At 43.8% G+C, this 113335-nt stretch overlaps 4 protein-coding genes across 5 annotated transcripts; all 4 read right to left on the reverse strand.

The window, feature by feature from the left end:
- Positions 1 to 5218: 5218 nt before the first annotated feature.
- On the reverse strand, positions 5219 to 25037 carry slc6a2 (solute carrier family 6 member 2). Of its 2 annotated transcripts, none has more exons than XM_047042780.1 (15): positions 24730 to 25037; positions 23892 to 24330; positions 22871 to 23002; positions 21891 to 22128; positions 15664 to 15802; positions 15363 to 15497; positions 15060 to 15163; positions 13176 to 13300; positions 12583 to 12695; positions 11616 to 11744; positions 11217 to 11316; positions 10628 to 10728; positions 9412 to 9579; positions 7562 to 7633; positions 5219 to 7410 (listed from the first exon to the last, which is right to left on the reverse strand). In XM_047042780.1, exons 2-15 carry the CDS (start codon positions 24172 to 24174, stop codon positions 7387 to 7389), a joined length of 1863 nt encoding a protein of 620 aa, XP_046898736.1. In that variant the 5' UTR covers positions 24175 to 24330; positions 24730 to 25037; the 3' UTR covers positions 5219 to 7386. The 2 variants fall into 2 exon arrangements, with proteins under 2 accessions (XP_046898736.1, XP_046898735.1); XM_047042779.1 differs by having other exon boundaries at positions 24777 to 25024.
- A 4689-nt stretch (positions 25038 to 29726) lies between these two features.
- On the reverse strand, positions 29727 to 38910 carry lpcat2 (lysophosphatidylcholine acyltransferase 2). The gene is made up of 14 exons (XM_047042781.1): positions 38575 to 38910; positions 38066 to 38208; positions 35477 to 35694; positions 35271 to 35383; positions 35103 to 35163; positions 34386 to 34444; positions 34230 to 34264; positions 33886 to 33940; positions 33620 to 33702; positions 33409 to 33534; positions 32148 to 32301; positions 31808 to 31906; positions 31060 to 31201; positions 29727 to 30885 (listed from the first exon to the last, which is right to left on the reverse strand). Exons 1-14 carry the CDS (start codon positions 38683 to 38685, stop codon positions 30698 to 30700), a joined length of 1587 nt encoding a protein of 528 aa, XP_046898737.1. The 5' UTR covers positions 38686 to 38910; the 3' UTR covers positions 29727 to 30697.
- A 546-nt stretch (positions 38911 to 39456) lies between these two features.
- mmp2 (matrix metallopeptidase 2) lies at positions 39457 to 49984 on the reverse strand. Its single transcript, XM_047042778.1, has 13 exons — positions 49667 to 49984; positions 49130 to 49356; positions 48315 to 48463; positions 47480 to 47608; positions 47135 to 47308; positions 46486 to 46659; positions 45467 to 45640; positions 45174 to 45329; positions 44952 to 45078; positions 42281 to 42417; positions 41576 to 41735; positions 41201 to 41310; positions 39457 to 40453 (listed from the first exon to the last, which is right to left on the reverse strand). The coding sequence occupies exons 1-13, from the start codon at positions 49820 to 49822 to the stop codon at positions 40350 to 40352; spliced, it is 1977 nt and encodes a 658-aa protein (XP_046898734.1). The 5' UTR covers positions 49823 to 49984; the 3' UTR covers positions 39457 to 40349.
- Positions 49985 to 92337: 42353 nt separating this feature from the next.
- On the reverse strand, positions 92338 to 96372 carry irx6a (iroquois homeobox 6a). The gene is made up of 7 exons (XM_047042505.1): positions 96200 to 96372; positions 95105 to 95365; positions 94634 to 94743; positions 94056 to 94351; positions 93177 to 93845; positions 92859 to 92961; positions 92338 to 92444 (listed from the first exon to the last, which is right to left on the reverse strand). Exons 1-7 carry the CDS (start codon positions 96263 to 96265, stop codon positions 92402 to 92404), a joined length of 1548 nt encoding a protein of 515 aa, XP_046898461.1. The 5' UTR covers positions 96266 to 96372; the 3' UTR covers positions 92338 to 92401.
- Positions 96373 to 113335: the final 16963 nt, after the last annotated feature.

Below are 113335 nucleotides of genomic sequence, written 5' to 3' on the forward strand. Positions count from 1 at the left end.
AGTGCCACGTGAGAGTCTTCATGTATAGTATGTATATGGGATGTGATCCTTCAGTGACTCTAATCCAGAAACATTGAATGTATGTATAGCATGGACAGACACTATTGTTCTGTTCAGCCAGCAGCACCAAAAGGTTATAGAGAGCCACCCTTAGCCCATAGACTGAGAACTCAGGGGGCGTCACCTTGTTTCTCCATTCTGATTGATTTGGTTCATTTGTAGAATTATTTTAAACAAACTTCATCCAAGTTTAACAACATTTTACAATATATCTACTCACCCAATACATCATGTACAAATACGAATGTTTCCCATCCCAGTTGTGATATCTTAACACATGTTTGGCAAGCAGTAATGGAAAATGTTAATGGGACATGATGACATATATTCGAATATAAAAACAATACCACAGATCTAAAAGAAACAACAAATATTTGGGTCCAATGCTTTAAATCGGTAACTGATACAGGGTAGATACAGAGTGGAAAAAGCTCATCCCTCACCACGCTTCCATCGCCTAGCCAAGAAAAACAACCACAGGGAATATTTACTGTACTTAAAAAGACCCTTGATGCTTGACTTCCTCTGTTACACCCCAAATACTCCCCAGCCAGAGGAAGAACTCTTGCCTGACCTGCTCTCTAATAATATCTGTTATGGTCCAGTCACAGGCCTATACACTGCAGCTATGTGAACACGATGGAACCTGCACTTCCCATATGGGGTTTCCATGTGTCCTTAGTACAGGAAGCATTCGATTGTACAGTCACAACCTGAGCTCACTCACTGCCAGCTATTGTATACTTTTCTTGAGTTCAATGTGAGGTTGCACATGTGTACCACTCCTCTACTTACACGGCTATGCTAGAATGTTAATGGTTGCCCTCTGAGTTCAGATCTTTGGGGGATTTGTGGATTTTACAACCATAATGATTTTCATAGGACATCTGTGGATGGTTCTGATGTTTCATGTGAGGACAACTAATCAGACTTGCCAAGCTGTTACCAACATAAGGTCCCTTTCAAATTAAGCCATTCATTGGACTTTTACAAATAAGGAGGTTATGCCTTGGTTTCTTACTATCTGTTACCACCTGGAACCTTAGGAGATTCCATTGCCTAACTATGGAGAAAGAGAAAAACAACACAATTCTTACATAACCACAGTTATAGTTGTTATTATGGTAACCCAAGAATAGTGAGACCCTGATTTTTCCCATCGTTCAGCCTGTTGTTTATAGTCTTTAGAGTCCTTAATGAACGGCATTAACGTGAAGCCGACTTTTGCCAATGTCTTTGAGAGAGCCTTTTCATTTCAGCGAAGCTCTCAAGCCTTATCTTCTGTAATATGTAAAATCTTCTCTGCTTAAGCATGCTTTGAAATAGAGTATTCAAAACTTCTATTCAGCACGTAACATCACTTTATGAATTTTCGCAAAGGCTTAATAGAGGAGTTCCTACTATCAACAAAACTTTGTAATTCGGTCACATGGATTAATCCCTGACAATTGGATTACAAATAGAAAATAAGACCTCAGAATGAGGAGGGAAACAAAAAAAAGTCCTCCTTTCCCCCCAATCACATTAGTGCTGCGCAGAGCCACAATTAGGAGGCAGTCTGCGGAGGGCCAGTTTGACTTTTATTGGTTAAACAAATTTGATGAAAGTTTGTGGTTTTGACCTTTTTGCTGCAATAAGCCCCAACGGGTGCCCTCAGTAAGGCAGGGAGAGATAAGACTGACCGAAATGACAGTCAAGTCAGGGCTTTATCAGAACAGATCATCAGGGGGAAAGAAATAGAGAGAGTGAGAGAAAGTGGGAGTTCATCTCCGTTAATATCAATGGAAGTGTCCAATTAGAGAGTTCCATATGAAATGAAAGACATCCTGCTTTTTGACATTGTGTTATCTACCATTTGCAGAGTTCCCATCCCATTATGACTGTCTTTCCCCGGTAACAACAATGACACCTGGCCTGATAAGAACAGTCTGTACTGAATAGGCCTCTCTGTGATGGCTAATACAGATAACATGTGTTGTGCTTCATACTTTATCTTTGCCATAATGGGTACAACACCACCCTCAGGACTTGAAAGGTCCTTCTAGAAGCACATCTGGCAAACATGACCAAATCATTCACAGCCTATGGAACAACAAGCACCATATCCCTAGAAGTTTCTGCCGTGCTGTTGATAGAACCAATGTCTTTCTAATACCATGTGATTAGATATTACGGCCTAAACTGAAGTCTATCCTTATCAATAAGTCAAGCTGGCCCTGTCATTGTCTGGCTTCAAGAACACTCCACACAGTAAAGCTTTAGGACATGCAGAGTTGAGATGCTCTACCTTAGAGTATAGTACTTGAGCAGCCCTGTAAACTATAACATTTTTATATCACAGGGATATAGTCCTATCACTATTATGGTGCCACTGTGTCGTGCAGAGTGTTGAAAAGAAATACAGAAATATGCTGTTAAACAATTATTGAAGATTGCCTTGCAATGCACAGTACAAAAATTGATGAACCATAACCAGTAAAGCACATTGATATCCTTCATTACTTGGAAACCATCACATGATCCAAGAAGAAGAGACCTTTACAGTGCTATACCTGAGGTTTGTCAAAAGTTTTACTAGGTTTGAGCGAGAGTGGCTGTGAATTGGCCAGAGCATGACTATGTACCCCCAAAGGCTTCCAAAGCTCCCAAGATTCTAAATAAGCACACATGGTTTGGGGTTACATAGGGACATAAAGCACTCACAAACAGTACAACTCTTCATTGATTATATCACGTGCCCCGACGTGTCATGTGTTGTGGCTGTCAGCTACACTTGATGTGACAGTACACAATGCTGGCTGCAAAGGCATTTACTTTAGAGTTTGATTATGTTTACTTTGACATGCCAAGGTGATGACCCCTATCTATCTGTGGTTCATTGTAGGGAGGGACGCATTTGGACAAGAATGACAAACTTGCCCCCTTGACATCAAACAAGTGATTATTTTGAATGAGCTTTGCCAATCATAGATGTTTGTTGGCTGATCAGAAGTCTGAAAGCAGCATGTTATTGGGTGTTTCCAGGTGAAATACCGGATGTCACACCCCCTGTCGTTATTTCTCCTGATTGAATTGCAGGCAGAACAAAATAAAAATGGAACACTGCTGGGTCCTGTATGTTATGGCTGACCGCTTTTGGACTCAAGAGCCAACAGATTATCTACTTTGATAGCTTCTGTCACAACAAGAGCCACTTCCAGACTTTAGGGGGTCATTTAAAACATTCTTAGACATACACTGTGAGCACTTTCTCTCTCTCTTTATCTTTCTACCTCCCTTTCAAATAATTTTTAATGACCTTCTCCATTAATGTCTGTCTCTTTGTTTAGGGTTAGGGTTTGTCTCTGTTTGATTCTAGTCATTTCTATGTTTCCCTTTATTTCTCAAAAGTCAAATCTGACTCAATTAAAATCAGTGACCTCTGGAGTGTCACTTCACCAGCCCACTATTAAACACCTTTACACCTTGTCTGTGACTCACCTTCATAAGTGATCCAGCAGTGGGTGTCTGTGTTTTTTCATGCCATAACTCACAAAGGACACCTTTAATACTTCATGATGATTTAACACAGGTTCATATAGAAACTGTTACTGTGAGAGTTGAATTTACCTTGCATATGAGGATTCAATGTCAAAGAAATAATGAATAGATGCTCTCATTATTTTACTCAGCAGATTCCAAATAGAAACCACTGGCTGGTGTTAATCGAATAAGACCTATTGAGGTCAATGAATTAGCAACAGCAACAGGACCAAAACGCCTTCAGGTTAAATTCTCTGTGGGTGAGTTGCACAATTAGCTGTTCACAGGGATGATGCAGCCCTACTAGAATGCTACACATAGTGGCTTAAAGGGAAGAACTCCAGAAACAGTGTATTCAGTTTATTAAACAACATGATGGTCAGTAGAAAAGCTATCATTTTAGCGTCGCTGGACAGACTAAGTAGGCATAGTAGATTGATCTGACAGATTGCCTCCAGAGAGCAAATTACTCATCACACACCTGAGTTCACATGTTTGATTGCTGATATACAAGTGGGGATACATGATCAATTTTTCAATGTGAGAGTTGCTTATCACAGAGCTGGAACTGGAAAATGTTTTAATTTTCCTTTATTCTCAAGCTTTGCTTGCCTGTTGAAATAACATACAATGGGTGAATTAGGGTGACAGGGGCCATGGTTAGGCACCCTTTGAGCATAAGCAGGGGTGTGGGTTTGTGTGCACAAAGACTGGGCATGGCACACCACTGCATGACATGGCCGCATAGCGTGCACAAAGAGCGGCGGGATATACTGTGGGCTACAGTAGAATGGCCCAGTCAGCTTATGTAGCCAGAAGCCCTCACAAAAGGAAGAATGCAAACAGACGAGAGAGATCAAACAGCCTACACTCCCAAGTTACTGATTCATCACGACAGTGTAGTATTGCACATACTGTAGCACACGGGTACAGTACAAGATTTCGAGGAAGTGCTAGAAAAGGCACAGTTTGCATTTGTACAATTATGTATAATGTCCCTCTATTTAGTTTGTGGATAAAAGCTTAAAGCGTTCTTAGCTGGATAATTCTTTGTAATATGTGACATAGCTGGGCTAAGCCGTGTTGTCGTAAATTATTTACCCTCTCCACACTGTAAGAGCTTTGAGCTTCTTCCTTCATTGTTACTTGTTGCTGAAAAAAACAAAAGGGCATCAGGGCTTTTTTCTCTCTTGCAAGTTTGCATTGCTGCTGCTAGCTGCCCACAAGTGGAGATGCTTTGATGCAGTCTGTCAGTCATAAGGCTTGAAGCAGAATATACCAAACCAAACCATATAACAAACACAAACAGTGTAATTCCCAGTGTTCAGAGGAGACCCCTATGAAGAGGCAGAGGAAGTAGCTCCTAGAAGAGTTCGAACTTTGTTTTCTCTTTCACTACCAAACTAGAATAATACAGAGCTTCCTGACAGAGAGGAGAGGTGAATTCTGGTCTGTGAAGGTGACTAGGGGCAAGGCTGCAGAAGGGATGTTCCCTCCCAGGAAGGGAAGCCCCTTCCCTGATCCCAGGCTTCAACACACCCTGCTGTACCAGGCTCCTGCTGGTGTCCTCGGACAGTGTGCCAGCCCCTTGAATGCCCCAACAATAACCACTTCATACACCCCCAGAGAGTGTGTGTAGAAGAATTTTTTTATTATAATAGTGTGCATATTCTTACTTCTTTATAGATATTTGTCACTCACGTTCAACTGGACGCTTGTATTGTACACAGTATTCTGTAAACATTGTTCAGCAAAGCCAGGGCTTATTTGCCTACATTCACGTGACAAAATTGCCCCAGGTTACGCTGAAGAACATCTGTAAATTAACATTTACATCTGTAAATAGTTCATCTTACCTACATCGAACACCGGGATATAACAGCAGACAGTTACGTTTAAAATACTTTACATTCACGTTTTGTTATAAACAATTTGATAAATACAAGATTGGATATATAACAAAAGAATATATTTATATATTTTTCATATCTTATATTTCCATATACTATTAAATTCCTATGTGTGGCTTTTATCCTGCCAATAGTTTTTTTTAACGATATACGGTTCAAAATTCCAATTAAACTCAATTGCAATAAATAGATACAAAACAGAACAGAGACACTGAAAAAGAAACAACTTGGCACTTCAATGGTGGTGAATGTTCTGTAAATCAAGATTAAATGAAAAAAAAAAGAAGTTATTGTCCATTTAACATAACACTTTTATAGCACAATTGAGGCAACATAAGATCACTTGTCACTCCTCCACGCACACAACAACACGCATACAGTACAAAACCACACATACACTCTTTGAAGGATAAGCTACTAATTTTTCCTCACAGACATGTAACAAAGCATTGGAAAGGTGCAACGACACTAAACCAAAAGTTAGGAAAAGTAATTAGTTTAGTTGAACCTTCCTGTTATAAAACTGCATTCAAGTCTTTTTTTTGATAAACAAGCAATTTCTTCCTTGGCCAACAATCAAAACAGTAACTTCATCATTCCTTAGAAAGTAAAACACATATGACTGTATTTTAGATATTAACTGCTCACAACGCTTTTGAAGTTCTGGAAAACAAAACCTGCCAAAGGGCCTTCCTCACACATCTCTTCATGAAAGCACACTGTAAGACGCTTTTGCAAGGTGAAGAAAATGTAACGCATTTCTTTGAAGAGGAAATATGGAATCATTGAGTCATAAGTTACTACCAAAAAACAACTGCCCATCTGTTGAGCCTTCAGTAGAGCTTTGGAATGACCCTGACTGCAAAACAAATTGAAGTTCAAATATAAATTGTTCCCTTTTTTTTTTTAAACAGTTGACAAAAGCTGCATGTCTCTATGCACATAACACAAGCCCAGGTGAATAACCTTGGTAAACCTCAAGTTCTTTAATTTTAAGGATCAAAAAGGAATCATTTCAACTGAATGAATAGCCATGGTTGTAACTGGGCGCATATGTAATCCACAGTTGAGATCTGCAGAGATGTTAAGTAGGGGTGGTGAAGAGTAACCTTGAACTGGTTCTGAAGTGTCTTCCTTGATAAGGCACTGACACAGTTAAGCTGCTCTTTCAAAAGAATTAAGACTTTCCCTCCAAATAATTACTTACTGTATCTACTTGGCATCTCAAAGACAGCACAACAACTCAATTACTATCCTTACGGCTTGAGGGTCTTAAAAAAATAAGAAGCTAATTACATTTTCCATCCCTATCCTGTACTACACCTTACATAGTGGACTGATTCTGATTGATTATTTTTTCTCTTGCTTTCACTGTCTTACACACCCTGTATAAACAAAGCAGAGCAAACAAAAATCATAGTAAAAATATACATTGAAAGCAATATTTTTTCTCTTGGCTTTAGTGTCTTACTCTGCAGAAACAAGCACAGCTTAAATCAAAATATACACGGACATGGAAAGGAAAATAAGTATCCATGAATCCCCCCTCCAAAATGTTAGCTTTTGAACAGTGAAGAGTGTGTCTTGGCTAATACGTGGCTCGTTGGAAAAATGTATGAATAATATATAAACAAAACAAAAAAAGTGTATGGTCAAAAACAATAAAGCAAAATACATTAACAAAATGTATGATATTGTGTAAAGCCAGTGTGCCAGCCAGGGACTGAGGGAGGGAAGGGGCAGTGTAGGTCAGAGGTGAGAAAAGTTCAAGTCTGGCTCTCCCTGTTCGCCCTCCGACCGGAGGCTCATGGTAGACATGTCTGCCGCCAGAATGCCGTGGCTCCAACATGCTGGAATTTTGGACAGTGAGGAATGTTGGGCAGCCTGTTGGGTGTCAGATGGCCAACCAGTGCTTAAGCTGAAAAGATAACATAATTCGATTGGGTACAGTTAATTTGAGCAGCATTTAAACTATCGTAACTAATCACAATGAATGCCATTGATTTAATAATACAATAGCAGTAGTTATGTCTAGTCCACTCGCTTTCAGCCCTAAATAGATTCATTACCGTGAACTGCCTGATGTTCCCCTCGGCCACTAGGTGATGTTCATGTTCAGGTGTGATGCAGTAAGCTATCCTCTGAAACACAGCAGATTGCATCGTCACAAAACTTGAATAAACAATACCCATTCCTTTATCTGTCACTCATATCTGTACATCTTACGAAATGCCCAGGCAGGGACATCTAGATTGCTGAGAGGTCAAGCCTTAAGCTGATTCTGACTAAGCTGGGGTCTCATTTATAAAGCTTGTGTACGCACAAAACGGGGCTGAAAATGTGCGTAAAATGTGCCCCTTTCCACGCAAAGGTTGTGATTTATAAAAAACAAACTTGACGGTAGAATGTGCGGTCCTCCACGCAATCTCTGACCCTCCCGTAGGCCTACGCACATTTTCGAAACAGTTGGAATTGGCGACGCAGATGACCATACTGTAGTCAGACAGACTGCATAAAGTAAATGTGGGAAGAACGATTAGGCTACTCGTAATATTTAGTATATATTTTGTTTTCCTCAAACGTGTTTTTTTCCACTCAATTTCATAATTATCATGAAGATTAAATCCAGCAGTGTTATTTGCGCTTGTACTGAGTGATAATTGTTCCATAAAAACCTTGTACAATCCAACTCAAATTTGAAATCAAAATTCTGCGCTGTTTCACCATCAGATTGTCCCCTACGGGAGTGCAGGAGGGGGAGATTCTCCGACTGCATGGAATACAGGATAACATCACATATCCTACCTTTAGATAACTGCAGAACACAGTGTATAACTAAATATATTTCTTTAATACTGTGCATTTATCATCAAATGTCAAAAACTGGAAATAGTCACTCCCGCGCAATCGCTACATCCTCATTATCAGTCCAGAATTACTGTTCATAACAAAACGCTTTTGTTTCAAATTTTATCCCGACTTGCGGCATCACTGGCACAGTTGAAACCACTCGCACCGTTTTTTTTTATTGGTGATCCACCGGCCACCAAATAATGTGGTTTTCGGGCCTCCGCCAATAGGCTAACAGTGTCTGAGAAGTTGTCATGCGCCATGATTCACCGTAAAAAACAATCGCATGCCAGGATCATTAATATACTGGATTAGCATTCAAGAGGTGCTTTGCATTGACAATTTTTGGTTGAAAATGGGCGTGTTCAGGGCGGAGTAAAATGCAGATTCACGTACGCACACTTGTGGGTAATCTGTGATTTATAAAGGGAACATTGCTTACAGGTGTGCGTACGCACGGTTTTCTAAATCAGAATTTTTGTGTGCGTACGCCATTTTAGGCTTTTGGGCGTACGTACACTTTGAGTAAGAGTTCTACGCACAGTTTTATAAATGAGACCCCTGGGCTGCATGTGCTGTGACTGCCAGCATCGTATTAGCTGTATAGATTCTGATGGCTGGGGAAGTAAGGTTCATTCTGCTGCAAACCACTGTGGATAGGGTCCAGTCTGAGCCAGCAGAATTACAGTTGAAGAAAAAAAATTCCTTCATGGAGATCATGAAGGAATCTACCACAGGCTGCAATCAGAAGGAAACTCCAAAAGAATGTGTCTGTCTGTGTGTGTGTTGGAGGGGTAAGGTACTGTGCCGTAACACTGTTTACTAGTGGGCAAGAAGGGAAACATTCCTCAGCTTTGATGATTAGGATCATGGATTTTCTATGAGCTTTGAAGGAGCCAGATCAGTGTCCCTCAAGAACGGACGACCAACCAGGAAATACATAACATCAAGGCTATAATTTTGCACTTCAAATTTACATCAAACTAAAAACTGTCACTAAAGGGGAACTAGTCACTACGTTAAATAAATACATTGATGCAGATAAGAGGTTGTTGTTTTAAGGCCTGACCTGTTTGAAAGTGCCTGACACGCTGCAAAACTTGTAGATGGCGTAGACGGGGACAAAGAGCATAGAGGACATGGCCACACCCCAACCAACCACGTTGGACCACTGAGGGAAGATATAGTCATCGTAATTCAGGCCAGTTGAGGTCACGATGCTGGCAACCACCACAAACTGAGGAAAGACAGAAAGAAAGAGAGGGCGAGAGAGAAGGAAAAAGTGAGTGAGATAATTCGGCACAGACTAACCTTTGTTTCTATCAGAACCAATTCCCCATTATTTATCCCCCAGTGTTACAAAGGTGAAATTGGATTGAGTTGAGCTGAACAGACTGCAGGTGAAGCGGTTCAGTTTCCCTCTGGGTTTGACCTGATGTTCTGGGAAGTAGTCTGGCCCACCTGCACTCGATTAGATGGCAAGGGAACCCCACCTCTGGCCCCAGAGAGCCGTACACATCACTAGCAGTTAGACATCACGTGGAGGTCAGTGGCCCTGGTTAATACCAAAAACATTCCGTTTTCACCACTTGCCAGTGGCTTGTACCTCGGTGAAATTTGTCTGCATACTGAAAAGACTGAAGCTGAACCTGAGCATAACTTCCACTGCTGAGCTGAGAGCTATCTTATCGGTCTTAGACCTAAGGGAAACACAACTACCATATTGAATCAAATGAAACAATGTTAATTCTCACTGGACATAAGGTTAGATCTAAAGATATTCAGGATATATTAGCTTTCTATCAAGAGAACTACATATCCTGTTGCCTTATACATTCTCCATGGGGAAGAAAACTTACTCTGGATTACAGTTGACAAAGACCATTGAGGGAATATGAATGTTTCCACTAAACTGATTCATGTGCTTTCAATAAGCCTGCCCCTCGCAAATTCACATCTGTATTTCATTCACAGAATACACATTTGACCTCAATTAAAGACTTGTGTGGATTCCTCCCCTTCACAAGGTGAATCAGTCTGTTCAAAAGGGCTGTTCTGTTCATTTGATACCTCAGTAATCAGCAATGCTTATCAAATGAATTCATTATAACACATTCAGACACACCATGGGACAAGAGAGAGAGAGAGAGAGAGAGAAGTCATGGCATCACCGATGCACGGGCATATAGAACATCAATATCACATTTGCTCTCCAGCAACCATCCCCAACCCCCAACACCTCTTGGTGTCTAATACTTCTTTCCCGACCCAAATCTCATCCTCACCAGCAGGAAGGCTGGGCTGACAAATTTCCAGCACAGCCTCCAGTAGAGACCTGGCTTGAAGCCCATCATGCGCTCAATATCCTCACTGAAACGGTCCACTCCTGCAGAGGAACACAGAGACAGGCAGACTGCTGTTAACACACATGTGACCGCATATCATGTACTGTAGGTCTTCTATATCACATGTAGGCCTTGTATACACATTCAGGCCTTGTGTATGACATCTTCTCCTCTCTTTATCCACTCCTCTCCCTCTCTCGGTAATGTGCTTGGCCTGTGTAGTGCCAAAGCCAGTTTGTCTGACAGTGGGCGGGGGGCTTTGTGTGACCACGTTCTAATGTCATCAATAGCTGCAGGGCTCAGGGAGAGAGAGGATTCCAGTGACCAGGTGGTTAGGGAAGGTCAGGGTGGGGAGGTGGAGGGAGAGGGAGAGGGGGAAAGGGCCTGCTATAACAGATCACAGGTAAAGTTACCTGTCTTAAATGTTTAAAACAGAACAGAGGTTTGTTGTAGGACACACCATGCCATTCAGTGACCTACAGTTCAACATGGCGTTTGAGCGACGTGCTGAGACAACTTGGCGTCTTACCGTAAAACCAGGACACCCCTATTGCTTCGATCAGCACCGCGAACAGTATAGAGGTTCCTGCTGCGTAGTTATCTAGTAGAGTAAGGACATAGATGCCTCCCTGTAGAAAAGGCAAGAGAGAGAGAGAGTGCGAGAGAGAGAGAAAAAGAAAGAATGAAATTCAGAAGGAAAGTGTATAAACCGTATTCTTAGTAACAGACTCCCTGTCTTGGTTTGTCGTCATGCTCCTCAACAAAAAACAACAAAACTCTGGTATATTACAACATTCTCAACGGCTTTACTAATCTAATCATGCGAGCAAGCAAAGCCATGTGAATGATTCGGCTTAGTAGCTAATATTATTTATCTATGCTCTCTCAGAAAAACCATGGAAGAAGAAACTCAGAGGAAGTGACTGACGTTAGTGATGCAGAACAAGGCAACCAGGAAAGTGCCGAATGCAGTGGCGAAGGTGAACAGTTTCCTGTTCCTCTTGAGGATTTTGAAGTCGTCAGTGAGGCCTGTAATTACTGCCTCCATACCACCCATCTGGAATGCACGCACACACAAACACATTATGATAAATTGGATTTTTTTACACAGAACCCTAAAACAACATCAAGTCTGTTCCCGGCTGTTTAAACTCTCCTGCAAGAGTAGCTTGCTTCAAACCTCTACATGTTGCAACATTGTGTGTGCCTTTGACATTTCACTTTGATTTAGAGTAAAAGGGCCACTTTGTGTCAAACTAATATTTAATGAGGAACATTTTCATTCTCTGAGACGTTTTCCTGAGTTCACACAGTCTGACCGTGGTGAATACAATTTTCCACCTCACGCTATGGGGTTATTAGGCAACACTGGAGCTTCAAATCACCCGTAGCTCTGGACGCTAGCCTACTCAGAGAACCTCCATTTCCAACACTAAAGGCAGGAACCCTGAACTACACACAATAGGAAAACATGAAGCGTGTGAGGAGGCTGTGTTCTGGTGGGAGGAGAGGTGGGGAGGGGTGAGGTCTGGAAGGAGAGGAGGTGGGGAGGGGTGAGGTCTGGAGGGAGGAGAGGTGGGGAGGGGTGAGGTATGGAGGGAGGAGAGGTGGGGAGGGGTGAGGTCTGGAGGGAGGAGAGGTGGGGAGGGGTGAGGTCTGGAAGGAGAGGAGGTGGGGAGGGGTGAGGTCTGGAGGGAGGAGAGGTGGGGAGGGGTGAGGTATGGAGGGAGGAGAGGTGGGGAGGGGTGAGGTCTGGTGGGAGGAGAGGTGGGGAGGGGTGAGGTCTGGAGGGAGGAGAGGTGGGGAGGGGTGAGGTCTGGTGGGAGGAGAGGTGGGGAGGGGTGAGGTCTGGAGGGAGGAGAGGTGGGGAGGGGTGAGGTCTGGGCCTGACTCACAGAGCTGTCGATACCCAGCGTCAGCAGCATGATGAAGAATACGATGGCCCAAAACGTAGAGCCGGGCAAAGTGGAGATGGCCTCTGGGTAGATAATGAACACCAATCCTGCCCCTGGATTCACACGCACATAAAATGACATTGTTGGATAACGTGGTACAATAAAACTGACTGCTTGTCCTGCACTTGACATAATGAGCAAGTTAAGAACTTTAAGAGACAAGAGTGTAGTGGAGGAATGTTGAAACAGGATGAAAAGAGAGGTGTTACAAACACAGTGTTATCTCCTCTCATCAGCTCCAGGCTGTTGAGTTGTAGTTGAGGAAAGCAAAAATGAAAGCAGGATTTTATTCAAATTTTCCCCAAATCCAAATGTTTTTGTATCGCTGCCAATCTGCTCTCTGCAGTCAATATTTACATGAATCGCTGAAAAGGTTTCATTCAAAACAGTTAAATCTATCCAGTTAAACCTAATCCTTTTCCTTTGAAAGTCTTAAAGCAACTGTGGCAACCACCTGACATTCTGTTCACTCTGTGCTGACTAAACGGATGTTCATTCAAGTACGTTTGTTAGGTGTGTGTGTGTGTACTGACCATCTGTTGCTACGTCCTCTATTTTCACACCATGTTTGTCAGCCATGTAACCCAGCACAGAAAAGATGGCAAACCCTGAGAAGAAGCTGGTGACACAGTTCACTGTACTGGTCAGGAGAGCATCCCTGTATGGACGAAACACACACACACACACATCCCCACCCACACACACACAAAAGTTCTATAAACCTTCGCGTAACATGATAGTGACATTTCTTTATGACAACAATAGACGGAACACTTTAACAGTTTGTCTTTTTGACTTTTATTACCCATGGTGAAATTCATAGACATTCTTCTACCTATAACCACAATAAATCCACAGACGTTTTTACTGGAAGGCCCGTTCTGGTTAGTTTTCTCAGGTTTAGTCTCACAGACAATGGCGACCCCTTGCTCTCTCTGTAATAGGGAACTAAAGGCACTGTTTTCTTTAATCTCAGTGGAGCTTTTGTGTTCAATTACCACACACAACAGTCTAACTGGTGGTTATCGGACAGCGGAGCTGTGTTTTATAGCATAACCTGAACCAACCCAAGATCCTTCCGCGCCCCCATTCCATTTCCCTCCGTCTGGCAGATTCTTCGTCTGCAAGATTTCTGGACCTTGTGAGGTAGTGTAACAGCCAACTTTTACAAAATCCTCATTCAAGCCCTGGCTCCAGAAGTAACCACCCTCAAAAACATCAAGACCTTCAGCAGCATTGCAACAATGCAGTTGGACTCAGCAAGTGTAGCTTCACTTGCTTAGGTGCTAACTCCCAGCATCTGTGTGTAATAACGCCGGTGGGAACAATTAATTAAATAGAGAAGCATGGTCGTGTGTCAGACGACCCTAGCAGAGCCTGACCAAACTGTGCTGTAAAGTACATGCACTGCTGCAATGTTTACCAGGCAAGCATGTTGCTGAAACCGTTGATCTTTCACCTAGTTAAGGTTCCCCTCGGGGACAGCGTTAATGTAAATACCACCTGCCATCACTCCACAGGTCCCCTCTGTCAGAGGGGTGGTGAGGGGAGGCGGGAGGCGGAGGGGAGGTACAGGGGGAGGAAGCGGAGGAGGGTTTGGCACGGTGCCCAACAAACAGTACCGGTGGGCGTCACACTCGCATGTGTTGTCCTCTGGGCTCAGCCAATGCACAGTAGCTTCAGACACAGACACAGTAGCTTCAGACACAAACACAGTAGCTTCAGACACAGACACAGTAGCTTCAGACACAAACACAGTAGCTTCAGACACAAACACAGTAGCTTCAGACACAAACACAGTAGCTTCAGACACACACACAGTAGCTTCAGACACAAACACAGTAGCTGCAGACACAAACAATAGTTGCAAACACACACACACAGTAGCTTCAGACACACACACAGTAGCTTCAGACACACACACAGTAGGCTTGTAAGCACTACAGCAGGTCCTAAGACCAGCCAGGTACAGTCTGGGTGAGATAAGAATCAAACTAAAAATAGACCCAGCTATTGAACCGACACTTACTTAAGCACGCTCGGATGTATGTCCGCACCACACACACACAATCAAACAAACACACACACACATTGAAAAACCCATTAGGATGTACCTACTCCATTAAGTAGAGTGTGTTTAGGGCCAGATTGCGGGTCAAAGCAATAACAGAGCCAACTGCAGCAGCCTGTATTTCGTCTGCAGTAACCTATTAGAGAGGATAATCATCAGCAGAGCCTGTCTGGGGGTCTGGGGCCAGTTCAGGCTCTACTGTCTGTCTGAGGCAAGCGGGCGTGTCGGCTAGGAGAGCAGACAAACACACCCCCTCTGGCCCTTTGTCTGTTTACCTGAGGGGACGAGGGACAGAACGCCAGCGAAGGCCATGGCACTGCTCAAAGGACGACGCGAGGAAAACTACCTGTAGCAGTTGTTGTCGAATTTGTTGTAGCTGGCGAAGGCGATGAGCACCCCGAAGCCTGCTCCTAGAGAGTAGAAGATCTGAGTGGCAGCATCGATCCACACCTAGAAGCACAGATCCACATGACATGATGCAGGTGGCCAATCAAGATCCCCATTTAACCTTTGGCTTTGCTTTTTGAAGAGCAACACCACAGCTTATAACAAAATCAATCAAATATCGTCTGGACATGACCATGGCAGTGACATTCAGTACTGTAGTGTGAGAGTTGTGTCTGTGTGTGTGTCTGTGTGTGTGTTTGACCTTGGGGTTATTGAGCATGTTGAAGTCGATGTGGAGGTAGGCCCGTATGCCATCCATGGCACCTGGCAGAGTGATGCCTCGGATCAACAACACAAACAGCACCACGTAGGGCATAGTGGCTGTGATGTACACCACCTGAGAACAGAACAGGAACGATCGATACATAAACAAACAAAATGCATGAAGTGGAGGGCTAATTGAATGGATACAATTAACACAATAACCAAATGAGGTCATGTATTGTAAATGTGTGAGTTTGTGTGTGTGTGTGTATGTGTGTACGCGCAGAGTTGTCTATTACCTTGCCTGAGGACTTGACGCCCTTCCACAGGCTGAAGTATAGGATGAAGACCACAACCACAAGACACAGAGTGAGCTCCCAGCGAGGTAAGCCCAGGTCCTGGATGCCCCTGCTCTCATGGAGATGCAACACACCCCGTCTGGAGAACGAACACACACACACACATGCATTTAAGGACATAAAGAGCTTACACACCAATTTCAAACACGCATTCTCACATATGCTTTCTTTCACCTACTGAGCTGTCATAAAAAGATAGATTCAATATACGTAAACGCTCATGATGACATCGGGAAGGCTATATATCTCAAGCTAAATTGTTTTCCCTGGCCGGGAGGTCTGGAGAGAGGGGTGTTTTCGCATGGTGGACCCACCCAGGCCAACAGCACAGCCCACGCCTGAACAAAGAGGAGGATAATCAGTCACCTGCTCCAGGGAGAGAGCCTGGGTGTTCTCAGGATACATCTCACTCTCACCACCATCCCAAACTCTTTGCGCACGCTTCAAAAACACTGGGTTGATTTGAACAACCTACATGTTTTTGTTTTGTTTGTTTTTACAATATCTAAAAACTTGAAAAAAGGATATTTCATCAAACTTCTGAATACAATTTCAATACAAGGTTACATTATGCAAATCGACAGAACAGTGCAGGAAACGTTTGTTCTCTCCTCACACTGACACACACACACGTAAATCTGTCTCTAACCATTTGACAGGTCATGTGTTTTGATAAAAACAATGATGACAATCTCTTGGGAGCCATTTCCCCCCCCCCCCCAAGTGCTCTGACTAGAGTAAGTTAAAGAGATCAAGTTCAAAGGTTAAAGTGTTTCACCGTCACATAAATTACAGAGGCCAGACAAATAGGGTGTCCACCATCCATAGATATATATTTCCTGCTGGTCACTATTCCCCCAAGCCTCTGGAGATGAAAACGAAGGCACGCCTGCTCCAGTGGCCATTGGAGGAACATTCAGCACATGCATAGGCTCTGGGTAGGAAGCATCTCACTTCAAAGGGAGAATGCAGTTCAAAGGTCAACATGTTGCTGAATAGTTGAGGCTGCACAGAAGCTGCCACTGCTCAGTTGATCTTTTCAAAGGTGAAGACGACAGTTATACACTGCGTTGACAAGGAATATGCTTCTGCTTTGAAAGATTGCTACTTGAAATAGTCATTGCACCCTTATGGGGTAGTTCCTGACCTACTTGTTTGACCATCTATATGTAATCAAGGCCAGAGTTTAGCAGTTCCAACCCAAGGAGGGCTCATCTCAAGGGGAAGAGGGTGGGGGGGGTTATTCCCACTGACACTCATAAACATTTTAGCTGTCTAAATTAGATCAATTAAATGACAAACACCCACAGAAACCCATCGTCACAATCAGCTTCATCAAGGCACAGCTGATTTCAGGGTTGCACGAGATTCTTGGGCCTTTGTGATGGCCGGAAATCCAACTAGCCTTGATGACGTTCGGGTTTACAGGAAGGCTTTGCATCAGAATCTGATATCCTGGCTGGCTAAACAACCATCCCTGCCTAAAGACACATGAACTCAAGAACACAGAAACAGGGAAAAGAATACTGTGTCCAGACATAAAACCCCAAAGGACCACGGCCTGCTCATAAATACATCCAACAGACCCTTTCATCTCCTCATGATAATAAATTCAAAGTTGTCAGGTCTTCAGGGAGAGGGAGATAGAGAGACCAAAAAAGGATGGACTCAGTCCTGTGGTTCTGACCGGCCAGGGTCAAGTGTTGTTTGGGTTGAGCCTCTAAGCCTAATGGTTTATCTGATAGCGTGCACATTGTGAAAGCTACCCATGACATCAATCCATGTCCCTGTGGCCCTGTTGTTCTAAACACAATCCATCTTATCTTGTCTCTCTATGAGCTCATCAACACCAGCGACCTGAAGGTTTTTTGGCCCAAAGTCAACTGTTATGTACAGTACCCATCCACCACATTGTTTGCATCTCTATACACCATGCATGAAGGATACAGCCAGTTGAAGCATTGGAGTGGCAACGCATACGCAAAAGTCATCTGCTCCACACACAAAACGAGAACGGGAACTCAATGGAATGCAGAAACATCACAAATACCTGATGAAGGCATAAAAGTTAGATTGATGATGTGTATTTTTATAAAAAACTATACTTAAAATGTAAACCGTTGCTTTATCAGCAAAGTATATTATGTTCAAGTGTGCTCTGCATCACTTGCAAGGAAATTAGAGATAATCGAAGCAATCTTGTTAGATTCTACGCAAATGGCCCTCCTTAACGAGGCAGATCCATCAAGTCAAGTTATCCTTGACATAAAATCAAATGCAACTGTTTAAGCATGTAGGGGATCTATAAAATCGACAGTGTGAGTTGATTGAATGGTTGGATACTGTACAGTGTACCATGTAGTGCATGGCTTGTGCTGGTTAAAGGGAAGGCAACATAGATTACCATGGACATGCCAAAACAACATACAGTAGGCAAGGCACAGACCAAAGTCCAGCCTTAGGATGTTATCCTGAAGTTTGCCAACCTATATCAAATGTCTAAAATCATGTTATACAGTCTGTTCGAGTACTGAAATAATCAGTACATTTGATGGTAGCAAAGGACAGAATGGATAATTTTCTAGGTATTATTGTTGAGCAGAATGGTCATGAGTGTTGAACTGTGGGTTGAACTGTGGTCTGACCCTTTGAGACCTGACCATCTGCCCTGCTGGGCAGACTGCTGAGTGAGCCATGTGGATGTTCTCTGACGGCTCACATACTTACGGTCCAATCCAACTTTCATGTTGAAACTGCTAGTTTACAACTACAATGGCCAGGCTATCAAGAGTAGAATACAATACCGATGATACTGTTTATTCATAAGTCTACTGTGTCAGATGTAATTAAAGTCAATACTCTATAAAATGTCACCTTTCACCTATTCAAAGAACAACAACTTTTGGACCTCTTTGTCCGAGGGTGGACCTGAGATAAAACTGACGTTGTGGAGAAACACCTCAAACAGCGATTCCCTAAAGTAGAAGTACTTTTGGCAGTCCAAAATATCACTCCCCGTGTCGGCTGACAGTTGATCCAACAGTTTCTGCTTACACAATCATTCTCATTTTCATCCCAACCACCCAAAGGGCCTCCAAGTCCAGGTTATATGAGAAGCACCGTTAAGAGCTTGCTCAACATCCACATACGCAAGAAACAAGGATGCCTTGTGATCATATTATTGTGGATTTACGGTTGCATGTCCTAGTGAAAGATCTTCACATTCTCGAGCTGGATCATACTCAGAGGATTTCATGATTTAGTCAGTTGGAGAGAGGTCTGAATCTCCAACTCATTTCAAAATGGCTCACAGAACGCCTGCCCTCTATAATTCAAGTCACAGTGTCCTACCCAAAGGGAAGTACTTCAAAAACTAAACTGGTACCCCACTGAGAAGATGGCCTAATATCTCTAAAGGACTCAAGGCCAAGCTAAACATCATGGTACATTCATTGGCACACATTTTTATAACTCAGAAGTTAGGATAGCCTTTTGACGACTGGTGTCCTGCCTCCAAATTCTTTTTTTCTCAAATGTTACGTTTGCAATTGCCAGGCCTCTTGAAAGGCCTGTGCGGAAGTGGGAAGTGAGGAGCAACTGAATCTTCAGAGAGGGGCTTGCAGTGGCACAGACATTCACACATACGCAACTGGGCATGGCACACTGTCAGTGTCGCCAAGCTGGAGTAGTCGAACAGCTAAATGCCTTGCGAGCACAATTGCTTAAATGCTCAAATGGGGTCTTAAACCTAGCAACTGTGTAACAGCTCGATCAAAATACACCATTGTCCTAGAGGGACAAGGAGTCTGAATTAGTTACCTTTTGGCTTTCTCTTCTTCGATCGCAGGGCTACCATTGCCACATTGATTTTTGTATTGATAGTCTTGTTTAAGTAAGAATGACAAAGATTGTCAAGGACTTAGTTACAACCTTTTGATAATTGAATAGGCAGTAAATGTAATCAACTCAGACATTAGTAGGACCATCACACTGTGCTAATTTAACCTTAATTAGATTTGCAGCTGTTGTTACAACTGCAAACAAAAAAAAGAGTTTGCTCCATTCACCGAACAACAATTCAACTCCAAGGACTTATATATTGATGATTATATTATTTCATACCACTGAGTCTTTAGTCTTAATCATACTGACTTTGTAAAGCATTTTGAGCACTGACCTCAGCATAAGCTTTTCAGCAGTTTGCGTTTTGGGAGCCCTGGTCTGTGATTAGTGTGTGTAGCAGTGCAGAGCCCCTGTGATGGCATTGTAAATGACACCTGCTCTGTGTCCGCCCAGAAGCTCTAATGACAGTACTCACAGCCACTTGGCAGATTGCAGGGCAGTGATGATCAATGAGCACAATAATAAAGGCCAAATAGGGGAGGAAATGAGGGCTTTGCACATCCTTGGACAGCTGAGGATAAGTCAGCTCAGATCAAAGTACGTTGTGTGTGAACCATAGTGATGGTAGGACATTGCATTACATGTGTGTGTATGCGTACCTCGATACACTACACCCTGATCCTAAGGCCAACATTCTAATTCGTTTTTAAGAGATTGTGTGGTCTGATCTGGAAGGAAAATGCGTATTAGAACGACTCACGACTATGTCATCTTTTTGTTGACAGAGGTGAACATCACAAGAGACCTGAGGCATATCCAATTGGATACGTCTCCAGTTGCAATGTCCTAAAGACTCTTCTTTGATACGATCACCTGTGCTATCAATTTTAATATAGATCAGATATTCTACTCACAGAAAACCTGGGAAGGGAAACTTGAAGGGAAAATTAAGTGTTGGAAAAACTGGGAGAGGGAGACAATTCTCTCATGGAGTGTGTTATCTATGGATACTGCCAACCATATGTGAGCAGGCTGATTTATGTCTCCAGACAATGTCCAGGGCCAATTTACAGCTCAGAACGAGAAATTACCAGAATTTTGATATTCTAGCAGGAGCAGGATTGTATCTGTCCTAGAGTGTCTGCTGCAGAGTTTTCCTTGAAAAGACAAGTGCAGCCTGTCTACAATTAACTACGGTTATAAGGGCACATAATGGCCGTTTTGCTCTCCATGTACCAAAGACCTTTGAGTGGGGTTGATAACAACCGCAAAAACACCAATGAGGATTTAAATAGAGCTATCTAGAGGGTCAACTGAAGGTATTACCTTTATTCATTTCACATTTCATGTCTTTGGGGACAGATGACAGAAAAAATGCATGAAACATCAGTGCAGCAAGGCAATATGGGAAACAGAGTCTTTGATCTGTTCATAGGCTGCATATGATGCACTCCTGGCGTGTTATGTTTGTGCCTGACACACTGCAAATCAGCTAAGAGATAAGACCACTGTATTGTTTACTGCTTTCCTCTGGGCTGCAGTCAGGCTCTACACGAGCGAGGGGGAAGAATTGCAATTCTTTGAAGTGCAAGTGAATGGGGCTTTTTTTCTGTGAACTTCAAACGCAGAATCTAAGCTTTTTTATGCCTTTTATGCCTCAATTGGTGATGGCTGGTTCACTCAAGAATTTGGGGAGTACAGCACAAAGGTCTTATTAATGGTGACCCACTTAACAGCCAAAGCGTTTCATAGATGTCATACATTCCCGTCTCACATTAAGATGCTTCTCCTAATATAAGATTTTTTTCCCCGCTAAATCTGCTGACGGTGAACACATGTTCTGACTGATGGAGAAAAATCACCTGTCTTTATTGAATGGACCATCACAACCTTAGAGGTCCAAAAATGTTGTCACAACAAGATTGCGGCTATAGGAGAGCCATACCGTTTCTGCTTGTACAGCTACTTCAGGACTTGACTTTTGTTTGTCTCATTTGATGTCACTTCATTGAACTGAAACTAAACTGCATTGTTTATTTTACCTTATTTTTTATACAATAATACAATATATATATATATATATTTAACAACTATCTGGCGCTTTCATTATTTCAATTGTTTTTATGTGATACATTTATTCTCTCAATCCTAATGATATAGTCCTGAAATTGTCAAATTAAATGACCAAAAACAAGCCAATAAGATTCTGTAAGTAATTGCTTCTAATTCTCTTTTAACCCAGTTCAAAACTGACACCCTATATAAGCCCTTTCCTGAGAGGCCCAGATGGAGTTACAAGTCAGAGACCGGCCCGAGGTACTCACTCATAGTACTCCGCCGCCGGCGTGATCTTAAACTTGGCGTAGGATGTCCCATTGGCCAAGAAGGAGCCGTTGAAGTGCTTGGGGAGAGTGCAGTTCTCGCTGTTCCAGCTGTTGTTACAGTGAAGCCATGGCAGCTCACCGGTCATGGACGAGAACAGGTAGTAGAGAGACCAGGCTATGATGACGTTGTAGTAGAAGCCAACATAGAGGGCGATGATGATGACAGTGTAACCCACACCTGAGGAGAATAGTTGCAATGGATAAACACAGTGTCTCCTATGCTGCAATTATGTGTGTAGTACTGTACATGTGGGCAAGCATTCCACCCACTGCACAATGTATCCACATATGAGGTGTAAACTGGAACATGGGATCCAAGACAACAGGGCTGTATGTCACCCTGCTGGCTAGAAGGATTCAATTCAGTTAGGATTCAATTTGATATTTTGTTTGACTGTATCACTGAAAGCCAATGTGCTCTAGCATCTCAAAAGACAACAGATGGGCCTGGTTTTATTATACAATGATGTTCCCAGTGTTTCACACGTACACTGCATGTCAGTCAGCTCTGGTAAGGTGTTATAAGGCTCAATGGATTAACAATCTTCACAGTCAGGGGAATCATAATAGCGCTGTACAGTTATTTAAATGTTACTTTAGAGCTTTGCACAAAATATTCATTTTGACCTCCCACACTTCAAAAGTGCTGCAGCAGGTTGATTCACAAACAGAAGCAAGAAAAGAGAGAACACACTAAGGGTTGTAGACATCTGGAAGAGATGAGGAGGCTGTCGGCAGCGTGGCAAAGGAAAAAGGAAAGGTGAAATGAGAAAGAGATGCTGAGAGGCAGAGAAAGGAGCAGGGAAGGGATGTAGCACAGGTTGGAGAGGTGAGAGAGAGAGAGAGAGAGAGAGAGAGAGAGAGAGAGGCATAGTTGAGAGGTGAGAGAGAATCTGGGTTTGAGGAAAAGGATGGCTCACCTTTAAACACAGGGCATATCTTCCAGACTGTGGCGGCCCCTTCTCTGTTGTACTGGCCCAAGGCTAACTCCATGTAGAATAAGGGCATCCCAGCAATGACCAGGAACAGAATGTATGGAATCAAAAAGGCACCTAAGATAGTGTCAAAAAACACACTTAGAAACGTGTTTTTTCCTGGCGTCCATGTAAACACTCAATTCAACGGAGCTTCAAAGAAAGTATGTCACTCTCCACTCTTTGTTTTTTTTGAAGTGTATTCCAGCAATAAAATATGCCACAATTCTGTTATAATTGGCTACGCATTATAACAAAAAACAATAACAATGGCCTTAGAATTGAGTAGGGATGATTATGAAAGTTGCATGACGCACACATTAATGTTATTTTCTCTGTTGAAGAGTTGGCAGTAGAGTTCACTGCACCAAACAATAAACATCTGTTTTCCCCCCACGTGAATGGAAATGCGGCCAAAGGGGGACACGGCTCTTTCTAGTAAACATTCAGTTTTCACAACAAGTGGGTGGCCGTCTGTTGTAGGCATGCCCATGCAAAATGTCATTTTCTATCTAAACCTTTCATTTATACATATTACATTAATTTACATTTATTCGCCCCATTATTTCAATAGTTTATCTTATTGAAATATTGATTTGAGGCTATGCTTGATAACAATACATTAGTATATAAACATGCAATTCATGGATACCATTTCCCATTCATGTTCCTGGAGAAGGTAGACTTGAGTACATTAAAAAATGTTGGATCTAAGCAACTAATATGGGAATAAATGTCAATGGTACATTAATGTAATTGAGTAACCATTTCTCACAACTAAGACCTGGAATTTTAATAGTTGAGATCGGAAAAAGAGTGTCACCCTCTTAACAGCATGAATATAGGGGCAATTTTTGGAATGCATTGAAAACTAAAAACGTTTTGTTTTGCAACATAACAGAAAAAGGTCTTTCATGGATGTGTATTACAAAACGACCTGAGGTAAACTTCACTGTAGTCAACTTACCTCCTCCATTCTTGTAACACAAGTAAGGGAATCTCCACACATTGGCCAAGTCCACTGCGAAGCCTATAACAGACAGTAGAAAGTCCATTTTCTTTCCCCAAGTTTCCCTTTCATCATCTTCTGGGGGACCGCCACTGCAGTTGGGAATGACAGACGAGCTAGTGTACTGGACCCCATTCTGGTCCTTCACCAGTATCAGTTCAACTTCCTTTTTTTCCACATTGCACTGTTTAAGCGGGGCAACTGATGAGAGCTTATGTTCTGGCAGCACTTGGATGTTCATCTTCACGGTAGTGCGAATCTTACGCCGGCCTCGTGCTCTCACGTCCCCAATGTAGTGGCGGAGGTGATTTTGACGCTCCCGTTAATGAAGAAGGGCAAATCCGTATGAGCAACTTGTCTCTCCGGAATCTATGATTGGCGGCTCTGCATTAATCGACTACAGAAGGAAACAAAGTATAAAGTTTGGATTGGAGGAATAGTTTTGCGTTCACATTTACGCAAACAGATTTACGTTATAGTCTATAGAAACAGTAATGCAAGATGTTGGTGAGAAAGTAGTTGCTGCTTCATAGTTCCTATAGTCAAACAGCTGCACTTAATTTGTTATCTAAATATTCTAAAAGCTACACACTATAAACTGTGACAACTGATAGACTACAGTTCAAACCCTGCAGGTGGCAAGTTACTCCATAGCGTGACTGCGCGCTAATTGCTGAACGCACTATGGGAAACAATTTAGCCTACTCGATCAAATTTAAACTAGGTCTTAGTCGATCTGCAGCTCACTACATCCTTACAGCTAGTAAAAAAAACTTCGAGTGTGGTCTATTATTACTTGAGCAGTTTAGAAAACGAGAAGTCCAAGATGAGCATGGTCCGTACTTGAATGGCACATCTATGGGCACCTCTCCATGACCCGTTGCTGCAGTCGTCCAGATGCGTCTGAGAAAAGACAGCCCATTCTGATGGAACTTCAAGACTCGCCTTCTCAGGAGCGAAAGACGATATAAGTTGTGAGCTTTTAAATCGGGCTCCTCTCTGTCCACGTGATATATTATAATTGAGGATTTTCCCCCTCCCATTTTACTCCATGTTTGACTTTGGCAGTCTGTCGCCGCTGGTCTGAAGTGCGCACAGACATGCGCTCCGGGTGTTGGGCTTCTGTACCTTAAAAAAAAGAAAAACCGCAAGGAACATGGAAAAGTCCATCCATAATAAATGAACCAACAAACAGAAGCCCCATCTACGACAGGATAGGCCAACATGTATTTATTTATTTGCTACTTTTATTCAATAGTCATTTCTTTATTTTATCACATGTATTTGTCGCCTTACTCTAGGCCTACTGCTTAAACGACATAGGAAAGTACGTTTTATAATAATTTATTTGAAAGATGTTATACTTTCAAATAAAGTATACATGTTACTGAAAGAAAACTCTGAAAATGTTTTAATTTGGACTTTATTTATCTGTTTCTTCTCTGTACTAAATAGATTGAATTACAGTTTTCTAAGAAGCGGTAAAAGCATTGTGTTCCATGTGTAATCCAATTCCACACCAGCTTTTGCCATAGGCAAAGATTTCTATTAGATATGGTAGATCTGTTCATCCCATTAAAGTCAATGAATGTCCTGTTAAAGCTCCACAGTGCTTCTTTTATAGAACCTTAAAAGGGCTGTTCTGGGGTGTTTTGTTTGTGAAGATTGAATAATTGCAGTGATGGTAAAGCTAGGGCCAAGGTTGTTTAGGAGGATTATGTGCTATTTGAGTTGCTTTCTCTTTTGCATCTTAGATTTATTTCAGTTTTTTGACTTGTGAAGTTTGTTTTTATGATTGAGCCATGCACAGATTTGCTACACTAAAATAGTAGGCCTATTTATTTCAGTTTTCCTTTTCAGCCTTTCCATATTCAAGAATTTCAGGGGATTTAAACTAGGTTTAAATAATTAAACAAAAAAACTTTTTTCAGGTAGGATCCACCTGTCAGAGCAATATGGATGACCCTGGATCACCCTTGACCCTGTAGGTTTGTCACCAGACAAGCACAATCCTCAGTACACCTACCACATGACTGGCTGTACAGCCCAACAACACACGCTACAATGTACATCCTGTAGGATCCAGATGCTCTTACTGCTGCACTGTTTGAATTTTAGAGAGAAAAGAAGTTACCCCAGGCTTTTACTATCCACAGCCCCACATGATGAACCATTCTCATAGAAAACAGAGCAATGTCATCCTTTCTCTCTGGTCCTTGGGGTCCTTCGTCCTGGCCCATTCCCTGATCCCCCTTCCCTCAAATCTGCAGACCGTCCTAGCTTCCCTCCTAGCCCCAGAACATCAAATACTCCATCCATGGGCCAGGTTCTGATCCCAGAACAATGAGCCTAATGAGACATGAAAGTTCTCACACAACAGATTTCTCTGCAGGTTCCTGTCAAAGGACTACAGGATCTATCCCCACAGCTCTCTGTCTTCCCTCCGTGCCTTATCATCAGTGGATAACCTCACAGGTTAACCCCTAGTAAAGTACAAACCAAGCCTAATTTTGCTGCTTCAGTCAAGGAAAGCCTATTACCTCTGAGCGTGGGAATGCAAAAAGTTAGCAAGCCAGAATGAGTAAGGCTCTTTTATGAAATCGGCCTGAACTCAATCCATTATTGAATTGTCATAATCACCTAATGTTTTATTAATTAGACACGCCTGGTATGGGGAGATTATGATGAGCTGTGCACTGTACTTTCTCTGAATTTGAACACAACAAAATGATGTGAGCCTTACTTCTGTTTGGAGTTTTCTATGTTTGCCTGGTGTAAAACATGCTTATACTGTAGGTTAGTTCCTCCCCTAGATTGTAACACACAGACCACTGTGCTAAGGGCAGAGCACACAAGTCAAACAACATGTTTACGAGGACTAACACTGTAGCTCTACAGTTACAGTAGTACATTATCAAGAGCATTTCATTTTTCAACATTGAAAAAAATGAAAGCTGGTAGGCAACAGGGTCTACTTGGAACCCACCAACCAACCCACTTATCAGTCAGCATTGGATAACTTTTGACAGACTTTTCTCTGCAGTCAATGATAATACTATGTTTGTCTTAGTAATGGTCTGGAGGGAAGATGCAGGTCAGAGTGTCACAATCTGTTCATTTCCAATGCTATGTCTGGCAGCAAGTGCGCAATTAAGTCAAATGCCACTATTAATTGACTTGTGCGTCATGGTCTGCCTGAAAGGCACATTGAATGAGAGGCACATTGAATGAGGCCAGAGGAAACGTATGGCTAGGCCGGCTTCATAGATGTGTGCCAAGCAAAAAGACACCAACGATGTGGAACATTTCAAAGACTGGCAAAACCAAAGTTATTGGCTTGATCCCTGGTAATCTAAATATGAGTATGCGTTCCAAACGCATAAGTACTGTAGCTTTGAATGACAGACAAGTTAATTTGACTGACTGTAAACTGGTAAAGATGACTGACCACTGCTCCACTAAACTATGCAGCTCAAGCTGACCCACACTTGCACTGCCGGACAGGAAAGTCCATGTCCCTCCTGGAACAGATGTCTGGAAGGGCATCAGACACTCTCTCTGAAATCTGAAACACCCAAAAGAATTAACGAGAAAAAAAGCAAACCTGAGGGACCAGCCAGTCTGCCATTAATGTTACAACCTTTAATAAAGGGATAAAGACTTATCCTTGTATTTAGATTTTCATCATTCTCCAAACAGCAAAAGGAAAAAATCGTTCTCAATATCTGTCCCAGAGTCATAGAATGAAGTGAGTCAACAAGGTGTGTCTGTGGGTTGGAGGAAGTGTTAACAATGAGGTGTGGAGACACTTCCAGGGAACTGGAAGGGAACAGTGCCATGCACAGCTCTGTGGGGGCCAAGGGGGCCTGGGTGGGGACGCTGGGGGTCGGCCACGTGGTTGTGACACTCTAGCTGTGGAATGGCAATAATTCCCCTGCGTGAGTATGGGTGACAGCTATGCTATGAAGCAAGCGGGGTAACACGTCTTTGTGGAAGTTGCTGTGGGAAGCCTTGCGAGTACTGTAAACATGTGTCTGTCTATAGATATTATGACTCAAGTTTGTTGGGAGTTAAAATAGGGTCCTGTCATTTTACGAGTCTGGCTGTATAGTCCATGGTCATGGCCTTGAGAATTCCCTAATACATTCACTGTGGCATGGGCCCCCCTCAAGGACAGCCAGAGGAGGCCCAAACCTTTAGCCTTTCCCCCTTTTCTGAATCCGTTGCTGTATTCAAGAGATTATTGGGAAATGAGAAAATGAGAAAACCATCTCATCTGACTTACCTGCTGAAATCAAAGCTTTCAATAGTGCTGTGTCAATTAGTCTCAGCCTTTCAGCTCTGACCTTTCCTCATGGGTTGGTGTTGAGGCCTCTCATTCATCTGAAGCCTGGTCCCAACCAGGACTGGAATGGCCACACGCTCCAAACCCAAACCTAATTACGAACACGCATCGTCTGCAATCGAACAAGACAGGTTTACCCCGGGCAAGGCTGAAATGGATACAGCAATATAGAGAGCATGCAGAAGAGAGTGGAAAAGATGAGCAGAGGAAGGCACAGCGAGCGAAAGAGAGACGAAAAGAGGGAGAGACCAGGAGAAAAACGAGTCTGACACTGACGTGACTTAATTGATTCCGTGCCACCTCATCAGTTGTGATTAAAATGAAATAGGACCTGTACGTTTGAAAAGGTTAAAACAAATTGAGGGTCGTAATCACAGTCTGTCTAACAACAAGCTTTTAATGAAGCTCCCTAGTCTCCATCATTTATCTGGGGCCCTGTTGAACGTGTGTGTGTGGTGTGTCTGTTGTACACAATCATGCATGATTATTGATCTAGGACAACTGATCATGTGGATATGAACAACTGATAAATCACAGATGCTGTAAATTCATATGGCAGACATGCTACTTTTATGATTATATTTTCCAACGTCATTTTGATGATCTATTATCCCGTAAACAGCACTGCAGTATATTTAAAAAGTAAGTAAGATAACATGATTTGAGCATTATATTTGTTATTTTTGATCGTTTACTAATTGATCAGATTCTCCGTGTCTCCATTAGATAACAGGAAGATTGAGGGTTTAAGTCAATATGAATGTTTAGCTAAACAGCAAGAAAGAACATTTAAATCATAAATCATTCAAAAATGCTCCAGGGCTAGTTATGGTGATCTGACTTAATGTCAAAAAGATCTCATGAAAATATTAATATTGGCTGACAGTGGTGTTTCCCCCCGTTTGCTCTTTGGCAGTCCCAAACCAGCATATTTAACAACGTTCACAATGTAATCTTGGCATGCAAACATCTTGGCAAACGGACTATAAACTACAAGTTTGAATATGTTATGTTGCTTGTGAAGTCCATAAACGTGTCTCAATATGAAGCATAAAGGCCATATTGGTTTTTTGGCTATTACCTTGTGGAAAGTTAGGAAATCTAAACATTGAAAATTAAAAACATTGCACATTTGTTTTCTGCAATTTTCCCAAAAAGGTGAAGTTGATACATGAAAACCTCATATGTTATTTCTGTGTAAGAAATCAGAAGTCATACCTGACTCCCCCCTTTCTCTCTTTCTCTCTGCACCACACACAGCTCACAGGAAGACGGTGGATGACTGGTGTCATCTGGTGGCCATTTGAAGAACGGATGAAAATCGCAAAAATTGTAAGTCAATGTTCCCTCCATGAACATTGAAAATACGCATAATTAGAACCAATGTTGAAAGTAGGAACAACTAATTACAAGTTTCCATGCTGTGAAATCCACAACACAAGTCATGAGAGAGTTAAAATTGTACTTATTTGTATTGCACAAAAGCAAACATTGCTGTGTTAACAAAAATTCACATAATTGAGGCGAGCTCTGCTAAATAAATAACAATGCCTGTATTTAATTTGAAACCATACCCTGAGGAATAGACACTGTTGCCTTTTTGCTCACAAATTGCCCTATTTTCAGTCGTTGCTGGGCTTTAGTCTAAAACCGTGTTGGTAGCCCACACTGCTGTCTCAGCAACAACTCTCTTCAATCGAAATGCAAATAGAAACAGATGCAAAGCAAAACCTTTAGCTAATTATACAGCAGATGTACAATGTTGGTCTCTGAGCGGGAAAAAGTGTAAAGCGCAGCATGCATGCTCTTTTTCAGACTTACAGGACCTTTTGTAGATTTAGTGCTGCTTCTTTTACAGTTGCCAAAAAGGATGATCTCTGTTTAGTATTTGATTACACAGACTGCCAAACAGTTATGAAGAGCTCACAAGGTTTGGCAAAAAACAAAAAAACAAAATACACAATAGTTACAATGATTGAATGCCTTAACGCAACACGCAGGGAGTGACAAAACATTTTCCTGCTCAGTTTACCACACTTAATTTCCTAAAATCATTCCACAGAAGCAAGCAAATTGCTTGCAAATCTCTCTTTCCTTTTAAACATTCTATCTATACATACTTTCTAACATAAAAAAGTGCACTTTTATGTCGATGATTTAACACTTTCAGTGCAGTAATGTGGCCAATGTCTGAAATGAATCTCTATAAGGCATTAAAAGATGATAATAGTACATCCCAAAGTTTTTTTTATACTGAATTTCAGAAGGAAAGCCAACTACATTCTATTTCATAAGAGGTATTTCCAATGTGGTGTTGAGGTTTCACTTCTCTAAGTAATGAGTTTGTGCAACCTATCCTGTTGTGCTTCCATGTCCAGTGCATTGGGTCATTGCAGCAAGATGCATTCAAGTCTCAATGTCAATCGTCCTTCTTGTCAGACGTGCTGTCTTCCTGGTTGTTCCCAGGGATTAAATGATTGGTCGACGGAGGGTCTAGATCAGCGTCAGCGTCTACCGACTGGAGTGCCTGGTGCCGCTGGAGTTCCAGGTAGTTGGTGAAAAGTTTGGCGTACTCTGGATGGTTTAGGGCAAAGGTCTGGAACTCAGCTGGAACAGCAGAAAGAGAGTTTGGTGGCAAGAGAACCACAGTAACAAAAACACTAAAAAACACAGACAATTTGTTTTTGTTCCAAATGGGGTGCATCTAGATCTGGTAGGGATACTCAAATGACCCAGTAACTTATTGCATTCCAAAATGCAGTGAACCCTGCCCCTACTAACCATAGGTGATGTAGCCAGAGCAGTCAGCGTCGATCTCCTTAAAGAGCTTGGAGACGTTGAGGTCACAGACACCCAAAGCTGAGCGCAGCAGAGAGGAGAACTCCTCTCTTGTGATTCGCTGATCCTCGTCCGTGTCAAACAACTGTGAATACATAGATTGAAACTTTAGCTCCCAAATAGTACCGTAGGGAATGTGGCCAGCCAGGGTCTCAGCACCCAGTATGCTGCCTCGTTCCCCTGTTAGCCGCCAACAAGCTCCCCAGGTGTGGCCACTTGACCAGGACCACGATAAGAGAGGTCGGAAATACTACCAGGGGAGAGGGAAGCCGAGGAGGAGGAAGCTAAAACGTGCTCTCTCTACCTACCAGCAGTCATGTCCGAACACATAACCCAAACACCTACCTACTACGACTACCTTGTTCCCGTGAGGACAAGAAGGCTGCTGCTAGGCCAACTGGGGAAATTTCTTTAAAAGTTTCTTGCCTTTATCAGATGTCTGTGCAACAGCCACTATATTCTCCCTGCCACATGGAAGTGAGGTAATCTTATTCCCCCAATGTCCTACTTCTGCAAACAACAACACACCCAGTATTGCCATACTCTCCATGTCCCAACTAGTGAATATTTGCTGTTTTCTGCCCAGCCTCTGTGAGTATACCCAAGTCTCAGCCTGTCTCATTCCAATGCCTTTTGATACAGACTCATGCTCAACAAGCATGTTTTGGAACAATCATGTTGCTAAAAGTACCTTGAAAGCCATCTGAAGGACCTCTCCTGTGTTTGCTGGTCGACACAGGATCGTCACACCTATGACGTATTCTCTGAAGTCAATGGTACCATCTCCATCCTAAGAAGTAAGGGATGCTGAGAAGTTTCACACTGGAAAAACTCCACAAGCAACAATTTAAGAACCACATTGTGTGACCTTATCGAGAAATAGACAGGGCTGGTTAAAGTTCTGTACAGACATGATGCTAAATATTTTAACACTACATGCCACAAATAAACACCACATTAGTATTCTTATAGACTTTGGTTCCAAATCATTCGATTCAGCTGTGAGTACGTCTTACGCCCCCGTCGCTCACCCTGTCAAAGAGAGCAAACAGCTCCTGCAGAGCAGGGTTGATGGGCAGCTTGAGGAAGGTAGCAAACTCCTGGATGTTGATGCGGCCTCCCTGACAGGAGCAGGCCATGGCGGCAAAGCCCTCCAGCTCCTTCTTCACGTTGTCCCACTTCAGGCTGGGGGAGACCGGGGAAGCAGGAGACAAGGACTTGTGGTGAGAAGTGATTGGGTTAGGGCAGGGGTCTGCAACCTTCTCTACCAAAATAGCCATTTTAGCCTCTCTTCCACGAAAGAACATTTATCTGGAGCCGCAAAGCTTATTTTACCCCTAAAATGAAGATAACATTAGCCTATAGCCTACATGTAGGTAATGTATATAAAATAACTATAGTTTGTTGCATTTATTAAATTATAGAACGACACAAAGAAAAAGGGTTACATGTTATTGCTGGTTTTACCTGTTATAATAAAAGGAAACAAACTAGCTGCCACAAAACTAACAACAGTGAGTTTACAGACTTTATCCACTTCATGAAAATACTGGTATGTTTGCTCTGATCAGCTTTCAGCTGCAGTTCCGAAACCGCTATTTTTCCGTTCATCTCTAGCTTTGTACTTTTCAGCAAATTCTGCGTGTTTGTTCTGGAAATGTCTATCAGCATTATTTTTTGTTGTTTGATAATCTCTCGCCACATATCAAGCATTCAGGTAAGCCAGCATCGTTGAACGTGAAACAAATGCATCCGTCCACGCAGAATTAAACTCTCTATTTTCTTCTGAAACCTTTCTGAAACGTTTCGGTCGAAAACGCAATATTAGCCACCTGGAAGTGCGAATACAGCAATGGACTTTGTAGGATGTGACGCATGGTTGTCAAAATATTAAAACGCTTTTGAAAAATGATTTTACTGTCACAGTATCGATCTCCAATATAATAGGTGTTCTATTAGAAAGAAAAAGCTACAGGGAGCCACTGCAGAGGGGTGAAAGACCCACATGGGGCTCCAGAGCCGTGGGTTGCAGACCCCTGGGTTAGGGGAATGTTAGATTTGCAGTTTGGGTTTACTCACAGAATGGTAGGACACAGCTGGTACATACTGCATTACTGTTGACATTTTCAGTATATCACTCACAGTATAGGGTTACTGCACAAGGACACCAATTGTGAAAAAGCAGTTTGACTGCCTTCTGAAACACCTTTTCTGTGCTATGTGAAAAGATATGGTTTAGTTGGTAAGTGTGGTGAAAGCTCAGTGCTGAGCAAGCTACGCTGCCAGCCTTACTTGAGTTTGCGGCTGATCTTGGTGAACTCCACCAGGCCTGCCTCCATGGGCAGAGTCAGTTCCCCTGCTGTGATCATCAGCCTGCAGTCCTCATAGGTGTGGTCCGTCACAGGGACTCCTAGGTTCCTGTGCGTGGGTGCACACACAGGTTTGGATAAGGCAGGCTGCCGCCTTCAATGGGATGATTTGATGACACTACACCAACACTTACTTGGCCATAAGATCTCTCACGGCGCTGGCGAACTCAGCTGGGCTCTTCTTCTGCTCCTCAGTGGGAATGTGTGGGGGGAGGAACTGGAGGGCAAAGGTCAACAAGGGTTACCAGAAAGTACAATTATGAATAATCAAATGTTTTGTTATAATGGAAAGTTGGAATACAGCTAGCTTCTTAGAAAGACATATGCATGTTTTATTTTAGTTTTCAGTGACGCAATACTGTCTACAAGGGTATGTCACGGGCCGTTTCAGAGTACTGACCTCAATCTCGACAGTGGTGTAGAGCTGGGACAGTGTGAGCAGCAACAGGGTTTTCCTGAAGAGAACACACCCACATCACAGCAACAGCCTGTTTACACGGTTGATCAAGGCCTCACATTGCCTTGAACCACGAAACATCATAGCCTGGATTGATAGCTACTCTCTCCAAGTGGAATAGCGAAAAACATGCCTCTCATGCAGTTAATTAGGAACTCGTGAGACAATAGACAGCTGCACACACTATTGAAACTTCTGTTATTTTTTACTTCCTATTGCAGCTAATTAGCACAACTATATGACATAAAAACAACAATAATAACAGCAGAATCTGGCTGAAAACTCACAAGCTAAAGCCTTGCCAGGTCCAGCTCACAGTGTCCTAAAAGGCAAAAGCAGATGACAAAGATCAGGAATACTCAGTTACCACTGGTTACCACACATGTAAAAAAGGATCAGATAACATCAATCATGTGCAGTGAAGCTAGGGAGTCAGAACATACCAGTCTGTTGGGATACCTCATGACAACAGGCTGTACAGGGACCCCTGGGATGAAGGCACCTGTGTGTGTGGAGGGAAGGGGGTAGATATGAAAAAGCTCTTTATCCTAGTACAGACAGCATTGCAAATTTGCATGAAATCTGTTATCGTATTCAAATGTCTATGCAAACTCTAGATCGTCCTTCCAGGAGGTAGTAAACACAGTTGTTATTAGTAATGCCAATGCTACACAGCGTTAACATCTCTTATAGAGACACATACTCATAGCTGTAACTTTTTGTGACCGCATTTTTACTAGTCGTATAGTGAAGTCTGGCCATCTAGGCAGAGTATGACCAGAGGGGGAATGGTTCAGGAAGTCATCGATATTTGCATGGTTTCCATTCTCTCTGGAGAAACCCTTATTGTTTACAATCGGGTGACCACACAAAGACCCCCCTGCTCATTGAGTGAGTGAATGGAGGTGTGTGACTAAAACAACAAACATCCATGGTTCTCCCAGCTCCATGAGCGTTCTCTTTTGTGCATATGCAAAACACAATGCTAACATGGAGAAGACTATAGCGAGACAGTCGCAAATGAGGTCTCCGTGAGATGACAGCGTCGTTGATACGATCATGCGATGGCACCCAATGAGCTACACAGTGGTTTGACACGTGATTCAAGAGATTGCATGTTTTCCACCACAGCAAACAGCACAGAGGAAAGAACGTAGTACCTTGCTTGAATGTGATGAGACACGAGCGATTGGTGCACGTTCCCTCAGGAAAAATGAGAACCTGAAAGACAAACTAACGTGAAGGCCTTCGAACTCTACACAGAAAGTTATGAAAGCAGATGTTTGCATGACCCCCTAAATCACATCCTGTTTGTGTGTGAGACAGACCTGTGGCCAGCAGCCTTCAGACTTGGCTCTGCTTTCAATCTCCAGAATGGTGTTCTTACGAGAGTCTGGGTCCTGTCTGGAAACCAGCACTGGCTGGAGACAGCGCACAAACCCTGAGGAAGATGAAGCACAGAACATCAGATACACATCACAACACGTGACACACTGACAGCCAATGAAAGACAGAGGAAGGAAACGAGACTCACGGCCAAATATAGGAGTTGCTAGGTTCTCTGCTCGAGATACAGTGGAGGGCAAGCCTGCAACAATGCACACGATCCCATCAAAAAAGGTGGAGTGGGGTGCTACAGCCAAGATGGGGGCTTCAGCGCTGCTGACCTGCTTCCCTTTCACCACCACTCTAAAACCCATGCAGAAGTAGTAGGTCCTCCCCAGAGCTGCCATCACCCTCCGACACATGAACCTGCCCAGAGAAACCAGACAGTCGATTTGCTGGATGTAGTGGAAATGTTGGTCATATGCATAGATGTATGTGTATGAAATCTATAATCTTCTATGTTCATTGGTAAGAGACAGGAAGGGAAAATAATTAAGTTGAGTTCAAAGGAATGTGAGGTGCTGATGGCTCTGTGGGCAGCTTGCCCTGGGGGATGGGTGAAGCATTTTATATGGCCTTCTGTCCTCTGGTTACTGTAAGGGGTCAATGAGACAGTTGCTCTGAACTTTGGCTAGAAGGACTGTGTCCTGTTTCATTGTTTGTGTTAATTAAAAGTATTGTTTGAAGATGGTCACACAAAGGACAGTTGACCATCTGACTGGTCAACCCCTGTGGCTTTATTATCTACTGCTCTGGAGAGAGCTGTGACATCAAAGAACTTTGGGACACACAGAATGCAGCAGACAAGTGGAGAAAGGAATGGTGGAATGGAGATTTGGACTAATCCACAAGAAAATGCGTTTTGGAAAAAGGAAGGATATGAGAATGAAATGGAGGTTGTATGGTCTGCATAACACATTTATCTTGAGATTTTGCTCAGTTAACACATGGAAAGATCATGCCTCTACAGTTTGTGTGATATATTAATTTTAACATACAAGGGCATTTGTAATGAATGCATATTCATTTTGTCAGACTCATATGTGGAACAAGTAATATGGGAAAAGGAATTTAACACGTTGAGCTTCAAAGTTAAGGTTTGAGAAACTATTTGAGTATTGATAGAAGGATTTTTTAGAGTTACATTTTGGAGAAGTGATACTGTTTAACGATTGTTGATGATTGATAGAAGAAGTTGTTGGAAGAAGTTTTAGATATTTCAGGCAGATTTGGGCTCAGTGGTCAAGCTTTTGGTGAATTTATATTATTCTTCAATTAGATTTTTCTTTTAGGATATATAATGATAATGGGTCACACTTGGTTAAAGGAAGTTATTTTGGAGTTGATAGGAGTCAACATTGTGTCAATTACTTCAGTTGAATGAGAAAATGGGATCTTGAAGTCGGACGACAAGAAGTCAGTAAAACACAATTCTCACTCTGGGTTAAATACAGTCAAACATTTTCAACTTAGCAGTATTTCATCAAACCCCCACAATCTTACCACAGAGCCAAACTTCTGACGCTAAAGTAATAAAACCATAAAACCCCCATAGTCACTTTCTGTTTGGATCACTCAGTCATCAGTCAGTCATAAATTACTAAACGTCATCTCTTCCTCTCTAAGAAGCCCGCGCTTCCCTTAAAGAATCTGTGACAAATATTGCAACAAAGTCACACAACAATTTTCCTCGAAAGACTCCTGTAAACCCAAATTTGTTAAGTTAAGCTTATCAGAACATGGCAACACCATCTCAGCACTTCCTGTAAACATATGTCAACATCAAAAACATATTCTAGTTAGTTCATCATTGCTTGCAGGCAATCTAGAAACCTTCTCCAGCTAGTTTCAGCACTAGCATTTCTCTGTGAAATAATCATCATTGTTAGAGTGAACCCCACATTTGCATACAGCAAGTTGTTCTACAGGTGAAAATAAGAAACTCCCTGTTACCATACCTTTCCCAAATTCATATGTAACACCAATGATGTATTTAACCATCAGCTAATGTGTTTAACTCTTTTCCCTTTTATGAATTGACAAGCTTACACTGAAGCAACCAACTTTTGAACCAATCTTTAGAGAATCAAACTATTTTAGAAAACAACCAATTAAGAATAACCTCAACTTTTAATCTCTTATTATCTTTTCTTAAAAACACTTTAGGAACCGTTCAAATTACTACCTTCGGGCCTTCATGTTCACACAAATTATTTTTGTAGCTTAATCAGCACCCATTCCAAAAGGGGTTTTTAGCAAGCAGTTGCTTGTTGGGACTTTCGTAATTCACCAAGCTAAACTCAGTAAACTTACTCTGCCTTGCCAATACATAGAGCAGGGCGCTGCTTATACCTTAGATACTTTATGAACAAATTCTCCTGCAGTAGTTGTGGTTTGTGTTTCAAAACCTACAGTGGGCAGATAAGTCATACAGCAAACCACTTTCTGTAAACTAAGCCTATTGCTGTGATATCAGGCCATCTATAACATGAATAAACATTTCCCTTCTGAGAACAGATGATATGACGTAGATTGATGTTCTGCAACTGTTTTAAACAAGAAGTCCTCTGCAACAAGTAGGCTACATGGAGATGCATTCCTCCGGCAACTTGAAGGATTGTAAAACAAACAACATATTTTGGATTTATAAATGTTGGAGATATGTAGAGGCAGTAATAATATGGGCTAGCCGTCAATAGAGTAGTAGTAGTAGTGTGTTAAGAGAAGGTGGTTTTACCTTCTCCATCCCGTCATGGGCTCCACCGCACCTTTCAGGGGGTGCATGAATGTTGTTATGACAGCTACCGGCCATGTTACCATGAGAACCAGGCACATGAGAATGGCTCGGATAGGAACCAGGAAAATTCCAAGGAGTACACACTGCAACCAAATACACGCACACAATCATTTAAACACAATTCATATGTTCAAACGCACACTGCATTTGACAGAACCGTAATGCGACCACTGAGATAATCACATTAGTATAGGTAAATCCACCATGTTAAAGGAATTTCTGGAGGCCACAAAGAGCTCCGTTGTTTCTGTTGCACAACAATACCGCATTACAGAAGATTTCAAGGTTTCAACGGATTAGGTTGGCTATGTAGCCTACCTAGTGTTTAATCACATCACAAGTATGAGTAACAGCCCTACTTGCGCGTGGCAGATAGACATTGGGTTCTAATGGTTTAACTTTGAACAAATATAATATATTTCAACCACAACTATAAATGTCATACTCACTTTTATAACATCAGCTTTGGCCAATTTCACCTCTTGAACAAACGGATTTAGGACCGCCGGAAGGAATAACGACTTTTGCCTTGGTAGAGCGCACACTCTCTGCGGCGGCATTCTAACTTTAGTTCTATAGGGAAGCGGCGTTGCTCGTTTCAAAAACAACTATAGCACTAAACTTCCTCGATGAGAATATTCTCCCCCCATAGCCGTCCCACGTCAATATCGACGTTCCACCGATTGAGAAACGGAGCATAGTTCAGTAAAGGGAACTATTCTAGGCCCCACCTACCACGATGCCGGTTAAATCGGGTTGAACCTTCTCTATCCCCACCCGATTACCCTGACGAAAACACAAGCTAAGCAACCGCTAGCTCAGATTAATTGTTGTATGTCGTTTTTTTTGTAGTAATATGGCTACATGCATATGGTGAGATCAGAAGATAAAATGCAACGCGATATTAAGGACGATGGATGTAATTTTAACGACGCGGCGGTAGCAGAATAGCCTAAAATAAAACACCATAATGCATCCATGCAGTCAGCCGTGAATTCACATGTTTGCATAGCCTACTGCATGGTTAAGGGTACATGCTTGAAAGAAAACATCGATATTTATGTATTTTACCAATGCATGCGGTGTGCATATAATTTATGCACCACAAAAAGGCAAAACTATTATTTCCAAAACCATAAGATGGCGCTATTCTATCATACTTGACTTCACTAGGCTATAACTTCAGTCATGTAGCCTGTTCTACACTTGTCTTTTCCATTTCAAACAGCTAGGGACATCGTCGTAATTGATGTATCCATCTTTATAACAGAGAATGACATGGTGCACAAAAGATAACATAAAAATCTAAAACAATGATTGTAAGTCTTAAATCAGAAGAAAATGAGCAACTTTAGTACAAAAGATTATCAAACAGTTGTGGTACTTTTTTTGTCATGACTCCATCATGCAACAAACCAAATACAGCCTTGAGGCAACCTGTGCCTTTCATCTTTCTGTACCATCAGTAAAACTAAAGACAAAAACAAAATGGAGGTGCCTTGACATTTTCTGCAGTTCCCCTGTATATTACTATACAAATGGCTAAACCTATGAAGAATAATGTACGCCTATAAAAACCTTAATTTTGATGTCCAAAACAAAGTTTTCTGAACAGACATAAATGTTTAACATATAGGATCATGCAAATAAGCAATTTCTATAAGCACCATCATTTGTCCAGAGATATTGTGCAAATCTTTCTGTTCAAAAGCATTCCACGGCAATACAATGTTGGCTGTTGTCGATATGTACTCTGTACATTTTTGACACAACAGTAGATGTAGGCCACCATGAATTCTGTATAAAAGCCCTTCTGAATCAAATTAGTATTTAAGAAAATATCTTCCAGTACAACACTGTCTACTCCTGTGCAGTGTGGACATACCTGATGTCTGAAGTTCTAATAAAAAAAAAACGGGGTCAAAATTTGAGTAAATCTGCATCAGCATAACAAATAAACTGATAATATCACACAGTAATATAATACACAATCCAGTGGCCTATGTTCGGCCTATGCAGAAGTCACCACAGTGCCTCTACCAAACTAGGGGCTGGTTATATTGGCTGGGTGGAGATCAGTCCAGTGAGAGATTGTCGGAGCTGGAAGACCACTACAACTTGTACTGTGGAGACCTCGGCTGTGTGCTGTGACATGGCAGGTTCCTCCTGAGGCCAGGACTCTTCACAGGGATGGCCGACAGTACGATGGATGTCTCACTGTTGCTTAACAACCCAGCCAATCCTTTGTAATTTCACCCAGTTTGACAATCTTCAGGTTGTTGTCATCCAATTTAAAGTAGTGGGAGCCTTTGAAGAAATAGCTGTAATCTGTAGAACCCACAAAAAAATGGTCAGAGAGTACGGCATAAGTAGCCTGCCTTAAAATCTGACTCTTATTAGAAAAACTTTAATGAACTGATTCGGTGATGAGTTTTTGCCTTTGACTAATCCTTGTTGCCGATGCCAAACCATCATAGCCTTTTAATATCCAAATAATACACTGTCAGAAATGCATCAGGACTGAGAAGACAAACATTATTTCAGCACACTCCTCAGTAGCAAGACCCGATCTAGCATTGGCAGAGCCAAAGTGGCACCACCTCTCTCTCAAGGCAGGCTAACTAGCAAGCAGACAGAGACACCTCTGTAAAGGAGCACAGACTGGCTCTATCAAACACTGTTTTCTCAGTGTAGGGAACCATTGGTGATGTGTGTGTGTGTGTCACAAGCAAAGGGGTGGGCAGTAGTGAACAAAAACTGGTTCCTTGCCATAGGTCAGAACCTTCAGGCCCCCCTTGTGTCTCCTGAAATGCATTTGGTGTTCTCTCTATCTTTTTGCCCCGCAGAGATATCTTTTTGAAAAATCTGACGCTGGATAGATGACCTGTTGAGAGTGCGTCACAATGCATCAGCACTGTTGTTGTTCGAGGTGAAGGTGCCAGATATAATGAGTTTCTGGCTTGTTGGTTGGGTCTTGGTTACAACTGACAGGAATGTCAGTCTGGATCCAGTTGAAGCATTGCTAACACCGAGCCCTCACTGCCTCTCACTGTGGGTTGTCTTGGCTCTACTTACCTATACCATTCAGACTGAAGGCAGAGTCTATGTTGTCTGGGATGCCATTCCAGGAGTCAGCGATAAGCTTGGGGAAGCCAGGGTCCATTTTCTTCTTCTCCTCATTGTACCTGAAGAAAAACACAAAATACAAATATTTTTGTAAACGTGGTCAAAAACCGCAAAAAGAAACCCGTTACTGTACTTAACGTCCGCCTTTATTGAGTTAGAACCGAGGGAGCTATTGTCAATAACAGCCAATAACACTTGTGTGTATGTATTCATGATGAACACCCTAATTACAACCAGACATAGCTCTGCACAGCCGTAATAGGCTGTAATGTCATCATTACAAGCCTCGCGTGGATCAGACAGGTTTTAAGGCTTGGGGCTAACCTCCAGAACTTGTCCCCGGAGAAGAGGTAGGTCTTCTTGTTCTTTCTGAAGGACAAGGCTGCGTCGATACGCTCCAGGTCACTTGGCAGGCCCAGGTGGGAGATCCTCTGGGGATATCCTTTCTCCACTTGGTCAGCCTTAAAGATCCACATCTCATTGCCTAGTATAGATACAAGAGGAGAGGCAGACACAAATCAAGCACCAGCCAAGCTACAAACAATACAGAATACACTTTCTACAGAACATTCAGATACAAACATTTACATCATAGCCATACATCCTGATCAATACCGTGTTGAATATGTGACTGGTTGTGAGCCTTGCATAAGACATTATAAATGACCTCGTAGCCACTTTTAGATAGCCAAGATCAAACCTCCTTAAAGAGGAAATGTGTAGGGGTAGCTCTGATTTGAGCTGAGACGTATATAAATCTACCCAGATAATGTCATGACACTACAATGCAAGACATGTATTGTTAACCACTAATAACTACATGTCTAAAATGGTCGGAATGACCTCAACCCCATTAACTGTATTCAGCCAACATGATTCATTCTTATTCTAATATTACACCAATACATTGGCTGGCATTTTCATGGAAAACAAATCCTTCTCCATTTGAGTTTTATGATGGTGGAGCTAAAAAAGGAAGGTTCTAAAAATCAGCTAGCATAACATTTTGCATTTTGTGTCAAACGGTACCTGCGAAGAACACAGTCTTCTCCTCCAGTGGGTTCTCATAAGCAGCATCAATCTTGCCAGGCAGATCAGGCCAGTAGGTAGCCACCAACATAGGGCCGGTGGGCTTGCCCCTGAAGTTGACTGACCTGAACAGGAACCTGGCAGACAGGAGAGAGAGAAGGAAGTGGACAGTTGGGACGAAGGAATGAGAGGGAGAAAGGGAACAGAAAAGAGTGAGGAGAGGAAAGTGTGCAAAATAAGAGAAACCAAAGGGGGTAACAGAGGAGTTGGAGAGAGGGAGATATAGAGAAAGAGTGAGAGTGAAGGCAAAATGAGAGATTGAGTGAGCCAGCCAACTACAATGACCTGATTCATGAGCATCTGGTTCTTGTTATGGCCAGGGCTGCCGACGCCAACGGAACAAGAACCATCTTGCCCAGATTTCCAATACGCAGCTGCTCAACAACAGCAGCTTCCCAACTCGCTTTTCCATTGACCTATTTTTCAAAGATCACAAGATTTCTATAATCGAAAAAATAAACGCTGATGACCAACGGATATGGCAATATTTGTATAGCAAAATGATGAACAAAAAGACATTAACTTATTTCATAAATGAAAAATAACTATTGTGTTCTCTACAGTACCCTCACCCCCAGTAACACCTCTGTGACCTCAGATCCCATTCTATTTAGGAAGACCACCCCTGTAAATTTTGAGAGGATGCAGCACCCAGTATATAACTACTCTACATTAACATGTAGATATGGTGAAAAGTTGAACTGTCATCTAGACTGTCTGTATGCAGGACATGGACTAGCCACCACACCTTCTGCTGAGCACAAAGAATCCTAAATGCTAACAGCAATTACTCATCCTGTCCTGTCCTGTCCTGGTCTGCTGACGCCAGGCTGTGTCAAGTGTGAAAGGAGAAATCCCGGGTAACTAACTATTTCAAAACAAAATAAAAACGTCCAAGCTTAAAAATATGAGGTACATTTTAATCCAGAGCTTCCTAAACATTTTCAGTAAGGCCCCCCTTTAAGAAAAGAAAAAGCCTGATTTCAAGCTCCAGTCCTTATTTTATAGCAACACATCTCTCTACGTCTTTACTATGACTCCCTTGCAGTCACTAGACTCCCCACTGTGGGCTGTGCCCCAGTTTGACTCACCTACTGTCACCTACTATAGCAGGAATACTGCAGTAGTGCAACAAAACCACCAGCTATGACCTTTGCCTACCTTACTAGCCACCACACACAGATAACCACCCTATGGAGTCTCAATTTCTGCACACTATTGGAGCTGTCTACTGGTCTGGATAGCTATAACATCTGCTTAGATGGCCCAGCTGTACATAACTCAGGGCTGGAGTAATCCCACCACTGAAACAAGAGACAGAGCCTAAGTGGTCATCGGAGCACAAATATCATGAGTTGTATGTTATGTTATCATAACTTTTCCATAACTGCTCCATAATGACAATTCCACACATATATAGTTTAGTACTGCATGAAAATGTTTTACAATTATTTATGCTAAGATGTCAGATGTTTGGATATAGGGTCTACTGTAGCAGGATCTCTCCCAGCACTCCGAACCCCAAAAGAGTTCACTGGTCTACAGCATGGTAATCCACGGGCCTCAGTCAGTCCGATCAGACCGGGTTCCAATGCTGATCAGGAGCCCCATTGAGAGAGGGTTTAATTCAGAATTAAAGCTAGATTTGCACACACGATTTGTGGGAAGTGTGTTCCTCCTAACTCAAGGTGGTGTGTTAGGGGCTGAGGAGTGGAGAGAAGAGGAAACTAAGCATACTGAATGACTCTAGTATTTGAGCAAGTCCAAACTGCCCTGTTTGCTTTGGCTGTGCTTCCAAAACACCAACGGCAGATATACAGTAATTCTGACCTCAAAACCATGGGGGCACACACATTGCAGGATGTGAATGTCTGGGAATGATCACAAAATACCCCAAAAAAGGACAATTTTTGGAGCAACAGATTATAATTTTAATCATAACTGTCCTTAAAGGGTTTGTCCTGAACACAGTTCAGCTGTTGTGGTAAAAACATTGTCATGCTCTTGTGGAGGAGTACAATGAGTCAGATGGACTGCAAAATAAACCACTGAACTTTCATAACTAGTACAATGAATTGATATAGAAACTCTCCTTTCAACTCAACAATCCAAACATAAGCTTCACAGAGCAGCACACTGAGGTCAGTAGAGACTGGTTTACCTCAAATGATTGGCAGCCATTTTGGTTTGCCATGGTTGCAAACCAGGGTGTACATTTTTATGGTTATTTATTAAAATTTGACTGCCAATTACTGCCTAACTGTATCACAGCAGGAAGAGACATTCGATCTTTTACACACGTAAACTACACCCTCTTTAATCAAAAGAATGGAGTGCCAAGACTGCACTACAACTAGCCGCAATGTAAAACTAGCCATTTTCAGTGGTGAACTGATTATGTTTAGGATTGTAAAATGTAAAAACAGCTTAGCTCCACTGACACACACCACAACCCCATAGATAAAAACATTCGGTGAGAACATAGGCTTGTTTTTTCTAGTAAAAACAGTCCACTTAAACACCATAGTCTACAACATTAAAAACAGATCCGGTAAAAAGTAAAAAAAAACTAACACTACAGACCCATTTCAAAACAGAACCATTAATTTACCTGTCCTTGAAGAAGAAGGTCTCTCCTCTGATCTGGGCTACGGCATCAAAGACTCTAGGCTCTTTACAGATATCCATGGGTGTAACCGGCCCCTTAGTAGGGGGTATGGGCTTGTCTGTATCAATACCTGAGTGAAAACACAACAGAGCTAGGGTTGTCAACATCCTCCCCCCCAAAAAAATATCCTCATTCAATAGGTTGAACACTTGTGACCCTCCCTACCATAAAGCTCCTGGATGCCTTTGACGTCATCATCGGACAGCCTGAAGTCCTTGGTGTAGGTGTAGATGGGGGCCATCAGAGCCCCAGTGTCCTGGGAGTGCTCCAAGCCCAGAGCATGTCCAAACTCATGGGCCGCAACCAGGAAGAGACTGTAGCCTGAACCGTCCGATACAAGCAAAGGTATCAGGGAAACATCACAACCTCGTCACAACTGATAGAAACAGTCAGGCTACACACAGACACGCATACAGTCAAAGTATTTAGAATCGCAGGTTGTGTATACAACAAGGCACCTTGGTCAGGACAGAAGCCCCACTTGCGATCGTCGTCATAGCTCTTGGTGGAGGCACACCACATCTTGCCGTCACTACGGCCGGAAGCAGTGCAAGCTTCATACGTGTCTCCCAAGAAGGTAAAGGGGAAGACACAAGGACTACCTTCCGAGTTCCCTCCCACGGTAGACATGGCTGTATGGGGGTTGACATCAGAGTTAGAATGATCACCCAAAATTCTGAATGAACAGGGTTTATATCTGTCTGCTTTGCACAGGATAAATCCAACAACCAGACACGTTTTAGTGCAACCATTTCTGACCTTTTTCACTTTGCGGCCCACTTGTATAGCTCAAATATTTTAGCGGCCGCCCAACACATCCTTTCCCCTTAATTTGCACTAATCACACATGTATAAATATTTTGATATTCATTTTTCATTCGTTTGGCAGCCTACCTGTATTACCCTAGCCGACCACTAGTGGACCAAAGGTTGGAAATCGCTGTTTTGTATGTCAACAGTCTGTTTATATTGGGAACAAAGGAATCTACACCTGAAAGCTCACCTGGGGGGGTTTTGAAGAGCCGAGGACTCTGTTGTTTTTTTCCGGTCAACCCATTGCCTATTCAGAGCTTGCGCACTCGGCTAAGCTTCTCTGCTGCATTCCCAGCCAATTAGAACCAGATGGAGACCCAAGCAGTCGTAAGGCAGCAGCTCCCTTTCCCCCACTACACCGACTCCTCCGCCCCGCCACCCCCTCCCAACCACAGGAGCCAAGTCCTTCTGACACAATGGAAAATAAGTCTCGCCAGCCCGGTGCACAGTAAAATACTTTTACAGTCATTTAGGAGACCGCTGCTGCACTGAAGAGAAATCACAGGTCTGAAGAAATTTTGTGGACAGTTACACAGACGCATTGTCCTAATCTTGATAGATAACCAAACAGACACACAAAAAACGACGAATACACGCAAAATGGTACTGTCGTTGTCCGACAATGCTCAGATATCTGTTAGGCTACTTTAACCAGTGGACTCACCAGTTTCAGGGCAAAAACCGTAGGTTGTGTCCCTGTCATAGTCCTCGGTAGTGGCACACCAACGGTAACCGTCGTCACGACCCTCTGTGGTGCAGCCTTCGTACTTAGTCCCTTGGAACGTGAAGGGGAACTTACAAGGAGCTCCGTCGGCATTTCCACCCAGGGTGAACAGCACTGTCACACAAGCACACAGAAAGAAATTACATTTTAGAGTTAAGTTATGTTGTTGTGATGTTACTGTAGTATGTAAGTGTGCTTTGTGTTGGATGACAGTCAGTACCATGGACAGCAACACATACACACAAACAAGAGGTATTGACGAGGCCCTCGATCAAGAAGTTGGCCAGAAAAAATAGAGGGAGTTGAGCTTATTTCACAATTCATTCCAAATAACAACAGTTTCCGAGCATGCTCTCCCATGCCCACTCTCTTGTTCTCGGCAAAGATCAACAGAGCTACAAACAAACCTTAAACCTCAGATATGCAGCAGTTAGTGGCTTTCAGAAACTGTGTGAAAGTACATACACACTTTTGAAGAGGTGTTTCATATACCAGAAAACTCCTACATTCCATGAGGACAACATTGCGCAATTGCTTCACAGGACATATCTATGGGTAAGAAAAGACAGCCATGTTGGCTACAACTCACACTCGTGGGGGCAGAAACCATATTTGCCGTCGTCGTCAAAGTTGTATGTGGTGGAGCACCACAGGAAGCCGTCGTCACGACCTTGAGGGGTACAGCTGTTGTACTCCGTCCCCATAAAGAGGAAGGGGAATTTACAGAACTCTCCGTCGGCATTCCCAAACTTCACCTTCACCACTTTGGAACAAAGAAAGTTCGGTCAACTATGTTGCCTATACTACTTGGTGCAGTACCTCCCTGTAGATTGATAACTAAATATACAATTGAGATATAATCAGACTTGTCTGACGTAAAGTTACTACTCAGTTCTTGCATGTTTAACTTCTTTAGTTCCTGAGTTTTAAACACCTTGGCCATCTCCCAGGGTCCATTGCTCATCGTCATCAAAGTGAGAGTCTCCTCCGATGCCTGGTCCTGGTGCGAAGGCATGAGCCAGGAGGCCGTCCTTACCATCAAAGGGATAGCCATCACCGTGCTCTGTAGACATGACAACACCCTATTCATACAACTGTGGGCTAAGCATAAGGTGAACATAGACTCTCAGCATTCTAGAAGGATATGAGTACGTGATTACGTTATCATAATAATGAAACGTCATTAATTAGCAGACAATTTGATCCAGGGACTGTAGGGGGAATTTGAACATGTAACCTCTTAAACTGCAGTCAAATACTGTACCACTGAGCTATACCTATTCCTGTAATTGACACCCATGGAACTTTACTCCTCTTTGTGGTCATGAGTGTGTGTTTGTGTGTCATTACTAAGATCCTGTCAGACTAGGCCAGACAGGCCTGGGGGGGGGGGGGGGGGGGGTGGTCACGGTCACATTGTGAGTGATTGTCTGGAAGAATGCTTGGCTGAAGTGGTTCAGATGCCATCTCGAAAAAACCACAACACAACCCACATCAGTAAACGAAACCATAGAAACTAAAGTAAAGTTTTCATTCATGGGACAGTACCTAAGAGAACACATTTTGGTGGGTCCTTTACTGCAGAGATGTTGCTTTAAACGGTTCTTATTTGGGTCTGGTCCGCCTCACAATATGCCAGACAGAAATCATAGAGAGAGGACTTGTAACTAACACTCTATTTAATGTAAACAGTAATCCAAACTAGGTACTGAGACAGATAAAATATGTATTTTACAGTAGGTAAAGGGGGAAAAGAAGGGATGTAATACCATTGCGGCCAAAATTGATCATGATGTCAGCCTCTCCATCCATGATGCGGGTGAACTTGAGTGGGGTGACATCACTCCACACTTTGAAGGCTCTGAAGAAAGCATCGTCTACAGTCTCTTCATCCAGATCCGGTGTGTGTCCAAGAATCCTGAAGAGGGGGGGAAATTAACAGATTTTAAACGTTAATCCATGGAGAATTAAGCTTCTGACAGCGTGTGTTTGGGAATAACACGATAATGGATGGGGATGGCCATAACATGTGAATCAAAGTCCTGACAGAACTTTATGCCTCCAGTCAAGCTGCTGCTGCAGTGGATAAAAGCAATTCAGCTGAGATGGGCCACAACATCTTCCTCCTTCACATTAGACTTGCTTACAGGCACACACACCCCAGTGAGTCATCTTGTGAAAAGGAAGTCCAGCCAAGAAGCCCTATTATGTGTCTGTCTGCGCATTCCTGAGCGCAGCCAGTAAGACCCCTTTTGCTGGTGTTGTTTTCATTAGCTTGCTGTCTTTTTTTGGTACAGACAACATGGCACAGACAGCCAGATTGTTGAGGACCCAAAGAGGGCTGATGTGAACAAAGAGATCTCCTAGAAAGTTGGTGTTGGCAATAAGCGAGACCCTTTCTCAGACTGGGTAGTTGGGGATGGGGCTTGCGTGGGAGTCTGTGCATAGCTGAGGTTGAACTATCTCCCAGTATGACCAAGAGAAGCTTGGGAAATGCTCAGTATTATAAATACAATCATGAATCTTAGAACTCTTTCAAAACACTTGTAAAACTAGCATACAGAATTACATCACGTTCCCTGACCTGTAGGTGATGGCGTTTTTCTGCCACATGGGTTTCCTGTGGAAGAAGTTGTAATTGGCTACATCTGGCACACCGCAGCGGGGCTTCTTCATGATCTCCACAGTCTTGGGATCGATTTCGCCTGTCTCTTGCAGGGAAAAGAATTTCTGCATTTTTTTCAAACTGTCCTTGAGCACCATGAGGTTACATCTGTCTTGTGGGCAGCCATAGAACTTGTTCAGATAGTGCTATACGGGTAGGGATAGAAGAAGAAAAAAGACAGCTTTAATGAGGTACATAAGACACATCATAGGGTGCAGTGGAAATAACTATGCCAACTCTATTGTTAATGAGAATTATTTTTATAATCCATTTTGCAAGATAATTACACCTGATTAAAATTAGGTATGCCATATTAACATTGTATATTTTTATATAAAGTCCAATGAAGAAACATGCTTAAACTTTACAAAAATATTTATTCAGTTTCAACAGCAGACAAAGTTCCAAAATGTTCCAGACTGAAAAACAAACGGGCAAATATACAAACAAACTTACCAGTGCAACTTCTTTGTCTGTTTTAGGAGTTGTGTCGTCACCAGGAAACTTTATAATAGGTGATGGGGCAGCATACGTTTTCTGAAAAACTAAAAACTGTATCACAAACAATTTAAGTACAATGTGTCGAGAACTAAACATCGTTTGGCCCCCCATATTTTCCAGGATAGGAGCCGCTGGGTAAACTGTCGGAGTGAAAATGTCGTGCGTTCTGGGTTGCAGTCTCAACCCAAACCTCTTCTGCTTTATTTTTCCTCAACGGGACATCCTGAACCCCCGCTCGGTGAAGTTCTGCTTGTACATGCACTTTTTGATTTCGCTCTCCCAACATGAAGTCAGTAGACTGCGCAGTCTCAATGTTGAGGAACATGTAACCGGAGACACAAGTTTGGCTTTGACCGTTGCAGCAGCATGCGTGCATTTTTGCAATGCTGATTTAACGATGCATCAATATTTAAATGTTCTCAATGACTTTTATAAGGTAAGGAGAAAACGTAATTGCAAAAGGCTTAACATGGAGGTCACTGAACACGTGCTGTGATGCAGCCATGTAGCACCACCTAAATGAGATCGATGATCACCCAAGAATATATAGGCCTATATATAGGCTATAGATTTTATAAGCTTAGCTTACAAGGATTTAGTTTAGTAAACCCAACATTTCTGACTATTGACAACCATTGAAAACCTGTAGCATTTACATGCTCGGGTGATGCAGCTTTTGGGGTCACTGTTTGGGTCCTGTGTTAAACGGTGAATGTCAGTGGCAGGTGCATATAAGTCAGCGGACAGCTACATGGCCTGTGCCTTTCACCTCAAAAAATAATATAGACGTAGGCCTTATCATAGGCTGACCTTGCAGTGCGACAAAACAACTTTTAAAAAAAAATATATCTCAAGTTGTTACGTTGAATAATCAATAGTAGAATATCTTTCAATTCCCGTTGCCTAGCACATGTTCTACAGTAAGAAACCATACATTCCCATTATTTGAAGGCTTGTTTGCTTTTGGCAGATAGAGGCCACATGATCCTACAACTATGGCTGAAGCCTGGCTGTTGAATGGTAAAAGGTTGACATCTGGTGGTCATATTTGCATGCTGTTTCTTTCTAATGAACAACGTCAGTAACAATATTACACTGATCTAGTGGATCAGGAAGGCTACAATGGTAACAAGGCTTAATACTACTACGCACTTTTATTGTGTCCGTTTTTCCAAAAGGATACTTATGTTTTCAGATTGTGATTGTGTAGGAGTGTGATACTAGCCAGTGTATAATCGTAGTTCTGCAGTATTGAACAAATATGGTGCTTTCACATTAAGATCAAGTGACAGTAGCTAGTGTCTAGGCCTACAGAAAATACCACAGCTGTTACACTGTTGGTAAGAGTAAGTTTGGAACCACTTTAAAGGGTATTCTGTGAAGGTCTATCACTGCCTTCCGGTGGCTGAATTAAGCATTGCATGTCAGTCTCGTAGAGTCTCTCATGAGCAGCTGCATACAAGCTCTAGATATACCTTAACTCCCCATGACATCTCTTTGTTTCCACCTCTCAATGTGGATTAGTCTTGACGGGGTGTGAATGTGGACTCTTTAATAGAGAAAGCCAAAAGACTTTGCTTAGAGATCTTGACAGACGGATAGCTCCCAAACAGGGTTTTTTTGTGACACGTCTCACAAACCAATTTCCCTAGCTTTTAGCCAGAGTACAGTTAATTTTTCATAGCCGGGCTGTTGATGGTTCCAGAGTGAATGTAACATCCATTTGCCTACAATACCCTGGCCCTGTCACTTCGGAGCAGAGCTTTATTTCATGCACTGATACATGCTGCCAACTCCTCAGACTGACACGGAGCGATCTCTCACAAAGCCACAGAACAGAGTGGCTGCCCATTAAACGTACACACGCCTGTCTCTCCAAATAGAAAGAAAAATGAAACACTGAGATGTGTATAACTTGAGTTACATCTAAGTGAATGCCTTTGTGCGTGTGAATGCAAATTTGCAGGGGGAAACAAGCATGAAGAGATTGGTGTGATAAACTTTGATTTGCATGTAAATTGTTTCTTTTATTCTTTGTTTGTTGACTGCCAGCCCTACTTTAGACTGAAATGACGACGCTGTGCTGCGTGTGTTTTCTTGAGGCTGTGCATATTGCAGCTCGGATTGGACGTGCATGTTTGTGTTGTTTTCATTTGTGCTCCCAGTGAAGAGGTTGATTTTCAGAAAGTGTACCACAGACACCAGAGCTAAGCCTTAAGAGACGAGACTCAAGAGTGCCACTTCATCAGTTCAACAACATACTCGGCTTACATAGAACACATGAACCTGGTAAAACTTTGAAGCTAATATGCTCTTCTGTATTGGACATGAAATAATATATACCGTACAGCATGTTAGCTAGATCTTTAATGTAATTAGTTTAGACATCTTTTTCGCTTTGCAGTCATTTACATTACAATTTCATGTGCAATATGCTTAGTCTGGTTCCACGTGACACACATCCATGTAATTAATTTAGCACTAGTGTCTTTCTTCCTAAGTATGCCAGTCTCCCTGCTGTGGTTGTGAAAGGGACAGTCTGGTCATGCAGGCCAGTCGTGTCAAGCCTGTCCAGCTGGCTCTCCTATACCCCCCAGTTCTGATTTACCCAAGTCCAGAGGCCTGGGTCCAGGCTGGGTAATGGGATGTCACCATCTCCCTCTCCTAGGCCCCAGCCAGACCCTCTGAAGGATCATCAAACCAAACCCTCTTCATGATTCTCTCAAGGTCATGAAAGGCAAACGTCACCTCCTCCTCCCTCTCCTCTCCATCCAAGCTGTGTAGAGAAGTTCCTGCAGGACTGGGGGGGATTGAGTGCAACATGCGTAGTGCAATAAGACTGGCACTAGGCTGTGCTAAGCATGGACTTTACGCCATACTTTAGAGTACTACGTGCGTACTGTTATTTTGGATTGGTATCATAATGTTGTGAGTAATTAATACTGACATGGAGAGTTGATAATTTCTTTGCAAATACAATCAGGCCCAGGCAACGGTTGCCGAGTAAAAAACAAACAAACATTGTCAACCCCAGTGATGAATCTGTTTCAAATAAGTTCGTTTTACAAAGCACTGTGTCACTGAATAGTCTGACACACATTATGTCAACTAGTTAGAAACATTTTGATGATGAATTATTGAAGATAAATCCATTATCTTTGTCATATTTTATTCATAAGTGCACTAAGACACTGGAGGACTTTGAGGCTACAGGGTAATGACTGTTCCATATTGTGTCACGGCTCTTTTCTCAGATGCAAGAAGCCCAACTGACTAAATCACAGATTTGCACATTTTGAATGACGATTTGTGTGGGTGCGGGGCCCAGAGCAACATCGGCAGTGAATTCTTTTATTTAATGCTTTCTCCCCCTTTCTGTTTCTCTTTTAGCAGGCCTTGTAAACACTGATGCAATAACGCATTCCATTATATGCCAGGATGAGATGAGTCTCTCTCATGGCTCTACTCCATCGCAATAATAGGTCAACAGCTGTATTTAAAAAATTAATCACATTCTTGGCAGTCGCAAAGGTTAGCCTCCACGCTCCGAGATGCAATTGGAGGCTCTGATCAGCCGCGTATCTCTGAGGAGATGAGGAAGAGGTGCCTTTGATGAGTACAGCATGTAAATGATTTGTGTGTGTTTATAGGACACGGGGCTGCCCTTGCCCTCACACTATAACTGTGGAGTGCTCCACCAAGTGGCAGAGCCTGGCAATAGTATGTGGATGAGACATCTCTCCACTTTGACGTACTCTTTTTCGCTTCATCAAGTTTGATATTCTATTTATTCGTCTTTCACTCACTCACTCTGATTTAAATTTGACACTGGTGGGTTTACTGTCGTCAAATAGTGTTGTCCTGCCGTAATAATGACTGTGAAAATGTGCATGAGGTGATGAAATGACATTTGCCCTCTTGTAAGTGTTTTTAGAAATTGAAATATTGATGACATTTTCACATCCTAAGACAAATTACTCTCAAAGATATCAGGACAAGCATATGAAATATGAATGGAGACCTTGAATTGCTTTTAGTTATTTTGAAATATTCAAACTCGTATTTATAGACTGCCATGGCTCCTCTGGTTGCCATGCACAAGGCTGACAGTCGAGAATGAATTTTTCAGTGTTGTTCTGATTTGGCCCCTCCTAACAGTAAATGAATACCCCTTGATAAGTCATGTATGAGCTTGGATTTACCTGCGTCTCTGAATGATGCGAATGAAACATGATGTAACGAAGTGAAAGGAGTGTTGAAATGCAGCTGTGGGTCTTTTCTTGACAGCTCTGAGAGGGCTGCTGCAGATTAGCTATTATACTGTTTGTACATGTCAGCTTTGTGACGTGTTTCTAGTGTTCGCTTTTGAGGGAGAGATGTGAGTACGATGATCAGAATTCGACAGTTGCCATTAGTTGTCTTTAAATTGTGAGGAAAATTGAGTTATTATTATTATTATTGTTAAACGCAAATCCATTGAAATGACACCAGTGATATGTTAGTCAGATTTATGTAACCCAGACCTCAAGTTATTGAAATACTTTCATATCTTTCTGTTTCTGATATTTTATTGAAACACTTTTGTTATGTAGCATAAGATTCTTGACTCTGAATTGTGGTAGAGTTGAAGGCATGTTGGTCAGACATTAATGGATAAGCGCTAGGGATTATCATACTTGAACATAAATATTCCCAATACATAAAATATCTTCATTCGGGGGAAGAGGGACAGAATTCTAACACCTGCTGTCATTATAATATTTCTTTCTGTTTGTCTCCCCTATTTTTCTTTCTAAAGGGGGTTGTGCCATATGTGGTCACCTTCACCTGGTTTGTACAAATGTTTTAGATACCTTGTCTGCCACGTGCCATCCTAAAGACACAGCATGTGGGTGAGGGTGCGTGTATGTGTGCTTAGTGCCTGAGATTACCTCATCGTGAAGGCTGTTGTGACTTGTGGGGTTTCCAAGCTAGGCCTGCACTGATTTGGAAAGCGTAATACACTAAGGTAAGTAGTCTTAATCTGCTTTGGACGCACATTGCAGACTAACACGCTGGATTTGATTTGATGTGTATCTATGGCACACCCGCTTTACATCAAACAGCAACATTTCAACAGATGTGCTCAATATGAGTTTTGACATGTTTTTTTTTCTCCCAAACTGAAATCTCGTCACATCCGAAGTGGTTCAAACAAATCCTCAAATTCACCCTGTTTAACCTGCTTCCTGGAAAAAGTAATACCTTCAAAGCGAAATATGCCATGATTATAGTTCTGCATCTTTGTCACAAATTCCATTTGAAAGTGAATTTCCTATACCCTGTCAATAACAACCTAAGCATTAACTCTGAAAGTGTGGAAGCATAATTCAATAAAGCTGTTTCTTTTTTCAGTTTGACCCCGTGTCACCATGGTAGTCCAAGAGCGTTGAGTTACAGTTGTTTTCCCTCTCTCTCTCTGTAACCTTATTGCCTTTTTAGAGACACATCAGCCCGACTATCTCAGTTCCTGCATGGCCAACTGTCAAAACAGCACGGTCAATGTGTAACTGTTTCAAGCCCATTTCAGAATCACGCACAGCTAGAGATGTGGCTTCTGAGTGCCAGTTGGTCACGGAATCTCAAAGAAGTGGCCATTGTCCCTCCCAGTGTTTGGGCAACACGCCTCATCATGCACCTTCGGCTTGCTCACATTTACCACAGAGGAGGCTAGCTTAACCAGCCTAAACAACATGGTGTGCGTGGCAGTGGAGGTGTGCCATGTATGAACCACTGTTCTGACCCCTGGAAGCCATGCCTCCTCCTATTGCTGCTGCCTGTGATCTGGGCCTCTGTTGTAGGGGCTTGTCTCTGGCCCTCGGGCCCCTGGTCTCCTGAGCACCGGATAGCACGCCAGCCATCCTAGCCAAGGATGTCTGCAGGATATTGAAAAAGACCTTTGTCAGGAAGCGGAGGCCCACAACCAATTTGGAAAGGGCGATGGTGAAGCTCTGATACTTGATTGTATCAACTTTCTCTAGGTAACGTTGAGGCCTACTAGTCAAGACAGTGTTAGGTGTTATGTGTGATAGGTGACAGGTTTGCACTGCAATTGGGAGTTGTGAAGACTCATCGACACTGTAAAGATAAGCTTGTAAAAGCACAATGATCCCCTGTTTCTAAGGATATCAGGTTGTTGTGGGGTGTGCATTTCTAGAAAGAATTATGAATAGCTTGGGACAAGCAGTCACATATTGGACTGAGTGCATTGTGTCTGGCATATAGGAAAGTGACAGGGTATGAATCAAGCTCAAGCTAGCCCCAGCCCTATTAATACGTACGGCTTAAGTTTAATTTATATGATATTCCCTGAAGAATTATTATTATTCTGAGGATCTTGCCAGGAACATTTGGCCTATAAAGAAATTAACTTTGTCTCTTTGCTAAGTACATCAATACATCAAACCGTAATCTCAGCAAGAGATGAATCACATTTCATATTATGCAAGACGAATGTATTCATACTGCATATTTTTCTAATTTCTCCTGTCTGACCATCTGTATCTATTAAGTCTTACCAAGATTAATCTGTTGATCCTATTGGCGCAGGAGGCAGGTGTTTTCCCTAATACAGATATGAGTAAATAAGAACGGGTATCAACACGTAATCCAACGCATTATTTTTTTCCATCTCTGTAATATGTAGGAGACGGTGATTTCCCCCACCAGACAATATTGTTAAACTCGCTTGGTGATTATGGTGGGTGTTTATATGTGCATGTATGTGTGTGTGTGTCCTGTACAGTGAGTGTGTAGGAGTGTTGAGTGATGATAAGGGAAGAGGGGGGTGGACTGCTGGAAATGTCATATGTACAGCATTGTGAATATCACTGACGTATGAAATTGCACTGTCTGTCCTTGGATCAGAGGGCTAAATCATTTAAGCGTAGTGATCCTTTACCAGATTGGAGAGGGGAGTAGGGTGTAAATCAGGAGGGGGCTGGTGGTGGTGCTGGTGAGGGGGGAAGGTGTTGGGGATTTGGCAGGTGGGTATTGAGGTCTATTGAGGTTGAGAAGGATGGACCAGAGGTCACTTGCGACATTGTTACTGTTGACCCCCATTCCATCCCGGTTACAAGAACCCAGTGATTATTTTTCCAGGAAATTGAGATTTGATTCCTCTCTCTCCAGTTAAGTGGGTCTACAGTAGGTCAGCTCTCTTGGAGGTCCACTGATATCACTGTCATCGTACACAAAGACAGCCCTCACCTTACCTCTGGTTCATCTGCTGTGGCCTTAGTCTTACATGCTCACTCCTCAAACTGCTTATGTCGAACACTTGTTTCCCCCCCTGTGTAAGACAGGGGATGTGTGGACGGACAGACGGCCTGCAAACTAGTGCTAATGATCGGCCTGTCAATCAGAGCTCATTTGACTTAATCTCCTACTTCGGTTGGAGACGATCAGAAGCATTCAAATTCAGGCCGGTATTGATTTGTAGAGTAGACGTGTTTATGCATTTGTGTTACGTCCTTTCTCTTTTTTTTGCGGGGGAGGCTGGTGTCCATGGAAGCTTTGTTAAAGCAGGAATTGTCCTCCACTCCTTAAAATGCAATTAGAGGCTGGACAATTTATATATAACCCAGATTATTGGACAATATGTTTGGATAAGCATGCAGATGGGTTGGTTTTGCGACATAATTCCCTCAAGGTAATCCTTTCAACTCTAACATAGTCTAGGTTTACATTGCTACCCTGTTACGAGACAGATGTCACAACCGACTTTCCAACCTATGATTTGCGGGGTCAACATTGTTTAGCTGCTTTAAGATAATTTTTCCCTCACTGTCACCACAAGGAGTCCCTCTGCACATTGGTCGTATGACCTTTACAAAGATCACAAGGATGATTATGACGTTGATGTAGGGCAACTTAAAGGAATGGTTGATGTATTGATGTTGGATGATCAATAGTGCTTGTACTTGTACCAAATCCTGGTCTTTGCAACAGAAGGAGCCCTGTTTGATAGCCAAGGCCCTCCTAGGGGTTCCCTAGCTTTTCAGGCAGAATGAACTCTCTGTCACAATAAGGATTGCTGATTAGGGCAGCCAGACAGAAATGAAAATGAATTTCTAAGACTGTGGAGAGGTGTCGAATGGAATTGTCACAGGTCAGACTTGAGGCGGGCTAGTGTATGCAAAGTAATTCATCCTGGGCATTATCCCAATAATGATATATTTCAGGGATTATGAATTGGGATGTTTCCATGCACAAGACTTTAAATGATATTTAGGAAAGGGTCTAAGATCACTTTCGCCCCTTTAATTTCACAGACGTAGCCGTCACCTCCGGCATGAAATCTTATTCTAATCGCAAAGAGCAATTTGTGCAGTATAATCACCAAGGCGACCATTACACCAATGGCCTGCATTCCAATCACATTCTTCAACAGAGCGCTTAGTGCCATTGTAGTTGAATGTATCATGTGTTAAGACTTGCTTGAATTGGAAAGAAAAATGAAAGATTAGAATGATTTTTATTAATGTGAGCTCCTGTTATGGAACATTACTACACCTCATTGCTACCTTTTGGTGTGTGGCAAAATGATTAATTTCCAGCTGCTTTTGTAGAATTATATAGCCTGATATATTCATACCTGCTCTCATGTTTTTCTTTTTACAAATATGAGTCTCCAGAAGACTTTTATACAACTTGTACTATATTTTGTAACCATTTTTGAATTCTATGAAATCATGTTTATGGCAACTTTTTTCCCCCTTCTTTTCCTCCTGTTCAATTTCAAGAACAAAAAGCATAAATTGCATGTCATTGCTCTACAGTGTTTAAACCTGTATAAAGATCTATCCGGTAAAGGTGTCTCTTCTCAAGCCAGGTTCAGGTGTGTTTGAGTGTGGATAGCACCCGTCGGCTTTCTAATTGATCACCAGTGGGTGTGGATCAGAAGTTCTACGCTGGCTGACACACTGGTGAGATCCGCCGGTAGGTTATGCCTTCAATCAGATCAGACTTTTGAACTGGGGGATTAGTGACCATAGAGACACTCTGAGGCTCCACATGGGGGAGCAGCGCCGCTTCCTTCTCCTTCCTTCCTCCAGTCTGATCCCGAGCACCCTGGGGCATCTACAAAGTCAACAGTTGTGTCTGAAGAAAAACTTAAGGTCTTGCTGTTTTTCTCCCGCAAACGTGTGCAATCTCTGGCGCTCTGTGATTCTGGCTCAGGTCTAAATGAAAACAGTGTTGTTTCTTTCCCTTTGCGCCGCCGCTGAGCAGCAGAACAGCGTGTCAGGCCAGTTTCCTCTGGATAATTTCAGACATGAGAGGCCTGTTTGAGCCCCGCATCAGCCCCCTTTGGCCCGGCTGGTCTGGCCTTCATTAAGCCTGCTTATTGGTTGCACATGGCCACAGAGTGGACTGTGTGTTATTCCTCATGTGAAAGGTGTGGAGGAAATTGCTGAGTCCTGTGTCGTAAGGCATCTCCCGGGAGTCGATTTCCTGGGCTTGCTTTGCACGCGTGGCCCGGCGTCTGCCTGGTGGCAGACAGCGGGAATAATGAGGCTCACAGAGTCGGTCCTCAGTGTGGTGAGCCCTGACAGAACGGCTACGCTGAAACCTGATATCAACATACGACTGGACACAGCACCCTGTGGGACACTGCATGCTGTCTTAGGGGAGGATGGCTTTGCTAACCTTCACCTTTGCTAGTTTCAGTGCTAGCACTTTCCATAAGGGATGCAGTATGTGCTCACACTTCACATGACATCCTAATCCAGCAAATGTAAATCTGTTTAATGCCTTTAGTATGGGTCAGTGTATTTTGGAAACCCACACAAAAGACCTAGTGATATGCTTAGAATTTGTGTTTAGTGTTTGCTAGTTGCTTTGTCCATCATCTTATATAACTATGCGAGCGATCCATTTGCCACACACAGCTAATGCAGTACTGTGTGGTTACTCCAGCACCTATAGTCCTCAGCAGCTAAATACACGTGTCTGTGCTATTCTGAGCCTCTCATGTGTGGATATATCCTCCTTTTTTTCTGTGTGTGTGTTTGTGTGCCGTACTTGCAACTGTATGGGTGTGCTCCCCTGCCCTGAGCAAAGATGAAAAGTTTTTGGACTGGTAACCCCCTCTTCCCCTGCCAGTAATCACCCCAGAGCCCTGTAATCCCTGGCGCATGCAGATGCCGCCAGGGGAATATTACTGTTCATAATATTAATCTTCCCTCAAATTCTTTTCTGTTACCAAGATGAGGCGTCCTCGAGCGCCATGTTCTTATAGGAATTAAGTGTACTACAAGGGATTCGTCGAGAGGTAGATATCAGCTCGTCAGGGATCAGGCCCAGACAGAGGTCGTATCAGAGCCTTGAGGAAACACGCGAGAACGCTGCGCACCCCATCTCCATATCCTCATAAACACTCACGCGACATGAAAGTCGACGCTCCGCAGCGGGGACCCCCTGATCGGCTCCCAGCCCACTTGAATCATGTCAGCTGGATCCAGAGGAGGGTTAAAGCCGCTTTAACGTTCTGCGTCCCACGGGCTGTGATACCTGGCTTAGCGGCAGGTAAACCCGGTGCCACCGACTGAGGACAGCTGCATTGTCTGCGTCAGGTGATCAAAGGCACCAAGCCTTCAAAAATCTGGAGAACAGAAATGAATAGGTGTTACCCGAATGTCCTCCAGCGTCGCCTGCAATCCCTGCTCCATCAGTCTTTCACCTAGAACTGGGGTTTTAGAACACTCATTCGAACACGATTCGGAGGCAGGGTGGGATTTGTGTTTCCTTCTCCCTCTCCCTGACAGTCCACCAGGCTCCTAATGCAGGGTGATTCTCTGAAGAGTTAGCAGAGCTAATGACTGCAATTTGTTTTAGTAACCAAATAGCTCTCGCTGAGGTGTGGTTGCTCAAACCAGCCACTAAGTGAGTCTTTTAACCCCTGACTGACAGACGATTCACTCCTTTTTTTGTTACCATAATGCTGATTGAAATTACAGCATACATATTTTTTTAGAGATACAAGAAACAGTCTAATAAGTGCTAATGTCCATAAAGTGCTCTAAGCATTGAAGTATGAATGACCAACTTGTGAGCTCGAAACAGTCCACGATCCCCCCTCCTCAAGCAGCCCCAACACTCTTTATTAGTTAATAGTTTCCCCACCCTCTTTTGATGGCTTGTGCATGTACTTGCATGAAATGTCTGAGAGGCTGTGGAATTGGATGCAGTCCACTGTGGCACGGTGGGTATATATGCAATCAGGAAGCGAGCAGGCGAAGGCGTGGAGGTGCCAGTGGCGTGTGAAATCTGCTGGCGGCGATTGACAGGGGGATGACGGATACCTGTAAAATACATTCATCCATCCAGGAGGGGGATAATTCTCTCAGTGTTACCCAAAACACTCTTAGTGACACAACCGAGGGATTGCCTCTTCTCCTTGGTAAAAAACAAAAACAATCTGAAGTAAGACTGAGCTATGCTGGAGAGAGAAAGGTCTGGACCACTAGCACATACAGATTGTTTTGATGTGTCTGAAACGCAAAGTCAATTATAAAAGCAGAAGCGTGTGTTTGCTCTGTTCCCAGAGCGGAACAACAAAGGCGATATGCTGTAATGGAAACCCATTCTTTGGAAACAGGCAGTATTTACATGCTCTACATTTATGGATTGGCCCTCGCCATGTAAAATCCAGCAGATGCCTGAAAATGGACATTATTACTTCATGATGTGTTTTCTTGCCAGATCTAGAGGGAGAACAAAGAAAGATGGAGGAATCTGTAATGTTCTCTATTGATCCACGTGCACCAGTTACTGTGTATCGGTCGCCTGTAAATGCTCTGGCATGGTGTGACCCTTGGCTTTTCTCTCCAGGCGTATTAGTCACCATTAGGTGCTCTAAGGTCACCTTGCAATGAGCTTACCCATCTCTGTGGAGGAGGTATAGTCAGAGGGACACTTTGCATACATTAGACTAGCATCTTAACCTTGACCGGGAAAATCTATTCTCCGATAGTTTGTGAAGGTTTCCAAAGGGGGGCTGTGAAGGCCTCTGGGATCTGGACCTCCTTCCCCGTCTGCATATCCTGTTCAATGTCCTGTTAGCTATCAGTGTGAATGCAGACCACCAGCCATGCATTGAGTGCATAATTATTCTATTTCCAAGATAAATCTGGTCTATAGTGTCATATCCATCATGGCTGTCACTTCTTACACAGAGAGTAGGGCACTAAATAGAAGCCTTTTTGCTCATATGCACTTCTATATAGTCATCAATTCTCCACAGTCTATTCATTGTTTGGTTTGACAGACAGACATTAATAATGAACGATCGGCCAGTGCCCCTCAAAAAGAGGAGTGCAGGGTGTGGGAGCTCACCCAGGCTGAAGACACGTACTGTTTAAGAAACAGCTTCTTCCCTCATGCAACAGGGGAAATCATCCACTTAATTTCACCGCCCTTTTCTCCCAGGAAGCTGTCCTCTGCAAGTGGACAATGTTTGAAGTGTGTTATGATCAATATTTGTGGGCTATCTGACCAGGAGAAGGACCAATATACAAGTGTTAACAAAAGGGCCCAGGCCATACCCAATGTGGGTTTACAACTTGTATACACTGCCAAATGATGTGAAAACAGTGGTTTGGTAGACTAACATTGCCCAAAGAGGGATTCTGATCCTTGTCCCCGACTTGTTTCAGAGTAATAAACATTGCTTGTCCACTCAGGAGCGACATGGAAAAAAGATTTAGCCACTGGCCGCAAGATGATGTTATGATTATGTGTTATTCTGCTGGACATTGGATTAGGGATGTTAGTCTTGATATAAAGCTAAAGAAAGGCTGTTGGGGCTGATTGAGGTCAGAGCAGGTTATGTGATGTACATGACAAATATATTCTGACAATATTGGAGTTATTTTGAGAGACTGAAAGATTGCCTTACCATCACATCCATCTAGCATTGCTTTCACATTTTTATGTTGTGCTTCTTTTTGAATACATTCTGTGTTATTTTGTTTGTTGACAGCAAATTGCAATTTTCTCCCCCCATATAAATACTGATATAGACAAAATAACGTCAGTTGGCAATATGTAATGAGGCAAACATTGCAATGGAAGCTTATAGTAAGTACTAGAACACAAGGACTTTGAGTAAGTTGTGTTCAAATAGATGGCAATGGCTGGGTTTCTGTCAGTTTTCATGATAGATTTTGTGTTGAATGGAGGTAATTTTACTCTCATGATTGAAAAAGGCTTGAAAATTCTCACCGTGCACAGAAGTGTTATTTTCTGTCCAATAGAAGACATTCGACAGTCTTGGTCAACTGATATTAGTTGTTTGACAAAAGGTAAAAGCCACAATTCATTGTAAAAGTGCCATTTAAGAGATGTTGTATATGCGGCTATGTATTAGGGATATATATTAGTTTATAATATCACAACCTTCTGCAGTCACACAATAGATAACTCAAATGATGGTTTAGCAAGCGCAGGCTGAAGTGTTAAGATATGTCATGTGTTACATGCGTGGCTGCCCCTGATGCATTTACAGTAATTGATTCTTTTCAATGATTTTCAGAGCCCCGGCTCCCTCCGGAGCTGCCTCTCCCTTGCATGTTTAAAAGGAGCGCAGGAACGTCACGCATCACTTCCTCCAACAGATACAGAGTCGCCCCGTAATTCAATATGGCCTTTTCACACCTAACCGAGGTGATTAACTGGCCTGGACACCGGCGCTGGCCTATGGTCAAGCCCCCATGGGTTTAGAACCCACAAACACCTCCCCACATCTCTCTCGTCTCCCAATCTCCCTTTAATCCTGTCATACAAAACACACTAATGCACACTCAGAGGCACTTTCTCACATATACATTATACAGAAACCCACCCCCATACTTGACTCCTGATGCCATAACAATTTATTGCCATTAATGCCAGGTTCCTGATTTGTATATGAATTGTGTCTATGTTAAATGCACAGAAGAAGGGGATAACATGAATGTCACTGTTTCTTGTTCATCACAGACTTTAGTACCTTTTAAATTATTGGCAGGTTATTTGAAGGTTTTACTTTTCAGAAAATTATAACAAAATCATTATAAAATAATTTGTTAATTTAAAAGGACAATGGGTTGCCTTCATCTGGAATGGCCATCTATTTTTCTCTTGTTTCTCAGGATTCCATGAAATTCTGTTCTACACAATGCTAACTTGCCAATGAAATAATACACACACACACACACACAGTACACAAACGAAGGCAGTGAATGCTCTACAGCTCTTCAGCACAGCCTTTAAGTGCATTGTGCTGGTAAACAACAGAGAAGTTATTTTCGAAATAAAGCAATTAAGCAGATCCAAAATGAACACAACGCGCTTGTAAACCGGCACATAGCAATGTCATTTGCATGCCTTTGAATAACTTACTCTCCAAGGGGCTTTCCTTCAGATGGAATTCTCAATGCCATGCACTCTTTGTTTTAAACACTCACAAACAAACAAAAGCGTCCTGGGTGTAGTGTAGTTCACCCCTCCTCCAGCTCCTCCACCTCTCTCCTTTCCCCTCTGTCAGGTGACCTGAAGCAGACTGACAATGGCTGCAGAAGGCCATTACTCACTGCCGACTAAAGAAGGGTACTTTCTTATTAAATGAACGGAGGGGGAAAAAAGAAAAGAAAAGGAAAATAGCGTCTCAAGTTGTGCGCAGATCTTTTCTTTGGTGTTAATTAGAAATGCCATCCATCATGGTCGCAGGGCTTCTATTCATTGGGCTGATTGGGGACATGACAAATGAATATGGGAAAAAACGGAGAGTCAGTCCGGAGCGAGAGATGGATGTCCTCCTGGCGGGGGGAGTGGGACAGGTACAGTTGGCGCTGGCGAGTGGCCAAGGCCCCTGATGCACCCATCACTCCGTGGATCACCTGGGGGTCCATTGCCGAGCAGGGGCAGGCGCGTCCCCTAACCCTCCATTTATTAGTAAATGAACACCTTGTCACAGATACGTTTTCACCCCCACCACCTCTCCACTCTCTCAAGCCCCAAGCCACCCCACATCCCCCACCCACTCCCCCCCTTCCGAGCTCACCTTCCTGGGCTGAAATAATTGGATGTCAGTCACCGACTCGGAGAGGAGCATGTGTGTTTCCATGCGAGGATGCAACAAGACTTCCCCTCCATTAAAGTGACTTCTTTTACAACTTCTGTGGTGTGGAACACCCTGAGAGATGTATCACATGAATGTTGAAAGTTGTACTAGTTGTTGTCTGGGTGTAATTATAAAACGGACATATTGAACATTACCCAGCCATTAGACGTGAATAGATTAAAGACGGTTCAGCACAATGCTCGGTCTCATTCTGCCCTGCTGTGTTTGCGCCAGGAGCTGAAGGCCCAATGTGCCTATTGAAGTGTTAAGCAGCGAGAGGTTGGGGAGTTCAGACAGAATTAGACCCCATTAGAAAGTATTTGAGTGACACACTGTAAGCCCTCTTCTACTCCAGACTTTATTAGTTAACTCACTTTGATCCTATTATGCAGGAGACAATTGTTCATCTGGAAATGAAGAAAAAATAATAACGTTATAAAGATTAATGCACCCCTGAACTTCATTCATCCGTCCGCCCACTTTTGCATAGACTCGACTCTCATAAAATTTGGAATTGGTTTTTCAATTATTGGAGTGCCTCAGCTCTCTGGCTAAACAAAGACTTTTCCGCGGATCCATTGAGATGAAGTTAGATTATGCATTACCGCAATATCCAATTTAATAACTCCAATTTCTCTTTATTGTTTTCCTGTTTTCATTGTATTCCCTTCAACAGCTAAATCAAGCTGGCTGGCTGGCTGGCTGGCACAGACAGGAATACCAGAACTGCCACTAACAAAGACATACACCAGACTCAAGCCAATGAGTGAGGCTGCATAAGCATGAATAAATACAGTCACTCTTCAATGGGGGCGACAAGAAATTAGATTCTTAGTTCAAGTGACTGCGGGACTGAAGAAAAAAATATGATTAAATTAATTATGAAGCAAATTAATATTAGTCCCTGCTCAAATGGCTTTTAACATATTCACGATCATTGTCAGTTTGTCGGTTTAACTTTTATTAATCATATTTCATGTTAAAGCCGGCTCTACTTGTGCTGTGTTGCTTTTATTTAACAGTTTGAATTACAAAATAGTTGAATATGAAAATCTAGTTTTTTTTCATTTTGCCTACTGACTAAAATGCTTTGCATTTTCAAATATTAAATAAGTCTACCATATTTTTACCATATAGTATCAGCTGAGTTTATTCAGCAATGTTTCTTACAAACATAAAAAAATTGCCAAAATATACAAAGCTCCTGTCTCCAATTGGAGTGTCACAGTGTATTTTCAAATGACAAGCTCAACCACCTTGGCGTCATCCTGAGAATCTCAAGGCTCTAGATACACCCGTTCTTCTTAAATGGGAAAATGTCAATGATGTCGTTCCTAATTTCAAGTATTAAGTTGATGGAGCAGCGTAAACAAACGATGGAGGAAGTACAATTCACTGTCACATCCCTGCGCTTTACTCCCAAGACAAAGGAACAGGGAAAAAGGGATTGTGATCGCAAACCGTGGAACAGCTGCAAAAAAAAGAAAAACACCTCAATGTTGTTATCTTTCCTGTCTCTCTTTGAAGATTTGAAAGATGCTGCGCTTCTCGCGCTTCTGTTTGCAAAGCACCTTGGGAGGGCAGCTGCAGCAGAATGCCAGACAGTGGGATGCGCAGCCCTCGTCCTTGTGTGTGTAGTCAGAGTGAATACAGATGCAGGGAATACGAAGGGGAAAAAGGAGTACAGTGGTTTTGGCCTAAGGCTATCCTAAGCAGAGCTCCCCGAGCCTGAGCAAAGTGTGGAGACATTTGTGAACACAGATGCATTTTGTTGTAAGAAAAGAACAGATGAGAAATGATGGCAACTCATGAAAATAACAAGGCCCTTGCATATGATGTTGCACTATGTCTCACTCGGATATGCGTGGCCTATTGAAATCCCCAACACATTGCTTGCTATGACATGCCCCAGATAAAAGCAGTGAGGACGTGTTAATTAAGGCCATTTGATATAAATCTGTCATGTGAGTCTCCCTCTGGTGCTTGGCTTTGAATGATGTAAGAGCAGAGCTGTTGAGCTTTTGGGTTCAGGGCTCCACGGTTTGGACTTGAACATGTTTTAAGTTTTTGAGGTAATCAGTTTTTCTTATTCTTACCAGAGGGGCGGAATTGTGAAGACATCTGTTATGTTATTAATTTCACATAAATCTTAAGCTCCTCGATGCCTGAAATGAGGCTTCATTCAAGCCGAATTAATGAAACATGATTGTAAGTCCCTTACGTGGAAGGGGCTGTCAAACAATATTGAGTTGCTTATAATCACTGTGTAATCTCAGTGTCTGCCAGGGGAGGGCGGCGAGAAAGCCCTCCATGAAACAATGTCTTGAGGAGATCAGAAGCTTCACCATATCTGCCAGGATTAAAGAGCCAGGAATCTGCTGTGATTGACTCCCAGGTCGTCTGTACAGAAAGACACCATTGCAAACGATACGTGCCAAATCACTGTGAAATGCTATAATTGTTCGGATCAGAGTGTGGCGTGTATGCTCGAAGCAAAAATTTGTCTCGAGTTGCTGAAGACTCTTTCAGCTGAACAGCCCTTTGGAGAGGTGTGTGCGTTTTGGATTGGCCAGGGGTGGTGCTGTACCTGGCGGCACAGCAGTCTGGCAAAGAGCAGTAGACCCGGAGGTGTTTTGACACGTTCAGCATCAAGTCTGCAGACAGAGACGGCACCAGCAGCGCAGACTTCCTGGCACACAGGCCGGCTGTGTTGTCAGGGGCCACAAGAGCACGTCACTCCGGGCCAGTGAGCTCACTCTAGGCCCGTCTCGTCACATTGTGTAAGCCTCGTCACAGCACCGCTGGCGTGTCAACCCCAATCCAAGAACTCTCGCACACCTGCCCCATGACGAGACTACACACGTCAAAATACACGTTTTGTAAGGCCATGCTGTTTTCGGTTGTCAGTGCGGTACCTACCCCTCCACACAAGCTGCTCAATCAGTGTTAATATCCACCAATGTACTTTATCTTCTACATCAGTCATGGGAACATTGCCGTTTTTTATCTCAGATTGCCATACGATGCCGTTGCTCAAAACCAGCCTAATTATTTTTTATGCAAAGCAAGGCAAGAGGAGCGGGTGACACACAAATGCATTCGAAATCGGGATAGACCTCATCAATGTTTGGCTGCGCCCACAACTTAATTAAAATTCACAAGGAGCCCGGCTCCTTTGTTCCCTTTGTGTTGGAGCATTGTTCCTCAGAAGTGAGCAGGAGTACAAATAATGGAGTGCAAACACTTCCTCCGGTGGAGCTAGCCCTTTCTCTAGAGGTTTAGCCTACTTTACTTTTCAAACTGACAGAAATGGGTTGTCTCAAATACGCCACTGCTTCGCTTCATTAGAGAAGTAGCCTGCCTTAAAACAAACAAACAATGCACCCAACTACTCCCTTCCTTGCAGACGCAGGCACGCTCACTCGCCCGCCCCCTTCGAAAAGTGTCACATCCCCGGCATTCTGTAATTTTCGGACTCAAGGGGTTAATTGCCTGCCACGGCATCAAAGACGAGTTTTGATGTGCTTTTTGAGGGCTGTCTTTAGTCAAGCTGGAGAGGGAGAGAGAGGGAAGGGGGGGAGGTTGGGAGGGGGGGGGGGGGACGAGAGTGAGGGAGGGAGGGGGGCACTTGAGATTTCACTCCTGGCATAGCAGCTCAGGCGTCTCCTCAGGTAATCCTGGCTCTCAAAGGCATTATTGAATTTTCTTGTTTTTCTTCTTCTTCTTTGTCGAGGCGGGGAGGTGAGTGTGTGTGCGTGTGTGTGTGTGTGTGTGTGTGGAGAGGGGTGGCGGGGGAGGGGGTGGGTTAAAGAGAGTGAGTCTGACTTCAGAAGGGTCTGTGGCAGCTGCTTGATTCTCATTCACCTCTGCAGATCCACGTCAAAACACAGCCAGACCTTTTAAAGCGCCCGACTTTGAAGTGAAAGGGAGAGCCTCAAATCCAAGTTCGGGCCGCCACATATGCCCGGCCTGAAAAATTAGCAGCCATGTGCGTCTCCCTGCCCCCTTTGAAGTCTCCCAGTCGGGCTCCTCTGCCTGGTCTAACAGAGAAATCAGAGACGATGGGGCCCGAATCACAGATTAAGATAGTGATTCTGGGGGAATGGCGGGGCAGCCAGAGCTCCTTTTTGCCAGCGTTTGTTCTCTAGGGCCGTGAAGACTCTCTGCCGTGTTAACACTGTTTATCTGACTCTCTTTACAACAGTTCACCACATTTGAAACATCAAGTTAAACGGGGAATTGTGCCAGGGGAACCTTGTGATCTAGGTCTCTTGAGTGAGCACATGGGACCTAGGTCCTGCTGACACTAGTTACCAACGGATGGTACGAAAAAGAGAGACAGCAGGTTGGCATTAATGGGCAGAGGCCTTGATTCGTTTGCCCTCAGGGAAGCTTAAGAAAAGAACAGGGTCCTACTTATGGCCCTAGTCCCTGCTACTTGCTGCACTCCTTGGCAGAAGGTTACGCGAAAGAGCCAGTAAAGGCCCTGCAAAGGAGAAAGCTCCTTTCGGAGCCGCGATGTCAGATATTAACCTTGACAACAATGAGCTCGTGCAGCTCTCCCCATTGTAATCTGTCCCGATTAGATGGGTTTGATTAAAAGGGAAGGGGAACACGAGCCTGCTAAGCCCCCCCCCACTGAGAATTGCTCTATGGCCTCGCTGACCCCCCACCTAGCCAACAGGCCTGTCCTGTCAAGACGGCTCAGCGCTCCACCTCAGACGCAGCTGAGCTGAGGCCTCTAATCCCCACGCGTCTCAGCCCTTTCTCCCCATCCTCATCAGCGCTACTTTCTCTCTCCCTAAGAAGATTGAGAAGACGACTGCTATTTTCTTTTGCCTGAAAGTCAAGGTCCCTGAGGGATGTCACACCATGGCTGGTTTTAAGTATGCGAGACGTGGGGAGTGATGCAAGGCGAGTCTGCACACTGTCTTCCCTTCCGACAGGCAGATCAGTATCTCACCATGACGAAACCAGGTGTGTCGAGCCCCTGCTTAGCGACACACCTGAGTTGTCTGAGGGTTTGTTTAAACACGTCTCACAGCGATTTACTGTCATATCGCCGGGTATCATTTAAATTCCCTGTCAGCCATCACAGCTTCTTCTACTGTTTTGGGAGGAAACCTGATGATCACTGTGTTTCAGTGAGTAACATCGTTTTAGTGTCTGCGCTTGTAGACAAGCGACGACAACACACAGGGGTGGGTTTAAAGTTGCCGTGTCTGTTCACACCGGTGTGGGTTTCCAGTCCCCCCCCTCCCCCCCCACACATGCATTTGGGTGAACCCCCCCCCCGTCTGGATATCTTGGGTGAACCCCCCCGCCTGGATATCTTGGGTGAACCCCTCCCCGCCTGGATGTCTTTGTTGTTCCTTGCCTGGAGCTGAGTGTCGGAAGTGACTCGCTCAGAGCTCTCTCTCCTCTGTCTCTTGTCTCTGCCGTCGCTCTCCTGTTTGGCATCTGAGTGCAATCAGAGAAAGCGTCAGACAGGGCTTTGAGGTTCAGGTGGAGGGGTTGGGGGGGGGGGGGGTTTCAGCTCCCCTGCCGGTTGCCTGTTTGAGCAGTTTGAGAGAGGCAGGGGGTGAGGTGGACTGGGACATGGGCGGCGGGGGCGGGGGTCGGGGTGATGATGGTGATGGTCGGGGCACAGCGGGTGGCCTGCCACTGTGCTGAGATCAGATCTTATCGGGGGGGGGGGGGTAGAAAAAGAGCCCCAAGTCAAGGCTGGGGTGCGGCCATGGGGCGGGGTCCGGTTCATGTGTCAAGAGCAGAAAAGGAAGAAAGATTAATGGTCTCTGTGAAAATGTCGTCCCCGCTCCCCGTGGCCTCACCCTGCCCATCAGCGAGCTGTGGATCCCACTGCACAGGGAGAGGGGCTTCTTAAGGCCTCTATGCTGATTGGTGTGGCGTGTCGTATGTTGGGGCCACTGAGTGATGGAGTGGTGTGGAGACAGCGGCCCAGCCTAGCCCGGCCTCGGTGAACAGCTCTCCCATTCATGACAGTGTCTCTGCTGGGCCTCTGGAGGCTGGCCCAGATGAAAAGATCCTAATAGGTTGTCAGTGAGTTGCAACACTACCGCTCCCCTCAGCTTTCATAAGGCATTATCCAGTGAGGATGTGGAGCTGGAACAGATACGTTTGGTTTGAAAAGCAAACCCCTCCTTCCTGCGTTGTCGGGACATTTAGAGGAAAAAAGCCCCATGACAGTGCCTGCACTGTGCGAAACCTTTAGAGGTGGAGGTGGAGGTTTTTGGCAGGATTTGTGGGGAGAGAGGAGGAACATGTTGACACAGTGTTGAAGGAGTGTGTGTGTGTGTGTGTGTTCCCCCAGCAGAGTGGGACATGACACTACTTAATTCAAAATATTCACAACAAATTGTTGCTGTGTTTCTTAATCTAGGACTTGGGTATACAACCTCTGAGGATTGAAAAATATAATTATTCCTAATTACAGCAGAACTGGTCATAGCATGTTAGTGCAGATCAAGGCCAGAAGAGGCTTAAGTAAGGCAGTCTTTTGGCCTATGTCAGGATTATTATCTTTGGCGGTGACACCCGGGTTACATTGCAGGCTTACTTCTTCGTTTTTATGGTGTCTAAAGAAATGGCTTCAAGCCCACTTGGTGAGATTGTTTGGATCCAGTCCCCATTTCAACACTGATGTCTATAGGATTTTTGCGACGTAGGAAGAATAATGTGAAACTTCTCTTTACTAAATTTGAAAAGAAGCATTAAAAGAACAACTGTTACATGATTCAAAAGGTGTTTCTTTTTTGTTTTTGTTTATTAGCATCCTTTGACTATTTTTAAGTACGTCAGCCTCTATGGATTGCTAATTTGCTGCCAGAAGTGAAATGTGTAAGTTTCCCTAGTTTCGGAGTGTTTGCTAAGCATATAAATGAGGTAATAAAGCAATGTAATTTAAGACAAAATTAATATGTTTTGTGCCTGTGTGTGTGCCTCTGGGGTTTATAAGCAGGCTGAGCAAAACTGTCAGGGTTGCCAGATTTGAGTAAAAAAATAAAAAACACTTTTCTAATGAACACTATTCAGGGGAATTCTGCTAAATTTAATTGGGAAAGAGCAGCAGAGGGAGGTTTTCCATCAGTAGCGTAGGAGGCCATCAGACCCTCGGAGGGAATATGTATGAAGCTGCAGTATTGTGCTTCTCAACCGCTACAATCATCTCACCTTACACTCATTCACACGCAGGCTGGAAGGAACCCTTTTGTAGCACATCTCCCAGTCCCCACACGGTTGTTTTGTTGTATGTCAGGACAGCAAATCCCAGGTTTTTTCTTATTTTACATTCCCCTATGGCTTTTTCTTGAAGGGGGGGGGGGGGGGTGGGGGGGGTGGGGGGGGGAGAGACTCGTCGCCATAGCCATAAGCATTTTCGGTGTAAACATGTTGACAAATGGTCCTTTGTGAACTTTGTTGCCGGTGACATTTATTCAGTAACAAAGCAGTTACTTGAGCTGGCTCCCTGGGCTTGCTTTCCTTTGAGGGGTAGTGATCAGTTGTCTGCACGCCAGCCGCCCCCGGACACTAGCCCACCCATGATGGGGGGGCTCCATGAAGGAACTTAGTTATAATTGCAACCAAGGCAAGGTTTCCTAAAAGCATTTTCCCCCCTTAATGAAGTTTACTGGCACTGACGGGCCATGAGGTAGCCAAAAGGTTTTAGTATTCTTTAGTAACATGTTAATATGATTTGTCTTGGCATCCCACAAAAAAAAAATGGAATTGGCACGAGTAGCCATGAGCTTGAATCCCAATGCCAAATTTGTTGTCAATGTTTTTACTTTGAGGAGGGGTTGGAGGAAAAATGTAATGAAGGCCATTGTTGTGTTTGTCTGTGGGGAAGGCTGGGCTTGACTGAAGGCTGTAATTATGAATGATATATCCTCTTTGGCCTGTGTTCTTTTTGTCCCCGAAGCAAAATTGGATTTGGTCCACACACTCCAGCAAGACGCGAGATAATCTTTGACCCGGATTGTCATCACCTGCATTCAGTGCTCAAAGCAGTGCTTTCCTCATTCATTTAGGCCATTCACTTAAAAGCTTGCCATCTCATAACCGCCCATGCTAACACGATGATCACTAAAATGACCGCCCTGCTAGCAGAAAGGCTGAGTGATCCCATCAGCGTCGAGTTACTTGGCTGCCCTGCTCACTGTACCAGGCGGAGTGGGCTGGGGGGGGGGGTGGGGGTGGTTGGGCGGCGGGAGAATGCATTAGCGCAGTGTATGGTCGGCTCAGGCAGCAGAGTGGGGTGACCCTTGTGGGGTCTGGTGGCGCTGTGAAGCCTCTGCAGGCCTGAGTGCTCCCCCTCAGTATGGCTCTCACCTGAGACAGCCTGCTAGCCCCCAACAGAGACGCCTTTCACAGGGCCCCCTCGGGGGCTTCAACCTGCAATAAAGCCACCATTTGATCCCCTTGAATTTCAAATCGCTCTCCTTTTGATTCCCTATTAACTCAGCCCACTTCTGTCCACTTTGTTCAGGACGGACGGGTCAGATTCCCCCCCTGTGAATGATGGTTTGTTTCGATGGGCTGTTTGTGTACAGGCCCAGAACCATGTGCCGGTATTGGGCTGCAGGGAAAATTAAGCATTGATTGATGATTTCACATTGTTTAAAAACCTTTTCCCCAACTGATTCTATGAATGATCTGTTGCTCTCTGATATGTGCATTCCTATTGCAGCAGGGTGTGTGTGTCTGCGAGGGTGGGTGGTCTGTCAGAGAGATGAGGCTAAATGAAATAGACCTGTGGACTTCAGAGGCCCAGGAAATGATTGGTTTGTTTTTTTTTTTTGACATGGTTTGTTTTAAAGGCTGATTATTCCCTGGTGTAATGAGCAAAAGTGCACCCATAAATTTGCTGGGGCTGCCTGCAGGCCGTGCCCAGCGTGTCAGGATTACACCATGTTCCTTCATAACACCCCTCTTTAACTGCCAGGAGGATGGTGTTTAAGGAAAGCACACCCCAGGTACCAGACACTCCCAGGCTTCATGCTAATTGAATGCCCTTTTTATCACTGTTGTCCAACGGATTCCTACTGCGAGCTTTGTTTTTGTAATTATGGCTTTAAATATACACATTAAAACACAATTATTTTACCTCGGAGCGCAGGGGAGTGGAGCAGGGGGTAAGGAGTTGCAGCTATTATTAGTGAAACATTTAACAGGATGAAAACCTGCAATCTTTTTCTATTCTGCTGGGGAGGGAAGCTCCCAGTGGTTAACTCCCACTGGTTAGAGGATAATGAAGGATAGACAGGGTTAACATGTATAAGCTGCTACATGATATGTTGCTCAGTCAGTCCAGATGGGTTTATGTCTTTCATCTTGTGTTGCTATTGAATGCTAGGTAACGAGGGAACTGTCAGTTTATTTGGGGATAGTTTGATCATGTGTTCCATTTATTTGAGCTTTTTCTCATGTCCCCCCCCCCAGTGTTACTCCTCTCAAGTGTAGATGTCTTCATATTTTTCTAGCAAATAAGGATGCTCTTCCCTTCTACTTAATGTGGATATGTTCAACCATTGACCTTATTTGGATGAGGGGGGGAGGGGGGGGGGGGGGGGCTTACTTAGTTTCTCACTCCCCAGCCTTCTTGTCTGAATCCAAATGTCAGGAGAGCACAAACTCAGCCCAGCTCTCTCAGATCACAGGGTTCGCATTTCCTGACATGTGTTGGTGCCCTCCCTGTCCCCGTGCCCAGCCCAGCGTGCATGTGCCCACGACGCTCTCTCGAACAGGGGGAAATGAAAGAGCTCTTAAGCCGGTGCCAGTCACAGATGCCCGCCGCTGCCACCCGCCTGCCACGCCGCCTGCTCTGTCTCTGCTCCCCTCCGCCACCCTGCTGACTGGGCCAGGCCCGGACCTGCAGGTGGCCCCATTAACAGGGGAAAGTGTGTCACTGGAGCTGCCCAGGGAGTGTGAATGGAGCAGGCTGTTCCTGTGGCCGGGCTCCCTGGGAAGGGAAGGGCCTGTGGAAGTGGGACTGCCTTAACACTGTCCCAGCCAAGCCCAGGCCCAGGCCCAAAAGCCAGGCTTGGGCCTGGCCTCACAGCTATCTGTTCCACAAGCTGAGATCAAAGCGGTGGGGCTGGCATATCCATGCGGGTCTCTCCCCAGCCTTGCTCAAGCAGCTGTTGAACAGGAACAGCCCCACTCTGCCGTGTCTGGGAGGATGGGGTGGGGGGGGGGGGGGGAGAGAGAGAAAGAGAATGAAAGATTCATTGGCTGGATGTGCCATTAACTACTGCATGATTGATGTCCCATGCGACTAATGTGTCACAACTTGAAAAGCACGATGAGAAGGGAAATACTTTCAAACGTATCATCTTGTTCATTTTCATCCACCCAACCCCCCCTGCCTAACTCCAACCCCCCCTGCCTAACTCCAGCCCTTGTGTGGACAGTGATGTGTTTGCTGGAAGTGGCCGGGCGGTTTAGTGCCACATGTATGGCACAGTCCCTCGGATGTCATCCACTTCTGTCTTGTGAGCTCTCCAGTGATGTTTGGCTGGTTGTGGTGCTAACAGTGCACTTGAAAGGCCACTGGGGCACACATAGGGAAACTGTGTAAGATCAGTTAGTAGTTTGTTCTGGCGTAAAACTCTTGTTGGTCCAACGGAGGGGATGTTATGACGTTGATAGCGATGATGGGCTAACTGGGTGGGCTGACAGACTGGCTCTGCCTCACTGCCTGATCTGGACATAAGTCGTCCCGGCCAACTTAGTATGACTAAGTCATTTTGTGGCTGTTAAGTTTAGCTGTAGACATCGTACGTGTGGTATTTCATAAACTTTGCCAAGACAGCATCTAAGCTCAACCCGCAATACTACCATTGCAACCGTAAACAGGGATTCATCCTAGTCAGTAACAGTAGCTTACTTCATTGTTTTACAGCTCTGGAATCAGTGAGCCGACAGAGGAGCATGAAACTTCAGTTATTGCTGACATATGATGTTTTGTTTGACTGGGACGCTCTGGACAGTTGATCTCATTTATTTCCCTTTTAAATCAAAGGCCTCCAGGGGCAAGGTGGTGCTCAGAGACAGACACACGCGAGCTTGGGCCGTCTGTGTGTGTCTACTCATTAATTAGTCCAGGGAATTCCACCAGCCCCCCTTTGGAAAGGGAAGGGGGGGGGGGGCAAAGATACCAGATGGACTCTGGGAGGGGGGTTAAGACATGGAGCTGTAGTGGACAGAGAGGAGGAGAGACAGAAACAGAAACCGCCCCCCCCCCCCCCACCCAAACCCAGTCCCCTCTCCTCACTATGCACCCATCTCTGACCTTTCTGGTAATGTGAGCTGATTCCTTATTAACTGTGTAAATTGTTATCAAACGACTATCAAACTCAATTTGTGTATTTTTTCATGTATTTTTGCTATGGGGGAAAATGGTTATAATCTGCCCTGTATGCTGTGTGACCCATAAACACCACGTTTGCATTGGTTATAGCACCCCCCCCCCCTCCTCACGCAAGTAAATACCAAGCCTAAAGAAGCTTAAGAAAAGATAAAGAAATGAATTTGTCTCTCTTGAATATAGTTAATGTTGTTTTTTTCTGTTTCATATTCTCCATATGCTTGATTTGATTTGCTGTTATTGTTGCACTTAATCCTTGTGGCTTGGGAAGTCTCCTGGGCGTGTGTATCTTAGCATGGCTATTACACACTGAACCTATCACGTTGTTTATGGCCAATGTTTATCATGTACTTATTTGGGATTTTGGCATATATGGTTGTTGTTGATAAAAATATTTTGAAAACAGTTACAATATTTTCATCCTTATAAACCCCTATATGTGGGATTGTGGGTTGTTATTGTATAATAATACATACATTGTCACGCAAACCTATACCATTAAGGCTATATTTTGTTGACCATGGTATTACTGTCGCATTATGTTTACATGAAGACTGTGTAAGAGCAAGCTTAAGCAGAGAGAACCAAAATCTCTCTAAAGGCTAATACCACAGTCCAATAAGCAGTGAGTAGAAGACAGAGGTAACAGGGCGAGATAGATAGACAGAGAATGTAGGAGAAAGAGCGAGCAAGAGCGAGCAAAAAATAGAGAGAGAGAGAGAGAGAGAGAGAGAGAGAGAGAGAGAGAGAGAGAGTAGAGAGAGAGAGAGAGGAGAGAGAGAGAGAGAGAGAGAGAGAGAGAGAGAGAGAGAGAGAGAGAGAGAGAGAGAGAGAGACTCCCAGGCAGCGTGTCTCCTGGCTGGCCGTCTCAGGCAGCTTGAGTGGTCCGTGACAGCATGCTCCCGCTCCGACCATACGGCCTGTCTCTTTAGCTAACAGCCCAGCTGCACGGGGGAATGTCCCCAGGCCTGACACGTTGACACGGGGCGCCGCGTTGACAAATAGCTGGAGTTTTCACCTCCTGCCGCACTGTCTGCTTCCTGTTAAATCAGGCCTTGCTGACTGTACGAGGGGAGTGAGAGATCTGCTGTCAAGGCACCGCTGCTGAACGAGGTCTCTCTGGGTGGCACACTCAGCCGATGGGGGCTGGAGAGGACCCTGGCTCTCCCAGACACTCGTCCAGAGACCAGATGAGGGCCTCTTGTCAGTTTGGCATCGGCACAGTGTGGCACTCTAGCAGGTACATTGGACTGCAATGAGACGAGCCTCCGGCCAGGAGAGGTGTAAGCATACTGTGTGTGTGTGTGTGTGTGTGCGCACATGCGTGTGGAACTCTCTGACTAACACCTACTGATTATGTGTGCGGTTGTCACAACACCTCGCAACCTATAATTGTCATTAAACACTTTAAACACAATGTCTTTAGACTTCTAAGGAGACCAGACCAGTAATTATCATCCCGTGTGCCAAGTACACTTTTGTTTTCACAACAGATACTAATCCTTTCATTGTAGGATGGAGGGAATTGGTGGATTCTTCCCTGTACCTGTCTACAGGTTCACACAGACAGACAGAAATCTGTGTTTATGGATGTTATTATTCCCGGCCCTCTTTACAACCTCCCTGTCTGGTCATGGACTGGCCTGTATTTCTTTGTTGCAGGTGTTTGAGGAGTGTTAGGTGTTTACCATCTGATCTTCGGGGCGGTGGCCCTTGTTAAACCTTTACCAAATGTACTGTTCACACTTGTGTTTGCACACAAAGTACTGTGGGTGTGTATTCTACTGCTTGTGCCCGTGTCTGCCTGTGTGGGTAGGGTATGTATGTGTGTGTGTGTGTGTGGGTAGGGTATGTGTGCATGTGTGTGTGTGTGTGTGTGTGTTTGGTACAGGAGTGCCGTTGGGCCATAAGTGCGAGCTGTGGACTGTTACAGCAGGTTCTGTATTGATGAATCCCCTCGCCTGTATAACCTCCAGCTCACTTTGAGGCGTCCCTGGTGGGCCCAGTCTCTCCGTGGTGCACACTCTGTGATTAATGCCTATCTCCTGGGCTCCCCCTCCTCCCTTCTCCTTACACCCGCGCAGTGTCAGGCCTGATTTGTCAGCTCACAACAACTATAGATTATTTCAGGTCTCCTCAACTTTCGGAGGCATCGTCGGTGCCTACTTGTTTATGTGCACTCTTTTTTTAGCCCTACAGTATGGTTCCATCCTATAACCAGCCCCACCCCCCACCCCCCCAGCCCCAGAAAAACACACACACTCACGCATGCACACACGCACACACACATACAGACACCCCACCACCCCCAGCCCATCCCTTGGGTGAGGAGATGCCAGATGCATTAAACAATCCACTTAATAGATAAGCTACAGTGTGCCTGACTTTCTTCTCTTTTTTTTATTTTTTTTTTACTCCATACACTCTTCCTCCTCCAATCCCTTCCCCCATCATTCCACCCCCCCTCCCAACCTCTTCACTCCTCCCCTCATATCTCCTGCTGCTGAAATGGAATTGGATCAAAGAGGTATAGAGGGAGGAGGGAGAAAAGGAAAAAAACGCCCTCATTGGGTTTTGTTGAAATATTTATAGGTCAGGGTTGACTGGCTAAATTGAATATCTATGCTGATCTCGCTTGCCTGTTTAACTTGCGCTTAGGCAAATATGTTTCCTAGGTGATAACCTTTTATGTACGAGTCTGACTTCATTGAAATGCATAGAGATAAAAATGTGTCACACTTCACAGCCAAGCAAGGCAGCCCTAGACGTTCGATTATTCAAATGATAATTGACCTTAACCTGTAGATAGCTTATATTCTGTAGTCAATCACTCCATTTGCTGTTAAGATATGGAGAAAATACAGCTTTGTCATTTACATAACAAACCACTGGTGAATGTCAAGTACCCTGGGCAAGCTATTTGTGTGGAGAATAATGAGAAAAATATATGGCCAATTATTATTTCAACATGTTTTAATAATTTAAATGCTGTTGATGTGTGAATTACTGGGGCATAGCTCTCAGACCTGTGCTTTGTTCATTCCCTGGCAGTATTATTTTCTTCCTAACAAATGACTTGATGTTCATCTTCATATATAATTTTCATTTCTCTGATATAATGGCTTCTAGTGGCTTGCTGTCAAAAGCTGATAAATTGACAAGCAGTGTCAAGGCCCTGAAATCGACAATGCAGAAATGTTTGCTCTGTGGTTGGCCAAGAAAGAGGCTTTTTCACCATCCTAGAGGGCACTCCTAGTAATGAATGAATACGTGCATATATGCAAGCGTGGACAAACACACGCACACACACACGCAAATACAAACACGGCACATACAATCAATTCATACTTTTAAAATACGCCGTTTTTGATCAGCATTTTCCAGAAAGCAATTCGTCTGAATAATCAAGCCAGGTCATTTCATAATTGTTATCAATACCGAGTGATTTTTCCCTTAAAGCTAGTCTGTCTGTCTGATCGTTCACTGAAAGAGCTACATGTACAAATGTTATCAGATCCATCTGTAAAAACACATTAGCTGGGGGCCGATTTGCATAGATTTCCTAACGGAGCGCGTCAAACCTTGCTCCCCGACTCTAGCTGTTTGTTTAAAGTCAGCCAAAGCTCTATAATTAGCAGTGTTTAATTATGGAAATGGCTGCCGAGGAAGAATTTCAAACACACTCTCTCTCTCCCCAGATCATTAGTTACAGGGGTGAGAGAGAGAGAAAAAAATGAAATGCTTTCAGCAATGAAGGGTTCATATTTCAAGCTTATAGCTGCTAAAAGGGTGTACTCAGAAAATCAATTTTATGAAAGTCCGTTCAGCACTAAAGGGAGTTCCATGCAACTAAGCAATTTTGAAATAATGTCCATGGGTCCTGATTCATGGGTAGTAACAGGACTTTGCTCTCCTTGCCTGGGACATTATCCTCTAAGCCCAGGTCATAGGTCGAACCCTGGTTTAAATCAACCTCTGCTTAGCATAACTCGATTCTTAAAGGGCTGCCGGCAACCCTGGTATGAATAGATAAGTAGTGTTTCCAGAGGTGTGTGTGTGTGTGTATAAACACTGAGGCGTACTAGTTCAAAGCTGTGTGAGCTGTTTGGAGACTTAGAAGGGGGGACTAGACCCAACTTTGGGGACTCAAACCTCACCTTGACCCCTTTGAGTTTGGGTTATCATCCACCACAGTCAGCCTAGGGAGCCTGTGCGGCCTAATGCTGACACAGCCAGAATAAACACACAACCCTGGAGCCCTCTTAGAACACAGAACGCAGAGCACAAAACAAAGAACACGGAACACAGAGCACAGAACACAGAGCACAGAGCACAGAACACAGAACACAGAACACAGAACACAGAACACAGAACACAGAACACAGAACACAGAACACAGAACACAGAGCATAGAACACAGAGCACAGAACAGAGCATAGAACACAGAGCACAGAACACAGAGCAGAGAACACAGAGCAGAGAACACCGAGCACAGAGCACAGAACACAGAACACAACACCCCAACTGAAATAGATGCTCAATAAATCCACTCCATATCGCCTCTTTTATAATCCCCCACATCAAGCACTGTGGCTCTGTTTAAAGAGTAAAGGATAAGGCCTGCACATGTGTTTGGTGTGGTGGTGGTGGGGGGGGGGGGGTTACACATGGGATATGGCTGGTCCTCCAAGCCTGCTGTGGAGACCACACCACCACCACAGGGCTCATACACACCGGAGGAAGGGGGCCTGTGACAGGATGAATAGTTTGTTTTGGGAGTGCGTGGCTGTGTGTGTGTGTTGTGTCAGATGGAGGTGCCCCACCGCCTTGTGGCTGGGGGTGTCCCTCCCCGGGGCCTGTTGTGGACCGGCACTGCGGTGAGCGTTTAAGATGGTGGGTCGTCCTGAGAGGAGACGGTCCATCTGGGTGGGGGGGGGGGTCCGGCCCACGCTCCTCACTGGGGATTCCCATTACCCTGATTGATCGTTTCCTCAAACTCCTCCTTTGATTCATGCATTCCATATGAGCTTTAATGAGCCACCGTCCGTATGGCACCGAGGAGGGCATCTGTGCACAGTCGGCCCTGTACTCTCCCAGTACACAGCTAATGGAAAAAACACACACCCTGTATACTGTACACACACACACACACACTCGTAGTCGAACACGGGCCTCTAGGGACACTCGGGGACATGCATCGTCTGTGCGTGTGTGTCCAGTCCTGTCCTTTCCTCGTGGAATCTGCATATTCACCTGTTTTTTTCTGTTTGTGCATGCTAAAACACCAGATGAGTGCCTCCCTTCCCAGTACAAGGACTCAGGTTGGAAGGCTGGCGTAAATGTGCGCTGAAATGTGAAGTGCTCCTTTTATTTCGTCTCCCACAGAGGAGCCAGACAGCTTTACTGCTGCATACACAACTTGTATTTACAGCCCCGCTCCCTCCATACATTCTCTGTCATCCTCGTTTTATAGCACGTGCAGAATGATAATGATGATAACAATAATAACTACCATATAAAATAACTTAACAGCAGTTGTGGGTCTGAGTGAGTTAAACCCTCACCAGACGTTGCATACGACTCCCACGGCGTATTGTATTGCGTAGTATTCTATGGAATGAAACTTTGGTATGATACTTAGAGATTTTTACTTCGGGAATAGTTTCAACATTTTATTTTGAATGTCGTGTTAAGTCAGATTGATATGTTTCGCAGATGGTTGTTTTTTTATGGATGGTGGTCTTGGACTGTTTTGGCTGATTGTCTTAGCGTTTTTAGGTGCAGAAAATGTGACTGTTTCTTGTTTTTTTTTGGTGTGGAGAGAGGGGTTTATAGCTTCAAATGATCTAGAAAAGGCTGTGTATCCATGTTTGTTTATCTAAAGATTTCATATTTGCAGAAAAAATATAATTAGGCCTATCTTTTATTGCAACAAAATTGTACCAATTCTAACTGGCATCCAAAGACACTAATATTTGATCTGAAAATAAAAACTCAGTTTTTACCTCTGTTTGTGGTGTGATTCATGTGGCTCCAGGAGTCTAGCTGGTTTCAGTTTCAGTCTCATTTGAAACTACCATTGCTCCTGTTTTTTGATACTTTGGACAAATGTCCATGTCGAGACTATTGGACAGTATTACAAAACAATCAAGTTCAAGATACAAACTTACATGGAGTAGATTTATATGTGTGGGAAAATGTTTGTATATGTGTGAATAGCTACACCGGTGTTTCAGTGGAGATGAACTGCAGATGAACTAACTGTGAATAATCTGCCTCATGAACACAGTCTCCTCTGCGTTACGGAACAGGGAGAATAAATGAGCATTTGCTAAACACATTAGATCAGACCAGCCTCGGCTCATACAACTCTGCAGTGCAGCGACGCATGCAGCGACTCACCAGGGTGGCCATGGGTGTGTGAGTTTGCGTTTGTGTGTCAGAGAGAAAGAGTGGGTCTTTGTGTATGTGTGTCTGTGAAAGAAAAGAAGGGAGAGCGTGTGTGAGTGAGAATGAGTGTGTGTGCTTGTATGCTGTGTGTGTGTGTTTGTGTGTGTGAAATGTTGTATCCAACCTACTCCTGGCCTCCAGCAGTTCCCAGATTCAACCTGGCTGCAATCAGATGCTGTCATCCTACCTGGCCCGTGCCAAAATCCTGTCACAAAGCCTCCATATTGCATGTGGAGAGAATGGTCTCTAGAGGTCACTGCAGTTCCATCGGTGACAGATGCAGCTGGGGCCACGAGCACACAATAACATGGCCACTTAGACAATAGGGATGAGAGGTAGAGAGAGATAAAGAAATGTTCCCCAATTATTTATTTTTACACAACACTGTCCAATGGCCACCCCCTCCCTCCCTCCCCCCCCCCCCCCCCCCCCCACCCGCTGACCTTGTTGTCATATTCAGGAGAGAGACTGGTGAGGTCAGAGGAATCTAAATTAACTAGTGTGTGCTGACTCTGAACACTGTCATAGCCTGCCTTTAGCTTCTTTAGTGTGAAGGTGATCTGTTTAGATTGACTTTACTAACTGCATTGCTGCACTACTTTACTGTTGCTACTAGATATAGGTGAGTCAAAGTGAGAGCTGGAATTTGTATTATTTGTCCTATCTGTAGTTAATACACTTGTCTTAAAAGTAAAGAAAAGCAAAGAAAAGCCAAGTTTTATCAAAAGTGTTGACCACTTTTTGAAAATCGGTAATACTGAAAACTTAGGCTACTTAAGTACTGGTACAGTTCGCCAGTCATAGATGAAAGAGACTCAAAATACCTAAGGAAGCCTCAACCATTCCTCAAATGTTTTCATGCTTTTCACATTCAGTTTTAATCTTGTGCCCACGGTAAAAAAGGAATACATGGACCCTGCAAGGCCCCAGTTTCCCACTAATTCTATTACAGTTGGTTATTTTTGAAAGTCCTTTTTCTAAACATTTACTGTCAGTAGAACACTGGGAGCTGCTGTTCCTTATGCTTTGTTTGTATTGTGGTTGTGGTCGCATTGGGGTTGAACCCGCTCCCTCCAGTAAGCCGGTGGCGGATACACCGACCGCTGTGCCAAGTTTAAAATTAGTAACAAATTTAATATGTTCTGTGCTTGGCATACGTTGCCTCGGAGAGTGCAAAACTGCGCAGATAGTTTGTCACGGGGTCTCACTGGAAGACCACAAGGAGGCTGACTTTGGAAAACTCGGTTGACAGACAGGGCACAAAAGGGAGTGAAATTCAGAGCAGATGGAGATAATATCTCGAAAGAAAAGAGACTGTCCCGGGACCACCAACATGAAAGCAGCTCGCACACACTCTGCTCTTCCTTGTGAAGAAGTAAAAACGTCCTTTCGTTGCTCCACACACACTTATTCTCGGAGGCCGCAACCTCAAACCCAAACTATTAGCATGACCTAAATGACAGAACCATGCTTTTGTAAATGGAATAATAGTTTGGAAATGTGATTTATGACTTTCATTTTAAGTATCACTATCCCCATAACTCCTAATACAGGGAAAATATGTGTTTTCACTATCAGAGCCCTCCCATATTGCCTTATGGGCTGCTAAAGCATGGAAAAGAACATATTGGTGTCATAAATCTAAATTTTACATTCGACCATTCTAACACAGAATATGATTACACCAGGGACAATTGTGAAGGAGTGATACCAAAGAGAGGGATTAGGACACGACTGACTTTGACACAAGGCCAATAAGTTTTGTTAATGTTGCTGAAGTCATTTCTATGAATAGTCTTCCGACCTCTTCCGATCTCTCTGTACTGCACCAAATCATCTGTCCTATCTTCATCTGCTTATATCACATTTGAGGGAGTGTGGGATTAATGTGGGATCCCTTTGGATTTTGTAAGTGAGAACAAGGCCACTGAATTTAACTTAAAATCATTCTTGTTCAATTGCTTTTTTTCTTCTCAACCATTCTTTTCATAATTGCAATGAGGTTCACGTTTGTGTCAAACTACAGTTGTTACCCCTCTAAATATAACCTTGTATATGAATATGTGCACACATTTATGTTGTATGAATGTTATTTCAATGTTACTCCTTTGTTGTCATGAATGGCAGTTTGCATTTAATTACATTTTATATCATCCTTCAGTCAAATGATCAACTTACACGTTAATTAGCATTTTTTTTACTTTTCTAGGTTGTTCTATTTCCTAGTATTTACATTTACATTTAGTCATTTAGCAGACGCTCTTATCCAGAGCGACTGACAGTAAGTACATTCCCCCCCGAGGCAAGTAGGGTGAAGTGCCTTGCCCAAGGACACAACGTAATTTTTGCACGGTCTGGAATCGAACCGGCAACCTTTGGATTAATACCGCTCAGCCATCTGACTCCTATTTGAGACTCCAGAGCTACAGTAGAAACCAGGTTGTCGTCTCTACTGTAGTTAGTGCTCTGACCAGTAGAGGGAGGTCACTGATTTATTTCCACCATTTACCACTGTGAGCAGCATTTGCCTTCTGATACAGTCCCTGACTAAGAGTGATTCCACAGAAACATGTCACTTGTTATTTGGAGACGACCACATGAAGGGGGCACAGTGGGGCTTTGAGGGACCATTTATTATGAAGGAGATGAGCATGTTCCAGGGCCAGATTCTTCTGCAATGGGTCATGAAACCTGATTAAATGTGACTTTACGTCAGGCCGTAAATATTTGTCGACCCACCTTTTGAAAGACGCGGTAAGCTGTGGCTTCTCTGCTCGTACCACATCAAAGAGCGAATGGAAACGTTTAGAGTTGGGAGTCGTATCAGTCATAGCTGCTATAAGACGGCCAATAAAAAAAAATAGTGTAATTATGATGCTCCGTCATTGGAGCCAGCCTGCAGGGGTTTGGGCGGGTTGCCCTGTGCTGAGAGAAATCCCACCCGCGAATAATGGGACCTGTTCTATTTTTGATGGTGGGGAAGGACTGAGTTTAAAAAGCCAACCCTGACAATGTGTGGTCTGTGTCACCTCCCCCCTGCCCCCAGGCGCTACTGAGGAGCTGTTTACGTTTCTGCTTTAGAATGTGGAGCGTGTTGTGACTGCCCCCTCTTTTGATGCGTCTTGTCTCGCTGGTGCTCTGCCGGATGGTTCCAAAGCAGCGCCATGACGCTGGCTGGCATGCTACCATGACAACGCCCTCTGTCACTCTGCCACCGTGACTGGTTGATGTTGTTGGGATTGTTTAAGACGTTTCTTAGTTGATCAATTATGTTGCTTGTCAAAACTTTGATGAACTTGAAGTACTTTCTGCACTCTCCTCACAAGATGTTACCATGGGAGCAGTAATCACTCCCATAATACTGTATATTTCATTCTTAGCATGTTTTTAAGCCTTTGGAGGCCCTAATCTCAACCTATGTAGTACAGTGGCATCTGTGAGTTTGGACGATTTAGACATCAGTCAGGTAAAGAGTCATCTCCATTAGGCGCAACAATCATTTGACTTGCACTCCAGTGTCTAATCCTGCACTGGGGCTTCCCACAGAGAGACGGGCCCCCAAGCAGAGAGCGGAGTGAAGGAGCGGTGTTGAAGCTATACTGTAACACAGCCCCGCTGGGCGCCTGACTTCCCCTTCCTGCATGATGCCTAGGAAACTAATGGAGTAAGAATTCTGCGGGCTGGAACGGAGGAGAGGAAGCGGCCATCTTGGTACGGAGTGTGCTACCGATGAATATGCTGAAGAAAGCTGCTGAGGGCCAGGGGCCATGGACACACTGGTGCTGCTCCTGCCAGTGCTGTGCTTCGGCAGTCATCTGCATTCATACTGGATGACCACAAGGTAAAGAATGGAAACGCGAGAGAATGTAGACAGGGTTCAACCTTGATCTTTGCTCTATGCTTTTTGTCCATTTAGGGAGCAACAAACACTTCAGCCCCATCAAATGTCGGGATTTCATGTTTTCTCTGGCTTAGGTTTGAGTGGGAAATCCCAATATACACAATCGTGTCAAAAACAAAGAATTTAGTAACTCTATCCATGTATTCCACATCCATAAATCAGCCTACTTTGTACCTGTTTGAGCATGCCGCCTGCTAACCCTCGGCGGTATTGTGCAGCGCTGAGTGTCTGTCAGTGATGAAGGGCCTTTTCTACTGAGTTGTAAGGTTCTCTACGCTGGGATTTATGCCACAGGGATTGTGGTTAGGCCCATGACATGATACACCCTGTGTGAGAGTCATACACACTCAGCAGCGGGCATTGAAGCCCAACAGATGACTAACACAAAGGGGAAGAAAAACCCCAAGTGGAGAGGGGAGATTAAATAAGAAATGGGGAGATTATTGAAGGGCATTAAAATGACACAGAAGATTATGCCGACGTCGTTGTCATCAACGTCTGCTCAAGGTCACAGGCGGAGGAGCTGCCACCTCAGCAGACAAACAGAAAAGAGCGAGAAGATAACAGGAAGAAGCCTGCTGTTTTTTGGGGGACAAATACAACAAGGGGGATTGGTGGCTGGCAGTGAGAACTTCTCTTGATCTGGCCTCGGCAGGGTTGATTATTCAATGGCTTCCTTTGTGTTTTCCTCTCCCATGTCTTGTGTTCGGGACTTCTTGACCCTCTTGTTACCACGCATTGTCAAACACCAGAACACTGCAATGTGTTGGAGCCAATGGTCCATATGCAATGCAAGCAGGCCTAGCCGGTGCCAGCTGACTAATTGGATGATCTGAGAAGTGAGCTTAAACTTCAGCCTGACCTCAGGATGTTGACGTTTATTGTCCTACTTTGTCATAATGATCAACCATAACCCTACTGTTGATTAAACTTAGACATTGGTAGTCAATGCAATTCCCTGTGAGGCCAGGTAGTAGCAGGTAGCAAAGAAGAAAGCTTCCCTTGTGTCCTCATTCCCTATCTAGGCCATCCCTTGGAGCCTAATCCTGACCTGGCATTCGTGGGAAAGACAGGCAGACATTAGAAACCATGAAGGCAAACGTATTAGGCCTTGTTACAGAGTGACCCTCGCCTTAATAGTATCACTTCTTTCTAAGCCCTGGAGTCCCATTCACAATTAAGCAGCAGCAGGTGGTTGGTGAACTGAAACAAGAGCAAAGCGGCAGACTTCCACAGGACAGGCCTTGATTCCCTTCCCACATCAGGGTCAGTGGAGACTCCAGTCCCCACCAGCCCCCTCTCTCTGAGGGAGATGCCGATCGGAGCATTCTCCTGGCCTTTGGGAACATTAGGCCGGAGATGGTATCTATCGCCAAGTGCCACCGCAGTAAATTAGGATCAGGTTGAGGACATAGAAGAGGAGGGTAAGGGGTGCTGCAGTAGGCCAGTGCACCCAAAGGACAGCTCTGATGTTGGTAGGGGTGGGAGTGCAGCCTAGGCCTAGGTTCTGGAGCACAGACTGAGGGCCAGCTATGCTCCAGGTCACCTGGAGGCCATCGGAAGTACCAGGGGTCGCAATGCAATGTCTACCCTCTCCACACAAAGACGGCTTTTCATCCCAACTCTGGACACTCCACCGAGCCCATAATTATCTTTGACAAAACTCATTAGCAGAGACCTTGTAGCGACATCGGCAACCAAGAATTCCATGGAGGGAGACATGCACAGAAACAATGTCCCATACACATTTCATTGCGCCCTTTGACAGAATGTAATGAAGTGTGTATATTGTCCCCATCATCAACATTTGAACCCTGAGCCATTGGTACAAAGACTTTGTTTTATGAGCCCTCTTTTCCCAGCGTGGGACACATCAAATGCCACCTCCACTTTGGCTCTTTTGTTAGGCTGGGGGCAAATTGTTGTTTGAGATGTTGTTGTTGTTATTATGGCTCCTATTAGTAAGAAGTGGCCATTGCTGGCGTGTCAGAACCATCTGATTGAACATCGCAGGCACATTCTCATTAAGTGGAGGCTCAAATGTGATGTGTGGATGGAATGAAAAACCCTGATAATACTTTCTCTGAAATTAACCCCTTGCCAACGTTTGGCATTGTAGTCCACAGAAGACCAGAGCACCAGACATTTTTTTTTACAGTACTTCAGTCTCCGTCTTTGTGTGCCCATTGAAACTGCATTAGAATGAGTTACAAAGATGAATTGTGAGATTTGCAGGCTTAATATTATAATGCTTTCATATTATTCAAGACAATGCATAGTGGCTGTACTGTTGATTATAGTTCTCTCCTAAATACTTTGTGTATATATATATATATATATTCATGCTGATACGATACGATAGACTTGTCCTTGAATTCCATAAAATTATAGTGCTAAATCACACACATAATTCACACACAGACAGCCATTTATTTGGCCAAAGATGAATATAAACCTCATGTTAAAATGCACACTCAATCTGTTTTGTGTGCCTAACGTCCTGATGCTTAAGTATTCACTTAATTTGTTTTGCGTATATAGTACATATATAAAAGGGTTGAGCTTCTGCAGGGCATACATTACTTTAAAACGACGTAACTTCATTACTTTAAAATTGAATGTATCCAAACCCAAAAGGCTGTCGACTTAGAAAAGGCCCACAGGTCAATGCCTCACAGCAGGAGGTTCGACTGCACACTTGTGGATGAATGTTCATTATTTGGTCAGCACGAGCGGGCGCGCGCCTGATCCCTACAGCTTGTTGTTGTATCCCTGACAACGTCAGATACCTGTCACTAATAAGGCATGGTCACGGCTCATATGATTAATTTTCATTTCCATACCACGGATAAGATCGTCATTTTGTTAGCCCTATTTAAGGATTCTTGTTTACTGTGTAGGCCTATCTTGTTTTTTTCTTCTCCATTTTCATCGTCAAAGATTATCCAAAATCTGTTTTGGATTAGGCCCTCAGGCACCCCTCCCCAAATTACAAAATAATTCGGGGATCGGAAGAACACGTGTATTAGTGACTTAGATGTACATAGCCACCTAACTTATTGTTTCAAAACCTTGTTTATCACAGAGATTTCATTCTAATAAATATGTCTCCTCTCAGATTAAAGAATCAGCACAAACATCTCTTATATTCCTCTAAAACCAATCCTAAAAGATCAAATACTACTTTGCACGTGAAATGATTTTTGTTCTTCCCATGCATGCAGGGTAGTTCCAAAAACATGAACATGTTTATGTGCTGTTGCAAAGAATCTATAGCGTGCATTTTCCTGGTTCTTGACTGAATCCGATGAACTATGAAATAACAGCGATTCGTTTATGGGCCTGTAAACTGCAAGCACACATACAATTATTGACTAAGGGTTTTCTTGCTTTAGTCTTGTGTAATGCACAATGTAAGACAGACTAATTGATCTATTAGCAGTCTAAAACAGACGCTGATTAGTAGAGTACGCCTACATTATCCAGGGGTTCCCCCAGGTACAGGGCCATCCTCGTAATCCCATTGCGCATGCATCATTACCTTCAATAATGTTTGGCAGTTTTTCTTTACAACCCACATTTTAATTAACTTCGTTCTAAATATTTTATATACTCTCCACACGTGTAATGTATGGAGGTCCCTTAGACACGAGTTGTTGGTATACTTTGCACATCAATGGATGTACTTGTTTTGTGGTATTTCTGAAGGGTATCTTAAAGATGAATAAGATAACTCATGACGTTCACAAAAGTGTCATTTTGGCAAAATAAATGTGCACATTGAGAACTCAATATTTTCCTGAAATATTGGCTCTGAAATTCCATGCGATGTGATTTTCCATTATTCTCTTTCTGATTCTTTTAATCAAAACAGCATTCAAAATATGATTTCCTGAGATTATATTGAGGGAGATTTCCTGAAACATATCTCGCCTGTAGGACAGATAGCATTCAATGCTAATGTAGATGGATAATCTGAAATCACAGTCGGATGACCTTTAATAAAAGAAAATCACATAACTGCCAGCCGATGCTCATCACGCCATCCTCATTTTATGTGGCCTCATGGACATAAAGTCCCTTTTATACCTTCAAACGGAAATGTCTCCATAAATAGTGCAGGAATTGTAATGATTGACAATGTGTAAAACAAAATCTAATGAGGTGAAAAAATTCAAAGTATTCATTTGCCGGGTCAGTTTAGGCCTGTGGAGGTCAACCCTTAACGTACTTTTTCTTACAGACTTGTGAAAACTCGATTTTACAACTAAAACAAGTTCATGATTGTGTTGGCCGATTTATATGCTTGATTGGTCGACAAATGAAATGACTATGCTATGAAACAACACACGTTATTGTTTGTTATCATTGTCGTCATCACCTTTTTCACTGGGAAGTCTTGTTAAAACCCAACATTAGTGCATGCTCGACTAAAGTCCCCTATTGGCCAAGTTGTCCAAACCTCCTCTGAATAGACCTAATACTCTTATGACAAGCTTTAATCCCCTAAATCCGACCTGAAATTACGTTTATCTTTTTGTATCTTAGTTTACATGCCTCATAAAAGGTAATTTACTCCAGCACAGTTTTTGTTTTTTTGAAATAGGCAAACTTTTTAACGGAGTCTTGGGTTAGATTCATAAGACCTTATGCTTTTTTTCATTTTCGTCTCATACATTCCTGGGGTTTCAAGTGTTTTTGACACTACATTGGAGAGGGCATTCATATATATTCCATTTGAATCAAGTTCAAATGAGATTTCTCAGATTACAATATGCCTACTTTTAATAGGCAACGTGTTTCATTGTCAGAACCAACAGATTGAGTTTACATAATTCATATTTTGATAATTTATAAGGTTTGAACAGACACAAAACATCAAAATCAAAGTAATGTAGACTAAATGTTGTATTGGAATTTTCCTCCTGGGTTTGATCCTGCAAATGACCCTTTAATTAACAACAAGTATTAAGTTATTGCAGCGGCTCCCTGCTCCGGGGACAAAGCAACATTCATTCGTATTCCTGCCTCGTTGGTTGCCTGAACAGTAACAAAGTGTTTGATGCCACTACTGATTAGATGTTGACAATGCAGAGATGATGTCCCCTTTCTTCCCCGCCTTGTAAAGTTCATTCACGTATTCTGATGAATTATGACCTTCGAACAATGCTCCTGTATTATGCGCCGAGTCAAAAAGATAAACTTTGATTAAGTGCAAAGCCTCAAATGTTTTAATTGGCTGACTGAAAGTTCATCTGGAAATCATGACGCTGAAACAAGGGTCTTGGAAAAAAACGCATTGTTATAAAATATTTTCATGAATGGCAAACACATTAAGCTCACAACGTATTTGTGAAAAACAACACAATTTCTTCGGGTTAACACTCAATAGTCCTCCAGACGCGGTGCTTATCGTGAATAGAAAGACCGACAATAAGCTAAGCATCTGTCACTTAAACCAGGCAAAAAGCACATAACCACGATTGAAACGTAACACAAACATGTAACAAAACGGTAAAATGACAAATACAAAATAAATAGATTGAACACAAAGTAACAATAAATACATAAATAAGATTGCTACACTACGATTGCCAATTGTATCTCATGTGAATTGACCGTCCGTTCTCATACCGTACATTGCATTTCAAAGTCTTGCATAAAGTCATCAACACCATAAAAACAATATTGTGCAAAAGTATGGCTACTTCCACAGTTTGAACAAGGTCAACGTTTCCTGTGGTAGAGCCAAGTAGTTCCCAGGTGTCAGGACGCTCGTTGTCATCCCATGTTCTTAGTGCATAATATTGGCTAAATAAATGTCCCATTGCTCAAGGTTGGAGTTTCCATAAACCTATGAAAAGAAATACAAGAATTGTATAATTTGTGTAAATACATGTATAGGAAATGCATTGAAAAATTACCATATAATGTGACTGAGTATTAAGTTATGTAACTAAGTTACAGTTCAACCCCAGTCTAACCATTGGTAGCCTAGAATACTGATACTTTGGCTGAAAAATGTCTATAAGGTAATCCAATACTTATTTTACATGGACATTATGGCATGACATATGTAATACCATCAACCTGCGAGTTGTGGGACAACTTCAATATGATTGGATTATCAGATGGTTGTTCAATTGAATTGCACTACAAGTAACATTCATCTGCTGCTCTAAGTGTGTGTGTGTTTGAGACAGAGTTTGCAAACTCGGCAGTGAGGTCAGTTCTTCCATGTCATTGCTCAGTGGCTCACCTGCCTCACCTCTTCATCACAGGTCTGAAGGCAGTGACCTTGTCATCCAGCAGAGTCACACACGTGTCACTGAGTTCCGATGGTTCTGTCTCGGCCTTCCTACTGGGGAACCCTAAAAAGCAACAGTAGAAAACCTCTTAGAAACCTGGAACTGATAGCTGTTGTGAGGAAGTTTCAAATGAACGTAATGCATCCTGACTTCATAGTGCATATCTATTTAGATCTACAGTATGTCCATGTTGGTGTCAGAGGGAATTACAAAGCCATCCGAACACAGTCTCATAGGCAAGTGTTATTTGTCCATACTAAAGAAAAACATTGTCTTACCTTCAATTGTGGAGTACTGGCATGTGTCAGACAGTGCTGGGTAGGAGGAGCAGTGCAGTTGAAGAGCTTTGTGACTGTAGCTGCCAGCAGTGCTGTAGAGTTTGGAATGCAAGGTTGGGCCTTCCTGGAAAGGATTCTCTGCGTTGGACACCTGGCTAGTAGGATCCTGGAGGCCTCTGAGGGCCCCACACTGTCCGCTAGGAGTCCCGGTGAGCCTGGTGCCCTGGAGCTGGAAGTCTCCAGCTGTGCTCCCTGTTCTCAGCTCAGAGCCAGGGTGAGAGCCCAGGATGACCCCTGTGGCAGCGGTACGGGCCAGGGACCATATCCGGGGCTTGTCTGCCACCCCGAAATGAGCTAAAGACATGTTTCCCACAGGGGCAGAGATGGAGGAGGAGGAGGAGGGGGGCTTGGACACCATGGGATCCAGGAAGTCAGATGGTAGGCCAGGTGCACTCTTGATGCTGCAGTGGAAAGGTTGGAAGCTGTTGGGGAGGGGGATCTCAGAGCTGCAGTCTCTCTTTGGAGGAGCTGCTCCCATGGCTCTGTCGAGCTCCTGATCTTCTGGTGTCACCTTCTCACAGTCACTGTCCAGCTTGTCACAGTCTTCCTCGTCCATGTCCTCCAGGTCACTCAGATGCAGGTCTTTCTCCTCCTTACAATCACTGGAATCTGGAGGTCAAGGTGACAGCACATATGGACAGTTAAAGAGTGTAGACTATTATTCACGTTTTCAATATAATTTCCAATACTGTATAGGTCTTGTTGCTACATCTTGAAATACTTTTTTTTTGTGGGGGGGGGGGATCTGCGATGTATTTGCAGAAGATTAAAGTGTGATCACAACGCAATAAAAAAAAATCTATTCTAGTAGAATCGCACCTTTAGTAACACATTCTTGATCACTCTTATCCAGGTCATCTTTCCTATCATCCCCAGCTTTATTCTTTGGTGACCAGGTCATCTTGTTCTCCTTCTTAAGTCGCCTCCTGGCGTTGGCGAACCAGGTGGACACTTGGGTGAGGGTCATTTTGGTGATGATGGCCAGCATGATTTTCTCCCCCTTGGTGGGATAGGGGTTCTTACGATGCTCGTACAGCCATGATTTGAGAGTACTAGTGGTCTCCCGGGTGGCGTTCTTCCTCCTGGCTGACCCATTAAAGTCCACAGTCCCATACCTGCAACACACATCAGCCATTAGCCCCAAAAGCAAAATATCTCATACACTATTGACACAAAGCTCCTGTCCTCTTGCGTGTTGACTGAAAAGTATGCAGCTTTGGTCTAGGAATCAGTGTTGAATTTATATGATCAGAAAGTTGCTTGTTCTGTAAGTTGTGCAGGGCCTACATAGGTGTCCGTCACACATGACACAGTATTATCACTGTGTTTTTTTGCTTTTATGACTCACGTAAATTGAAGTTATTGGATAATTTGGACCAAGGTGAGTTTGAACCTACCTTTCATATTGGTATTGGCCCAGTGAATGGTCATAGGGGTAATAGGCTGCAGACTGGCTTATTCCAGAGTGCAAAGTGCCAGAGCCATCTTTAATTTCATACTGTGGATTCTGTTGGGGAAAAAAAAGTATGTTATGTCGTTGACAAAAATATTTGCATTAGTTGTTTAGGTAAATATTACATTTGTTGGACATTTCCTATATAATCTGTTGATTACATATGAAAGAGCGACGTTATATAAACGTATTTTTCATTACTATCTTCAAACCTTTCTCCAAACTCTAAATAGTACAGGAAAGGTGTGAGAAATAATTTGTCCTGTGTTCTATCAACATGTTCAATCTGCTAGATCTGATACCCCTAAACCCTCCGATTGGAATGTATAAAATAAAATAAATGCCGACTGATCACCATCCAGGTTAATAGATCAAGCGGAGACCCCCATACATTATCAGATTAAACTGCACCTACCAGCGTTGAGTAGATAGCCGAGGGGTCGGTACTGTAGGGAAAGTAGTTGGCATAGTTCTGGCTGGCGGCGGCCGCGGCAGCGTAGGGCGAACTGTACATCCCTAGAGCCGCGTTGAGCTCGGTCCGTGTGCTTGCCAAGAGTCGGTTCTCGTAGGATGGGCAGCAGAAGGTCGCGGCAGTTTGGGACCCGCTTGTCCCGTCAGAGACCGACCTGGAAATCGAATCGCAGCAAGTCGTACTGGGGTTTGCCGACACGAAAAACTGCATGAAAAGAATTGTGGATAGACATGTCATTCGCGTTTCCCGTATAAACTGTTATCTGGATATTGTTTTTTGATTTAGGTAGTAGAACATGAACGGTAAGCCGATGTGCTACATGTGTAGATGTGTAGGCTGTATTTGTAAATATAGCCTACAGGTACACATTAGTGTGATAATTCTGAATGTTTAATTGCAATTAACATTTTGGAGATAATATGCCTGCACCTATCTTTCAAATCGTAGCTCTCAAAAATGTCAAATTCGACGTAAGTATTTCCAAAATACCCACCCTGTCGCATTGTCTATATTGATGACGCAATTCGACTTTACATACGAAATAATGTAATGTAATATTAAATAAAAACACGACACTTGAAGTAAAAGTTTGACGGGGAAATAACTTTCCTAATTGAATTGAAGTTCACAGAACTTTTGTCTCATGCAATAATCCAGTTGTTGCCAAACAAGCAAAAACAAATCTAAATTTGAAGATGATTATATCTCACTCAACACATTTCAAGGACCTTGTCCATACGTATAAAAGAGATGTTCAATATCTGCGCAATTAAACAGTATTACATTATTATGTCTTGTTACCAGAACAACACGTGAGTTCATTTATAATTCAAAGTAATTGGACAGTATGTAGCTATATTGATTCATATTTAGATTCATGAAAAGCTCCTAATGAAAATACTTGTCAATACTATTAAAGCAGCTGTCACTCAGCAGTGCTGCATCTGAACAGAGTAGCAGCTTTTGGAATATAACAAAAAAAATATTGCTTAAAATGGAAAATAGATTAAACTGAAATATGTTTAGAAAATATCTTACCTGTGAAGTTGCATTGTAAGGATATCCAAACTGAGAGAAAGACATGGCTGCTTCTTTTGTTACCATCAGCAATATTCTTCACCCTTGATCGATTGTAACCAATTCTACTTCAAATCCAACTCCTTACACACATTTCCACGCACGGCCTTTCGCTCAATAATAGATGATTGCACTTAGGATGGAGACTTGAGGCTGTTACCAGCTGCAGATAGTTTTATATGAATGAATAATCCCCCCAAAGGAAATGATAAGAAAATGAAATTAAGCGTCATTAAGTACAAATTTGTTGTTGTGTTAGCTGAAGAAGGCTTAAAGGATAACGTAAGACTTGCAAGATATGGACTCTGCTTGTGCTATTATTTGTGCCTCTATAGTTCTTTAGCATTCACCCATGCAAGGGTATCAGTGTGACGTCATTGTAATCCCGGAACGACAGGACAGCAAGGATAGAATAATGTCTTTGCCAATCACATCTTACATAGCGTTTTCTTAAGGTGCAATGTGCACACCATGTCCCTTTGGTTTTGCACGATAGAATTTCATGGTTCATAAGGAGTATAATAATGTTGTCTTTTTTGGCTATGCTCAGCTACACCATATTGTTGTTTTTTTAGTTAGTTTTCAGAAATGTATTCAACTTCAAGACAAAACCGGCATGTGAATGTTTTTGTAAGCCTACGTGCACTCTTTTGTAACCTTCAAGTCACTCTGGACGCCTTATTAATTTTCATAAAACACAACATTTCTCATAAAATCACTTCACTCCCACTTCATCACACTTCAGTTTGTTTATGTCAGTAGTTGAATCAAGAAGAACCCCAGAAGCCTTCACGACCTCTGTGCGCCTCTGTCGGTCTGGCCAGAGGTCCAACCCCAAGTTAATGACAATGATGTTCCCATGTTTCTCTATTAGGGAAAGGGGCAGTCCCAGAATGGGAGGATGGAACGGGTTTGGCAGGTCAATAGAAGAGTGATTGATGCGTGCCTGGAGACCTACGTGACCATTACGCATAATGCGTAATTGCATCAATTAACAAATGGATACATGCCCTCGTTTAACCAGCAAGATACGCAGTGAAAATATGCCTTTGAGGTGAAACTCAAAGAGCTGTTTGGAAAAAAATATTTGGAAACACTGCTCTACAGTCTAATTAACTACCAGTAAATGGGGAAATGAGGATTGCATTTTAATTGAATAATGCTTGGAGTAGGCTATGTGAAATAAATAGCGCACCCTCGCTGTGAATAGATTGATAAATAATTTTAGGCATTATTAGATAAGCACCCCAACCCGTATCTTACTTTCCCTCTCGCTCACTATCACGCAATTCAGTGTAATTCCAAGCACTCATAGGTCGTGAGCGCACGCACAAGCACACACACGCGCTCCGTAAACGCACACAGAAACAACAATGAGCTGAATAATGATTTCTCGATTCAAACACAACTATTTTCCATTCGCAAAAACAATGGTGACGACTCCCCTCTGTGTCCCCAAACGCCACCCATTTGATTCCCTCCATCCAGGATTAGAGCGTCTAGATTGATATACTGTAGTCTAGTAAGAGTAGAATATTTCAGTGCCTCTCTAAACACATGGAATTCGCATTAAATCCCCCGAGACGCGTCTGCGATTACGAGCTTTCTCTTCGAGTGGCGCCAGAGAGCCGCGGGTAGAGATGGGATGCTCTCTTCAGAGATTAAGCGGGGAGATAGAAATGGGAACGATATTTTTTCATGCGAATGGCTGCCACTGGCTGTTTCCAGGTAGAGGGAACGCTCCCTTCAATCGAATAACTCGTCTTCTGGCTGCCTTGGTGTCAGTGCTAGGAGGGATAGCATAATTATTCCTCTTGAAAAACAGTCTCATGAAGGTGGGATGCCTAAATTGTATAACTATATTCACAACATAAGCAAATGTGTGAAGAGAAGTTGTGTCCTGTCATTGCTTTCCCGTGGTCCATGCACTCCACAAGGGCATGCATGATAGCCCAAGTGCATATGGAGAGACTTATGCATAATGCATGTGCAGCAGTCACTGTAAACCCATCTGAATCAACCAAAATGAACTCTAATTGTGATGGAACTCAAGCCACTCGTTTGTGCTGTTTAAAACATAAATATAAATGCTATACATTCTTTTTTATTTGTTTGTATCTAGCCTACTAGACCTACCATTTACAGTCAATCAGTAGCTCAGGGTTTATACCAAACACACTTAGGGATATTTAATGTCCAGAGCCTTCAATCATCGATTTAATAAGCAGCACCAAGTGGATTTCTTTTATTGTGAGATGCTTTCATAGTTGCTCCAGCCAGGATCTTTCGGTAACTACTGTGCTTTATGTTCAGATGATCTCCCATGAGCAGTCGTGAGAGAAAAAAATCCCACACCACCATGGAGAGGCTAAGTCAACACAGGGCGCCCATACTGCATGGATCTGTCTCCCACTTAATACATTTCTTATGCTGATTTAATGAATCACACAAAGCTTTGGTGCTTTTTCATCAGATATATGAGGGCTTTTAATGAAATGGCAATAAGGCAAAGCAGGCAAAGAGAGAGAGAGAGAGACGGAAGTAGGACGACAGCCAGGGTACTGTATGAGCGCAAACCTAGAGGTGAGCTATCTCATTAAACCATACTCATATCCAGATGAATCCACAGCTCTCATGATCCCAAATTATTACACATACCTGACTCCGGGAGTGTTATTAGTATTGCTAATTCATCCAAAATGGAAAGAAAAGTAATAAATATTATAATGAGACATGCTGAACTGTTCGTGGATGTGGCGACTCCAGTGGCCGGTTAAATCCTAAACAAACATGGCAAGGCTGGTGAATAATTTGACCACACAGGGGGAGTGATTAAGACTTCATCTACCCCGGGAAGAATAAGGAGGATATCATAGCCATTATTACAATGAGGTCAACCATCAGTGAATCACCTGAAGAACATTTTTGTATGAATAAAGGTATATCTCAATGTATTGTTTCTTATTACAGGAGCAAAATAAATAAAAGACAAAAACAAAATATTTCATTCAAGCTTAGATAAGAGGGGCAAATCATGCTTTGTCCTTTTTAATTCAATAACCTTTATTGGATATTGATTGATATTGGATCTAAATATGACTTACGTAACTTGAACTCCAGGAATGCACAACAGTGTAACAGTACTATAGCAGGCCACCCCCATGTACACAACCCAGTAGCCCTTGTTGTGTGAATGTGTGTGTGGGTATGTGTGTGTGTGTGAGAGAGGCTGGCTGGCAGAGGCCCCTGGAGGCTGTACTGTAAAGCTATCATCAGTGGTGGTGTCAGGGATTTGTAGCTTGTCACTGACAGAGAGCACTGGCAGTGACTCTAGGAAATAACTGCTTATAGAGAGCCTTGCTTGCTCTGTTAGTGTGTGCGTGTGTGTGTGTGTGTGTGTGTGTGTGTGTGTGTGTGTGTGTGTGTGTGTGAAAGAGAGCGTCTATGTTCTCCTCAGGGTATCTGGCAATGTGTGTGTGTATGGGTGGGTTGTGTGGTGATTGGCAGTGTTGGTGTGTGTGTGTGTGTAGGTATCTATGTGTGTCATCTTTCTTCTCAAAGCCTCAGGCTGTGTCTGTGTGTTCTTGTTTGCAAAATGGTGTACTTGTCTATATTGGGCGTGTCACAGCTTCTGTGGTGGCATTTTGGGGGTTTGTATCTTTCTTCATCGTTCCTGCTAGGACACGCATATGTTCAAATATGTATTTTGGTCCACAGAGTACGTGTGTGTGTGTGTGACTATGGGCCATTTGTACATCTCGGCTGCATATGTTTGTGGATGTGTGGTCTCTCCCAAGATGACTGCTGGCTCCAGTCTGAACTTTGCCTTGAAGGGAGAGGACCAGCAGTAGGCACAGCGGTATCATGGTCCATCTCCCTGGCCCGCAGAAGAAGGGAGACGCGTCTCATTACTGTCACTCCAATTACCCTCCAGAGCCACAGCTGTCAACGCTGGAGGAGGCACGGTTTACATGAACATGACCGTTATGGGTTCCCTGACAGTATGTCCATCTCGCGCTAAAGCCAATGTCCCCGTGTGACTCTATAGCATATCCATTGACATCTATAGTTGTGTGCCTCGTAAGAAGGATGCACCAAGCAAACAGGGTTTTTGTAAGATGAGTTTCGTAACGCACTGTTACCACAGGCTCATGAGAAACATGGATCTCTCTCTCTCACTCTCTCTCTGTCTCTCTCTCACTCTCTCCCTCACCTTTTTGCTTCATCTCAGGAATGTGAGAAGTTGTGGGGCGAGGTGTGTGGAGGACTCTTCAACAGGCTAGAAGTGTGAAGTCTGGGAGCTATGGAGCCCATCTGACTACCAAACTGACCCCCACCCCCCCTCACCCACCCGCACTCCCGCTCTCTATGGTTACCTCTGCTCCACGGAGAGATAGACCAGGGCCCATCTGGTCCTGGTTGAGCCCGGTTCACTGAGAAGTGGTGCCAATACAAATAGCTGTGCTTGATGTTTGTTTGCATAAATTGTTTTGAAAGGCTTCACTGGGAGTTTTGGGGCGGATTACGGAGAAAAGCAGGGAGCCGACCATTGAGGAGTAATCCTCGCTGAGCTGACAGTTATGTTAAGGTTGCTCTTCTTGAAAAAGAAAAAAAAAGAAATCCTGTTTTGGAGTTTCTTCTTCTGTTCCCCAGCAGGGCAGCTGCAGCGTGAACTCACTGGAGGGTGTTGTGGGGGTTTAGACTGGAGGGCTGAAGCAATAAAGAACAACTGGGTTCCTCTCCCTCTTTCTCTACTGGCATAGCAGTGTCAGATTCAATAACATCAGGAATATACGTTAACACATGCTTGAACCTCTGTGAAAAAAGTTCAAGACCTTCATGCAATGTAAGGAAAATGTCTCCTTTCTCAAAAGGAAGAGTTGAGGTCTTGCCAGTCCTCTTTGATTGAGTTTCTAAATTAGGCAAACACCAACGGGATGAAAATACAGACTTGTGCAGTGAGGTGGACTTGTATTAGACAGACAGAAAATGTAAACGTAGATTCATCTTCCATTATCGCACGCCTGTTTTTATGTTTGGATTTTATCTTGCGGTAGTGAAAAAAAGCCCAGACCAACCAATTGGTAGTCATCATCACTTAGCTCTGGTTATTCTACAGAGCTGGGAAAATTGACCTGACCTGCTTTCATGTGCAGTTAAGTGTGTTGTGCTGAAGGCTAACTGGTACCAGACCAGGTTCCTGTGGGAGTCAGTGCAAACGATGGGGCCAGACGATTCAGCCAGCCCCGCCCTACAGGATGAAACTACATTTCCACCAATGATAGTTCAATCGCCCATGGCCTCTGGTTCTCATTTGCTGTGTAGGCACTGAAGGTCCCTCCCCACTCAACTCTCAACGGGATCCAGATGGTTCTGGGAATATTTCCTCCCCACGTTCGTCTTCATCTCCTCTCCACTTCCTGTCATATTGTTGGACGTAATTATGTTTTATTTCTGTGTTTGAGGACGGCAACCTGACGTTCCGGATTCTGTCTCAGAGCTAATGGGCCTGGACTTTGCCCACTTGAGGCCTAAGGTGATCATCTCTCCCCCTCCAGGAGATCTGATCACCTCCTCCTGGTCTGTGGTTTAGATCATGACTGACATCTGGGATGAGTTCATCGTGAGTGCTCCTCTTCTCTGGCCTAGCAGGGAGATAGAAGTAAACTTCAAGAAACTAAACTAACTAAAATAACACTTAAACCATACCCGCGCAGTTTCTCGCTTTTAAGTGGCCATGCCAGAGCAGCTCGAGCTGTTGATTGAGATCGAAGTGAGAACTCCTCGATGTGAAATGGTAGTCTATTGTGCTTCCATGCCTAGCTGGAATGCCAGCAGTGAGTAAGGCCAATTCGGTTTGATTCTGAGCAGAACACTGGCATGGCCTTGCACTAATGAAATCCAGAAGGAACGTCAACCCCACCCTGAGCCCTAACCTCCTCCAGAACAATGTTACCCCCCTCCTCCCCCCCTCTCCCTCCCCCAAAGTCTCTGCCACAGTTCAGTCGGGGATTGCCATTCGGACATGGCTATTTGATTTCACTTTCGTTTTTCCATTCAAATCACATGCGCTATCTACAACTGGACCAAAGTTTTTTTTCTCCCCACGTCTGGTTCAGACTACAAACGTGGGCTCCCTTAAATCCCTCCAACTTAAAAGCAGATGTTACATCACTGCCAACATCAAAAGGTCTTGTTAAATGTAGAAAAAGGTGAAATCATATATACCTTTGATTGCCTGCGTTGCTGGATTTTGTAAATGGCCTCTTAACATGGCTCCAGCACCAACCTTGACCTTGGAAAGGAATACATTATCAGATTTCCAAAAACAGAGTTTCAGCTTTTTGGTTGTTAATGCTAATTTCTGATTTGCAGATTGTCAGGACTACTTTGGGGGCCCCAGGGGAGGCTGGATCCTATCTCCGGGGGCCCCGTGCTCCACAGGGATGGGCCAAATCCAGAGTGGGGGTTTAAATGCAACCCACCTGCTTTTAAGTTATGTGGCTATATTGTAGATGCCCCCACCCCTCTGAAGTAGATGTCTTATCAACTTTTCCCCCATTCAGGTCCAGGTTCATGTGGAGCTTGTGGTAAGGGGGTTGAGAGAGGCAGGTTGAAGGAGGGAGGGAGAGAGAGAGAGAGAGAGAGAGAGAGCAGAAAGAGGAAAGAGGAGGGAAGGAAAGCATTCCTCGCAAATATATAGTGAATGAGAGTCCTTCAACAAGTGTCATGTTTACCTTGCTCATGGGAAAACAAACTGACACAGAGCGAGTCAGTGGAGGTTGTAAAACACCTCTTTTGCTGGTACAGGGCTTAAATTCCAAGTGTCAAACACAGCAGTGTCACCCTAAGGTGTTGAGAATAAATATATAGTGTTACCTTGGGGCTACTTAGAAGGGGAAAAATGGGCGTGCTGGAGACATGGCCTAGAGCACACATTGCTGGCAGACTGGAGGGACTGTTCAACATGTGAGCAGCCCGTAATGATGAACATCACTAGGGTTTCTACCAGCGGAGCAGACAGGCACGCAGCTGTTGATGCCATGAGTTGTGTTCTCCGCATGATGCCCTGTGTGTCGGTCTGATCCAATCATGGGCTCTCTACTTTGTAGAGAGTGATCTTCCTTTAGGTAGTCTCTATCGGTCCTCTTTTGGTTGACGATGTGTGTGTGTCTGTGTGTTTGACCTCTGCCAATCGGAGTGCACATGCAGTGGGAGAGCGGCACCACTGTGCGGTCCTCTAATCGGCTCACTTAGCCCTGGCTTTGGGGCTCGCTGCGCTTCACTTCATCCGAAGCTCCCTCATCACACTGCTGGCAGTAACCCGACACAGTCTGGAGTCTCTCTCTCTCTCTCTCTCTCTCTCTCTCTCTCTCTCTCTCTCTCTCTCTCTCTCTCTCTCTCTCTCTCTCTCTCTCTCTCTCTCTATCTATCTATCTCTCTCTCTCTCTCTCTCTCTCTCTCTCTCTCTCTCTCTCTCACGTTCTCTCTTTCTCTCCCCTCTTTCTCTCCCCTCTTTCTCTATTCTGTCTCCCCTCTGTGTCTTTTTCTCCTCCTACCCCTTTTATTGTCTCTGTTCACCATCACTTTCTCTCTCCCTTCTTCACACTCTCTCTCTTTACTCTGTGTGAGCTCAGCCTGGCCTAGCCTTTACTTTGAAGAACCTTATATATTCCAGAGTTTAAAGCTCTGCCCAGAGCTCTCTGGCTAAAGCTCCATGTCTGCAGCCCAGGGTCCATGGACATCTGATTGGCATCAATAAGGCTGCTCGATGGGGTCACATTTTTTAGATAAACTTTTCTCACGATGGTGATCACATATTAATTTAGGATTTTCCTGATAACTAAACGCTATCGAAAAGGACAAGACATTGACAAAGATTGTATCTTCAGGCACCTTACGAACAATACTGACCAGTGAGGTTTTTTTCCTTGTTTCATCACAAGGGGAATCAATAGGAAAACCTATTATCCGAGCCTGATGGGCTGCATGTGTAGCTCAACCCTGAGCTGGGGAATTACATCCCCCATCCGAAACCTCTGAAAACCGCGTCCGCATGATAAATAAATAAAGGGCATCGCAATTCCGAAAGATGTACAGATTTTCTTGGAGGGCTGCGGTCCTCCAAATCTCAGATTACAACCGCCTCTCTTTGTTCGGCAGCCTGACACGAGTGCCGAAGCCCTTCAGAAGGGAGTGGGTCCCAGCCAGTGAATCTTTTACTCCTTGGATTGGTTAGACAGTCCAAAGACATCTACCAGCATTAACGCCAATGCAGACCCTCATTAATTCATCAAAGCAATCGTCTAAATGAAGGCCCTTTTAAAACTTTGATAGCCATGAACAGGGGAAGATCGACAGACAATTTCTGAAGAAAGAAAAAAGAAAATATTTGTAGTGTTTTAACCTGTCACGGATGAAGGGTTGAAAATGGACAATGATGATCACAGTGTTGTCTAATAGATGTTTTGTTATGATTCATTATTGTAAGGTCCATGTGAGTAGATTGTTTTTGGGGTCGTTTTGATTCACCTCTCAGATAGATGGATAGTTCTGAAGATATTTCACTGACAGACATCTCACTAAGGTATGCAACCATCACAGCCCACAAGCACCGCTGACTGCATGCATAAGCAAAATATCATGTTTTCAACTCCATGCAAGAGATACATTTAGAATTATTTTAATCTCGATAAAGCACAGTTGGATTAAAAAAGTGATTTCCACTCTACTATTGACAGAGTTGTTAAGTTTCAGTCATCTTTGTTGACATGATGAATCTCTTAATATCTTAACGTTGTTTTTATTTGATTGTTTTTATTCAAACTTTTAGTTGGCTGACACCACAGGAATTTATGAGGAAAGATCTCCCGTCTGGAACCTAAGCTGAAGGTCAACTAGAAACAAAGACCTCAATGTTATCTTAACAGTGGTGCGACAGCCTTATCTTTAAGTGTCTAGTAGCTGTATAGTGGCGTGATGTGTATTTTGTGTCTGTGTGCAATTAGATGTTTTTAGGCAGTTAAGCGAGCACAGAGCTGGGACTGGGATGGAGACAGTGGCCTGGTAGCCCCCTGTTACCCCCCCAGGGTGTGGGGGTCCTTGCCCCCGGGGCCTATCACTTCACAAACTGTTGTTTCCTTGACACTCCCCACCACCTTCCCCACAAGCACATGCACACGCACACACACACACACACACACACACGCACACACACTAGGTCTCCTCCGGCTGTCTGCACGCTGTTTGGAGGGCTCCAAAAGATGCTTCCAGGATGCAGTGTCTGTGTTCCAACCAAGTCCTGATAGCAGCACACTGATAACCCTGTGCTAAGTGCTGCACTGCAAGCTGACATGAAACAGATGTCCTACTGACCCTATCTCCTTGGGAACGGGACACCAAACGGAAATACTGGGGAAGGAGGTGGGGGGCTGCTGTCATCAGTGCACAGGCCACTGAGAAGGTGTCACATGATGTTCCCAAGCACACCCTTGGCTGTAGAAATGACATTGAGATAAATTGGTTTTTGAGTCCTCTGTCTGTGCCTGGTATTCTTGCCAATACCGAAACATCTTTAGGAGGGACGGTGTCCAATGACCACCGTTTTACACTCCTTATGAGCCTAGCATGTTGGAAGGCCTATTTCATGATCCCACTCGCCACCCCTATCTCACTCCCACGTAACGAACACAACCAAGGTCTTTGGTAGGGGGCACGGCCCCCTCTTCTCCCGCCTTTCAGGACAACCTCCTGGGGTGCAGGGCAGCGTGAACGGGGACCTCAGTGCAGTGATCTCATTACCATTCAGACCCAGTGGTGAGAAGAGGAGAGGTGGTGTGTTCCCGATGCAGGTCACCCTCGGCATCAGGGGATGTGAGGGGACAGAGGCCAGGGGCCTGCCCTGACCCACACTTCCTCCTGGGAGATAGGCCACCTCTGCTTTCTGTCAGGGTGTCCTCCACCCGGACTCCTGGGACGTGTCTTGGGAGTCAAGCCATCTCTCTCTCTCTCTCTCTCTCTCTCTCTCTCTCTCTCTCTCTCTCTCTCTCTCTCTCGCTCTCTCTCTCTCTCTCTCTCTCTCTCTCTCGCTCTCTCTCTCTCTCTCACACTCTCTCGTTCTGTTTTTCTTTCTCGGTTTTATACACAACTGCAAAGCTGCATAAAGGCACAACATTCCCATCTTGAACAGGCTGTGTAAAAGGGGCTTCTCTTTCTGTTTTCAGGTGGGAGGGAGTCAGGTGGTTGAGCGGTTAGGGAGTTGGGCTAGTAATCTGAAGGTTGCCAGTTCGATTCCCGGCCGTGTCCAAATGACTTTGTGTCCCTGGGCAAGGCACTTCACCCTACTTGCCTCGGGGGGAATGTCCCTTTACTTACTGTAAGTCGCTCTGGATAAGAGCGTCTGCTAAATGACTAAATGTAAATATTTTCCACTCTTCTCCTGTTTTCGCTCTACCCCTCCACCAAAAACGAGAAAGGAAGAAAGGTTGCTTCCTCCCCTCCTCTTTCCCCCTCTTTTTCTTCAGCCTTCAATCCCTCCTTTCCTCTGGTCAATAGTGTTAATTGGCCTGCTCCCTCACCGCTACATTGATTGTGGCCATTAATAAAAGGGCTATTGATTGGCACTTTGTTTAACATTGGCCCGTGTAGTGAGCAGTGCCTTTTAATGCTTTTCCTACAGTTACCTTTCCTGTTTCATTGTTTCTTAATGTCATAAATTATGTCAGTTGATTAGGAGTTTTTTCTATGCCCCAAAAGGCCAAATCGATGTGTGATATTTTAAAAGGTTGGCTCCTAAAAAATTTGAGATAGCCAAAGAGGTATATCAGGCTGATGAAGGACTCCGGCCCTGTGTCCTCTTCCAAAATAACTTCCTGTCTGCTCTCTGAGGGCCTCTGGGAGAAGTAGTCTTAAACCTGTCTAACATGTTAACTGGATGATGTCACTGGTCTGTGCTCTTGTGAAACTTTTTACATTTAGGTTAATACCCGAATTTGGTTTTAGAACATCTTTAAACATAACATTTTTAATACGTAGCACACACTTAAATACAGGACATGAATCACATGCTGCATAACTCTTAATCTGTCGTTTTATTACAATTAGCCGTTTGCTACCATGTCTTCTTAAAGCATGAGCAAGTCAATGCTGGGTCTCCTGAGCAAGATGGTGAAAACTGGAAATGGGTGTAAGTATCTTAGTGCTGGATTTAATTATGGCCATTAAATATTCAATGATCAATAGAATTTGTTTTAGCCGATCAATAGGTGCCTGTGCTTCAGAAGGACAATGTGCATAAGTTGCTATTTGCATTTCAAAGAAGCTTGTGTCACGTGGCCCCTGTGGAAATCCATACCTTTTTGTATGGCTGTATTTCATATTTATCTTTTTTATCTCTTTATCGCTGACTGCTATTGATTCCACTCTCTTTATTTACTGCCTGGAAACTGCCTGGGTTTAAAGTGTCAAAATGTTTTTAGGAAGTCGATATACCTCTCTCTCTCTCTGTCTCTCTCTCTTTTGCTGTCTCTCTCCCTCCTTTGAAATAACCTGTCATTTTCCCAGTCAAACATAGCTCTGTGCTCATTGAGGTGAATCTGCCCATTATTCAAATAAATCTAGCTGAGGTGTCGTGGGAATACGATGAGCAAAGCCACTTCAGAGCTAGCGTAACAACGTCAACGAGTCTTGTTCCCTCCGCAATTCTATTTTGTTTACCTGCACCATCTTTAATGGCTTGTTTTCACCTTCTCTCACATGTCTGTAAGCCCCCCCCCCCCCCCCCCCCCCCCGGTTCAGGCGTACCCCGACTCACGTATGTTCAGGTCGACCCACCCTTCTGATCATACCACTCTCAGAAGAGAGAGAGAGTTGTCTGGTTTCAGCTAACATACCCTCGACCTTTACTCATGTAAAAATACATTCACGTTGTTCAGTATGTAACAGGTATGCTTATTCACATAGCATTCTCGCCATGTCTAGGCCTTAGCTTCCATGTCATCCCTGATGTCTTTCCCCTGGTTTGAAATGATGGTTTGCCTCGTTCTGTTTTGAAGGTGAAGTTGTGATATATTTATGGTAATGCTGACATCTTGGTAATAGATCAAATTTGTTTATACATTTTCTACTTATTGAGTTCGTATGGCATTCATTGATAATAAAAAAGAAAATGTTGGAATAATGGTAAATATACAGATATTGTGGTTTAACCTGAAATTATGCAATAATTATTTATTGAGAGTGGAAATTTTACTTATTGAGAAAATATATCGATAGGCCATGTTTTACATCTTATGACACATTGTAGATTTTTATTACATTGTGTATTTTTTAGTATTTTATTTACATATTTTTTGATGTTGGGTTTCTTGCCCATGGATAAAGATTTTACCAAGATGTCAGTTTAATTCATCAAATAGTATTTAAATGTACAAGACACAAAACCACAGTCTTAAAATTCCGTATGCAGACAAATAGAATGAAACACACGTGCACACACACTTACACATTCCCTCTTTGACCTGTGCTCCTGTAGTAGTTTGCATAATGTGCGGTAGTTACAACGCAGAGTGAAGAATCTGTCTCTGTTTCCCTTAAGGTCGATAAAGCTATTGATAGATGAGTCAATCATCAGTGAGAGCTCTCTCTCTCTTTCTTTCCTTCCTTCCTTCCTTCCTTCCCCCCCCCCCCCCTCTCTCTCTCTCTCTCTCTCTCTCTCTCTCTCTCTCTCTCTCTCTCTCTCTCTCTCTCTCTGTCTCTCTCCATGCAGTGGTCTGTGGTCATGGATTCGGGGTGTAAAAGGTCCTCTTGTACAACCCCGAACTCCATCTCCCCTTGTCATCAAGCCCACCCAGAACCCCAGGCCTAGTGAGGGTTGTGTGTGTACCAGTGTTGCTATATGTTAGTGTGTATAAATACACTTGTAGTATCTCATCTCATCATATGGCAAATACAAGTTTTTCTGAATAATAAACTGAATAAATTAATACAGGGACAGGATTGAAAACATTGCCAGCTCATTGCCACCTGACCCACCTCATTGTTCAGCTTCAAAACCCCAACATGCCCTTCCTGTGTGTGCCTGTTACGGTCAAATATTTCCTTTAGTGGCATATCTCTTACACTTACTCTCTCTAGATGAAGACCTCACCCATCACCTGCCATTTACATGTCCATGATCCAGAAATGGCTCTCCCAAACATGCCTGGTTATACCCCCCCCCCCCCCCAAAACACATCACTCACAATCGGCGAGGACACTTCAACTTGTATGTTTAAATTGCTCCCAACAGTACCCTTAATCTGGGGCGAAATCAATACAGCTTTTACTGTCACAGCGGAGGGCGGGGCGAGCCGTATCGATGTTCACATGTCATTTCAGGAAGATTTGACGCCTCTCTCCTCTGGCCTCCGAGGAGATGCTTGCGATAGATCTGGGGCTGGCTCCGTGAGCCACAGAGGCCCGGCGCTTGTTAGAGAGAAATGGAGGATGTTGGGCTGGTCGTCTCGGTGGGGTCGACGTGAGGAGTTTACACAACGAGGAGGGGCTATGGTTCCAGGCTATTCGGTGAAATCTCTTTGAATCCGACAAAAAAACGATCAAACTAGGCCTATGTGAGAAGAGAAGTATTTTGAAACAATGTCACGAGTCATCCCTGTGGGGCCCTCACGTAACATGTGGCAAGGCCTGAGACAAACATGAACACACACATATTTAATTTGTTAATTTGATCATGAAAGTGGAATTAGGACGAGGAGTAGGAAGAAGAGGAGAACAAGGATGAGTGGGAGAGGGAATGGAAGAGGAGGAGGGATGTTTAGGCAGTCCGCCGATGGTGCTGTTGAGATGCACTGTAGACTGGAGTAGGATGGAGAACTCAGAAGAGAGGGCGGGAGGGAGAGGGATGATGATGGGGTTGTGGGGTACAGTGTACAAGACATGGTCACACAGACCGTGTCGGGAGGTCAGGTCGGTTGGAAGGAGGGCTGATGGCTGGGCCACAGCGAGGTAGTGGGAGGCAGGGGAAGGAGGGGGGTGATCTCTTGCCCCTCTCTCTTTCTCCCTCTCTCTCTGTGTCTCTCTATCTCTCTCTATTTTTCTCTCTTTCACTCTCCCTCCCTTTCCCTCTCTCGGAGGAGTCATTCTCCAGGCTGACAGCCCCTGAGCCCCAGAGTCACATTTCAGACCTGGCTGGTACTTAAAGACCCATAATCTGCCTGTGAACGGCTGCACCGTGGCCCAAGCGGAAGCAAATTATTCGCTTTAAGGACTCCTGCTGCTGTGGGACCCGAGGGCTAGTGGCTGGTGCTGTTACACACACACACACACGTACATACACACACAGGGAGTGAAGCTGCCATTATTTATTTAGTCGTTAAGTGTTTAAAGTGGAAAGGTCCTCAGGGATGGACTACAGCTGATGAAAATATTCCGTAAATGTAGTGTACTATAGGGAGAGGGATGCCAGAGCCGGTGAATGGAGTCCTCCCAGTGTTGTTCTTAAGAGCTGTGATCCTATGGCCCCCCGACTGTGGGTTTACTGGGCCTGGATCACACACGGGTTGTTTAACTGGTATAGTGCTCCCAACAGTGAAGGGGAATCCCTATTAAGGCTATTCTCGCTACTGTGGCGATGTGTGTGTGTGTGTGTGTGTGTGTGCGCGCTTGTGGCGTTTGTGTGTATGTTTGAACACAGGACCAGACGGGTACTGGTTATTTGTTTTGTGTATCTGTGGAATGACAGCTCGGGCATTAATAAGTCATCGTGCACGCTGCCCTCCTCACATAGCAGACCAGGGGCAATTGCCCTCAGTAATAACTCCATTACTGGGCCCCAGGTAGCCAGCGCTAGGGGATCACCTCAGGGGAGCCCTGCACCGCTAGGACATGGCCTCAGCCCTGATCAAAACAGAGAGATTGTCTGTTTCACCTGAGCCCTCTCTAATAGACTCAACACACTACTCAGAGTGCTCACATTCGAGGTTAACGTGTGGTACTGTGTCTGTGTGTGTTTGTGTATAGGGGGGTCTGTGTGTGTTTGTGTATGTTTATATGTGTTTATGTCGATGTGGATGTTCATGAGTACTTGTGTGTATGTGTTTATGCATGTTTGTGTGCCCGTCTGTGTATGTGTACTGTATGTGTCTGTGTGTGTGTGTGTGTACTGTATGCGTCTGTATGTGTGATCCATCCCCTGTAATGGCTGAACGGCATAGAGAGTGAGAGTGGATGAACAGATTGAATGGCTAATGAAATGGGTACCTCCAGGCCTGAATAAATTCTCTGGTCTGGCGAGCCCCAGGCCGTCGGCCTCTAAGGGGAGATTGATGACCACCAGGTCCTGGCATAATGAAGTAGTTTGCCTTGGCAATGCGCTTGTGAATTCATCACTGTGTCCACAAGTGGACGGGCCGAGCACGAAGTCTTTATAAATCCCCCCTCACTCTCCTCGCCTTCTGCTGGAACTGATTTATAGTTCCTAGTCTTCTCCTCCTCTGTGTTCCTCTGCTTCTTCCTGGTTTAGCCAGGGCCCGCCCCTGCTGGCCAGCCCGCCCCGCTGGGATCCAGGTCACTGCACTGATGGATAGGAAATGGGAAGCTAATCAGATAATGGGAGGTGAAAAAGGGGCGAGCGTGATCTCTTCCTCCATCTTTGTCTCTCTCTCTCTTTCTTTCTCTACCTCTCTTTCCCTTTCTGCTTCCTGGTGAAGGGATATTTATCTTGTCTAACACAGGCTGCGTCGGTTTTGGAACGTTGTATGTCTACAATTGCAAAGACACTCCACAGATCAGAGAATGACTCGTGATGTGGCATGTGATGAATTGACGCCGCATCAGCTGGCGTTTGCATGCAATCTGATTCATGAACGTGTTATATGAAACAGCAGGACAGGGTCACTTCCTGGTAAGAACTTCACATCCTGTAGGACTTCCTGTGGAGCCGTTATGCAATTACCACCATAGCTACTGCGCACAATCAAGGAAATGCTGTCAAGGAAACATTGTTGACTTGCGTAGCAACACCCAATCACTGACCAGACCCCATGCTAACACCCAATAAGCAATGTCAAGATCCATGCTCACACCTAATAAGTGCTGACACACTGCATGAAAACCCTTCCTCCTCACCAGATACAAACTACCCTGGAGTCAAGAATATCATTCCTTCCAAGAATGAAAAATCCTCTTAATTACTATATTACTGTGATCCTGGGAATATCAATATCCTCTGTAATATTACTGGCTTTACTGAGTGGTGAAGCTAGTTTTAATCTGCACATCTTTCTCAGTTACATAACTGACAGTTACAGGAATTCCTTAATCAACATTACCATGTTGCTGTGATAATAGCCCGCCCAGTAATAGCCAAGGAGTGATGAGCAGGGATTCTCTTCAGCACTGTTGAATTGATAAAGCCTGTCTAGTTGTTGATAACCAGGTGTCCATGTGGAATAGTGAGCAGCACCTCCATCAACCATTTTGAGGATATTTAGATTAAACTCCATTTAATGGGCCTCTCGCTCAACACAATGGAGCCAGTTTTCAATTGAATCATCCTCCATGATGTCAGTGTCTCTGGCTTAGTAGAGTAACCTAGTAAACAAATTATTAATGGGAGCAATGAAGCCAAATTATACATAGAGAAGTTATGAAAAAGAAATACCAGGGACTCTAATGAGTGTTTCAACTGTTTACCTTCTGTAATCATTGGCTAAGCACTAAATCTTTAGTAATTGTCAAAAGACTTCTCCATTCTTCAGGAATGGCTTATCTTTCTCAACACAGTTTTTGTTTTTCTTGGAAGGGACGGATGAGTGGAGTAATTGTACAGTTGACATCGGCTTAGACAGAATCATTTCTAGCTAATCCAGCTCAGCGATAACAATAATGGGGGCGGGAAAAAGAGGCCAGATTTTTTTCCACACCAAAGGAGATACGAGCATTTATTTTGTAATTAGCCACAGAGGTCAATGACTAGACAGGGAGGAAGGAGGAGGACTCCCTCTGAAGGTCATCCTTCTTGTCTCTCCATCAACCCCTGGATCCGATTGTGACCCTCCGACCAGGAGAGTCAAGCGTTGTTAAAGAGAGAACAGAGGG

The sequence above is a fragment of the Hypomesus transpacificus genome, chromosome 19, assembly GCF_021917145.1.
Source record: "Hypomesus transpacificus isolate Combined female chromosome 19, fHypTra1, whole genome shotgun sequence".
NCBI lineage: Eukaryota > Metazoa > Chordata > Actinopteri > Osmeriformes > Osmeridae > Hypomesus > Hypomesus transpacificus.

What these genes read in the sequence shown, in the direction of transcription:
- slc6a2 (XM_047042780.1), bottom strand. Translation starts at nt 24,174, where the DNA reads ATGAACATCCAAGTGCTGCCAGAACATAAGCTCTCATCAGTTGCCCCG. An exon ending in ACATGCTCAATAACCCCAAG is followed by an intron (nt 15,164 to 15,362) that starts GTCAAACACACA and finishes CTGTGCTTCTAG; the next exon opens with GTGTGGATCGATGCTGCCAC. An exon ending in TTCGACAACAACTGCTACAG is followed by an intron (nt 13,301 to 15,059) that starts GTAGTTTTCCTC and finishes TCGTCCATACAG; the next exon opens with GGATGCTCTCCTGACCAGTA.
- lpcat2 (XM_047042781.1), bottom strand. Translation starts at nt 38,685, where the DNA reads ATGCCGCCGCAGAGAGTGTGCGCTCTACCAAGGCAAAAGTCGTTATTC. An exon ending in CCCATGACGGGATGGAGAAG is followed by an intron (nt 35,695 to 38,065) that starts GTAAAACCACCT and finishes TTCTCTGGGCAG; the next exon opens with GTTCATGTGTCGGAGGGTGA. An exon ending in TCCTTCAGATGGCTTTCAAG is followed by an intron (nt 31,202 to 31,807) that starts GTACTTTTAGCA and finishes ATGTATTCACAG; the next exon opens with TTGTTTGACACGGACGAGGA.
- mmp2 (XM_047042778.1), bottom strand. Translation starts at nt 49,822, where the DNA reads ATGGGGGGCCAAACGATGTTTAGTTCTCGACACATTGTACTTAAATTG. An exon ending in TGGTTTCTGCCCCCACGAGT is followed by an intron (nt 46,660 to 47,134) that starts GTGAGTTGTAGC and finishes CTTGTGTGACAG; the next exon opens with TGCTGTTCACCCTGGGTGGA. An exon ending in CGGTTTTTGCCCTGAAACTG is followed by an intron (nt 45,641 to 46,485) that starts GTGAGTCCACTG and finishes ACCCCCATACAG; the next exon opens with CCATGTCTACCGTGGGAGGG.
- irx6a (XM_047042505.1), bottom strand. Translation starts at nt 96,265, where the DNA reads ATGGTAACAAAAGAAGCAGCCATGTCTTTCTCTCAGTTTGGATATCCT. An exon ending in CGGCTATCTACTCAACGCTG is followed by an intron (nt 94,744 to 95,104) that starts GTAGGTGCAGTT and finishes TTTCCCCAACAG; the next exon opens with AATCCACAGTATGAAATTAA. An exon ending in TTCAGACCTGTGATGAAGAG is followed by an intron (nt 92,445 to 92,858) that starts GTGAGGCAGGTG and finishes TTCTTTTCATAG; the next exon opens with GTTTATGGAAACTCCAACCT.